General features: G+C 57.2%; 3 protein-coding genes across 4 annotated transcripts; all 3 read left to right on the top strand.

Moving 5' to 3' along the window:
* Nucleotides 1–18805: 18805 nt before the first annotated feature.
* Nucleotides 18806–25449, top strand: LOC125112058 (ESX-1 secretion-associated protein EspI-like). The gene is made up of 5 exons (XM_047754319.1): nt 18806–21163; nt 21345–22414; nt 23136–23179; nt 24838–24942; nt 25357–25449. The coding sequence occupies exons 2-5, from the start codon at nt 21478–21480 to the stop codon at nt 25447–25449; spliced, it is 1179 nt and encodes a 392-aa protein (XP_047610275.1). The 5' UTR covers nt 18806–21163; nt 21345–21477.
* A 12196-nt stretch (nt 25450–37645) lies between these two features.
* GDPD5 (glycerophosphodiester phosphodiesterase domain containing 5) lies at nt 37646–121672 on the top strand. 2 transcript variants are annotated; one of them, XM_047754207.1, is made up of 18 exons: nt 37646–38388; nt 73298–73381; nt 81525–81699; nt 94851–94954; nt 98154–98247; nt 98808–98867; nt 105149–105247; nt 105554–105647; nt 105966–106111; nt 111640–111722; nt 112763–112913; nt 113395–113613; nt 114180–114337; nt 114544–114691; nt 115698–115780; nt 116284–116298; nt 118429–118541; nt 120730–121672. In XM_047754207.1, exons 3-18 carry the CDS (start codon nt 81583–81585, stop codon nt 120876–120878), a joined length of 1833 nt encoding a protein of 610 aa, XP_047610163.1. In that variant the 5' UTR covers nt 37646–38388; nt 73298–73381; nt 81525–81582; the 3' UTR covers nt 120879–121672. The 2 variants fall into 2 exon arrangements, with proteins under 2 accessions (XP_047610163.1, XP_047610164.1); XM_047754208.1 differs by lacking the exon at nt 116284–116298 and having other exon boundaries at nt 37647–38388.
* Nucleotides 121673–122007: 335 nt separating this feature from the next.
* On the top strand, nt 122008–134837 carry KLHL35 (kelch like family member 35). Its single transcript, XM_047753019.1, has 7 exons — nt 122008–124942; nt 127721–128581; nt 129577–129761; nt 131184–131302; nt 131913–132101; nt 133326–133514; nt 134474–134837. The coding sequence occupies exons 1-7, from the start codon at nt 124935–124937 to the stop codon at nt 134660–134662; spliced, it is 1740 nt and encodes a 579-aa protein (XP_047608975.1). The 5' UTR covers nt 122008–124934; the 3' UTR covers nt 134663–134837.
* The last annotated feature ends 3322 nt before the right edge of the window (nt 134838–138159 follow it).

The following is a 138159-nucleotide window of genomic DNA, read 5'->3' as shown; positions in this document are numbered from 1 at the left end:
CCAGCTCCCTCCCACAGGGGCCCAGTCTTGGAAGACGAGCAGCACTGGGGCTGAGTGTCAGAAAGGGTCTCAGCTGCAAATTTAGACAAGCCTGGTCCCAGGAACAAAGCAGGAAGCCTGGTCATAGGAGCAAGGTCTTGAGTCCCAAGGCTAGGAGCTGCCCAGCACAGGGCCTGGCCCAGAGGTGGAGCTTGGCTTGTGCAGCAGGTGATGGGTCAGCGACAGGCCATGGGTGGGGCAGCACAGCGTGGAGTGGAGCTGTTTGTTTGTATTTTTTTTAGGGTCGCCCTTGTGGCACACAGAGATTCCCAGACTAGGAGTCAAATCGTCGGGCCTACAGTGGCCAGCCTATGCCACAGTCACCAGATCCAAGCTGCATCGGCAACCTACACCACAGCTCACGGCAATGCTGGATTCCCAACCCACTGAGCGAGGCCAGGGATCAAACCCGCATCCTCATGGATACCAGTCGGGTTGTTACCACTGAGCCACAACGGGAACTCGTTTCATGCAATATTTTTTTAAAAATCAAAATTAATGTAAAAAAATTGATGATGAACAAAACATCAACCTTTTAAATAAAGGCAGACTCAGGACCACGTTCACGCGCCTGCCACCTGTGTAGCCGGACAGGGCGGCGCACTTGGTTGGGAGTTCTAGTGTTGCCATCTTGAAATTCAGAATAATTTTTGAGGAAGGGGCTCCATTCATGTAGCCAGTCCTGGACAAGAACAGTAAAATAGTACCTTGCCAGGCCATGATGAAGCTGGAGCCAAAAGACCAAAAAAAAAAAAAAAAATTGGGTGTTTCAAATTTTGATTTTTTTGTTCATGGATTTTTTTTTTTTTGCATTAACATTGATTTTTACAAAATATTGTATGAGGAGTTCCTGCTGTGACAGTGGGATCCATGGTGCCTCTGCAGCGGCAGGAATGAGGGTTTGATCCCCAGCAATTACAGGAAAGGTGGTTTCTTTTGATCACTGAGGTTTGGGGTACCTCTTTCACCTTGCACCCAGAGTGATGGCCTCACTCGCCTCTCCCTGGACGCAGCCCTGAGAGAAGACAAGGGGAGGAAGGGCGTCCCAGGCAGACGGCCAGAAGGGCTGTCCGGTAGCTGGAAGCCTGCACGGCTAGTGGAACTGGCCTATGGTGCCTGGGGAAGGCTTGGGGGACAGGGGTGCCCTGAGCTTCCAGATCCCATGGCCCTTGGCGGAGACGCACCTGGATGGCTTCTCACAGGTCACTGTCCAGAGCATCAGTGCCCGCGCTGCCAAGTGAGAACAATGGTTCCTTTCAACAGCCTGTCCTCCAGGTTGAGGGACAGAAAAAAAAGGATGCTGGGTTTGAAACCAGAGAGCTCTGTGCGCTGGAAGGTTCATAAGTTCCGAGTTAGGTGCCCCTGCAGCTCCCGAAGGCACCCAGCGGTTGGCTCCCCCGCCCCCATGCCTTTCCTTCCATCCTCAAAGCTCCCTCGACCCCCTTCTGCCTGCTCGTAGCCTGAGAGCACCCCCTGCCTGCCACAGCTTCTCTCCCCCTCAGTGTGCACGGGTGAGGGATCATATTAAGCCTTTTATTTCTTCCTCCTTTCATGCAGCCAGTATTCATGGAGGACCCACTACGTTCCAGGCGCTGTCCTGGGGGCAGAGACACAGGAGGGAACAAAGCAAGGCCTTTGCTCTCCAGGAGCCTCACGTGCCGCTGGAGGAGACAGGCCACACACCCAGAAAGGGCTGTGATCATTCCAGGTAAGGCGAGTGCTGCAGGAAACAAAAGCACGTGGTTGAAGGTGGGGAGATGCCTTCGGGGTGGCAGGGACTGTTGCTGTAACAAATCGCCAGGCGTGCCTGCTCTGGCTCAGCTGTAACAGACCCAACCAGGATCCATGGTGACTCAGGTTCCATCCCTGGCCTCGCTCAGTGGAGTAAGGATCCAGTGTTGCCTTGAGCTGCAGTGTAGGTCGCAGATGCGGCTCGGATCCCGCGTTGCTGTGGCTGTGGTGTAGGCCGGCGGCTGCAGCTCTGATTCAACCCCTAGCCTGGGAACCTCCATGTGCTACAGGTTCGGCCCTGAAAAGACCCCCCCCCCAAAAGAAAAACCAAACAAAACAGATCACCATAAACTTGGTTCCTTAGAACAATGAAGTTTATCCTCTTATAGTTCCGGATGTCAGAAAGCTACAGTGGGTCATCAGAGCTGTGTTCCTTGCCTTTCCCGTTTCTGAAGGCCGCCTGCCCTCCCTGACTCAAGGCTCCTTCCTCCGCCCTCAAGGCCAGCAGCGTGGCAGCCTCGTAGCTGCGCCTCTCTCTGACCTCTGCTTCTGTCATCGCCTCTCTTTCTCTGGCCCCCTCCCTCCTCCCTCTTATAGAGGTGCTTGTGGTGCCTTAGGGCCACCAGGTAATCAGTCTCCTTATCACAAGAGTCACACATTTAATCACATCCGCAAAGTCCCCTTTGCCATATAAGGTGACACCTGCAGGGGCTGGGACCTGGATGTCTTTGGGAGCTGCTCTTCTGCCCACCAAGGAAGCCCAGCCTGTGAAAACCTGGGGGGGGGGGGCGGGGGAGCACCCCACAGAGGGACACGTATGCAAAGGCCCGAGGCTGGAAGGAGCTGGGCATGTTCTTAGAACAGCAAGAAGGCCACACGGCTAGAGACCAGTGCTCCAAGCGGCTCGATTTCAACCCAGTCATCCACAGCCCATCTCACCTCTGTGCGTGAACGTGGTGTGCGCTAGGACCGGAGCGGCCAGGACGGCCCCTGGAGAGCATCCCAGGGGCACCTGAGGTCACCTCCTCCCTCCCCTTGCTTCTAGCTGCTGACCCTTGACATGCTTAGAAGAACGAGCACCCTGGGTGTTTGAGGACGGTGCCAGCCCGCGTGCCCACCTAGAGCTGGGGACCAGACTGACTCTGGGTGAGGGGTGGGCCCAGCCCCTGGTACCTGCATATAATCCTGCTCTTTCTTCCCCTCTGCAGGCCAGGCTTGTGTGGCTGAGGGAGGATGGGGGCAGGAAAGGCTGGACCTCTAGCCGTGGCAGCCGCCTTCAATGGCCGTATTGTTAGCTCTGGGCCGCAGTGGGGAGGGCGCCAGGGTCTGGCTGAATGAGGCATCTGTGCCTGCTAGGTCAGGGTGCCCAGGTCAGGGGCTCTCCTGGGAGATGCCGCCCACCCCCACCTCTGCCCAGGCCCTGCCCTTTGGCTTCCTTAGTGGCCCTTGTACTGACTCCTCAGGGAACACAGCTGTCACCAGCTGGCGAACTGTGCCATGGCAGTTGGTTGGTGGCCTTTCCCATTACATGTTAAGCTCTCCAAGAAGGCTCCCATGTCCCAGTCCCCAGCGCAGGGCTTGGATCAAAGAAGTTGTTTGATGAAGGAGTGCGGTCAGTGGCCGGGTGAATGAATGAGACTGTTGCCGTTCTGGCTTCGTCTGGTCACCTCTTCCCTGGACCATGGTGCTACCGCCTCACCAGGTTCCCTGCCTCTCACCTTTCCTCCTCCACACCGTTACTGGGGGATCACTCGAACACCCTCTGGGCTCCTGAGACCCTCAGGACCCAGCCAAGACCCTGCCAGCCTCACCCGGTATATTCACCCACTAAGTCTCTTTCCTGCCCTGACATTTCCCAGCCTGCACGCCCTTGCACTTGAGGATCCCTATCTGCAGAACGCCCTTCCTCCTCTTCGCTCCACGTGGTGACTCCTACTCCTGGTTCAGGCTGCAGGCTCCTCCAGGAAGCCTGCCTCGCTACCCCCAGCCTTTTCTGGGCTCTGCAACCTCCCTGCCCCACTCTGCTTCCCACAACCTCTGCACCAATTATAATTGCCCGTTAGCACCACTGTCTTCCTAGCCAGACCCAGAGCTGCTCAGGGCAGGCCCTGAGTCTGGCCCCTGCTTTCATCCCAGCCAGGGCCCTGGACTTGGTCAGGCGCAGAGCAAATGCTCAGCAGAGCTGTAGCCTCAGCCCCACGCCAGTGGGCCCTGCCTGAGGCCTAACTAGTGGGCACCTCTACCCTCTGGTGGTCATTTGGGATTACTGCACTTTTTGGGTCCTATTCCTGGGCTTCACTAGGGTAATGGACCCTTGAACAGTGTTTCTCAGGATGTGGCCCCCGGACCAACAGCATCAGCATCACCTTGGAACTTGTTAGAAATGAAATTCTTGGGCTGTGCTGTAGACCTATGGGTCAGAAACCCTGGGGGTGGAGCCCAGAAATCTGGGTTCTTTTAGCGGGGGTGGGGGGGGGGTCCTTGTTTTATTGAAGTATAGGTGAGTTACAATATTGTTCATTTCTGCTGTAAAGTGATTCAGTTATATGTATATATGCACATTCTTTATTTTATTTTATTTTGATTTTATTTGTTTTTTTATCACATCTGTAGTGAAATATACACATTCTTCTGTATATGCTTTTCCGTCATGACTTATCTCAAGTATTGAATACAGTTCCCTGTGCTGTACAGTAGGGCCTTCTTGTTTATCTCTTCCGTATGTACTAGTCTGCATCTGCTAACCCCACACTCCCAGTCCTGCCCTCCGTCGCCTGCTCCATGGTAACCACAAGCCCATCCTCTAAGTCCCTGAGCCTGTTTTTGTTTCATACGTACATTCATTCATGCCATCGTTTAGATTCCACATGTGATGCTATAGGGTATTTGTCTTTCTCTTTCTGACGGACTTCACTTAGTAGGAGAATCTCTAGCTCCATCCCTGTTCCGGGGCCAGGGATGGGATCCAAGCTGCAGCTGCAGCCTACACCACAGCTGCGGCCACGTTGAATCCTTAACCCACTGCCCCAGACTGGGAGTCAAACCCGCGCCTCAACAGCTTCCCAAGCCACCACGGAGACAGCACCAGATCCTTAACGTGCTGTGCCACAGTAGGAACTCCTATCTTGTTCTTTTTTAAGGCTGAGTACACTGCACGTGTATACCACATCCTCTTTATCCAGTCATCTGTCGGTGGATATTTAGGTGGCTTCCGTGTCTTGGCTGTTGTGAGTAGCGCCATTACAAACACAGGGTTGTATGTATCCTGTTGAGTTATAGTTTTGTCCAGATGTATGCCTGGTAGTGGGGTCGCTGAGTAACATGGTAATTCTGTTTTTAGGAGGTCTCTTTGGCCACACCCATGGCATGCGGACGTTTCTGGGCCAGGCATCGAACCCACGCCACAGCATAACAACGCCAGATCCTTAACCCGCTAAGCCACCAGGTTTTTAGTTTTTTGAGGATCGTCTAGACTGTTTTCCACAGTGGCCTTACCAATTCACATTCCCACCAAGAGTGCAGGAGGGTTCCCTTTTCTCCACGTCCTCTCCAGCATTTGTTGTTTGTAAACTTTTTAATGCTGGCCATTCAGACCCGTGTGAGATGGTACCTCACTGTCGTTTCGATTTGCATTTCTCTGATAATTAGCAATGTTGAGCATCTTTTCATGTGCCTGTTAGCCATCTGTCTGTCTTCTTTGGAGAAATATCTGTCTAGGTCTTCTGCCCATTTTTCTCTTGGGTTGTTTGGTTTTGTTGTTGTTGTTGAGTTATATGAGTTGTTTGTATATTTAGGAAATTAAGCCCTTGTTCGTTGCATCATTTGCAGGTACTTTCTCCCAGCCCATAGGTTGTCTTTTCATTTTGTTTCTGGTTTCCTTTGCTGTGCAAAAGCTTTTAGGTTTGATTATTTTGGTTTATTTTGTTTTCATTTTTATTGCCTTGGGTGATTGACCTAAGAAAATGTCGGTACAATTTATGTCAGAGAATTTTTGCTATGTTTTCTTCAAGGAGTTTTATGGTGCCAAGTCTTACACAGTTTGAGTTTATTTTTGTGTATGGCGGGAGGGTGTGTTCTAACTTCATTGATTTCCGTGCAGCCGTCCAGCTTTCCCAGCCTGACTTGCTCAAGAGACTTTCTTTTTCCCGTTGTGCATTTGGCTTCTTCTGTTGAAGATGAATTGACCATAGGTGTGTGGGTGTATTTCTGGGCTCTCTATTCTGTTGCATTGATCTTGTGTCTCTTTTGGTGCCCATTCCACACTGTTTTGATTACTGTAGCTTTGTAGTCTTGTCTGAAGTCTGTGAGGGTTATGCCTCCTGCTTTGTTCTTTTTCCTTAGGATTGACTTGGCAATTCTGGGTCTGTTGCAGTCCCATATAAATTTTAGGATTATTTCTTCTAGTTCTGTGAAAAATGCGATGGGTAATTTGATAGGGACCACGTTAAATCTGTAGACACAGCAATCTGTTTTTTTTTTTTTTGGCCATTTCCTGGGCTGCTCCCGCGGCATATGGAAGTTCCCAGGCTAGGGGTCTAATCGGAGCTGTAGCTGCCAGCCTACGCCAGAGCCACAGCAACGCGGGATCCGAGCCGCGTCTGCAACCTACACCACAGCCCATGGCAACGCCGGGTCCCTTAACCCAGGGATCGAACCCGCAACCTCATGGTTCCTAGTTGGATTCGTTAACCAATGAGCCACAACAGGAACTCCCCAGCAATCTGTTTTAACAAGCCCTCCAGGTGATTCTGAAGCAGGCTGGATTTTGAGGGTCCTTCTCCTAGGAGCCCCAGGTAATGGAGGAGACAGCAGGATGCACCTGATAGGGTTGTGAGGTCAAGGACAGGACTCCCAGTTAAAGGTGAATTTCCAGTGAACAACAAATAGTGTTTTTAGTATAAATATGTCTGGTGCAATATTTGCAGTTTTTTTTTTGGCTGTGCCCACAGCTTGTGGAAGTTCCCCAGCCAGGGATTAAACCTGCACCACTGCAGCAACCCAAGCTGCTGCCATGACAATGCCAGACCCATGACCCGCTACCATTTTTACTCATCCCAGGGTGGCCCTGCCCCCTCCCCCACCCCACTCTGCCTCTTCTTCCAAACCTTGCTGTAATGCTGCAACATATGAGAATGGTTCTGATTCTCATGTCCCTCAAAGTCTAGGCGCACGTGTCATGCTCCTGGAACAGTTCTCTGGAAGCTCACCTCACCTAAAGGCGGGAGGGGAAGCAGAGCAGAGCGGCAGTTCTCTCTTTAAAAACCCATTCAACGCGGATGCACAATGGGCAGAAGCTGGCAGGACAGGTCCGGGAACACACCTGCTGGTCCTGCAGGATAGTCTGATGCTGCCTTTAGGATGTGGGGTGCTGGAGCTCTCTTGTCTGAAGCTTCTGGAACCTCTGCAGAGACGTGGCCCAGCAGGAGGAGCCTGGTTCCCACCCCACTCCTATCACAGGACTGGAGAACCCAGACCAGAGTCCCACGAGGCCCTTTCATTGCCTGGATCTGCCTGGCAAAGATCTCCTCTGCAAGCTGCCACTCAAGCTCTGCCTCCTCCAGGAGGACCTCCCTGACGGCCCCCAGGCCACACTGAGCCTCTCTTCCTCCCTGATGCTCCCACCTCGCCTTGTTCACTCCTCCATTAAGACAATTTTTTTTTTTTTTTGGCCCGAGTTCCCATACCAGGGATCAGATCCCAGCTTCAGATGTGACCTACCCTTCAGCCATGGCAATGCCAGATCCTTTGACCCACTGTGCTGGGCCAGGGATGGAACCTATGCCCTGGCGCTGCAGAGAAGCTGCTGGTCTCATTGCCCCACAGTGGGAGCTCCGCAATTATTTGGTTTTTGCTGACTGCCTCGCGTTCCATGTCCCTATCGGATTGTGATTTCCATGGAGAGTCTCAGGTGGCTTCCCATCGGGTCCCTGGCATCCAGCACAGAGGCTGCCTGCACAGAGGCATCGTACCCCAACACAACAGCAATGATGACAGCTCTTCCGGTTAACCGGCTGCCCGGCCCTGTGCCAAGCTTCACGGGACCTTATGTCATTAATCCCCACCACGGCCTAAAGTGCCAGGTGATATTATCCCCATTTCACAGATGAGAAACTGAGGCTCAAAAGGTGATGTTACTGGCCAAGTTCACAAGGGTAGAAGGCAGGAGAGCCGTGATTGGAATCTTTCAGAGTGTGGGGCCCCTCATGCCCTACTGAGCCGGGGCCCAGTCGTGCTCACGGGGTGCCTGGATGGAGGCAGGGATGAGTGGCACCTTCGGGTCAGCCCGATTGCCCCAGACCCTGGCAGTCCAGGACTCTGTGCTTTCTGAAGGGGCCCGGTCACAGCATGTGCAGAGGGTGATGGGATAAGAAAGGGTCAGGACAGGAGTTCCCGTCATGGTGCAGTGGAAATGAATCCGACTAGGAACCATGAGGTTGCAGGTTCAATCCCTGGCCTCGCTCAGTGGGTTAAGGATCCGGCATTGCCATGAGCTGTGGTGTAGGTCGCAGATGCAGCTTGGATCCCGCATTGCTGTGGCTCTGGTGTAAGCTGGTGGCTACAGCTCTAATTAGACCCCTAGTCTGGGAACCTCCATGTGCCGCAGGTATGGCCCTAAAAAAGGCAAAAAAAAAGGGGGGGGGCCAGGACAGGGTTGGGGTGGTGGGTGCTGCTGACTTCTGAGACCAGTGCGAAGTCAAGTCAAGATATAATTTGGGACATTCCCGTCGTGGCTCAGCGGGTTAAGAACCTGACGAGTATCTGTGAGGGGGAAGGTTCCATCCCCGGCCAGGAGCTGCAGCTCCGATTCAACCCCTAGCCTGGAAACATCCATATGTCACACGTGCGGCCCTAAAAAGACAAAAAGGATGTGATTTGGGCTCTGATACTTCTCACCAGCATGGATGAGTCTCATCACCTTAACCTTTAACCCCTGCTCCAGCCCCTCACCAAACCCCAGCCAAGGCCCCAGCTCAGGAGGCTCCCAGGGCTCGGGGATGCGAAGGGAGTCAACGCCCGGCAATGGGCAGGTTGCAGTGGCTCAGGGTGCTGGGTGCTCCCAGGGGCAGCCGTGAGTCCTGGCTGGACCAGAGTCTAAGGTGACCACCTGTCCAGATTTGCCCACGACAGAGGGGTGTGGGACTCCCAGGGCCAACAGTCCAGGACAGACGGATCACTTGTCACCCTGCAACGGCTCCGACCCCAGGATGGGTCCTCCTGCTCCTTAGATGCTTCTGGGCCCTGGACAGGGACTCTGGGAAAGCCCGACGGCGCTAGTGCACACAGGGAGGTCAGCCTGGGTGTGGCCCCGGGGCTGGTGGAGAGCGTGGGGCCAGGGTTCACAGAGCCCCCTTGGGCCCACTTCAGCCTTTCACTGGCCACTTGTCTAGAATCCCTGAGCCCCTTTCCTCATCTCTAAAGGGGGGCAGTAATATCCACGGAGAGGGCCTGTGTGAGGGGGAACATGAGCTGATGTAGTAAATGGAGGGTTATCGTCGCAGGGTTAAGTTCAACTGCAAATCACAGAAGTATTCTGGCTTTTAAAACGAGAGTTTGCATCTCTTTCACATAGAAGTCTGGAAATAGACGGTTCAAGGGTGGGATGGAGGCTCTGCTTGGTTAAGTCCTTAGGTGTTCAGGCTCCTTCTAGCTTGTGGCTCCTCCAGTCCGAGGATGTGGATCAGGTCTTCAAAGACCAGGAAAGAACTCGCTTTGGGGCTGCTGCGGGCGGAGGTGGGAGAAGGCACAGTGCCGAGGCCACAAAGGGAAAGAGGCTGTGGCTTTAAAACCACATAAAAGGAGGGAGTTCTTGTTGTGGCTCAGTGGGTTAAGAGCCCGACTAGTATTCATGAGGACTCGTATCCAGGATCCATCCCTGGCCTCACTCCATGGGTTAAGGATCCCTCCGTGTGCTGTGGTGTAGGTCGCAGGTGTGGCTCAGATCCCGTGCTGCTTTGGTTGTGGCCTAGGCCAGCAGCTCCCATTGGGGAACTTCCATATGCTGCAGATGTGGCTTTAAAGAAAAAAAAAAAAAGCAAAACAAAACCGAAAAACCACATGAAAGGGATGCAGTGGGTTAAGAATCCTACTGCAGTGGCTGGGGTCCCTGCAGAGGTGCAGATCCTCCCTGCCTGGCACAGTGGGTTAAAGGATTCCTAGTTGGGGCAGCTGTGGAATTCGGCCCGTGGCCTGGAAACTTCCATATGCCCCTAAGTAAATTAATTAATTTAAAAGTAAAAGAAAACCACCTGAAAGACTACGTTTATACACATCTGTACACTCACATGCTTAGGCATCAAGTGAGGCAGGTCCTGGGCGGGGGGATCCTTGAGGAGGGGAGGCACGGGCACCAGGGCTGGAGCTGGGGCAGCAAGCATGGGGCTGAGCCACAACAAGAACAAAAAACCGTGATGGCAGCCCTAATAGAAAACAGCTGGATTCTCGTGTCTGATGCAACGTCCTGTTTGGGGTGAAAGTTTACCAAGAAAATACAGGCTTACACAGATACCAGTAAGAAAAGGGAGAGGTGTTTTCATGGCCTTTTCAAATAATTGTGGCTATTCTTTGATGCTAAGTCAAACTCTATACATTTCTTGAAGTTCAATGGCTATTTAAAATCGTATCAATGACGTTTCTTTCTTCTTTTCTTCTTTTTTTTCGGCCACCGCACAGCCCATGGAGCTCCCGGGCCAGGGATCAGACCCAAGCCACAGTCAGGACCTCAGATTGCTGCTGTGGTGTGGGTTCGATCCCTGGCCGCAGAACTGCCACGTACCCCAGGCACAGTGAAAAAGAGAAAAAGAGAAAGAAGTGTGATGTATGGTGGTGAAAAAAGTGAAATGTGTTGATATAACCACTGATCTCATCAGAAAGGTCTCGAAGTACCGGGAATGGGAAGCCGTCAGGGTCTCAGTGGCGAACAGCGACCTGGCTTCCAAATTCTAAAGTGTCGTTGCCGAAACTCGGCCTCTGTCCACCAGTGCCGAATAGAAACGCAGAGACGGAGTTTGGCTGAAGGAGAAAAAGAGAGCTTTCATTGCTTTGCCAGGCAAAGAAGGCCACAGCAGGCTGATGCCTTAAAGACGGTGTCCCCTTTGGGAGAATTGTGGGGAGTTTTATAGTAAAAAAGCAGAAACACAGGCTTTCAGATAGGAATCCAGACTGGAGAACACATGCATTCTTCTTTCTTCAGGGGATCGTTGTCATCAAAGCTGGAGTCGGGAGATCTCGGCATGGTCGTGCTGGGAGTTTTCTCGGTTATTTCCTAGAATAACAGTACTTGCGAAAACGGCACATTGATCAGAGATTGAGACAAACTGAGAAAGTTCCTGAAAAACATCCTGGGCTGATCATCTTTCACACACAGGCGGTTGGTTGTGCTCAGGGCGCCTCATTTTGGGCTTATGGGTGAGTGTGTTTAGGGTGCAGTTAAGTCAGAGAGAAGGACAAGGAAGGCCTCTAAGCTGTCCAGTGTTCAAGTATTCCTTTCTGAAAGAAGCCTAAGGAATATCACTTTTCTCTTAAGTGTGTGAGATGCCTCCTCTCGAGGGGGAACAGGATCCTGCCCCAAGGCGGTACTATTATTTCTTGACTGCTCCTCCCTGGTCTTTGCATCCCGTTCTGTGTCCCTGATCAGCAACTGTCTGAACCTGTCCCTTGGAACTCAGGGAAGGCCGTGGAGGCTGAGCGAGGCCCATTTTCCTAAAAACAAGAAATGGGGGGAGTTCCCATCGTGGCTCAGTGGAAACGAGTCTGACTAGTTTCCATGAGGATGCAGGCTCGCCCTGGCCTCACTCAGTGGGTTAAGAATCCAGTGTTGCCGTGAGCTGTGGTGTGGGTCCAAAACACGGCTTGGATCCCACGTGGCTGTGGCTGTGGTGTAGGCCAGTGGCTACAGTCCAATTCCACCCCTAGCCTGGGAACCTCCATATGCCATGGGTGCAGCCCTGAAAAAAAAAAAGAAAGAAAGAAAGAAAGAAAGAAAGAAAAAGAAATTGGGGACACAGAAAGGCTTCTGTGCCCAGGCGTCCCACAGGGCCCTGCTCAGTACATGATCTAATTGAGAAAGTTCCCCTCTGTTGCCAACTGACCCAAGAGTTTTTATCATGAATGGGTGTTGGATTTTGTCAGATGCTTTTCTGCATCAATAGATAGGCTATGTGATCTTTTTTCTTTAGACTATTAATATAATGGCTTGTAATGACAGATTTCAAGCAATGAACCAACTTTGCCTTCCCAAGATAAACCCCACTTCCTTGTGGTGCACCCTTCTGTATTTTACAGAATTTGATTTGATTATGTCTTCTTGAAGATTTTTGCTGTAGGCTCATGAGGGATATTGTCAGTAGTTTTGTTTTGTTTTTTTCTTTTGGGTATTTTTTGTGGGGGGAGTGTTAGGATAATGTTCTCCTCACAACATGAGTTGGGGGGAGTTCCCATCATGGTGCAGCGGAAACAAATCCGACTAGGAACCATGAGGTTGCAGGTTTGATCCCTGGCCACGCTCAGTGGATTGGGGACCCGGCATTGCTATGAGCTGTGGTGTCAGTCGCAGACATGGCTCGGATCTGGCGTTGCTGTGGCTGTGGTGTAGGCTGGCAGCTGTAGCTCTGATTAGACCCCTAGCCTGGGAACCTCCATGTGCCACGGGTACAGCCCTAAAAATAAAAATTAAATTAAATTTAAAAAACGTGAGTTGGGACATATTCCCTCCTGCTCTGTTTTTCTGGAAGAGAGTAAACAGTACTGTTCTTAGTTCTTCTTTAAATATTTGGTAGGTTTTGCTGTTGAAATCCATCTGGGCCTGGAGATTTTTCATAATGGTTATAGGGCTGTGATATTATGATTTATAATAAACTTATATTTGGGGCTTTACCCCCAAACCCTTGGAATTTCCTAAGAGCAATGGGAGCATCTTTTTTTTTTATTTATTAACAATATTTGGTGTCTCATCATCAGTCCCTGAAATTGCTTCAGAGCCAAGGTGAAATGAGTGTCTCGTTTATATTCACAACAAGACTGTCCACCCCAAATGGGCTGGCATTAATGAGATGACTACTGGAAATCCCAAAAGGATGGGGACCCAGTGGGACCAACCTTGATTAGAGGGTTGGGTCCTCCATGAGAACCCAAAAGGAGGTGCTTCCGAGAGCTCCCAGGTTGGTGAACTAGAAAGCTTCCACGTGCCAGGCTGCACACCCCTCAGGGACAGAAGCGCCTATGTTTGGAATGCTTCCAAACCTCGCCCTGTGCGTCTCTTCATCTCGCTTCATCCTTTTATATCCTTGTAATAAACCAGGGATCTAGTAAGCAAACTGGTTTCCTGAGATCCATGAACTGCTCTAGCAGATTAGGCCAATGAGAGAAGGGGGTCGAGGGAACCCCCAGTTCATAGCCAGTTGTTCTGAAGCACAGGTGACCACCTGGGTGGGGCCTCTGAGGTGGGGCCTGCGTTATGGGACTAAGCCCTCAATCTGTGGAATCTGGTACCGTCCCCAGGTTGACAGAGTCAAGGGGAATTTATGGGACCCCTGGTCAGTGGCTGTGAGGATGAACTCTTTGGTGGTGTGGACAAAACACACACAGCCTAAGGACTGTTGCAGTTATCGAGTTCATCTTGAGTGAGTTTCGTCAGTTTGTAGCTTTTAAAGAATGGGTGTATTTCATCTCACTTGTCAGATTTGTGTGTGTGTGGTTGTTTGTGATTTTTCCTTCTTATCCTTTTCGTGTCTTAGAGGCTTCTAGTCATACTGCCTCTTCTCTGATATTTGTAAATATGTCCTTTCTCTTATTCTTTTCTCTATTGCTAGGTATTTAGCAATATATTCGTGTTTTCAAAGAACCAGCTTTTGGTTTCACTGATTTTCCTCTGCTGTTGGCAAATTATCTATTCTTATTTCTATTACTTCTTTCTGCTTGTTTTGGGTTTATTTTATTTTTTTGGTCTTCATTGTAGTTAAGGTGAAGGCTGAGTTAATTGATATGAGACCTATCTGCTTTTGTAATGTAGGCATTTAGTGCTATTAATTTTCCTGTAAGCACTGCCTTGTCTGCATCACATAAATTTTGATATTTTATTTAGTTCAAAATATATGCTAATTTTCCCCAAGACTTCCTCTTTGACCTATGAACTATTTAGAAGTAAACAGATCAATTTCTAAGTGTTTGGAGAATTTCATGTTACCTTTCTTAGCAATTTCCCACTTAATACCATGATGTCGCATAACATATATGGTTTCAATTCTTTTATATCTGCTAACTTTGATTTATGACCTAAGATAAGGTACAGCTTAGTGAATGTTTCATGGGCACTTGCAAACAGTATATGCTGGCTATGTGTATATATATTTATGGACACACAGGTACACGCATAGGTGTGCACACATATGTGTATACATGCAGGTGTATGTACATGTATACGTACACATACAGTTGGTTGATGCTATTGTTCTGGGCTACATCCTTGTTTATTTTCCTCCACGCATTTTATCAATTACTAAGAGAGGAGCATTGAAATCTCCAACCATAACTGTGCTATAAGTGTCCCCACATGGCAGGGGGTGGTCGAGGTCCCTGGAGAGGGCTGCCCTGAGCCAGGATGGAGCAGTGACCCTGGGGCCCCAGGGGTCCCTGTTGGTCCTGACCCCTTAGCAGGCTGTGGGGGGGTCTGCTGAGAACAGGCCTCCTGACGGGTTGGTCCCTGGGGCCAGAGAGCAGCAGGGCCCAGCTCCCTGTTTGTGAACCGGGGTTGGAGAAGGAGCTGGGATTAGGCTGGCAGCCTAGGTGGGGTGGGGGGTGGGGTCCCACCTGGAGCCAGTGCCTTCTACAAGCTGGTGCATGAGATCTGGCAGCACAAGGTGAGTGAGCAGAGCTGCAAGTGCCTGCTCTCCTGACTCCCAGGCCGCATCTGTGGACATCCTGTGGGTCTTCTCTGCGGCCCCCGTGTGGAGGCGCCAGATGCAGGGAGGAGGCACACGCAGAGGAAGGAGGAAGGGAAGGATGGAGGTGCAGCTGGCATGCCCACGTTGGTGGACATAGTGTCTGCAGGCCACCCAGGGCACTTAGCACAGACTGCGGTGGACTGATGCCACTGACACCCAGCTGGTCCTCTCCTCCAGCCCCTGCCCTGGCCCGCTGGGCACAGGCCAAATTGAGTAGCTTATTTAATGGTCTTGACCCTGGTGTTTGGACGAGGCTGGGAGGCTGCAGTGTGTGTGGCCTCCCAAGAGGCAGGCGGGAACCTCTGCTTCAGGCAGCCAGCAGCTCCCTGCCTCTGGGGGCACCCAGTGCATCCTGCAGAGACTGCTGGGCGCTGCAAGGACAGGCCAGCCTAGCGCTTAACACAGGAAAACTTTATTGACCTTTGACCAGCAAGGAGGGAAGTTGAGACCGAAGGCTGTCCCTTCCCTGGGAGGGGGACCTCCCTAGGGAGTGGTCCCAGGAGGGTGCAGGGCTCCTTCTGACTTCACGTGGGATCCTGTTTCCCGAGTTTGGGGGACCCTGAAAGGCAGTTACCGACTTGGATGGGCCTTTGCCTCCTTATGTGTGTTAGGGTGGGGCCGGCCCCCCTGCCCCCGCCACCCCCTCATTGGGGTGAATCACCTGTTATTCCCAGAGCAACTTGAGGTCACAGACGTGGCTCCACAGAGAGCTCCGAGAGGGCCTGCTTTGCCTCGAGCCAAAATTCTGGACTGGCTGGGTCCCCACGGGCTTGGCCGCTTAAGTCATCATCGTGGCTGGGGGCCTGAGCTCAGGCCAAGCCAGGCCCCCCTGGCGCGGTGTGAGGGGGATGTGGTCCTCCAGGAAGACCAGCGTGAAGAGCCAGGGCGTGTCGCTGGCCTCCCAGGGCCGCAGGGCCATCATGCTCCCAGCGACCCCCTCCTCTGGGAGCCCCTGAGCGTCCAGCTTCCCTGTGGACACAGAGGTCACAGGGCCATGAGGACCTGTGGGGCTTTGGGGCAGCTCTTGGGGCACTGCCCTGGCGCCGTCTTGGCTGTGCTGGTCACTGCCCCAGAAGGGGCGTTGGCTGCAGTTGCCATGGGGCAGGAGGGGTGTCCTGGGCCCTGTGGCTCTGTTTTCAATGGGCTGGGCAGGACCTGTGGCTGGGGCCTTGGTGGGGATGCAGGGCCAGGCCTGCGGTGTGGCCCTGAGAGTGGCCTTGTCCCATGATGAAGGGCAAAAATCCCAGCGTTCTGGCTTAAAGCCAATATCTAGGGGCCACTTGATCCGGCACTTGTAGTTCCCTGGGAACTTTGGAAGGAAACGGCATCCATCACCACAGCCACAGCCAGGCCCGAGGGCTGCCCTGGGCTGGGGACAGGCAGGCCAGACGCGGAGGCTCCGGGGCCCCCAGAGGGAGGCCCAAGGCCGTGGCCCCTCTTGCTGCTGCTTCTTGATCTTTGGGAAGGCCTAAAGCTGGGCGAGGGTCCAGGCTGCTGGTGCCGGGCGGATGGGCCAGGGAGGGCCAGCCTGTCCTCTCCAGAGAGCGTCTCGATGCTGGGAAAAGTGGGGTGAGGCCTGGGTTCCAGAGACAGTCACTTCAGGCCCAGGGGCCTCGTGGGAACTCCCCAGGTTTCGCTGGAAGTGAGCACATTGGGTCAGTGTCTTCCCCAGGCCATGCCATCTGCACAGGGTGGGACCCCTGGGGCCCCCACCTGGCCACCCTGGCCCCACCCTGAGAACATCCCTCAGGCCAGGGAAGGTCAGGTTCAGCACTGGGGGTGGCTGCCCTGGGCCCAGCCCCCACTGGCTGAGTCTTAGAGCAGACAAGCAGGTGGACCCTGGGATGCCCACGGCTCACTGCCCTGGAGGGGGAGTCAGGAGGAGACCCCTGCTACGCCCACCCCGGGGGGAGCTGGGTGGCAGGGTCAGAAATCCTCCTGCACAGCTTGGCCATCGAGGCCTGCAGCTGCTTGAGCACTGCGATGTCCACCGGCGCCCAGGCCTGGGACAGCGGGGCCTGCAGAGACTCCCGCAGGCCTTCCAGGGGCGGCTTCAGGAGGTGTTCTGGGGGTGGGGATGCCGTCAGGCCAGCAGGGCCTCGCTGGGAAAGCTCAGCCCCACCTTGGGTCCCTCCCTGAGGGCAGCAGCCTTGCCCTGCCGGGCCCAGGGGAGCCACGGCAGTGCCATGACCAGCAGCCGACCCCACTCCGGTCGCCTCTGCCAGGGGCCGTGCCCAGCCTGCATGCCGCCCGCCCTCGTCTGTGGCCTGCGCGCCCGGGGCTCGGGCTCACTCGTGTCTGTGCACCTGAGGGCTGTGTCTCCGTGGCTGTGAGCACTCGCTCGCCCCCCAGGGTGAAGGCATCCCGAGCTTCGGGGGAAAGGAAAAGGGCAAGGGCGTCTGTGGGGACAGTAGGCCTGGGAGGGGTGGCTTGAGTAGGACATGGGGGGGGTCCCAGCACAGGGTAGGAGCCCCCACTGCCTCTGGGTCCCGCAGTCCTGCAGGCTACCTCCAAAAAGGTCCTACAGCTCCTATCTGGGCAGACGGAGGAGGTCCCCGCCAGGCCACTTGGGGTCCTAAGGCCCTGGCCAGCACCTCTGCTGACCTGGAGACATCAGACTGCCCCCCACACGGCAGGAGCTCCCCAGAGGAACCCAGCACTGGCTGCAGGGTGGGCACGGGCTTGCCCTCCCCCCAGGCTGACCCAGCCTTTCCTATAGGAGCCCAGGTTTCCCCACCCCCACCCCCCAGGGACCTAGTCCCCCCGCTGGGCACCCTCACCGGGTTCATGAAGCGCTGCAGGAACCACTCGGCGGGTGTAAATCGCAGTGGTTGTCTGTTTCTCGTCCTAAAGGAGGCATGAGTGCTCAGGGCCGGCCTGCTAGGCCCCAGACCTCCCCACCTGGGGGCCCCGTGCCTCTGCCCCTGGGGCCTGTGGACCCCAGCTCGGTCCTGGCCTTGTCAGGACCAGGAAGATGACACTGCGGGCGGGCCGGGCCCTTTGAGGGCCTCTTCTACTCCCCGGGTGCCGCTTCACCTCGGGGAGGGCCTGCCTAGGATGTGCTCTTAGGGGCCTGGAATCACAGATGTTTCGGGAACCCCAGAATGAAGAAGCCTGAGAAGCCCCCAGAAGTCAGAGCCGCGTCTACCAGGGGTTCGTGTGTCCCAGGAACCCAAGGCCTTCCCCCTACCCCCCGCAGTGACCCCAGTGTGGAGCGCCCACCCCAGCCTGGCTGGACAGCTCTTCCCAGACCGGCTGGACTGCCTTTGAGGCCTGGGGCCAAGGACCCACTCAAAGAGGCCCAGCTTGGCGGTGCTGAGCATCTGGCGGGCATCTGGCTCTGGCACACGCCCTCCTCGCTGTGGCTGCAGCAGGGGACAGGGGTCCCAGTACCAAGGGGAGGGAGTGCGGCCCACGGGGTGGGGGGATGGGGCGTGCACATCTCCAGGCTTGGGAGTCAGGCGGGGGGCACAGCAGGGGACACTGCCATGAGGCCTTCCTCTGGTGGCACGGGCTTGGGGCAAGAGGAGGGGTATGGCCAGGTGGGTGGCGGACGAGAGGCAGAAAGACCAGCAGGGGTGCAGTGGTCTGGACGAGGCCGGGGCTGAGGGCCGTGGCTACGGGACCCAGAGGGCTGCAGGGGGCAGCCAGTGCCCTTTGTGGATGGGGGAGATGGACTGGGGACCCTGCAAGGAGACTCCGGGCCCTGAGTCACATCCAGAGCTCTGTGGCCATCACCTACCATGCATGGCATGCTTTTGCTTGGTCGTCAGCTAGCCCAGCGCCCAGAAGGCGTCGTCCTCACTCAGGAGCAACAGCAGGATGGACACAGCCTGGCTCCTGCCCTGGCAGTAGCCCGCCTCCCGGACCCCCTTGAAGGCCTCCTCTCCCTTCCCTGGCACTTGGACCTCAGCTCTTGGACAGGCTCCCACCCGTGCCTGGTCACCATTCCAGGGTCCCCTTTTCCGGATGAGGCGTGCTGGGTGCTGGGCACGGGCACAGTCTGGAGGTCCTGCCATGAGCTCAGGCAGGGGTTGCTGACTGCGGCATGTGTGAGCCTAGAAGGGCACATGGTGGCGGCGGGGGGTGGGGTGGCCTGAGACCCCACGGTGGGCAGTCTGTGGGGTCATCTCAGCTAGTGTTCCTCGAGGGAATGTTCTGGAAAGAGCAGGTGGGGCAGGGAGCCGCCTCCCTGGGGCCACACAGGTGTTTGGGTTGCTGAGAACTCTCATCCCTGCTAAGCTTCTGATTCACGAAACAGCATCTTCAAGATCCAAGCTCAAGGGTCAGGACAACAGCAATGCCTTTTAGGCCCATGTGAAGTTCTTATAAAACATTTCCATGCTCAGGGGCTGGCACAGCCCAGGCCAAAGGTGCCACTTCTGTCCTGCACCCCTGCCATCCATCTCGGTGTGAGAGCAGAGCTCCCCTCGCATCACCTCTGTGGCCATGGAGCTGGCGTCCCCACTGGCCGCCGACAGACCACTTAAGGAGCGGGGCCATCGTGGGACGGCTCGCCCGGGGACCGTGCTCTCGGCGTTGTACACGGAATAGGCCGCGAGCACGTGGAACAGGGCTCGCTGCCTGGAAGGGGGACAGCGGGGGCTCGCCGCGAGGCCCCTGCCGCTGGTCATGCGTGTGGTGAGTGTGGGACACGGGTCGGGGCCAGGGTCGCTAATGTTGGACAGGGTGATAGAATTGGGGGCTTCCTCACACTTGACTTTTTTAGAGGATGCAGATTGTCTAAAAAAGCAGAGAGGTGTAACAATAAACATCAAAATGGAGTGTCATTGTGTCCCCTCTAACCCTCACTCCATCCTCCTGTGTCCCGGTCCAGACTGCTCTCTGCCGCCCGGTGCCCCTCCTTTCCCCACAGGGGCCTGTGGACCTCGGAGGACACAGCCAGCCACCTGCGCCTGGCCCCCTCCCCACTCAGGGCCACCCCCGTCCTGTGAGCTCCCACCCCTGCCGGCGCTCTGCACAGGCCCCACTCTCACCACCCCAGCTCCAGACCTGGTCCTTGTGCCTCTCCTGCCCAGGACCCCTGGCACACATACCCCCAAAGGCACTCGCGGCCCAGCAGCCTCACTCGATGCCATAGCGCGCCCAGAACATGGTATGGTTTCAGAAGGTGCAGCTCCTGTCCAGGTCGATGGGCTGAATTTCTGGAGCGTGGAGCCTGGCCTGCTCCTTCATTCTCTGTGGGCGGAGCCAGGGGTGGGGGGAGGTGAGGTCAGAGGCCTGGAACCCTAACCAACTGCCACAACTGCCACAGCAGAGCGGGCGCTGCCAGCTCAAGGTGAGTGGTTTCTGCAGGAACCTTTCTTTTGCTTGTTTCCCAAGCCAGGCAGGGTCACGAGGGCACCCAGGTAGCAGCCCGTGCCCAGCAGCCCTGGGCAGGGGCCGCCGGCCGGTGGATGGTCAGCCTGTGGTTTCTCTGAGGCCCAGACTCCCCCCTGTTAGCGAGGCCCCGGCCAGGCCCCCAGGGCCCCTCTACCCCTCTCCTGTACCAGCCGGTCCAGGATGACAGCACCCGCTGGCCAGGCCCTGGGCTTGTCCCCAGGAGGCTGCTGCCAGGGGTGGGTGCCCCGGGCAGTCAGGAGGCTGGGAGGGCGCTTGGGCTTCCATCCCCTGAGCCCCACTGACCCCACTGCACACAGGTGGGGCGAGGCAGAGGGCCAGAAGGGGAGCCTGTGCCTGTTTGGGGGCCTTTTGAGAGCTCGAGGACCAAACATGACGCTGGCTCTTGTCCTTCAGTGTCCGTGGGTGTTCATCACGCCCTGGGCCTCCAAGACTGCCTGTCCTCGGGCCACTTGGACAGTAGTGGCCACTGTCACCTCCACTCCCGCTGCACTTCCCCTGCTGATCCTGCTCAGCTTGGGCAAATAGAGCACCCTCCCTGGGCGAAGGGACCGGGGGACCCCTGGGTGGAGACGGGGGCAGGGGCCTCTCTGGGTTGATGGGTTGAGACCTGTCTCTTGTCCCCAGTCAGTCAGGCCTGTGCTCTTCGGGCCTGGTCGTCTCCCTCTGTGGTTTCTGTGGGGTATCTTTGCCCTTTCCTCCTGGCTTCTGTCCCTTGCTGTGTGACTCTGTCCCCCTCAGGTGTCTAGGAGGTGGCACCTGTCCATCTCTGGGCCCAGTGTCTGTGCTGGGCCAGGTGGGACAGGCAGTGAGGAGGGGGACAAGGCCTTCCTGGCGGGCAGCCCCAGGGCTGTGAGTCTGGGAGGTGCCAGGAACACTGGGGACGGGCGAGGGGTCCCCAAGGCGTAGGTGGAGGCCCTGCCTGGTATTTCCCTTTGTTCTCCGCCTCCACCTTCTCCAGGTCCAACAGCAGAGACCACGCCTGACCTCGTATCTGGGGGGATCCCCCTGTGGACCCGCCGGCGCATCTGCGGGAAAGAAGTAGCCCGGAGACACGCGCAGGGGACACTGTGGGGGAGTCGGAGCGAGACAAGGTGAAGATGCTGGGGAGAGGTTGGCTCTGCCCGAACCTGGGCACACTTGTATCAACCTGTGGGCCCGGCTGGTCCCGCTCTGCAGGGTCCTGGGCTAGGCTGGCCAGGGAAGCCATGGGGGACCTAGATTAGCCCCCTTCAGGGTCAGAATGCTCAGCTTTCTACTTTCTCACTGTCCCAGGATTTACTCCAGTTCCTTCGTATCTTCACCTACTTATCGGCTCACCTGATCTCCTGGGTTCTTTGCTGGAAAAGGGGACCTGGTGGTGTTGGCCAAGCAGCCAGCTTCCCTAGAGTGGCCCTGACTCAGGGCTATGATCTCAGAAGAGCCAGGAAGGCACAGACCCCTCACAGCCCAAGGACACCTTGACCACTCTGGGGTCGGGCAGCGGGGAACCGCAGCTCCCGCCTCCCGAAAGGACAGTGGGAGAGAGGTTCTCACCCTCGCCTTGTGGGTGCTGAAGCCGTGGATGCTGAGGCTGAGCTGCTCCCAACGTGAAGGCAAGAGACGCAGAGCCATGAGGACCAGGTTCCTGGAGCCCCCCTCCCCCGCCCCCGTCTCAGCCCAGGAGACTCTGGAAGTGAGGACTGACCGCCCGGGGGTCAGTGGTGCCCCCTCCTCCTGCTGCTGCTGGTCACCCCCCTCTGCCCCCGCCCCTGCCCTGCCAGGCCGAGCGGCCTCTCCCAGAGCAGGCGGGTCTGGGAGCCCAGCACCTGCTGCTCAGCCTCCCCTCCTCCACTGCGGCCCAGCTGGGCCTCCTACCCCGAGTCTCCTCCTGGCACCAGACAAGGGGTCAAACTCCACCTGCCTCTGCCACTTTCCCATGAGCTTCCAGGTCCTGCCGGACCATCCTCCAATGCCTGAAACCACATCTCTCACTGCCCTTCATGCAATGTCCTCACGTGGCCCCCCCAGCTGGGCCTGCTGCCCTTGGAAACCTGTGGGCCAGGCGCCCCTCATCCTGTGGCCACCCTTCGTAGAGCCGCTGTGGACCAGTCTGAGCCCACCCCCGACCCTGCTGGACAGATGCCCGGCCCCTTCGCGGTGTCGGTGTGGAGGCTCCGGGGCTGAGGCCAAAGCCCGGCTCAGAGCCCAGCTCTGCCCGCGCCACCTCCCCGAGCTCCCTTGGCGCGAGGTTAGTACGGATACTGGTCCCCAGTGTCCCCCACGGCTTGAGGCCCTGAGCTGGGCAGAAGGGCCCTGCCTCCAGAGAGGTACTTCCCCAAATGGGAGCCCTCCTGGGGGACATTGCGGGGGGGGGGGGGGGGGGCGGTGTCCAGATGGCTCACAGCCAAAAACCTAGCCTGTCGGTGACTTTATAGAGTGAGAGATCAGAATCTCCCCTCGGTTCCACTGGAGGCCCTGACTGGCGCCCCTGAAACCCAGATGGGGCACCAAGGTGAGGGTACAACCAGAGCGACAGAGGGCCCAGCACAAGACCCTGCCCAAAGGGGTGCCGCCTGTGCCTCACCTGCTTGTACCTGCTTTGATCTTGCCTGGGACACACCTGCTGCCTATGGGCCCCACCTGGGCCTCACCTGCTCAGCCTTGGCTCTGATCCCACCAGGGACATACCTGCCCCCGTGGGCTATATGATTCCCAGCCTGGGCCTCACCTGTCCCCTCGGGCTCTGGTCTGCACCTGGGCTGCTCTGATTCCCACTTGGGGGATGTGTCTGCTCCTGCTGCTGCTGATGCCCACTTGGGCCTCACCTGTTCTGCTGGCTCTGGTCCCCACCAGGCCTCTCTGCCTGTCCTTGGCTCTGCCCCCTGCCTGGGCTGCACCTGCTCCTAGTGGCTTCGCTCCCTCTGGAGCCTCACCTCATATTTGGCAGTTATTTCTGCTCGTTCCAGGGCCAGCAGGGTCTGCAGCTTTTCTATATCCGATGCTACAAGAAAAAAAATCCAAACATTCCAGTGTACAAGAGAGCTTCAGCGAACCAACAGGTTGAAGTGGGCTCCCTCTTGGCAGCTCCCCGCCTCTCTGATCAGAGGGGAGAAAATGGTGCCTCCTGGGTGAGTGGCACCCCAAACGCCCTAACGCCTCCACTTACAGAGCCCTCCCAGCAGCCTGGAGATCTTGGCACAATGAGATGAGGAACAAGAAGGGGACCTGGAGGGGGGTCAGTTCAGAGGCGCGGGCTCCCAGCCCAGGGGCGCCGAGGGGAAGGCAGCTGCCAGCTGGCAAGGGCCCCGCAGGCTCATGGGATGCACGTTTTGCTTGGGCATCCGAAACCCAGGTGACAAAAGACCAACCTTGATAAGCTGAACTTTATCAAAATGAAAACGGCTGTGCCTCAGGTGACACTGTCAAGAGAAAGACATTCCACACTGTGAATACAAATGTGTGAATGGCCTGACTGACCAGGGCCTAGGAGACAGAATATGGCCAGACTCCTAAGTCCACGGTAGAAACGGCTCAAGTAGAAGTGGGCAGAGGACTTGGATGGATGTTTCTCCAAAGTCAACCCAACTTGAGGGAAGAGGGCCAGCGGGCACAGGAGACAAGCCTCAACATTGGCATCGGGGGTGCAAATGGAGGCCCCCAGGAGACCGCACCTCTCACCTGCTGGAGGGGCTTTTACTGAGCACCTGAGGGTGTGGAGAGACTGGAACTTTCCTGTAGGGGCTGGCAGGATTGCAAAACGGCCCAGATCGGCGCCCAAGAGCGAGGGACAGGGACGCAGACACCTGTACACGCACGTTCATAGCAGAACCACTCCCAAGAGCACGAAGGTGGGCCCCCTCCCAGACAGGTGGCGGGAGGTCCAGGATGGGATGGCACGTCATTCAACCGGAGGAGGAGTGACACGCTGCCCCGTGCTGCCCTGTGCTGCCCCGTGGACGGATGTGAGGCTCAGCAAAGAGAGCAGAGCCGGAAGACCGCCCGTCGTGAGGCTCCGTGCGTGTGCGGCGGCCAGCAGAGCCGGGCCCAGAGAGACAGGAAGTGGTCCGCGGTCTCCGGGGCTGGGGGAGGGCCCAGTGCGGGTGTCTGTTGATGACAGATTTTGTGGACGAGGTGGTGGCGGGTGGACATAGTGGTGATGGTGGCATGACGTCACAAATATACTCAAAACCACTGAGTGGTCTGCTTTAACCGCTGCATTCCATGTGTGAATTTTAAGAAGAAAGCTCTGAGCCAGATGCCCTGCCTTCTGGGCCCAAGAGGCCCTAAAGGTGGGAGTGGAAGGGGGCCCTGAGGGGGCCGCATCCTCAGTGGTTGGTGATGGAGGTCCTTGTCACTTTGACTACAGGCGGGAGGGATCCAGGCTCCCACCGGTGGCGTCTGTCCCCTAGTGTCACTATGCGGCGAGGGTGCAAGTCACACCTTTGTGACCTCTTGCTGCCGGAGCTGTGCCTTTTTGGTGGAAATGCACCCAGGGATGGGGCAGGAGAGGTGGAGAAGACGGGCAAGTGTCAGAGCAGGTCAGAGACCACAGGGCCTCCAACTGCCTGGGAACAAGAAAAAAGAGTGCCAGGCGGTGGGAGGTCAGAGGTCAGGGGCAGCACTGACCCCAAACCCAAGGAGCTCATCATCTTCTCCAGGGGCCGGGCTGCAACCTGGTGGGGGAAGATGGCAGGGGATGGACCCAGGTACATGGACCCTCAGGAAAGGAACACTTGGTCCCCCCACCCTGACCCTCCTTCACCCCTCCCCGCCCCCTCCCTCTTAGGGGTTCCGGGAGGACAACGATGTGGACCCTAAGCCCCTGGGGTTTGACAAGACTCAGGCCAGCGACGTCCCACCCCAGGCCTCACCAGCTTCCAGACTTCACCAGGTCTGAGCATCAAGCCAGGGGCTCACACGGGTACACCTTTAAGTCATAAAACCTGGAACCCAACACAGCCGGCTCAGGGCTGGCCTGGACCCGCAGCTTCTACCCGCCCCCCCCGCCCCCATCTCACCTTCTGCTGCTCCTTCTCCTGCTTGGTCCTCCCCCTCCGCCGCCTCCTGCCTCACCCCCCTCCCCTCCACCCATCTCTCCTTTCCTCCCTGCCCTCCCGCCTCCTTCTCACTCCCCTCCTCCTCCCTCCATCTGCCTGCACCCACCTTCCCTCCTCCGTCCATCCCTCTCTGGCTAGACCCGGCTTCCTCCCCCTTCTCCTCCTCCTGCCTCCTCTCCCCTCCCTCCTCCTCCCCCTCTTCTTCTTCTGGGACAGGTGTCTGAGCTCTGACTTCGCGCTCCTCACAGGGACTCGGGCCCCTCTGGCAGCAGTCCGCACACCACAGACCCCGGGGGGCTGCATGCTCCGTGGTCCAGGCACCCACCACGGGTCTCTTGTAGGAGGCAAGGGTGCAGCTCAAGCTCACCTTTCTGACTCTCGCTGTTGGATGTGGGCCTCTCTTCTCAAGATGATAACAAGGCAGGTGTGGGGATCAGGTGGCTCAGAGCAGGGCAGGCAGGTGAGCGAGCATCAGAGCAGGTCAGCGACCAGAAGGCCCTCCAGTTGCCTGGGGACATGAAACAGAGTGGGTGCCGGGCAGCGAGCAGAGCTCTGGGGATCACTGCCATTCCACCCACAATGGGGCCCATCCCACTGGGCAGGAGCAGCACTGAGCCCTTCACCTGAAAGGTGACTTTCTTTTGGGGGAGGATCCTCTCTCCACGCAGGGGAGGGTGACCAGGGGCAGGTGGAGCCTGGCGGGGCTGGACCTGGGCACCTGGACCCTCAGGACTAGCTGGTCCCCCCAGCCTGGCCTTCCTCCTCCTCTCCCCCTGCTTGTAGCAGTGCCAGGAGGGTACCGATGTGGACCCTACGCCCTTGCCATTGGACTTGAATCAGGCCAGCGATTTCCCACCCAGGCCTCGCCCAGCTCCCTGAGCTTCCCTGGGTCCGAGCATCAAACTAGGGACTCACTCGGGTACAACCTTTGTGGGGACCCTGCCCACACCCCCTTTTTTGGCCTTTAAAAAGTTGATTTGTAGAAACTCCTGACCCATGAAGGTCGTTAGATGTGCAAATTTTTTTTTGGTGTCATATTTTCTTTGACTTCAATGAGGGTTTTCTCCCCCAGGGACATCCTTGATCTCCGTGTGTTTGTCCCCTTTTATAAGTGGCGTCTAGGATTTTGTCTGACTTAGAAAGGCTTTTCCTACCTACGTATGGCAGCCTCATCGTAAGCTTTATTTGTCTCGTAGCTGGCATGGCCGGCCCCTCTTTAACAGCTTCTCCTGGCTATTGTTGCTTCGCTGCTCTGCACGGAAACTTCCAAGGCTGGCCTGACATTTCCCCCGGGTTCCTCCTCCATGTCGCCCACCCTGGGAGAAGCATGTCCATGGAGGAACCGACGTGGCAGTGGACACTGATGGTGGTGGGCTGGAGGGATTCCTGCCTGGGCCTGGGGCAGAGTCAGCAGGCTGGGACGTCATGCGGAGGGGTGGGAGGAGGAGGGGAGAGGTTGCAGGAGGGGTGGAGGTCCAGGGCCTCTGTAACTTCCCTGACACCAAGAGCCTCTCAAAGAATAGCAACCTGGGGATTTCCCACTGCGGCTCAGCCGTTAACGAGTCTGACTAGCAGCCAGGAGGACACAGGTTCGATCCCTGGCCTTGCTCAGTGGGTTAAGGATCTGGGGTTGCCTTGAGCTGTAGGGTAGACTCAGCTCAGATCCCGAGTTGCTGTGGCTGTGGCATACGCGGGTGGCTACAGCTCCAATTCGACCCCTAGCCTGGGAATCTCCCTATGCCTTGGGTGTGGCCCTAGAAGGCAAAAAAAAAAAAAAGGAAAGAAAAGAAAAAAGAAACCTGGGAGTTCCCGTTGTGGCTCAACAGAAAGGAGCCTGACTAGTATCTAGTATCTATCCCTGGTCCCGGCCGGCCCCGTTCAGTGGGTTAGCGATCTAGCATTGGTGTAAGTTGTGGTATAGGCCACAGGCACTGCTCTGGCATTGCTGTGGCTGTGGCACAGACTGGCACCTGTAGCTCCAATTCGACCCCTAGCCTGGGAACTTCCATATGCCACACCTGAGGCCCTAAAAAGACCAAAAGAAAAAAGAAAAGAAAAAAAAAAAAAGAATAGCAACATGAATAAGGCCACTGGTGGGCCCATGCCAGCCACCGAGTGCTATTGGCCTGGTTACAGCAACGTCACCTGGTACAGGTGTCCCCTCTAGCTTTGGCTCTCACAGTGGCGCGTGCATGCTGCGTGCATGTGACTACGCACCTGCGCTTGTGTCTGTGGGCCTCTGGCTCCTCCCCTGGACCCAGCTGACCCGCCCTGCACACACACACATGCATCTCATCACTGTCACCCACAACATGGGGTACAGCAGGTGCTGCTTCCCCCCCTTCTCCCCCATCACCTGGGGATGTGCTGAGGGTACAGAGGGCCATGGGCACTGACTCCAGGACTGCCCAGCAGGACAGGAATCCACAGCCCTTCCCATCACCCGCCCTCCTGGCAGGCGGCTCGGAGATGGAGACCACACGACGGAAGTGCAGCCCGGGTGGCCGGGGCCCTCGCGCATCAGCTCACTGCCTCTGCCCCGTGTCGTGTCAGGTGGGGTTCCCTGCTGCAAAGGAAAGAGAAGAGAATGGGGTTGACTGTGGCCGTGGGGTTGATCCCGTTCAGCCAGCACCCTTACCCTTTAACTTGTAGCCTGGCCCCAGCACAGCAGCCACACTGGCTTAGAGACCCCACTGACCACGCCCACTGTGTCACCACCCTGCTCGGGACGGTGTCTGAGGGGGGCCCTGCTCCAGTTTTTTCTTTACTTGGCACCCGTGAAGCACTTTAAAACATTCTATGGATTTCCACTGCTCCCAAGTTCACAGATGCAGGGCGGCCTGTTCTAGTCTCTGTACCCGGGACAGCCCCTGGACACAGAGCGCAGGCCCCAGAACGAAATGTTTAAAAATGTGTGGCTGGAGGAGTTCCCGTCGTGGCACAGTGGTTAACGAATCCGACTAGGGACCGTGAGGTTGCGGGTTCGGTCCCTGCCTTTGCTCAATGGGTTAACGATCCGGTGTTGCCGTGAGCTGTGGTGTAGGTTGCAGACGCGGCTCGGATCCCGCGTTGCTGTGGCTCTGGCGAAGGCCGGTGGCTACAGCTCCGATTCAACCCCTAGCCTGGGAACCTCCATATGCCACGGGAGCGGCCCAAGAAATAGCAACAACAACAACAACAACAATAACAACAACAACAACAAAAGACAAAAAAAAATGTGTGGCTGGAGGAGTTATCATGGCTCAGCAGAAACGAATCTGACTAGTATCCATTGGCATGCAGGTTCGATCCCTGGCCTTGCTCAGTGGGTTAAGGATCCGGCGTTGGCGTGAGTTGGGGTATAGGTCACAGATGCGGCTTGGATCTGGCGTGGCTGTGGTTGTGGTGTAGGCCGGTGGTTATAGCTCCGATTCCATCCCTACCTAGGAACCCCAGATGCCTCAGTGTGGCTCTAAAAAGACAAAGAAGAAAAAGGTATGGCTGGGAAACCTCGGTTCTAGAGCTGCCTGGGGTTAACAACGCTGCGCTGTGCATGGAACTGTCAAGAGGGTACATCTCCTGTTCACATCACAGTAAAACAAGAAAAGCGAAGCCAACAAGGGGTAAAGTACGACAGGAAAAATAAACCCCAACACGTCAGTGACTAAATAACTGCAAGAGGGCCACACTTACTTGTTGAAAGTAGTGATTTTAAGTGAGAAGAAATAAGTTCTGTCTAGGAGTTCCTGCTGTGGCTCAGTGGTTAACGAACCTGCAGGTTCAATCCCTGGCCTTGCTCAGTGGGTTAAGGATCTGGCGTTGCCATGAGCTGTGGTGTAGGTCCCCAGATGTGGCTCAGATCCTGTGTTGCTGTGGCTCTGCTCGGATTAGACCTCTAGCCTGGGAACTTCCATATGCCGCGGGTACAGCTCTCTAAAAGCAGTTACAGCTGGAGTTTCTTGTAGGATTAAGGATCCTGTGTTGTCCTGTGCAGTAGCTCGGGTTGCTGCTGCTGTGGCATGGGTTCAATCCCTGGTGCAGGAACTTCTGCATGCTGCAGATGTGGCCAAAAAGAAAAAAGAAAAAAAAACCATCTCAGCAACACCTGTGTAGGGCGTTCCCATTGTAGCTCAGCTGTAGTTGTTTAAGAAGCCGACTAGGGGAGTTCCCGTCGTGGCACAGCGGAAAGGAATCTGACTAGGAACCATGAGGTTTCGAGTTTGATCCCTGGCCTTGCTCAGCGGGTTAAGCACCGGTGTTTCCGTGAGCTGTGGTGTAGGTCACAGATGAGGCTTGGATCCTATGTTGCTGTGGCTGTGGTGTAGGCCAGCAGCTGTGGCTCCGATTAGACCCCCTAGCCCGGGAACCTCCATATACTGAGGGTGCGGCCATAAAAAGACAGAAAAAAAAAAGTAGAACCCGACTAGGATCCATGAGGACATGGGTTCGCTCTCTGGTCTCGCTCAGTGGGTTAAAGATCCAGCGTTGCGGAGTTCCCCTCGTGGCGCAGTGGTTAACGAATCCGACTAGGAACCATGAGGTTGCGGGTTCGGTCCCTGTCCTTGCTCAGTGGGTTAACAATCTGGCATTGCCGTGAGCTGTGGTGTAGGTTGCAGACGCGGCTCGGATCCCGCGTTGCTGTGGCTCTGGCGTAGGCCAGCGGCTACAGCTCCGATTCGACCCCTAGCCTGGGAACCTCCATATGCCGCGGGAGCGGCCCAAAGAAATAGCAAAAAGACAAAAAAAAAAAAAAAAAAAAGATCCAGCGTTGCCATGAGTTGTGAGCTGTGGTGCAGGTCACAGATGCATCTCGGATCCAGAATTTCTGTGGGTGTGGCATAGGCCGGCACCTGAAGCTCGGATTGGACCTCTAGACTGTGGAACTTCTATATGCCGCGGGTAAGGCCCTTAAAAAAGACCAAAAAACGTGTTAATATATAAAACAATGCCAGTCTTCTCACTAAGTTTTGTTTTTGAAAATGTGGTTAGTTTTCATAAAAATATGTTCGCATTTACTAAGATTGTTAGTACTATTTTAAATTAATGACTTAAATACTTTAAATATCTCTGTTTAAATGTATAGCACTGTAAACACTGGTATAGGCTATGTAGCTAGTAGTTATTTAGGTTCCTCGATAATTTTTAGGGTATTAAAAAAGGTCCTGAGATCAAAAAGTTTGAGAACCAGCGCTCTAGTTCCTGTTCAGGATTATTATTCTGCACCAACCAGATCTGACAGCAGGGGGCAGCAGAGGCAGCCAAATGAAGGTATCCGCTTTGCCTTTCTTTAGTGAAAAGGGCGGGGTGACTGCCTGTGAAATGTCACTCATATCCTGGACGGTAGACCCAAAAGTAAATCTGATGAAGGTTTCATGGTCCAGCAGGTGACAACCCTGGCCATTGACCGTGGTGGAGCCAACCCAGACAACCCCTCTTGTGAGCATCAGGAGGTGCCGATAAAGGTAAGCTTGGCGTTACCGTGATCACCTCTATTCCAAATTGCTGGTAGGAGGAAGCAGGCTCTGGGCTCAGAGAGGGCCTTAAAGCTCCCCATCCGTTGCAAGACTCGAGTCTGAGCAGAGAACCAGGAGAATGAGAAGGGCACCCCCTATCACCTTTCACTCGCTTGGAAAGGGCGCTTGGCCCAGCCACCCCCAGTCCCTCCACCAGGTAAAGGGGCCACCACAGACTGAAGCTCCCATCTCAGTGGGACTTTTTCCTCTGCTTTCACTCGCCACAGCCATGGCTCCCAGCTTCATGCCTCCCCCTCAGCCTCCACTGCACCTGAGCCTCTCCCTGGAGCACAGACACCCGGCCTCCGGGTTCACTGAGCCCCCAGTCCTGGTCTCCCTCTCCTGCCGCACCTCCGCCCCGGAAGTGGAGGTGCCACCTCTCCCGAGTCTCTGGCCAGGCGGCCCTTCCACCTGCCCGGTTACCTCCCCCTTGCACATGGCTTTCAGCCCTCTCTAAAAATCTCTGGCTTTGGAGTTCTCCTTGTGGCGCAAGGGAAACAAATCCGACTAGGAACCATTGAGGTTGCCGGTTCGATCCCTGGCCTTGCTCAGTGGGCTGGGGATCCGGCGTTGCTGTGTGGCTGTGATGTAGGTCGCTGGGCCTGTGTTGCTGCTCTGGCATAGGCTGGTAGCTACAGCTCCGATTAGACCCCTAGCCTGGGAACCTCCACATGCTGCCGGTGTGGCCCTAAAAAGACAAAAAAAAAAAAAAAAAGGGCCTCTGACTCTGCCCCCTCCTGTGGCTGCCATTCAAGTGCTCATCCTTTGCAGCAGCTCCCAAGTGCACCCCTGCTCCTGCCACCACCAGCTGGTGACCACAGGAAGTTTTGGGCCCCGTGCCACTGGCCCTGCTAACTTCCCCTTGCTCTGACCCCCTCTCCCAGCGTCTGACCCCCCGCCCCTCTGCTCTGGCCAGTCTTTCTCTGGCTCTTTCCTGGGTCCCATCCCCTGCCCAGCCCTCTCCCTGTGGCTTTCACACTCGCTCCCTGGGGCCGCTGCCCTCTGTGTCTCAAAGCCTGTCTCAGGCTACAGCCTCTCCGGAGCTCCCACCCATCACAGGTTCTCTCTCCCTTTCCTGCCTCTCCCCCTTCAAAGTTCCTGACCTCCCACCCCCACCCCGGTTCACACCCCCATCTCTCTCAAAACAGCCCTGGCTGACCTCCCTGCCTCAGTCTCTTCCCCGGACAGCGACCAGGGGGCTCTCAGAAGAACACTCCCCCCCCCCCCCCCGCCTTGTTACTCCCTGCTTAGACCCTCCCAGGGCGCCCCTCTGCAGAGTAGCCAATCTCGATGACAAAGACGGGTGACACTGCCCTCTGCCACCTCCCCAGCTACAGGAGCACCTGGCTTTTCTGCGTCGGTGCTGGTGCCCTGGAACCGAGTTAGGTGTCAGCACACTCAGCACGCCACCTGGAGACTGGGCGCTGCTGCCAAGGGGCCACTATTCTCGTCTCCAATTTACTCCCAGGGAAGCCAAGGCATTGAGAGGGAGGTGCCTGGGCCAAGATGCTCGCCTGGCTCCTGAGCCCTTGCAGCAGCACCAAGTGTCCTACATCCAATGTCACCTCCAGTCCTGGCAAGTGACCTTGTCCCCCCCACGCACCCGCATCTGTTCCCCACGCGATGCCCACTTGTTTTTTTGTTTTTGGGTTTGTCTTTTTACGACTGCACCCAAAGCATATGGAGGTTCTCAGGCTAGGGGGCGAATTGGAGCTGCAGCTGCCAGCCTACACTACAGCCACAGCAACTCCAGACCCTTAACCCACTGAGCGAGGCCAGGGATCGAACCTGTGTCCTCATGGATACTAGTCAGATTCGTTTCCGCTGAGCCACAAAGGGAACTCCTCAGCGCCCACTTGTGTCCAGTCCGAGCACCCTTTCAGCCCAGCCAGAGCCAGGATGCTGGCCCTCCCCGTGTGCCCTGGACCGCTCCCAAGCCCTCCTTGACCTCCTTGGGCAACTAATTGAGCCATAGAGTTTCCCCAGGTGTGCTGTGGGGATGTGGGCATTTGACCCATAACACATCGATTGATGCCACCGAGCCACTGGGGGCGCCAGGGAGGGGGAGACGCAGGCCTGCTTCTGGGCTGGGAGGAGGCTGGATCCAAGCTAAGCCATCCCCCAACCCCAGGCTTTGCTGAGGCTCTGGCGCCCTCTGGATACAAAGACCAATCTCAAAGACCCAACTGACAGGGCCTCTGCCAGCCCCTCCAGCTCCATCCTGTTTATCAGACACCACTGTGGGGCTCACCGCGTACCAACACTACCCTACGCTGAAATGGAAATTAAGTCATTTATCCTGATAAATAGAGAGTAGGTACTAGTTTGATCCCTACTTGACAGATGGGGCGGCCGAGGCACGGAGCGCTGACAGAGGTAGTGATGGCAGAGCTAGGATGCAAACCCACCCCGTGGGTCCAGCGTCTGTGCTCCAGCTGCTCCAGGTGTGAGCTCAGCTTCCTCTTTCCTCTGTCATTCCCCTTCCCCCAATACACCAAACTTCTCACGCTTCACCTGTCTGTTCCCACTCTTAAGCCTTGTGCTGTTTCCTCTGCCTCCAGTGTCACCTTCCCAGTGAAGCCGTATCGACCCCCACCCCGCCCTCCCCCTGCGGAATCAGGCAGCATCTTCTGTGTTCATTCTGCATTCACTCTGTACACACGCCCTGCAGGTGGCTCTGGACAGGGGGTCCTTCATGCCGAGGGCGAGTTCCTCGCCGATTGTCCCGTCCCCGGATGCCCAATGTTTGGTCTGGGCCTTCGTCCAGCTTAAGAATTATGGTAGGAGTTCCTGCTATGGCTCAGCAGTAACGAATCCAACTAGTATTCATGAAGTTGCGGGCTCGATCCCTGGCCTTGCTCATTGGGTTAAGGATCCCCCGATGCCGTGAGCTGTGGCGCAGGTTGCAGACTTGGCTCAGATCCCGCGTTGCTGGGGCTGTGGTGTAGACCAGCAGCTACAGCACTGATTTGACCCCTAGCCTGGGAAACTCCACATGCCGGGGTGGCGGCGGGGGTGGGAGGGGGCACTAAAAAGCCAAAAAAAAATGATTGATATGTGTGTTGGGGGCATGGAGGGAAATGAGACGCCACCCTTGGCCCTCTAGAGACTCACACTGCTGTGGGAAAACTGACCCACCAACAGCCCAACAGCCAAGCAGATCAGAGCCCCCAGAAGGGCACACAGAGCCTGCGGCATCGCCAGCTCATTGGTGGGGGGAGGGGCGGGCTTCTGAGAGGGGCCAACTTGTGTGCTGGCCTTTAGGAATGGAGGGTGGCCGACCGAGTGGGATGCTGGCGGGCAGGAATGCTGGGCAAGGGCTTCCAGGCTGGCCAAGGCAGAGGCAGGAAAGCAGGATGGACGCATTGTGAGGGCTGACAAGGGCAGCTGAACCCACCCCCTCCTCTTCCACCCCCCACCCCCGCCCCGGCCGCCACCAGCTGCAGGAGGGCAGGGCCTCATCTGCCTGCAGCGAGCCCAGTGCCTGTGAATGATGGGTGTCCTGCAAGGATTCGGTGGAAGCAGGCCTCGCGGGGTGTGAGGGCTTTCACCGTCCCGTGACCCTATTTATGTAAAAGAATGCAAAATGTTTTGAGTCATGAAGGTGAAGATTGGTTTGGGTCACGACTGGAAGGGAGTTTGCCACAGAGCTGCAGCTGTGGGAGAAAGTTAAGGTCAGAAGAATGTGGGAGGGAGTTCCCATCGTGGCGCAGTGGTTAATGAATCTGACTAGGAACCATGAGGTTGCAGGTTCGATCCCTGGCCTCGCTCAGTGGGTTAAGGATCTGGTGTTGCTGTGAGCTGTGGTGTAGGTCACAGACATGGCTTGGATCCCGTGTGGCTGTGGCTGTGGTGTAGGCCGGTGGCTACAGCTCCGATTTGACCCCTAGCCTGGGAACCTCCACATGCTGTGGGAGTGGCCTTAGAAAAGCCAAAAAAATAAAATAAAAGAAGACTGTGGGAGGGCGAAGTTTCCTGGAATGGGGCCGAGGCTGACAGGCTAGCCCTTCCTGTCAGCCCCGAGGGCCAGGTTCGGAGCTGGCCTCTGAGCCCCTCAATCACCTCCCAGTCAGGCGACCGTGACCAAGCCCCTGTCATGCTCGGTGGGCCTCTCTGGCCGCTAAAAGGCCTTATTCTCCCGGGTTAGGAGACTTCCTCCCGCGGGAGGGTAGTCAGGGGTAGAGGGCGATTGTGGGTGTCTGAGAACTGCGTGCTGATCACCTCCTGGTGACCTTGGCCACGTCTCTCCGGGGCCTCGGGGGTCACGGAGGGTCTGTTCTGAAAGCCTCCTTTTTATGTAGACATTCTGCTCATCTGACCCGCTTCGGAGGCTCTCACAGCAGGGCGGCCAGAGAACAGCTCTGAGAGCCTCATTCATCTCCCAGCGCTGAAGTCCTCCAAGGGCGGCCAGGCTCTCTGCTGGATGGTGGTGGGTGGGGCCGCACAGCCACAGAGGTGCTCCTGGCCCGCTGGGTCCAACTAGACACGACATCCCTGATTGCAGAGTCTTTAAGCCAAGAGATTCCCCACCAAAGGCAGATGTCCTGGGGGAGTCCAGGAAGGCTTCTTGGAGGAGGAGGCGCTTGATCTGAGAGATGGAGCATGCATTCAACAAGCATTTGCCAAGCCCCGACTACATGCCAGACTCTGCTAGGCTCTGAGATACAACAAGAAGGAGCACAGGAGGGCATCTGACCCAGTTTCTTTCCTCCAGCCCAGCAGGGAACTAGGAATTTCTTCAGGGGAGAAGGAGAATGTGGTCCCCCAGACAAGCCAGAGGGACCATGTGGAGGGGAGAGGCTATCCTGCTTGTGGGTGGAGCTGGGGGAAGTGATGGAAAGGTGAGGCTGGTAGGGCTGGCAGAGAGCCACAAGGGCAGGGCTGGCACACCAGGCTAGGGACCTAGGACCTGATCATGCTGGCGACTGGGAGCCACAGAAGGTTCCGGGCAGAGGGAGAAGTCACAGGGTTTCTTAGCAAACAGCTTTGAAGCCCTCCAGCCACAGCCACCAGGGTGAGCTTCCTAGGGCCAGCCTCCCCACCCCCCACTCCTGGGCTTGGCCAGGGGAGGGCACCCCGTCCCACCCCACACCTCTACCATTCTGGACTTCAGCCTCCAGTTCACCCTCTCTCTTGTTCTCCCAACTGCACTCTCAGGCAGGTGCACTCTGGAGAGGGGATGGGATGGAGCTCTGGGTCCAGGCCTCACAGAGGACTCCGGCCCTTCACACCATTTGCCCCTTGTGGGCTTTAAGTGTTTTCCTGCTCCCCAGTTTCCCTACAAAGTGCTGCCTTTCCCATGTCAACGCCTGGCTTAAAAATCTTCCCAGGGGCCCCCTCTGATACCCAGTGAGTCCAGACTCAGCAGCTTTATTTATTTATTTATTTATTTATTTATTTATATTTTAGGGCCACACCTGCAGCATATGGAAGTTCCCCGGTTAGGGGTTGAATCCGAGCTGCAGCTGCCGGATTCTCATTGCGGCTGAGCCACAGTGAGAACTCCCAGACCCAGGGGCTTTAAAGCTGGGACCTCGGCAAACCCCTGTGAGGTTCAGGGTCGTGAGCTAGATCTCAACACAGTTCTTGGCCCCTAGAAAAAGGTCATCTATCTCCTTGTCTGGCCCCACCCGCCTCTTCCCATCTGTTCTGCTGTCTCTTCTCTGGGAGGTCCACAGCCACCCTGAACTTGGCTGGGTTCTTCAACAGAGCAGCGCCCTTCCCCACACCCGGGGTTCTGCCCAGGGTGGCCTCTGCCCAGACAGAGGTTCCCTCCCAAGCTAGCTAACCCCTGACTTCTGGCCTGAGTCTGCCTGTCCCTCCCTGAGAGAAGCCTCTCCCAATCCCCCCAGAATAGGCCAGGGGTCCCCAGAAGCATCCTTTCAGACTCCATGCTTTTGCATGTGCTGCTTCCTCTGCCAGGAAGACCCTTCCCTCCATCCTCTGAAGCCTGGCGGCTAGCCAGTCCCTGCTAAGTCGCAACATCTTTATTTCCCTTTTATACATGAGGAACCAGAGGCTCAGAGGGGTTGAGCAACCTGTTCAAAGCCACACAGCTTTGTCCTAGAATGTAATAGTGATGAGTGGGTGGAATCCTATCCCAGATATATGGTCTTGGGAACATCATTTGGCTCCTCTCTGCTTTGGTGGCCTCATCACTGAAATGGGGTACCTACTGCTTAAGGCTGGTGGTGAGGCTTCGGGAAGCTTGTACTGTGCCGCCTCCATTCCTTCACTTCCCAGGCCCATTAGTGGCGTTCCCATGGCCCCTACAGGACACTCAACACCGTTCATTCAATCCCGAAAACCGTCCAAGACCTGCCCTGCGTCCGGCCTTATGCAAGCCTAGCTCCTGTCCCAAGGCTCTGGGGCCGGGGAGGGGAGGAGCACAGGGTAGAAACATCAAGATCCAAGGAGTGTGCTGTCCTCACACACTTTTGCTCTTGACTGCTTATTTTTCCCGAAACCTGAAATCTGAATATTTCACGGCATCCAACCCTCATCTCCTCGCGATGAGCCCTGGAGGCCGCAGAGGGAGAAGGTACTGGGGTGCTGTGAGGGCGTGTCTCACCGGTTCCGAGGGCTCCACTCTCCCTGGACTCCACTACCTCTGATAACGCATCTGGCCTCCATCCGGCCTCTTTTTTCCCCACCCCGACCCCTGTTCCTACCCCTTGACTTCCCCACCCCTGTGTCCCAGACAAACCGGAGCTCACCACTTCTCCCTCCATCCGGGTCCCCAGGATACCCTCGCCACACGCCCAGCTCTTCAAACCTCTATCACTCGGATCCATTGTCCTCTCCGGCCGCACCTCTCCATCTCTGCCCCGCCCTCTCCGAGGTAGACTCCACGTTCCTCAGAGCTCCGCTCTTTTCCCACTCTCCCATTGGCCCTCGCGGCCCGACGGCGCGGGACGGGGGGAGGGGATCTGGAGTGCGCCCCGCCCCTTGCCTGTGGCCGGGCGAGGGCGTGGCCTCGGGTGACCCCGCCTCAATTCGGGCGGGGCCGCGCTGGCCGGCGCTCCGGCGCTGGGCGGCGCTGCCTCGGCTCTGCTCGACTCCGGCTCAGGCTCCTGCAGCAGCTCCTGTGGGGGTGGGCGGTGGGGCTGACAGCGGCGGTGGCAGCGGCTGCGGCTCGAGGCTGAGCGAGCGGCGGGCCAGCCGGGAGAAGAGGAGGAAGTGGAGCCGCGGCTGGGAGCTCTGGAGTCAGCTGCCACGCCGAGGACCGCCCCATTTTGCAGAGCGAGCCGAGTCCGGACCTAGGAAGACTTCTCTACCGGGCTCCAGCCGCCGCGGCTCCGCGTCTTCTCGCCCGCGCCCTGCCTTGCCCCGCCAACCCCAGCCCGGGTTCCGCGCTCCGCGGTCCGGGGCGTGTGGCCGGGACGCCTCAAACCCCTGACCCTGATCCAGTGCACCAGGGCGGGACGCTCCAGGCCCTCCACACGGCTCTGGGATTACCGGCTCCTTCCCAGCCTTTCTCTAGTGTGTGCCGAAGCCCCTAGCCCTCCGCCCGGGATTAAGGCAGGGTGCTCCCACCCCTCCGTCTGAGTGCCAAGGAGCCGGACCTTCAGCTGCCTCTGCCCCGGTGCTTCGGATTTGGTGCGGTGCTAACGTCCAGGAAGCCCCGACCCGGGCCCAGAGCCCTATGAGGGGTCCCAGGCGGGCTGGCCCGTCGGACTGAACCGGACTGGGCTGGTGCTGTGAGACGAAGCAGCCACCTTCCTGCCGCCCCGGGCGAGGGGCTGAGCGCTTGCCCCGAAGAAAACACGGGAGAGCCGAGTGCTGCAGGTGAGAGAGCCCCGGATGCCGGGCGCGGGCGGCCTCCGACCCAGTTTGGGCAGCGCCGGGGCCACCTGCGGGCGTGCACCGGGCGCTAGCTGCGCCGGCAGCTGGCTAGGAGGGGCGCGGGGAGAGGAGGGGGAAGGGAGCCAACCGGCACTTATTGAGCGCCCATTGTGTGCGGGTCCGCGCCCCACCCTTGCGCAAATGATCCTTCAAACGGCCCGCTATCACTCCGTGTGATGAAAGGTGTTGTGTGCTGGTACCGGCGCTTGCAGATGGGGAAAGTGAGGTTCAACGAGGTTAATTAGCCCCGCTCGCTTTCCTCGGGGACTGAGAGTGGGGAGGAACGTTAGGCTGGAGAGGGAAAGGAGCTGAGAGTGGAGAGAAGAAAGGAAGTGCGGGGCCGCCAGGCAGGAGATGGGGGAGGGGTCAAGGTGGGGCATCGGGGAGCTGATCCCGAGGCCAGGGACGCGGCTTTTCCTGGCCCCTTTCCCTCTCATCCAGTGGCCGTGTCACTTCCCAGGAAAGGTGATCCGGAGTGGAGGACGGAGGTGGGAAGCTTCCCAGGTCCACGGCTTCCCTCCCTGACAGAAAGCAGCTGCCCCTGTCCCCCGTGGGTCAGACCCCGGGGTCTCTGAGACACTCTGGAAGCCCCAAGACGCTGCTTATCTGCTGGGAGAACGCAATGAGGAGGGCCCCACGTCAGAGCCCATCAGAGCTGTAGGAAATGGGGCCCCTCAGCACCCACCCAGCTCACACCCTTCACGTTAGCAAGGAGGCCGCTGAGGCCGGGGGACAGGGGGGTGCCAGTTGTCGAGGTCCTAAAGCAAGCACGTAGTTGAGCCAGCAGTGTGCCTGAGAAGACGATCTAAACATCCTTCAGAGTGTCCACTCCTCCTCCCAGTTAGCATCTTCTTGGTGGGTGGCTGGGGTTTGCCCACCCCTGATGCGAGGCTGTGAGGTTGTGAGGTCCGGGTGACCACGTGCGAGGCTGTTGTGAGAATCTCTGTGGCTGGTGCTGGGACCCGAGACCCGTGGCTGACCTCAGCCTCTCCTGGGCGGGGGAACCTGCAAGACACCTCTGGTGCAGGAGGGGAGGGGCTCGCCCAAGGTCTCAGGGCGGGGGCTGCCAGGGCTAGGGGCACAGCCCCAGGTACCTGGACTCCCAGGCAGGGGCTTGTTCTGCTGCCCCCCCCCCCCCCCCCCCCCCGGCCCGGGGCTGTGCAGGGGGAGGGGTGTTGTGAAAGAGTGCTTGGCATGGACTTTGTGGGCTCTTGTTCTGGGGGGAGGGGACCCAGTCTGGGGAGTGCCCGCCCCCCCCCCCCCCCCCCCCCCCGCACCCCCTCGAGCCTTGGCTGGGCTGAGTTAACCCCTGCTGTGCCCGGCTTCCTGGAGTCCAGGGGAAATCACCTTGGAAAGCCCCTGGGAGAGGGGAGGGGGGAAGGGGAGGGGAGGGGGAGAGGTCAGCCAAAGGCTGGAAGCTGGGGGGTGGGGGAGGGGGGAGGCGGGGAGGAAGAGGTTGGGGGAACCAGAAGGGAAAGCGGCCGAGGGGCTTGGGATTCCCCCCACCCACCATCCATGGGGATTCAAATTCTCACAATAATTCTCCCTGCTGTCTACACAAAGCTCCTCCTTGATGAGATGATTTCACACGTGTGATCTCATTTCATGGCGGGATGGAAAAGACCTGGAGCCTGGGATGAGGCGCCATGGGGCTGGGGAGGCCCCCACCTGGGACCTCTTGGTTGCATCCATGGCTCCAAGCCTCACCTGTCCACTCGGGTCAAGGAGGCTGCGTGGTACCTGCTCAGATGGTGGAGCCATCACATGCGGCACACTGTCAAGTGCTCAAGAGTTTTTAGTGTTTTTGCCAAGAGGGGACTGGCTTCCACCAGCTCCCTTGTGTGGGAAACTGAGGCTCAGGTGAAGTCACCTGTGTGGGGAGGGCCTTTGAGTTTGCTTCAGGCCCTGGATGCCTTGGAATTTACCAGATGGTAAAGGCCCTGTGGTGACTAGCTCTTGATGGGGCAGGCTAAGCTGCACGGGCAGACAGCCCTGAGTCAGATCAGCCTGGGTGAATCTGCTCTGGTTCCTCCCACTGACCATGTGGCGCTGGGCAAGTCACTTCACTCCTCTGAGCCCCAGCTGCTTCTCTGTAAATTAGAATTCCTCCTTTACAAGGGTGTTGTGAGGCTTAAGGAAAATACAAATATACAGTGTGGCCAAATATTTATTTCCTTCCTCATGAGGCAAGGAAGCGGGAATCTTGACTGGGAAATTCAGGGAAGTTCTGGGACTTGCCTGGGATTGGAACCCAGGTTCAGAGACCTGGGTTTGCTCAGCTGGAACCCCTATGTGGGTCAGGTTGCCCTGTGCTGCCTCCTGGTCCCACAGGCCTCTAGAGTCTGCTTGGGGACCCTGGCAAGGAGCTCTGGACTCTAAGCCCTCACCCCTTTCTTGGGGGTTGTAGGGAGCCAGTGTTTGTCTGGCCTGTGGTCTGGCCTCCCCAGGCACAGAGGTGCTGTGAATAATTTATATGGCTCCCCTGGCTGGGAGCTCCCTCAGCCCTGTGCTCAGCCGAGCTTCTCAGCCCCGCCAGAGGAGCAGGTGGTTCCTGTCATTGCTGGAAGTCAGATCTGAGGGAAGGGGGCCACAGGAGGAAAGTGACCTCTTATCACCCCACTTCTCTCATTGAGGGGCATGGCGTGCCCACAGGAAACAATGGACACCAAGATAGATGAGCTAGGATCAAGCTGTGGGCCTCTGCTTCCAAGTGGGCAGGAAGGGGTGGCATGGAGAAGCTCCTGGGGACAGGGTAACCATGAAGGCTTTATCAAGGAGAAGGGTGTCCGGGCTGGGGCTAGAGGCGACTTGCCTTGGAGCAAAACACCTGACCTGGAGTTCCCCAGTGGCTCAGCAGGTTAAGGATCTGGCATTGTCACTGCAGTGGCTCGGTTCGATGGCAGCATCCCAAGAGCATGGTTAAAAAAAAAAGAGGAGTTCCCGTCGTGGCTCAGTGGTTAATGAATCCGACTAGGAACCATGAGGTTGCGGGTTCCGTCCCCGGCCTTGCTTAGTGGGTTAAGGATCCGGCGTTGCCGTGAGCTGTGGTGTAGGTTGCAGATGCGGCTCGGATCCCGCGTTGCTGTGGCTCTGGCGAAGGCCAGCAGCTACAGCTCTGATTCAACCTCTAGTCTGGGAACCTCCATATGCCACAGGAGCAGCTCAAGAAATGGCAAAAAGACAAAAAAAATAAAAATAAAAATAAAAGTAAGAAAAAGAAAAAGACACCCAATCCTGCCAGGCCTCTGCTGCCTCCACTGTAAGATAGTTAGGGGTGACTGTGAGGTCCTTTATGTAATGCACTTGACATGATAGGTACTTAATGAGAGGGCGCTTCCCTGTGAACGTGAACCATAAGGTGGGCTACTGGAGAAGAAAGAGTGGGGTCGTAAGCAGGGAGGTGGGGAGACCTCTGGGGTGGTGATGATGGATCTGGGGCGTCAGAGAGGGATGTGCAGAAGAGGCGTGGGTGGCCTTGAGCGCCAGAGAGAATTCGCACTGCAGAAAGCATCAGGGGGTCCCCATTCAGAACCCCTGTGACTCCTGGCCAGTCGATGGAGACCATGGCCTTGCCCCCCGCAGCCACCGCACGGACCCCTGGCCGTTGCCATCGCGTTTCTCCTACACACGTCATGTGCGGCCGCTTTGTTTATGGGCTTCCTCCTGTCACCCACACCCATCCATACTGTCCTCTTCTCTGCTCACCCCTCTGTCTCTGAAGGCCCAGCTCAGGTCATAAATCCCCCCAGAAACATCCCGGCCCTCTTGTCACACCCGCCTCTGAATCTTTCACACTTGACAATAAGAGCAACAATACCTGCCAGGGCCTCACGTTTTACAGTTTGTCCAGTGCATCCACCTGCTCACGTAATAATAATGTGCTGGCCACGTGAGCGCTTGCTAATGCTCTTTGAGTGCTTATTCCGAGCCAGAGCCTCTCCTCCACCTCTCTGGGAGGTATCCAGCTGGGGCTCAGAGACGTGCATTGTCTTGCCCAGGTCACTCAGCTAGACAGCGGGGAGGGAGGAGCTACGCGTGTTCTCTTATCTGCCACTGAACGGCGGCTCAACCGTTCTTAGAAGATGTCTTGCCTCCTCAGCTCCACCCAAGTGCCTAGAGAGCATACTGTGCATGTAAGAAGCCTGCACGCAAGCCTCGTCTCCGGGCTGGGAAGGGCCGCGCGGGCTTGAGCTGGGGCCCTGGGCACCAGCTGGCCGTGGGACTCAGGAGGGAGTCAGCCCCACCTCAGGGTCCTGTTTCTCCGGGTCTGTGGGGAGTGCGGTGGTGTCCAAGCTTCCAGAGCTCCAGCCTCCTGCAGTGTCCTTTGTGACCCTGGAAGCCAGGGGAGGAGGCCACAGCGTCAGGGCCAGAGGATGTGGTGTGATGAGTGGCTGTGATTTTTGGCCCGGCCGCTGTCTGGGCCAGCCGGCTCTGCAGTTAGCTGCTGCTCCGCCCGAAGGAGGGTGGCGGCCTGGGCTGCTGGCAGCATGGTCATTAGCTGGGCAGAGAAGACCCTGTGATTGGGAGCCGGCTGGGCCAGGCCAGGTCGGCGGGGCTGGAGGCAGGCTGGCCCGGCCACACTGGGGTCATCGGCAGGGCAGCTAGCTGGGCAGCTGCTTCTCCTCCCCTTTGCAGCCTCCAGGGTGGCACCCGCGGGGCACCAGAGCTTTGTAGGCTAAGGCTTGCCCTTCCTCCCATGGTGGTTATGGGAGTGGGGCAGTGAGGAATCTTGCCAGACCTGAAGATGGCTCCTTCTGGAAGCTTCCAGGACTCCTCCCCTGCAGATCCGTAGCGCTCACCCACCAACTGTGGCCTGTGGATTGGGCTTGTGTAGATGTGCCTCCCTTGCCAGCCAGTCAGAAGTAGAGTCTCTGTCACCCCAATCCTCCCCTCCCTCCAGAGTGCCTAGCAGAGTGCCTGGCAAAAGGTCCCGCCCGCACCCCCACCCGGGAGAGGCAGTGCGAGCTGCCCCTTGGGCAAGTTGCTCAACCTTTGCACCTCTGTTTCCTTCCCTATAAAGTGGCACTCATAAGCACGGCATTGTGGGGGTTAAATGAGACCAGATAGCCAGGAGGCAGGTGGCAGGCCTGACGCATAGCATGTGTCCCCTTGCCGGTCCCCTCAGTAGCTTCATGATCAAGTGACTCAGTGAGACACTGATGGAAGAGCCCCGCCATTGATGCCCGAAGGGAGAGCGTGCCAGGCGGCACGGAGGGCTTCCCAGAGGAGGACACGGTCAGGTGGGATTTGCAGAGCTGCACTTCCCACCCCCTGCCCAGTGAGCTAAGTTCAAGGCGGAGGGCAGGGCCAGGCTGTCCAGGGACCTGGAATTTCTCAGGCCTTCACAGTAGGAATGACCCAGGTGGGAGGAGCTGTCTGGGGTCCAGGTGAGACCGAGTGAGTCCCTCCTGCAAGGGAAGCCGCAGGCATTGGTGTCCCTCGCCGCTCCCCCCCTCACCCACGGTTACACGTTACAGAATGTGACGTGATTGGAGATTTGGGTCTATGGGGGAAGCGGCCATTAAACAAGTAAACACCCTTCCGAAACTTTCAATTTGTGGAGAGTGAGCTCCTGAGGCCAGGGCTGGATCCCATCTGCGGACAGTGGCAGAGGGCACTGCTCAGATCACAGCTCGAGTGCACGCTTACTAGCCATGTGGCTTGGGCAAGTGATTTCACCTCTCTGGGCCTCAGTTTCCCCATCCGAAAAATGGGGACAATTGTAGTTGTGGGAAAGTAAATGAATTATACATGTAAAACCGTCAGAAACACACCCAGCCCATGCCGAGCCCTCAGTGCACGGTAGCTGGTGTTGCTGAGTACCTAGCAGAGTCTAAATGAACAGGTGCTCAGGAAGGACACACAGAGTGAACCCCAGGCCAGGGCTGCTGCTCGGTGCAATGAATGAATGAGTCGCCTGGTTGGGAGGGGGAGACACAGAAGCAGTGACCATGTGACAGAATGTGGCAGAGAGGGCTGGGGCCGGGACTCGGCCGGGAGGGAAGTCAGGAAAGGCTTCCTGGAGGAAGTGCTCCCAGAGCTGAGTGGGAAAGTACTTGACATGCATGTCTGTGAGGTCAGCCCTGGGCATGAGCTTGGCGAGGAGTGGTTCCTGTCCCATGGTGGCCGGCTAGGAGGGCAGACCCCAGCTCTGCTGGACTCCACAGGCCGTCCTCTTGCCACCAGCCTGCTCTGTCTTTTGTCCGTGGCATTCCGCTGGCGGGCACCGGGAAGGCAGGTGGGGAGGAAGTTGTGCACCCAGGTCTGAGTCCCAGCTCTCCCCAGGCCTGGGACCAAATCCCCTACAGAAAAGAATAAACAGGCCTAGCTCTGAGTCCTTTTATCTCCTTGTTCCCAAGGCCCACCCACCAGCAGAGGTGGTCTCCCAGCATTAATCCTACAGCTGTTTGGCTTGTGAATGAGTGAACTCTATTTAAAAAGAGAGAGAGAGAAAGAGAAAGGCTGTGAAGAATTTGCCTACCCTCCCACCCAGGAGGCTCAGAGGGAAAATTCCTTCCACTGACAAGGGAACCAAGACCCCCCAAGTATCTTCAAAGGGTTCACCCCAGCGGCACCCTAAAGTCAGGATTCCCTCCTGCACTGGTAGCTGGGGGTGGGGGCCTGAGGACCCCACCTGGTCCTTTGCGTTTTGCCAGGGTTTTGCCCCTCTTGTAAAGTGAGGTCAGAATAAAAAAGCCTGTCTCTCCTCCAGAGGTGTGGCCTGGGGGCAGCGAGGGACGGGGGAGAGGTTGTAGTGGCTGTCTGGGCGTACGGCTCTCCAATTCAGTGCACGCATTAGAATCATTTAGGAAACTTCAAAAAGTCCTGCCTGGTCCCCATCCCACAGTCTGGGCCAAGTCTGGGCCAATTCCGGGCATCAGTTGATTTTAGAGCTCCCCGGATGATATCCGAGGGCAGCCAAGATTGAGAACCACCTGGCCGCCTCCTGCGGTGCCCCCGACGATGCGGGACAGGGGGCTCACTGCTTCCAGGCTGCTCCGTGCTTTGCGGTGCTGCTGCCCCTGGAGCAACCGGGCGGCCGGGAGACTTTGCCATCCGATAAACCAGGCTTCCACCTCCCCCCCCCCACCCCCGCTTCCCTGCTTGGGTGTCTTCTCTGAGTCTCAGCGGCCTTATCTGAAAACAGGAATAACAGTAATCTCTCTCTGAAAGGGCCAAAGGGACCACATGAGGCTCCAGGGTAGTGCCAGACACGTCAGCAGTGGGCGGTAGGTCACAGACAGTGGCAGTGCCTGCTGGACTCAGACCCTGGCCTCCGCCTGCAAGTGCCCTTTCACTGCCCCAGCCACCTGAGGCTGGGTCTCTGAGACAGAGGCCGGAGGGATCACCACCCAGTCTTGGGGCCCTTCCCTGTCCCCCTTTCTCTGTAAAAGATAAGACAAGGCAGCCCGCGTTTTGTCTTGCTTGGTTTTGTTTTAATGGCCAAAGCGTCAAGCTGTCCTCAACAATGAAGCCTTGTCTGGATCTGCTTGTTTTTCCAACCCAGACACCCAATCACACCGCCCCCTTGGGGCCCCTGTCCCACCTGGGCGGACTGGACGATGTCAGAGGTTTTTCTTTCATCTCGGGGAGGCTCCTGGGGAGACACGGGCAGCCTCTGTGTGGCCGTCACCAAACACTGACCCCACTAATGGCACCTGCCTCTGTTGAAAGTCAAGCCAAGAAGATTATTGAAGGCGGTTACCAGGATGGGGTTCGGAGGCAAGGACAGTTGCCTTTTAGTCCTGGCTTTGTCACTTACTGGCACTATGACCCTGGGCAAGTCACTTGAGCTTTTCGAGGACTCGTTTTGTCTTCTGTAAAACGCATACATATGGCACGTCTCTTTGAGGGGGTCTGAGAAGCGAGCGAAGTGCCCGGCCTGTAGCCCAGAGCGCCTTCGATCGCGAGCCTCACGTGGGCCGGGACCCTTCTCACTGAGCCTCCTGCCCAGCCTGCTCCCTGCCCGCAGCCCACTCCGCGAGCTGGACCAGGCCAGGCTGGGACAGACGGGCAACCCTGCAAAGCGCTCTTCATGTGTTCCCTGCAGCTTAGAGGAGGCTCCGAGGGCCGTTCAGAGGGAGACCGCAAAGGGAGGGTCACTGGCCGCAGGACCTGGTGTCCTCTGCTCGGGTCCCGCCAGAGAGGGTGTCCGTGTCAGCCTGGGGTGAAGTGTTCGGGCAGTGGGGGTGTGGCACTGGGGACAGTGACTGCTGGCGCAACGGCTACCCGGGAAGCAAGTGATCAGCTGTAGGGACAGAGGCTGTGCTGGCAGGAGGGGGGCCCTGTCCGCCCGGGAGACCTGGCAGGGGAATAAAACCTCCACCTACCATTCCTTCCTTCCTTCCTTCCTTCCTTCCTTCCTTCCTTTCTTCCTTCCTTCCTTCCTTCCTCTGGTCTCCCACTGGGGCTTCCCACTGGGTGAAGCTCCTGGAAGCCAGTGGCACACAGCCAGACGCAGTCCATTGAGATCGGCCCCCAGACAAGCCGACGGAAGGCTTCCTCACTCTGTCGGTCCAGAGCCATGCAGTCCATTGGACGCGCCCTCCGTAGGCTGCAGGGATGCAGTTTATGGTCACCTGTTGGCACCTGAGCACATCCCTTATGAAGGGGGTCTCAGCCCCACCCCAGAGACGAGCCAAAGCCCAGCTGTGCGCTCTTCACACCCATCTTTCTGTTTCCACCTCATCGCAGGTGCCTCGGCACCCCTTTGAGGTTGCTGCCCAGGCCCCCGACCACCGTGCCTACCACTTGCCCCCTCTGCCGCCCCTTGTCCTCAGAGGACCTGGCTCTGAGTTTTTTCCAGCCCATGTGTCTGTCGCTCTTTGTCAGGCAGCGTGGAGTCGTGGTTAGAACACAGGCTCTGAAGTGAGACTTTCTCCTGAAATGCAGACTCTGCCGTGACGTGGCCGGGGAACTGAACATCGCGCCCCTTAACCTCTCTGTGCCTTAGTGTCCTCATCTTTGGAATGGGAACAGCAGAGAGTGCCCTAGGTTGTTGTGAAGACTAATGAACGAATAAATGGAAAGTACTTAGGCCGGTGCCTGGTGAGCAGGAAGTGCCCAGAAAATGACAGCCTTTGCCTTGATCACAAATCATAGAGTGGGAGCCCAGGACTCACAGTGCGGCTGGACCTTTAATGAGAGGATGGGGACGGTCACTGCCCTCAGTCTAGACTGTGCCCCAGTGACGAGGCTGTGACAGTTCACCTGCCAGCCATCCACCCCCTCCCCCCCAGTCCTTTCCTGCTAACCATGTCCCCTGAGAAGTGCCTCTTACTGTCAGGCCTCAGAGTCCTCGTCGGTGAAAGAAAGCAGTTGGACGAGATGTCCGCAGGTCTGCACTGGGGGCTAGGACCCAGAGGACTCGAGGGTCACTGGCCTGGAAGAGCACTGAGGTGGTGGGGGGGTGACGGCGAGCGGTCAGGGCACAGGCCACTCTCTCTCATGGGGCAGGCGGGGCAGCTATGAGCAGGGGACACGTGGAAACAGGAGCTCGGAGAGAATGAGAGACATCAGAGGGGGCTTCATGGAGAAGGGGGCACTTGAAATGAGTCTTAAAGGTAGGCTGGGACCTCACCTGGTCCAAACTGGACACGAAAGGCATTCTAGGAGGGAGGAAGGCCAAGCCTAAGGCGTGGAGGCAGAGCCTTGGGGCTGCAGCAAGCAGAGCTCATGGCAGGCACTCGGAGGTACCCTGACGTACTGGCAAAACATGGAGCTTCTGGAAGCAGGCAGATGTGGCTCAGTTGAATCCTGGCTCAGTTTCCTTTTTTTCTTCTTCTTTTTTTTTGTCTTTTTAGGGCTGTACCCATGGTACATGGAAGTTCCCAGGCCAGGGGTCACACTGGAGCTGCAGCTGCTGGCCTACACCACAGCCACAGCAACGGTGGATCTGAGCCTCATCTGCAACCTACACCACAGCTCATGGCAACGCCAGACCCTTAACCCAATGAACAAGGCCAAGGATTGAACCTGCATCCTCATAGCTACTAGCTGGGTTCATTACCACTGAGCCACAACGGGAACTCCATGGCTCTGTTTCTTATTGAAATATTTCTTCTCCTCTTACTGGCCAGTGTCTTGGTGCTCTGACCCTCTGTCTTCCCAGCAGTGGACTGGGGCTGAGCCCTCCCAGGGCTGGGTAGTGACTTGCAAAGCTCTGAGCATGGCTGGACAAGCCAAGCCCCCACCACCCTGTTGCTGCAGGACCTGCAGGGACCCTGGGGGGCCTGGCTTAGCCCATGTCTCCTCCCCCAAATCAGGCTGCAGGTGGCTTCCAGGGTGTCCTTATCTCTGGAGAGGGGCCCAAAAGGGCCACCGGGGGGCTGGTGTCAGGTGAGCTCAGGTGCACAGTCAGACAGAAGATGTGTTGAGCACACTGCGTGGAGAGCATCTATGAGGCCCTGGCGCGTGGTGCCTGGGACAGCTGGGCAGGCCTGAAGGGCAGAGCTTGTCACGCCAGCACTGTCTTCTTTCTCCCTGATGGGAACACCCAGGCTTCTGAGGCGGAGCCGAGTGATGCCTGCTGTGGGTGTGGTAGCGCCTTGGAGGCCTTCCTGAGCGGGGAAGTGTGCTGGCTTCGAGTCCATCCTGGCTTTGAAGGCCAGCTCTCCCTGCTTGGAGCAGAGCTCTGAGGACGCCAGGCCAGTCACTCAACCAGTCTGAGCCTCAGTGACTCACCTGGAAAGAAGGGCAGTCACGCCCACCTCCTGGGTCTGTCCTGAAGCTAAAAGGACGCAGCGGAGGAGACGGCAGACACGCCACAGCCGCCCTCATCCTGCTCGTTCCTCATGCACCATCCGCTTTTCAATGCACCTCAGGAAGCTCTGTCTCGTGTCTGATTTAAGTCCATCACGATGCCGCTAGAACCCCCCCTCCCTCCCCGTGTTGAGGCCCCTGCAGAGGCAGATGGGGCCTGTCCACTGTACACAGGTGCCGTCCGTACCCGCAGCGAGGGAGGCAGGAAACCGAGCAACGGGGTGTTGGTTTTCAGCTTGTCTTGGGGGCCAGTCGTCCGGGGCCAGTGCCTCCTGCGTGACATGGGGATAGTGCTTCATTCTGACTCTGCACTGTTCTTCCTCTCTGGCTTTCACCCATATGCTCCCAAAGGGGTGACTCCGGGCAGTGGAGAGAGCCCTGGGCTGGGCCTAGAAAGCCTGGGTCCCAGCCCAGCACCCACCTGACCCCTGCCTTGCTGTGTGCTGTGAAGCCAGTTAGGAACCTTTCTGGGCCTCAGGAGGCCACAGGAGGCTATGGAAATGTCTGTGCCTCAGGGCCCGTGTCTGCAGGGAAGATGTAAGCGGTTTATCTGAAGCTCCTCCTCCCTCTAACTCCTCACTCCCTTGGGCCCCTGGCCACCCTGGAGAGCCAGCAGATTAGAGTTGTGCTGGTGGCGGTGGTGCTGGGAGCAGAGTCCACCCCTCGGGTCAGGGTTCCCAAGGGGAGGTAGCAAGGGGGAGCTTAGATAGGGGAGTCCTGATGGGTGGGGTAGTGCCTTCCTCCTCTGCCGGGGACTTTGAGAGCCTGGATTTTGTTCTCTCTACCCAGTTAGAGCCACCCAGCAAAAGGCCTGCTGGCTCAGTGGGTTAAGGATCTGGCATTGTCCCTGCTGTGGCTCGAGGCACTGCTGTGGCAGGGGTTCCATCCCCGGCCTGGGAGCTTTTGCCTGTAGTCACAGTTGTTGAGTTCCTCCTTGGAGCAGGGCCTTACCCACGTGAAGTCTGCTTGAATCCCTCATGTTGTGGGTGGGAAACTCAAGGCTCGGAGACGTGAGGTAACTGGCCTGAGTGGGGTGAAGGGGCCTGATTCTGCAGATGCCCTCTGGCCCCCTGGGCCAGGCTGGGCCCTCCGGGCCCTCAGCAGGAGAGGAGCTCAGGGTGGTCACGAGGGAGGCCGTTTCTGGTCTGGGAGGTGGCCCCGGGGGCTCTGGGGAGTTCGCTGGGGCTCCTGGGACTGCCCGGTCCCTTTCCTCGGGAAGACATTGACCGGGAGTTCCCTCATGGCTCAGCGGGTTAAGGATCCGGCACTGTCACTGCTGTGGCTCTGGTTACAGCTGTGGCCTGTGTCCAGTCCCAGGCCTGGGAACTTGTTGTGCCTGCTGCGGGCACTGCCAGCAGAATAAGAAGTTGGCCAGGGAGGCGGAACCTTCAATGCTCACTCTTGTGGCGGATCAGGACCTGATTCCTCGTTGGCTTTGGGTACGCAGCTTTCATGCTGTCCTCTGATGTTCATGATCCCGCGTGTCCGTGGAGGCAGCTCGGGGCTCGTTTGGGAGGGAGGCCCGGTGAGGGTGAGCTCTGGGGTCAGACAGACCCGGGGTTAAATTCCTGCTCCCACCAGCTCCCTGCCCTCAGGCCTGTGAGTAACCCGCTGAGCCTCAGTTTGCTCAGCTGTGAAAGGGACATTCATTCCCCACAGCAAATCCTTAGCAACAGCCGTCTTGCTGGCTGAGCGCGCCAGATAAGCTCTGTGACCCCTGGTCCAGTGCCTGGTGCAATGTCATAGTTTCTGTAATTTTTTTTTTAATCCATCCCACTTTATGGATGGGAACATGGAGTCTCAGAGAAGGAAGGTGACTTGTCTGAGGCCATGCAGTGATTTCCCTTCGTCCTCCAGACTTCCTGCCTGTGGCTTTTTTTTTTTTTTCTGGCACCTCCTTCTTGGTCCTCAAGGGACCCAGCACCTCATTTACCTATCAGGTCTTCACTGTGTGACACTGTCTGATGTGGCCTTGGGTCCTCTCCCCCCAAGTGCCTGATGGCACTTGCTTGGCACACAGTAGGCACGTTAAAAATGTTTGTCTTGCACGTGAATATGTTGATGAGCTGGTATGAGACGTGTCAGAGGTGTCTCTTCAGGCCGCCAAGGCTTGGATCTCTGAGGCTTCCTCCTGTCCCTATTCGTTTAAAAACAACACTTTAATAGTTTTGGTTGGAAATCTTTGTTAAAAGTGGTGATGGCTTCCTTCCCCTGCAGGAGGCCCACGTGGTCAGCTTCCTGGGATGGGCCCTGTGAACATGGACCGCTCTGCCGGGATAGCTGAGACCAGCTGGTCCCCGTCCCCGGGGACCCTGGGCTGCTGCGCGTGTTCAGCAACAGCTCTGCCTTTGCAGGTTCCTAGCTCTTCTCACCCTGACCCTTCATTCTGCTGCCCACAGACCTGCCTCCGGCAGCCCAGCACCTCTTTTTCCTCCCCTCTTGCTCCTATGGGTGTGTGTTTCCTAAATGCTGCTTCTGCCAGTTGGGGGCTGAGAAATGGGACAGTTGAACTTGTTAGAATTGGTTCCTTGATTGATTCACTCATAACTATTCAGCCATTGTAGACCCTGGGTCTTGCTAGGTATTCCATCCTTCTATCCATCCATCCTTCATCCATTCATCTCTCTATCCATCCATCCATCCATCCTTCCATCCTTTGTCCATCCATCCATCCATTCATCCATCCGTCCATCCTGAATGAGGCCCTCTGCAGTGGCTTGTGATCTTTCAGACATAACCATACCCTCCGGGCAGTGCATGCAGGGAAATAACGATGTACGTGACGGATGCCAGTACAGGACTCTACAGTTTGTCACCTGCCTCTGTCTGCAGTTGCCTGCTTTTTCACAACAGCCCTGAGAACAGCATTATCCCTGTTTTGCAGACAATGAAAGCAGAGCTCAGCAGGAGGAGGCCCCCTGCCCAGTGGACCAGCCTGGCCTCTTACCTGTTCTCTCCTCTGTGCTCCATTTGCAGGCTGTGGGATGCCCCGATCCTTCACTGCTTCTGTCAGAAAGGAGTGCTGGTGGTGGCTCGGGTGGGATCATCTGCCTCTGTAGGATGGTCATCGCGGGGAGGTGTGGGCTTGGCTGGGCACCAGCGCAAAGCCTTTAGTGCCCACACTTCCCTGCAGGGGACCTGGTACACCCTCTGGTCCATACTTCCTGGACTGCGCTCTGGGGAGCCCTGGTTTCTGGGATGGAACGGGTCCCGGGGCACACAGATTCGGGAAGTGTGAGGTCACGCAAGTCAAAACAGGACTTCTCAGGGCCTTTAATGTGTTGATATAAATGAGAGTTTCCCTTACAGGTGGCATGGGTGCTGCCAGCCTTTCCCAAGCTGATCCGAATGTGTGGCTCCTTTGTGACAGGGAAGGGCCTGGGACTGACAGCCTAGAAGACAGCAGGGAGAGCCGAGCAGCAAACGCTCCCCTTCCCAGTTTGCGGGAAGCCTCCGGCTAAAGCTCTCGGTTCTTGCCCAGGGCAGCTTGCATGCTGTGAGAGGCTCCGGGGAGCACCGCTTAGCCCCAGAAAAGAACGGGTCTCGGTGGTGAGTTCCAGGCAGCAGGGGAAGTGGAAGCTGGAGATGTTTTGATTCTTTCATCCACCAAACACACAGGTCTCAGACATCTCCTGTGTGCCAGGCACAGAGCCAGCGTTTGGAAATGCCAAGACGTGGCTGACTAAGAACCTTCCACTTCATTTCCCTGTGCCCACTAAGGGTTTTTAAAGAAAGACAAACACAAGCCTTCAAAGGAAGCAGTGATGTTTTTTCATTGTTCTGGAGCTTCGTGGTGGACAGATGGGTGACACCCTTGATTCAGCGGAGTTTGCGTCCCAGGGCCTGAGGGGTGTAAGGAGATAGTTCCAGAAACAGCAGCCCTGGGCAGAGCCTGCAGGTGCTGTCAGGAGTGGGGGGAGGTTCAGAAGAGGGGGAGAGGGCGCTTCCCCCGGGCTTCAGCCTAGTGATGGCCAGGGCAGGGGGTGGGGGTGCTGGGGGTGTGCTCTGCCAAGAAGAGCAGAGGTTTCTGTGGGGCTCGGAGGGGCGGGCAGGCGCTGGCCAGCTGGGAAGGGCCTTCCTGGAAAAGCAACAACCTGGAGCAAAGGGGCAGAAGTGGCAATAGGTGGGTTACACTTCGGGCACTCTGAGGAGCCTGGGGTGATGGGGGCCGAGCGAGGGAAAGGGAGACGGGGCTGGGGCAGCTCGCGAGGGTCCGAACGCCGGCTGAGTAGGTGCCCACCTAACGGGCAGTGCCTTGAGGGTCAAGCCATTCATCCCAGCGTCCCCAGCAGAGGGCTGGTGCTGGTAGGTGTGTGGACTGACTGGGCTCTTCCACTGTGGCATCTTGGACAAGTCCTCGCCTGCCCTGCACCTTGCGTTCCTCGTACTCCTGGTGGGGCAAGGTCACCCAGCACGTCCCTTCCCGCTCGCAAGGCTCTAAGGCATTCTTGGCCTGTGTTCAGGGGAGGCCCAGACCGTTTCTCCCCCAGCCTCAAGGTCCCCTGGGCGGCCCTGGCTGGACAGGGGCCAGAAGCTCCCAGGGTCGGGAGCAGACGCTGGCTGGGGGGTGGAGGTTAGGCTGGCTCTGCTGGAGAAATTCACTGCTCATGCTGTCTTCCTTCGGCGGTTCGTCTGCGAGCTCAGGACGAAGTGCCCTGGTGTCCTGGTGGCCTTGGAAGGCCCCAGATTGGGTGGGGGAGGGGAACCGAGCCAGGCTGGGGCTGTGGGTTGTGTGCACGAAGCAGCTGGGTGCCGGGGTAGGAAGTTCTGAGCCTTCCTTCCATGTGAAAGTGGGTCATTTACCTAACTTCTGAGCCTCCGTTTCCCTGTCTATAAAATGGGAACAGTATTAACTCCCGCACTGCGCTTTTGTGAAGATGCAGTAAGATTCAACTATGAAAGCGGCCAGTCACCTGACCCCCAGGCATGTAAATGGTTTTTGTTGGTGATATTCATTTGTCCGGTTTCCCCTCTCCCCTGGCCCTTGGGCCCACCCAGCCCTCTCCTGGACATGCTCCCTGGTGGCCCCTTGCTCTTCTCCCGGAGGAGGCTTCCCCTGTCGGGTACACTTTATCCAGGCCAGAGCCATCGGAGCCCATGAATTATGCACAGGTCGCACATGCAGGCCTGTGTGTCTGCCCCCCCACCCCCCCGGGTCTGTGTGCATTCCAGCAGGAGGAGGTCTGCTGAGCCCTGGGCCAGACAGCCGCCCCCCCACCCCCCCACCTGCACCCGGAGGCCTGCAGACTTTGGGTTTGGCCTCTGGGGAAAGCTGGGAAGGCCGGGGGCACATGTCAGGACCTCCCCCACCCCCAGCCCCGGCCCCTTGTCTGCTCTGCTCACAGGCTGGGTCCAACAGGGCCCAAGGGGCGGGCAGAAGACTTGTCTGTCACCATCCATCGTTCCTCTTCCTGCAGGCGAAGAGACATCAGCGGGAGCGACTCAGATCTCTGGGGGGGATGCTGCTTTATTTTAGCAGGGCCTGAGGCACCCACTCTGGGGCTGGGGTGGGGGACAGCAGCCGTCACACAGAGGTGGCCACACAGGGGGGCTTGGTCAGAGCCCCCCTGCCCAGGTTGAGGTGCCCGGGGTGACAGGCCTGGGCTGTACCCAGCATCTTTCCTCAAGGGTCCCGAGGGTCCCTCTCAATGCCCTTGTTCCTGAGAGGCTCTCAGCTGGTGTCCTGGCCCCACCAGGGCTGGGGTCGGGGGCAGACAGCTGGGCTTGGCTGGCATCGGAGGCGTCACAGATGCTCCCTCTGCTTCCGTCGGTGGGGGGTTGGGGGAAGGGGGGCAGGCAGGGAGAGGAGGCTGTGGGGCCGTGTAAACCTAAGCGGTAGATTGAGGAAAGAGCCCGGGGGACCTGAGCGTCTATTCTCCCTCCCTCTTAAAAAGGCCTGACCCGCCTGCATTCCTGTCCCGGCTCCACCTCGTGCCTGTGCAACCTTGGATTTGTGACATGGCCAGTCTGAGGCTCAGCCTAGGCTAAGCTCATAAGACTGGTGAGGGGTCAAATTAAACAACCCAGCCTCATTGGCTTTCCTTAATGGGACACCGAGTAGGGTGCCGGGCACATAGTAGGTCACCAATTTGCAGAAGAGATCTAACGCCAGCCCCGAGCAAAGAAATCGGATGCTTAGATACTTGATCTGTGATCTCTCTAAGCAGGAAGTAGGAAATGTCTCTTAAGCTCCTTGGAATGGTTAGTGTAGCTTGGACACGGTCTCACACCCATGAGCCCAGTGGAGGAGGCGCTGACTTGCCTGGGGGGTCAGGGGCCTTCCCTCTGGGACCAGTGAGGCCAGGCAGTCCGGCAGTCCTGGGTGTGAGTCCTGACTCTGAATGTTCACCCATGGCCTAGGGCGGGTCCTTTTGTAAAGAGCAGGTGAAGGACACCTAATTCCCAGGGTTTGGAGATTCATCTGAGAAATTACCTATAAAACTGCACCGGAGAGCACAAATTGCTGCCGATACCTCGTAGGCGGTTGCAGGAGCCTGGAGGGTGACCGAGGTGTAGACCAGTGGCTCAGGAAGCCAAGGCCATGTTTGTTCCTTGTTCCCGTGACCAGCAGGCTCTGCGATGACCACCTCAGTGGCGCCTCATGGGCTTTCCTTAGTGGGACAGCCGGTTAATTAGCCTCTGAGTGTTTCTGACACGTGTCTCCGTGAACTTCCCAACATGTGTCAGGGTCAGCCTTCGCCAAATGTTGTCAGCCCTCGTGCTCAGCTGGGGACCGAGGGAGCAGGAGCCTGGTTCTGGGTGGCTGGAAAGGGGGGGCAGAGAGGGGTCAGTGGCAGGGACCTGGTCGGGGACAGGCAGTGAGAACAGTCCCGCCTGGCTCGGCCCCCGGTTCCCTGGGACCTTGTGCACCTGACCGTCCTCTCTCTGGGCCTCAGTTTTCCACTAAAAGAGGATGTTGGGAGAGGTGTCCCAGGAAGCTGCGGGCTCCCACGGACCAACGTAGGGCCAGGAATGGTCTCTGATGCCAGCCAGGCCTGGGGCCCCCGTCTCCTCACGTCCCAGTCTTGACCTTGGACAGGTCACCCAGCCTTTTGAAGCCTATCTGACAGGGCAGACCCTGACAGTGGACCCCGTGTCCCGGAGTGTCTGGCAGGGGTGGGCCTCAGGACAGCTTCGCCTGTCCCCTCCTCCTTTCCCAGTTTCGCCTGCAGGGCCCAGCTGTTCCCAGGAACTCTTGCTCCCAGTGGATCGAGGGGCCGGGGAGCACTGCTGACCCCAGTGCTGAGTCCCCCGGGGGCTGTGTGTGCTGATCTGCCGGGGCCCTGGGGTCAGGGTGGAGCCAGCCAGCCATTCTCTGCCTTTTTGTTTTTTGGCTGCACCCGAGGCATGCGGAAGTTCCCAGGCCAGGGATCGAACCCAAGCCATAGTGACAATGCCAAATCCTTGACCACCAGGCCACCAGAGAACTCCCTTTCCTCTGCCTCTTAAGGGGAAGAGGAGGTACACACACTAGAGCCCAGCCTTGTATCTTGCATCTTGGAAACTTGATCCTCTAGTCCCCCAATCTTGGAAGCATTGACTCATGGAACTTTAGCATCTTAGCCCTTTGAAATCAAGACTTTGAGAAGCAGGCGGGACTCAGAAGTGACCTTAGGGATCATAGGATCCAGATCTCCATCCAGCCCAGACAGGCCCTCTGCAGACCCCCTGGACACCCCAGGGGCTGGGGCTTACTCTGCAGCCCTCTGGTGCAGGCCCCAGGCTGCAGTCCGGTCGCAAGGCCTCCAATGACCTCCTTGTGGTCATGGGTGACCCCTGGGCCCACACCCCGCAGGACTGGTAGTGCTCACGGGCAGCTGGGAGGGAGCTAGGCGCTCACTCAGCTAAGAATAGACGGCTTTGTGCGATTTAAGTAACAGCCTGATCATGTCAGGCCTCCCAGCCAGGCCTCGGGAGCTTATGAAGCAGGACCTGGGGCCCCCATGGGTCCTCCTGGATGGTGGCAGGAGAGAGTGGGTGAAGGGTGCCGGGGCCACCGCCGGGCTTCCTGGGGACGTCTCTCCTGTTTCCACGTCGTGATGATTTGACTTTTTCCATCGAGTAACGCTCATGGCTCCTCCCTTCTCTCTGGGGCTGGCTGGGGAGCATCACTCAGCGTTCCCCCAGGAACACTGCGGAAATCTCTTCTGGGAAGAATTCACACAAACAAACTGGCCTCCGAGAGGAACACACAGATCGATGAAAATGGCTTTGTCTTCAAAGAGAGAGCCCTTGACAGTGGCCAGTTATTAAGCACCTCTGCACGCCGGGCTGTGCGCTCAGCGGTTTGCGCCCTCGCCCTCTCTGACTCTCACGGGGGAGGTGTCCTTATCCCCCAAATGCAGACAAGGACACCGAGGCCCACCGAGCAGTACTCGGCGGAGCTGGGATGGGAGCCAAGGACTGTCCCACCTTGTCTTTCTGGGCACGAAGGATTCCTGAGTCAGGGGAGAGGTGAGAGGCAGGATTCTTTTTTTTTTTAATGGCCGCACCCACAGCTTCTGGAAGTCCCTGGGTCAGGGATTGAATCCGAGCCACAGCTGTGACTGACACCACAGCAGCAGCAAGCAGGATCCTTAACCCTCTGCACCAGGCCAGGGATAGAACCCGCGCCTCTGTGGCGACCCGAGCCGTGGCAGTCGGTTTCTTAACCCAGTGTGCCACAGCGGGAACTCACAAGAGTCAGGATTCTTGGAGAGAGCCCTGGGCACGGGGGACTTTGAGAATTGTGCTTTTCTCCTGTTATAGGCCTGTCCTGGACTGGGGGTGGGGGATGGGGTGGGATCATGATCCTATCACAGGCCCCGTTCGTAGAGTTGGAATGAAACCGAACCCCTTAGGGTCTCGAATCCCCCAGTAAAGTGGGCAGAGGCAGCAGCTTTTGATCCCTGGTCTTTGGACCCGGGAACGTCCTGGTCCTTCTCTGCAGGTCTCTGGTGCCTCCCCCCTCCTCTTCCCCTGGATTTCTTCCCAATATGAGAGTCAGAAGGAATCCTGGGCCACCTTCTGATGGTATAGACAGGAGGACCGAGGCCCCAGAAGGACAGGGACTGGTCCAAGGTCACAAAGTAAGTGGGCGTTCAGGAAATCCCCTCCTCCCTCTCCGTCCAGGCCAGGGCCTGCTCCCCCATGGGGCACTGCTTTTGTGCGGAGGTCTGGAGGGCCTGGGGTAGGGGTGCTGGGGGATGGAGTCAGCTAGATTCTGGCAGGGAGGCGGGGAGGCAGGAGCCAAAGGCCCAGGCCTCTGCCTGCAGCGAGCGCCCCAGGCTCATCTCTGGCTGCCCCCATCCTGCCCAATGCGAATGCTGCCTCTTCTGTGAAGCCCCCCTGGACTCTCCCCCTAAAACCCCCCACACCAAGAGTGAGAATCTTAACTGTGGTTTTAAGAAACCCACAAAACTTAAACTTTATCCTCGTAATCATTTTTTAAGTGTGTAGTTGTTAGCATGAACTACATTCAGAGTGTTGCACAACGGGTCTCTAGAACTTTTTCATCTTAGAAACCCGAAACTCTCTCTGCACCAAACAACCCCCCATCCCCCGCCAGCCCTTGGCAGCCACCATTCTACTTTCTGTTCCAATGAATTTGACTGCTCTCAATACCTCACATTGGAGTTGCCATCGTGGCACAGTGGAAACAAATCCGACTAGGAACCATGAGGTTGTGGGTTCGATCCCTGGCCTTGCTTAGTGGGTTAAGGATCTGGCGTTGCCGAGAGCTGTGGTGTAGGTTGCAAATGCGGCTCAGATCTGGCGTTGCTGTGGCTGTGGTGTAGGCTGGTGGCTACAGCTCCGATTAGACCCCTAGCCTGGGAACCTCCGTGTACTGTGGGTGCAGCCCTAAAAAGACAAAAAACAAAAAAACCCTTCATGTTAGTGGAATCACACAGGGTTGTCTTTTTGTGACTGGCTTGTTTCCCTTGGCATAATGTCCTTGTGGCTCATCCGCGCTGCAGCCTGTGACAAGATTTCCTTTCTCTTTAGGCCGAATAACAGTCCATTATATACACACAACACACCTCGTTTTGTTCATCCATTTGCTCGTCGAGAGATGCTTAGGTTGCTTCTCCCTCTTGTTATTGTACAAAAGTGGGAGTTTTGAAGTTGAATGGGTTGGAGCCTGACTTCCAGCATCACTTGAGTGGTATGTCTGAGTCCTTTGTCACTTGCTGTTGTGACAGTCGCCTAGCGGGGTTGCTGCCAGGATTAGAATGGTGCGTGGATGGCAACATGCCTAGCCCTCGTCGAGCTCCCAGTGAGTAATGGGGGGTTTCATTCTCATTATCCACTCTCCTGGGGACAGATCGCTTTTGGGGTTTATAGGACCCACATCCTCAATGCCAGGTCAGCATCTCGTGAGTCTTAGAATAGGGTCGCTGCAGAGCACCCGGGACCAGAGAGAGCCAGGGACTTGCCCAGGTTCACACAGCCAGGCCTTGGCCATGATGGGAGGAGAGCAGGGTCTCCAGCCTCCCGGCCTGGCAGCCTTCCTGCTGTAGTCCCCAGGGTCCCCAGGCTTTGTCCTTAGGAAGGAATGGCTCTCCAGGGAGAAGCCTGCGGAATGCAGGGCTGGGGAGCAGTGAGACAGGCGTCTCAGCCTCATCTGTGAAGGGCAGAGGTGGGTGGCATCTGCCAGGCTCCTGTGATCACCGCCTTCTCTGGGTGACGAGGGGCTCGTGTCAGACTTTGCGTGGTTTAGGCTCATCTTAGGGACTTGCCTTGCACCCAGGAGCTCATTCTGCTTTCACTCGCCCTTGTTCAGCTGTTGCTTTGCTTATTCTGTTCTTTCCCTGAGTTGTTTATTCAGCAACTACTTCCCGAGGCCTGCCGTGGGCCTCGAGACCAGTCAGATCTTGCAGGCACTAGTGTGGTGTGGACTCTGGGGCTACACCGCCTGGGTTCAAATCCTGGCTCTGCTAGTTACCAGCTCTGTGACCTTGGGCAAGTTGCTCAACATCTCTGTGCCTCAGATGCTTCCTCTCTAAGTGGGGACAGGCATTCCTACTGTGGCATAACGGGGTTGGCGGTATCTCTGCAGCATTATGACGTAGGTTCGATCCCCAGCCTTGGCGCAGTGGACTCAAAGGATCCGGCATTGCCACAGCTGCAGTGTAGGTTACACCTGCAGCTCAGATCTGACCCCTGGCCCGGGAACTCCATGTGCACGGGGCAGCCAAAAAAAGAAAATAAATACAGTGGGGATAATGATGTTCCATTTATTATCATTATGTAACACATCACCCTGAAACCTGGTGACTTTATGGAAGAAGAGTCACTTTCTTACCCCACGGTTTCTGTAGGTCAGGATTTAATATGGGCTTGGCTCGGTGGTTCTGGCTCGGGGTTGCTTATGTGGTCTCAGCTTCGTTTCTCTCTGGGGACATGTCTGCGTTTCCTCACAGTAAGTCAGCCTCAGAGCAGTCAGATTGTCTACAGGGTGGCTCGGGGCTCCTGCGGGAGTGGTCCAGTGATTAGGCAGAAGCCGCATCACATACACTGACCCGGCCTTGGACGCCTCAGGGTCGCTGCGGCTGTTAGTCCCAAGCCCTCCCAGATTCAAGTGGGGGGGGGGCAGTCGCATGTACCCCACCTCTTTGTGGCAAGAGTGTCGGAGTTATAAGAAGAGTGTGTGGGATGAGAGATATAGCTGCAGATGTCTTTGGAAATACAATCTGCCGGCGCTGTGAGAATTAGATGAATCAAAACACAGGAAATATCTAGAACAATGCCTAGGCATTGAAGAAGAATCATGGCTATAGATAGACAAGGGTGATTTTGACCGTGTGCGATTTACTTGGGATGGACTCACTTTAGGACCTGACTCCCAGTTACAGAAGTCACTTCACTAACCAGCAGCATTTCCCATTTGGGTCCTGCGGGATCTATAGGAGTTCAATAAGCAGGGGCGAGTGGGAAGGCATCCATGCAGAGGGAACTAGCTGTGTAAAGGCATGGAGCTGGAGAGTGGAGTTTCTGGGGCAGGGACTTCGCTTCAGGGGGCTGGGGCTCCCCTGGGTGGGCAGCCAGGACGGCCCATTAAGGCCAAGTCGCGAAAAGCTTTGTCTGTGGAGTTCGGTTGGTCCTAGACGTCCCGGGGAGCCCTTGGCTGGGGTATGAGGGGCAGGAGTGCTGTGGTGGAGGAGCCCTTTCTGAGGCAGGATCAGCAGGATGGGAACAGGGGTGGAGGAGAGGGCGGGAAGGATGGGGTCGTGCCCAGGTGTTTGCCAGGGGCATTTGCATCGGCTTTGCGTGCGCTGTGCACAGCCACCTTCCTGCGTCCCCTGCCTTTCTAGTCCATTGGATTCTTCACTCTTCTTTCTCTGCTCAGATAGGCTCTCCCGCAGAGGAAGATAGCAAGGCTGCCTTGCTAGAGGTCTCTGGAGGAGCCTGGCGGCCAACCCCGGGGCAGCCGGCAGGGCCGAGAACACGCAGCATCCACCTCCTCTGCCTGCAGCCCCTTTGTGGAGAACAGCCCCCGCCGCCCTCGCGGGCTCCCTTCCCACACTGCCCTCCTCTGAGCCTTGCGGGGTCCAAATGGAACCAGCCCCCAGGGCGGGGGTATCTGGCGCCCCTCACGCCAAAGATGGGGAAGCAGAGGCCCAGTGACCTGCGCCACATCCCACAGCAAGTTAGCGAAGGAGCCAGCTGCCCGCCCGGCACGTGGCTGCAGCCAGATGCGGTGGCGCCCAGGGCTCCTCCTCCCCGCCCCCGCCCCTGGCAGCCCCCTTTAAGGCCAGTGCTCCCCCTGAGGGAGGCCGTGGCCGGGAATGATTTCAAGGAAAGAAAAGAAAGGCTTAGTCGTCGTGTGGCCCTGGGAAAGTCCAGTCTCCCTGAGCCCTGGTTTTCTCATCAGTAAAAGGAGCGAGAGGACACCTTGCCCAGCGGGGCTGTCCTGGGAGTTGGGTGCACCCACCAGTGCTGAGTTCTTAGCTCTCATGCTGTCGCCACGCCTGCGAAGGGTTCCTGGGAAGGGACATTTGAGCTGTGATGTGGAGGGGAGGCAGGACCAAGGCTGGGCACGGAGGGGGTCTTGATGCTAGAAGCTCTGAGCTGGGCCTGGGCTTGTGCAGCCCTCCCCAGGCATATGAGAAGGGGGTCTGAGGGCAAGTTTGGGGTGGGATCCAGGCAGCGTGCCCTCTGGGGGCAGCCTCCTCCCCTAGCGGTGTGATAAGAGAGGGCTTCCTGGAGGAAGTGTGTGGAAACTGAGAGGAAAGGAAGGGCTGAGGCGGAGAGAGCATCTTCAGGGCCGGCCATTCCCCAGGCCCTGCACTGCGGCTGTAAGCTGCAGCCCTGAGTCCTGGCCAAGCCAACCCTGACGGCTGGAGCCCATGATGCCCAAGGGAGACTGGTGCCCCCTGGGGAGGCAGTGGCCCAAGTCCATGCCGCTTCCAGGAAGCTGTGGCTCTGAGGGCCTGTGTGCTTGGGCCGGGTGCCCATGAGCACTCGTCTGGGTCTCTGTCACTGTGCACTAGGGGTATTTCTGTATGTCTGTGTGTATGCATTTGCAGGTCCTCCTGTGACACCCCCTCGTAAACGCAGACAGGTGAGAATGCATCTAAAAGGAGACTAGATGTTTATGTGGGTTTTTATTTTTATTTTTTAGAGCCTTTTTTTTTCTAATCATTTTAGGGCCGCACCCACGGCATATGGAGGTTTCCAGGCTGGGGATGAATCAGAGCTGCGGCCGCTGGCCTCCATCACAGCCACAGCAACACGGATCTGAGCCACATCTGTGATCTGCACCACAGCTCACGGCAACGCCAGGTCCTTAACCCACCGAGCAAGGCCAGGGATTGAACCTATGCCCTCATGGATGCTAGTCAGATTCGTTTCCACTGAGACATGCCGAGAACTCCAGCTTATGTGTTTTAATCTCTGAGGAGGGGAAGAGCAAAGAGAGAGCCCTTGCCCTGGTTGGGTGGGGGGCTGTGGGCTGTGGGGAGATCCAGACCTCAGCAGAGGATCAAATTGAGCAGAAAGACAAGTTCCCAGACTTGGGAAGCCTCTTCTGGGGCCCCTCTATGCTGAGCTCGGCCTGAGTACCAGGACCTAGAGTCAGGGCAGGCCCTGCACTTCTGGAGCCAGCCTGGGGCCATCGGACGTGCAGCCGGGCCCCAGCGAGGCTGCCGAACTGGGGGCTGTACGGGGCTGGCCTGAGTCTGCCAGGAGAGTTGAGGAAGGCTCCATGCAGGAAGAGCCTGAGCAGAGGGAGCCCTGAGGATGCTTGGTGGGTGATGAGGGGAGGGGTGCATAGAGCAGAGCAGGGCTTGGTGGGATTTAGGGGTTTGAGGAAGGAGGAGGTAGGGAGGGTGGGTCTCGTCTTCCAGGCCTGGAAGACTGGTGGTGGGGGGGGGGAATGGAGGCGCTTTGAGTTGGGAGAAAGTGGGAGGAGCAGGTTCACAGGAATGTGACAAGTTCCCACTTGGCCACTGCGGGTGTGAGGCTCCTGTGGGACGTCCGGGGCGGGATGACCAGAGGGTCACTGAATTCTTGGGTCTTGCGCTCCTCCAGGCAGGGCAGGGTGGCTGAAGCCACAGAAGCAGGTGGCATTGCCCCAGGAGAGTGTGAGGGGCAGAGAGGAGGAAGCAAGGGCTGACCTGGGCAGAAAGGGGAGCCAGCTCAGGGCTGGGGGGCAGCCAGAGGGGGAGGAGGGGAACTGGAGCACCAGGTGTCCTGGAAGCCAAGAAAGGAAGACGTTTCCCGAAGGAGGGCCAGGGCTTCCGTGTCGGGGAGGACTGAGCTGTCCGGGGGTTTGCTCACGTTGGAGGCTGTGGTTGAACTTGGGGGACAGAGGGCAACCGGTTAACAACAGGCGGGAGCGAGGAGTTGGCAACCTGAGTGTTGACAAGTCTTTCAGGAGTTTGGATGAGAAGGAAGGAAAGAAGGGAGAGCCAGCTGGAAAGGGGCGGAAGGGACGAACTGGGGGAGACTCGGCCCGTTTATTGCCGCCTGGTAGCAGCCAGGAGCTGCCGGAGGAAGGAGAGGGTGAGGCGAGCATCTGAAAACACCTGCTGTGCCCTCTGCAGCTGGAAGGGCACCTAGAGTGGGTGGCTCTACCTGGAGGGTTGGCGCAGGGAGCAGGGATGGAGGAGGTGGCCTGGGGGCAGCCTTGGGTGCCACCCCAAACTCTGCCAGGCCCCAGGGCCTCTGTCCACGCTGCTTGTGGGGAGGACTGGGGACCCTCACCTGCGGAGACTTGTGACCTTCTGGGAGGCAGAAGGCCTGCAAACTCAGCATCCTGGTAAACCAGAGTCAGATCCGTGGTGGAAGCTCAGCGCTGGGCGGGGTCGGCCTCCCTCGGTTTTGGCTCCAGTGCTCACCCAGGTGGCTTCATAGATGCTTCAAACCAGTGAGGCTTGGGAAGGTCAGAACATTGATCCGCCTGCTTCCAAAGAGGCCGAGGCCACCCCCATCCCTGGGCCAGCTCCCAATTACCGGGAAGTTCTTCCTCTGGGTCTAGCCTAAGTCTTTCCTGCTGTGCGTTCCCTTCTGGGTGAACTTGTTCAACCCTGCTCCGTGGAGCCAAGCTCAGCAGCAGCCCCTTTGAGTGGCAGCCAGTGTTTTTTACAACTTGTTTTCATGAAGTGGGTTTGAAGTCTCCCTGCATTCCCAGAATGTCAGACCCGCCCTGATTCACAAAGATTGACCAAAACAGGATCTGCGCCAAGGAGAGGAGTCTGAGGACTTAGTCATCCTCCTTGGATCATCTACAGATCCTCCTGCTTTCCTGCCCGTAAAAAGAAAGAAAGAAAGAAAGGAAGGAAGGAAGGAAGGAAGGAAGGAAGGAAGGAAGGAAGGAAGGAAGGAAGGGAAAGATTAGCTCAGATGGCCAGGAGGGATGGGCATTTGGGATGTAAAAGTCTCAGATGATGCTGACAGGGGGACAGGAGGGTCGGTCTCTGGCTTTGCACGGGACCAGCCTCAGTTCTAGTAGGACCACGTGGGGGAATCTTTGACAACTCCAAGTCTCTGAGCCTCAGTCTCCTCATCTCTGAAATGGAAGCGTTAATGGCATTTAGCTCATAGCTGTCTGAGATTGAAGGTTCTAGAAGCAGAACCTGAGACAAAGAGTCCCATGAGAGTGACTTCTTAGGAAGTTTTCCAGGAAAAAAAATAAAAACCAAAACATCTGCTAAGGGAATAGGGGAAGTAGAACCAGAAGGAGAAAAAGCAAGAGTGTGACTTCAAGCCATGCCCCTTGGAGGAGAGCTTGGTTTAGTCCCCAGAACTGGCAGAGGCAAGGATGCCAGTGCACTTGGGCCCTGCCCAGGGGGTCCCGGGTCAAGGGGCCTGGGTGACGGCCGTGCGCATAGGTGGGGGGTTGCAGGCGGCGTGAGAGCAGCTCACCCACGTGCCTCCACAGACATTGGCTCTTGGGAGGGGCGGTGCAACCTGGCGTGACCCAGGACTGTACAGGGCTCCCTGGGGACATTTGTGGAGACAACAGAGGCAGGTTCTCCAGGCCAAACCTGGTATAGAGGAAACACCAAAAGGTATGAGCTCTTCCCACTTGTTAGAAAGGGGGTACAAAATGGGCACCCCAGGATTGTGTGGTCAACAGCAGGCGGGACCTTCGGAGAGCTGCCCTGCACCCCTGTTGTCCCCTCAACCCCAGGCACAGGCTCACTGTCTCAGGTTCCAGAGGCAGGATCCCTCAGCCCCCCAGGCCAGTGGCCCTGGCCCCCGACGACCTGGATGGGGCAGTCTCTCTGGCCCTGCCAGGGCTGGTCTGGTGCTCTGATATAGCCCTTTCTGGAGAAGCCTGCCTCTGTGCCCCTGCACCTCTGGCCCTGCCCATGTGGCTTAGCAGGGGTTGGTCGTGATCAGGGCTCGGCACAGGGCCGTGGAAGCGCTGAGCGCCATAGAGGAAATCGAGGCCTCGGGGGTCCATCCCCCGCCTGAATTGAACTTGGCTTTCCTCCCAGTCGGCCCAGCCCCACTGTGTCTCCTGGGCTTTTTCCATAGAAAGTGCTCAGGGATCGCTTATGGAACTCAGTTAGTCAGCATGTCCCAGAACAAATAAACAGAACTTGTGCTTCCAGGACTCGGGTTCTGATGACTTTAACTGGTGAGGTCAGCCTGAGTTGGCCTGGATGGAACTTGTCCCAGCCCCTCTCTTGCACCTGTGATCCTGCAGGGGCTGTCACCCTGACCTGGCCTTTTCACTCTGGCCTCTGTGAGTCTAGCCCCACAGAGCATGACAGGCCTGGGTTCTAGTCCAGACTCTGTCACCTGCTTTGTGACCTTGGCCAAGTCACCTGCCCTCTCTGAGCCTCCGTGCGCCATGTTTCTTGCCAAGGTTTTGCATGTGCCCACCTAAAATCGGATGATTTCAACGCGGTGTTAGTCCCTGGTTGACCGATCCCCAGAGAGGTGAAGTGATTTGTTCCTGCTCACACAGCAAAAGGGTGGAGGTGAGAGGGCCAGGACCTGCTCCTCCGGCCCCCATGACTGCTTATCTGAGCGCCTCGTCATCTCTGCTCCGCACCCTGCGAGCCCCAGGCGGATTTGGAACCCGAGCTAACCTCCTGGAGGTCAGGATGAGCTGAGCGGGGCCTCAGAGTGCTTGGTCCCTGCTGTTTCGTCATTAGCTCCCCTGACCACCATTTCTTAGGTACCTACCGCGTACAGGGTTCTCTGCTCAGATGGGCAGGATCCTGCTTCATGTCTGGGCTGCTGCAAGGCTGTACCCTATCCTGAAGCCTGGGCAACCCGCAGGCCCCAGGGGTGAGGGTGGGCCTGGGGTGGGGTCCCTGAACCGTCTAGGCCCCGCCCTGCTGGGGAGCAGGCCCGAGGGGCTGGCTGGGTGGTGGGCGCAGGGTAGCACATTTGCTCACTCCCGGTATCCGGTGCCCGTGGCTGTTTGTGATGGGTCCAGTGCTGGGCAAGGCTGGGAGGTGGCTTTCGTCCACCAGCAGGGCCCTCCCCAGGCAGGATGCCACCCTTGTGCGCAGGCACTCGCCCTGCATCTGTCTGTACTGCAGGCTCTGGGCTCCTTCAGCGGGTCTGTTTACCCAGCCTTGGGGCCTCTCCCGGCACACCGGAAAGCACAGGAAATGTGTGTTGGTGACTGGATTTTTGTTGTCTAGACTGGCTTGCAGGTCAGACAGAGAATGAATCTTGGCCCTGCCACTTAGCCGTGCCCTTGAGCATGGGCCCCAATCCCCCTTGAGCCCCGAATTGCCACCTGTGGAATGTTCTACCACGGGAGGCTGAGAGGGGTAAGTGAGAGAACGGACAGAGCATCCCAGCCGCATCCGAGGCTGCGGCCAGCCCTCGTGCATGCTGGACCGTGACTTAGCAGATGGACGCCGCTGGCACCAGGCTGAGACGGGGACACAAGAGAGATGGGGTTGGGCCCCATCGCAGGGTTCATCACTTTACAGTTTTCAAAGCCCCTTCAGGTCCTGCTCCCTGGGTTCCCCTGTCCGTCCCGCGAGGCAGTCTGGGCTGGTTGCAGCGTCCCCGTCTGACCGCTGAGGAGCCTGTGCCTAGCGATAAGGCGGGTCTCATAGCCAGGCCCAGAACCCCGGTCTCTGGAGCTTCGTCCCCTGCTCTGTTCTCAACACCTCTCCCTCCCCCCCCAGAATTGGTGCTGCCCTCTGGAAGCTCTTCGTGAAAGATGCTGGGAAGGGTGGCGGGCAGGAAACATAGAGATTTGTCAGCTCGGATGTCCGGGGGCTGAGGGTGCCTTGGGGTAGGTCCAGTGTGAGGGGCGGGAGTGGGGCCGGGGTGGACGCGGACGGCGGGCAGGTGCAGAGGAGGAGCAAACCCTGTGCGGCCCCCGGGCCATTCGCTCAGCCCGGCCGGTGAGGGCTGCCAGCCTGGTACCGCAGAGGCTGCTGGGCCCTCCCATGCACATCCCTCTGCAGTCGCTGCTGGCGTGGAAGGGACTAGAAGGCGCACCCGGTGTGGGAGGCGGTGGCAGTCACGTCGTGGTCAGTGCCCTTGAGGGTATCCGCATCAGCTCTGGAAATAAGGCCACGTCTAAGCATGAGGACGGCGCCCACGCAGAGCACTTTCTAAACGGCGGACTCGGGAGACCAGGGCGGGCCGTTCTCCCGGCTGATCCTCAGCGAGAGGCGACCAGCGGGGTGACCTGGGCCCCCAAAAGGGAGAGCTGGTGGAAAGGCAGTGGACAGGCAGGCCCAGCCCCCGAAGTGCAGGGCCCAGGACAAAAATACAAACGGAAACCCACATATGTGTGTCAGATATTTGGAGGTTACAAAACAAACCAAGACGCTGTTCACTGTTTCATTTTCCCACCTTAACAAAGACACCTTCATAATATAAATCGAAAAAACCGTGTAAAGTTATGGTTTATATGACTAAAAATGACAAAATATCAAAGACGACAATTTAATTATCAAAATATCAAAGAATTTAATTATCAGAATATCAAAGAAGACACATCTGTGTGTTTTGGCGGTGGGCTGATAGCCTTTGGATGAGTTAATAAGACATATTTCATACTTTATTATTATTATTATTATTTTTCGTCTTTTGTCCTTTTAGGGCCACACCCGTGACATATGGAGGTTCCCAGGCTAGGGGTCGAATCGGAGCTATAGCCACCGGCCTACACCACAGCCACAGCAACGCGGGATCCGAGCCGCGTCTGTGACCTACACCACAGCTCGTAGCAACGCCGGATCCTTAACCCACTGAGCGAGGCCAGGGCTCGAACCCCCAACCTCATGGTTCCTAGTCAGATTCGTTTCTGCTGCGCCAAGACGGGACCGCCACATACATGATTATTTATTACATAAAATATATTTTATTGCCTTCATTTTAGCAAATGTCATCATAAATGTTGTAATCGAAAGTTTTCCCATCGTCTGAAAATTGTATATTGACGATAATAATCTAAAGGATGAAAAATAAAGAGCGGTTGTATTTAAAGGGTATAGAACTTGAATATATTTCCATCAAAAATGTAAATTCCGTGTTAAGAAAAGAGAATTTATATTTTCAAAAGTGATTTTTATTCCTGGAAATTATCTGGGAAATTAAAGCTGAACGCATCATAATGTGTGACTCTCTGATTCTAACACAGAATTTTTTAAATGGACATGACATGGTAATGCCAATGTTTGAAGATTTTATAAAAGTGAAACTACTCCCAGTTGTCGTGTCTAATGTCCATCGAGTTGCCGGTATAAAGAATGAGGTCATGGAGTTCCCGTCGTGGCGCAGTGGTTAACGAATCCGACTAGGAACCATGAGGTTGCGGGTTTGGTCCCTGCCCTTGCTCAGTGGGTTAACGATCCGGCGTTGCCGTGAGCTCTGGTGTAGGTTGCAGACGTGGCTCGGATCCCACGTTGCTGTGGCTCTGGCGTAGGCCGGTGGCTACAGCTCCGATTCAACCCCTAGCCTGGGAACCTCCATATGCTGCGGGAGCGGCCCAAGAAATAGCAACAACAACAAAAAGACAAAAAAAAAAGAATGAGGTCACGCTTCGTGGGACGTTAATTTGAGTGATAGGAATTGTTAAACACGGTAAGGTGGTCCTCAGCCGCCATGTGCACTTACTGCGAACACCGCACTAATTCACGAGTGCATTTAGAACCACAAATCGGAACAGGGGGAAACGCCAAAAAGAAAAAGAAAAAAAAGGGGGGTGCTCAGCTTGACTGGGAAACGGATACCTTGTTATGTAAGAAGTCGTTGCAGGTTGCTCTCTGAAAGGGTTTAAGTTCCCTCCCCCCATGGAATATTCTTGCCATTTTGTCCCCTCCCTGCCAGTAGTGTCCTAGTCCTGGTCCCTTCTCACCACCCCCCCACCCTACCCCACCCCCGCCCTGTCATCGGCTGTGGAACCCGCGGTCTCTCCTCTGGACAGAATCACCTTCTGTCTTCAAACTCGAGACATGGAGAAGAGTTTCTCTGGGGTCCGCGCCGTCAGTGTTAGGGGAGTGGATCCTGTGGGTGTCGTGTGGCAGAAGCTCCTGGATGTTCCGTAATTATTTGTAGGCGTGTGTTTGTGACGTGTGGGGCTCAAGGCAGTGGCCCTTCTTCCTGCACCTAAGGGTGACTCAGGGGATGTCTTCTTGCCAGTGACATCTCTAAGCTTCAGCTACCAGTGGATTGACGGTGCTTATCTATAGCTGGAACTTAAATCCGGGTATCGGCGTTCAGTCAGTCATCTCTTTTGTATATGCTTTTGCTCAGTTGTTTAAAACCTGTATTCCATTATAGAATGCCAGCCCATGGCAGGTTTTTGTTTCATTTTGTTCTGTTTGCTTTGCTTTTTAGGGCCACACCTGAGGCATGTGGAATTTCCCAGGCTAGGGGTCGAATTGGAGCTGTAGCTGCCAGCCTACACCACAGCCACAGCATTGTGGGATCAGAGCCATGTCTGCGACCTACACTGCAGCTCACGGTAATGCTGGGTCCTTAACCCACTGAGCGAGGCCAGGAATCGAACCTGCGTCCTCATGGGTACTAGTCAGGTTCCTTACCACTGAGCCACAATAGGAACTTTGCCCATAGGAGTCTTGTGCCACCCCGTGATCCAACAGATGAGGGAATTGAGGATCAGAGAGGGGCACCGATGTACTTATGATCACACAGCAGAGGAGCCCCTGGCCAGGATTCACATTGTAGACAATAGGTGCTGTGTTTGAATTTCCAGTAGAATCTGGATGAGTGTTGCTATGTCCCAACCAGCTTCCCTTCCTTCGTCAGACTCCACCCCACCCCCAGCCATCTGCCCTGGGGAGCTCCTGTGGGGTTGGGGGGTGTCTGCTTGAAGAGCCACTTCCTATTTGAGGCCAAGCACTTCCTTCCAGTGACTCACAGGCTCCCCCTGGCCACGTGCCAGGCAGCCAAGGTAGGGGTGGAGACTCCCCGGCTGCATCCCCCACCCCACCTGCCACCCTAGCTGGGTGACCCTGAGACCAAGCTGTGCCCCAGACTGGAGGTGGGAGATGGGCAATGGGAGGAGGATGCCCGACTGTTCTCCTCACCCAGCCTGGGGAGCAGGGCTCTGAGATGCTGGGGAATTGGGGCCACCGTGGGCATGGGGGCAGCCTCCACCTCTAGCCACTTCCACCTCTGGTTTCCAGGGTAGCTGCTGCCCAGGTGCCAGCTGACAGCAGAGCTGGGGACCACCACCCCCCCCCGCCACCCCGCCAGGGAGAACTTGTGACACTTTCTGTTCCTTGCAGACAGTGAAGTGTGATGGAAAGAGCCCTAGGTTGGGAGTCATGGACTTGAATTTCTGACACCAACTTTCTGTGACCTTGTGAGTCCCCGCCCCTCTCCTCAGCATCCATGCTTATCTAATGGGGGGTGTGTGTGTGCTTGCTGGTCATAATGTGTTGTGGCAAATTGTTGTTGCAGGGTTTACATGAAGAAATTTGAGGTTGAGGGAGTTCCCATCATGGCTCAGTGGTAACAAACCCAACTAGTATCCCTGAGGATGTGGGTTCAATCCCTGCCTCGCTCAGTAGGTTAAGGATCCGGCCTTGCCGTGAGCTCTGGTGTAGGTCACAGACATGGCTCGGATCCCGTCGTGTTGCTATAGCTGTGGTGTAGGCCAGTGGCTACAGCTCTGATTTAAAAAAAAAAAAGAAGGAAAAAAAATTTGGGGTTGAATTCTGGTTCTGCCACCTTGCGTACTATGTCTGCATCTCAGCCCCTCTACTTTAAAATTTGAAATAATCATCACTTTAAACGTTTTATGTAATTTAACTCTCATCAACCCTGTGGGATAGGTTTTATTCTGATGATTGTCTTATTCATAAGGAGAGTGAGACACAGAGAAGTTAGGTAACTCATCCAAGGTTACACACTAAGAGCCAGGATTCTAACTTGGGCAGTTTGACGCCAGCGCCCATGCCGTTAAAGACCAGCTCCTGCTGTTCAAGTTGTGGTCCCTGGACCTGCAGCATCAGCGTCACCCAGGAGCTTGTCAGAAACGTAGCATCTCAGACCCGAGCCCAGACCTTCTGAGTCAGAAGGCCTTCAATGGGATCTCTTTTAATAAGGAAATAAGTGTGTTTTATAAACTGTAGAGTGCGATGCATTCGGGGCCCTGTGAGAAACCTGGGGACTGGAGATGGAGGGAGGCAGGGCTGGGCGTGCCCCAGGAGTCCATCTCTCAGTAGCTAGATGTCACTTCCACGCTGTCTGTGAGCCCAGTTCTGTCCCCCTCCCATCCAAGGTAGCATCTTGGCTGTATTTCTTGCTGGTGCGTGGCTCCTGGGCCCAGTCCGTTTGGAGAGAGTTTTGTCGGCATGGGCTTGGGCTGGGCACCAGGCCTGAGCCACACTGGCCTAGGTCTATAGGGCATCAGGAGGCCTGGGTCCCACCCTGGCCCTGACTCTGACTTTCTGAGTGACATAGGCAGGCCCCTGGTGCTGCCAGCCTCAGTGTGTCCCAGTGGGCAATGTGGCAGCCTGCTCTGAAGCCTGCAGTGCTGGCCCAGAGCCCCCTCCCTGCCCCGCTTCTCCCTCTGGCCTGTCAGTACCATCTCTCCTCCCAGTTCCTGGGCAGGAGGGCTGCCCTGCCGGCTAGAGGAGCTGGCGATGGGGGAGGCGGTGCGTGAGTCAGAAGCCAGCCGCATAATTGCGGTGCCCCGATCCCGCCTCCAGCCCACCGGCCCTCCCTCAGCGGCTGCTTTAGAAGAACAGCTGGTTTGGCGTCTACTTCCAGAGAAGCAGGTCCCTGGGCAGCACGAAAGGGCCTCTGCCTCCCAGGAGCCAGGAGCCAGGCACAGCCGCAGGTTTCACCCCAAGGTGGCTGGCTTGGCTTGTGCTTCTGTGGGTCGGGGACAGGGGGGACAGGCAGCAAGTGTGGCTCAGGGAGCAGGTTGCACTGGGTTTGGTTTGGGGGCTGGTTTGTGGGCAGCGTGTGTGGAGGGGGGGTGGCTTGTGCGGGGGTCTCATAGCCCACGTGAGACATGGACCGTGTGTGTCTCCCTGGTTCCCCCACTGGTTCGGCAGTCCCCCGGGACTCGATGTGACCCAGCCCTGGGCCCCATCCCCAGCTCGGGGTCCGCACAAGGTAGGGGCTCACTAAGGGTTGGGTGGGAGGGGAGAAGGCAGCGTGGACCTGCTATGTGATCTGACTGGGTTTGTCCCCTCAGCTCTCCCAGTGAAGCCACATCGCCACCTCCGTGGACAGGACACCCCCGGGAGCCCAGCTCACAGCCGCTGGTACCTGCTTCCAGGTAAAGAAAAAAGGCAGGGAAGGAGGAGGGGAGGAAGGAGTTCGAGGCAGGCTGCAGAGGGCAGTCCACTGGCTTCTAGAATGACCTCCATCCTTTCATGGGGGCTGCACGCTACAGTTTATGGGAAAAGGCAGGAGAAACAGGGATTATTATTCTGTTTGACAGGCATGGAAAAAAACACAAAAATACCCAGAAACTCTTAAATAGAGTCGTCTCTTGCTTTCTCCAGTGGACCAGGTACTTATCTAAGCCCCTCACACATATTATCTCATTTAATCCTCACAGTAGCCCATGAGGTTGGTGCTATTATTCCCCCAACTTTATAGGTCTCTTTAGACCGAGGAGCAGAGGCATTAAGGAACGTGTTCATTTAGTAAGAGGTAGAAGTAGGATTTAAACTCAGCCAGCTGGCCCTGGGTGCACGTTCCTAACCCCTGTGATTCACTGCCTCTCTAGAGCCAAGCATTAGACTCGGTTTCCGTGACTTCCAATTTGGAGGTTTAATGGGCTCCCATTTCCAAGGGAGATTAATATTTGAAGAGAGAGTCCTAGAGAAAGTGATGCTTCAGCCAAAGGAATGAATGGTAAATGGTGGAATCGGAGGCTTTGAATCATGGAACATGGGCATGAACCTTCAAGGTGTACTGGGCCAGCCAACCCCCGGGACTCTCTTCCTCCGCATTCGAGTAAGGTCAGTTTCTAGAAAGGAAAACTGGAAATCTGAAAGAGGGGAAGAAAAGCTTAGGCCTCAAGTTCTCAGACTTGCTTAAAAGTCGCATGGCTCCTGCTCATCACAGAGCACTGTGCCGAAGCGAGATGCTGGTGGAAGGGAGGCGATCAGTATTCTGTGCTAAATCTGAGGTCGTTTTGTCCCAGACCTGGAATAGCAATGTGCAGACAGATATCAGCGGCTTTGGAAAAAATTGTGGAAGAAAATACTTGAGACTTTTTTTAGTAGCTTAATTTTTTCTGTAAATAGGGAAAAGGCTAATTATTATTCAGAGGCAGAATTGGGAGCAGGCTCAGAAGTGGCTGTGCCGTTGGGTGGGTGAAGAGGCTCTCATGGGTTCCTCCTTTCCTTCCTGGGCACATTTAACCCGCTTTTCTGACATGTAAATGGGCGCCTCCTGGTGCTGGCCCAGTGTAGGGACAGGTCCTCTGCACAGGGATTCCTCCAGCAGGGACGGGCCCTGGAGTATCTCGTGTCCCCATCACCCGGTGCAAGGGCACAGATTCTGTGGCTTTTCAGAAAAGCTCAGCCGAATGGATCAGAAGTCTCGGCCTGGAAAAGCTCTCAGCCGGTGGGCAAGGCAGCCACGGAAGCAGATAATTACCGTGCTCTGAGCCCTGTGATCATGGCTCGGGAGCCCTGCCTGTGATGCGAGCACAAAGGGAAGGCTTTTGCGGGGGGTGCAGACCAAGCTTTGTCCGGGGTGCCTTTGTTCAGATGGATGGGATTTGGTCTGGGGGGTGGGGGAGGGCCCGACACCGACTAAGCCTTGGAACCCAGCGGGGTGAGGAGGGGCAGGGCGGGTGAGGGCAGCAGGTAGGTGTGAGCGGAGGAAGCCAGCGAAAGAGCCCTAAAATGGTAGGACTTGCTTCCCTTCCCATCCCCAGGGCCTGCTGGGGAAGCCTGTTTGTATAATAACTCTGCTGTTTTACATAAATAAATAAAATAAATCATTGCTCTCCATTCCCTCCGGGGGCAAAGACTGGGCAGAGACAAGTTTCCTCAGTGCAAGTCTCTGCCAGGCTCAGCTTCCTCCTCCTCCCCTCCCCTCCCAGGGACCAGGGAGAAGCATCGGAAAAAGCCGGCCTGGTCCCTGGGACTGAATCACTTGGTGCCTGGGAGGGGCTGAGGCGTCCACCGAGGGTGACCCCGGGCTGGCCCCTGGGGAGTGGCCCCTGGGGACGTTGGCTCACGCTGCCTGGTCCAGGGAGAACCCATGGTGCTGCAGGGGGAGGCTAGGTGGGGGCAGGCCACTCCTCCTCCGAGGGCCTTCCTACTGTCCTGGCTTCAAGAGGGAACCACTCAGCCCTCCAGGGAGGGAGAGGCCCGACATGGGGAGTATGCAAGCGCAGGCGGGCCACTGTGCTAGGGACCCACCCCTGGAGGCTGTACAGGGCGTTTCTGCAGGGAAGGGAGGCCAGCTGGAATACCACGTCTTTCCTGGTGCTGCTGTGTGTGGCCTTTCACAGCCTCGAGTCTGGCCCATTTCTAAGGTCGCTGTTGGACTGCACGGGGGCCAAGGTGCTATGATTGTCGGGTGAGCTGAGTCTAAGCCAGCTTTAAAGAGTGTGCGGGCCAGGCCCGGTGTTTGCACAGGCCAAGCTCACAGCCCTGACCTGGGGAAGAGGCCCACAGAGAGGTTCCTTCTGTGCCAGGAGAACCCAAGGGCCTTGGGCAGGGTCCTGAGCTGACCCCCGTTGGGCCCATGGCCCCAGAGGTGCAGGCCTGTCCCCCAAGGGCCTCTACGGAGGGTGCAGCTCAGCAGCCCAGTCCTGCCCACCACCTGCCTCAACCTCCTCATCCATAAAATGGGTGTGTGCGCTCAGCCGTGGAGGCGGGGCTCTTCAGACACGGTGGCCCAGCGCCTGGGGCGAGGAGGTTGTCTCCTCGGAAGGAAAGGCCGTGTCTGATTCTCTGGGAAGGTCTCTTGGGTCCCAGCCGTGCCTGGCACTCAACGGAGGGGCTTGAACATTTACTGAATGAGCTAAAGGGCCTTAGGTAAGGAGCTGACCGCATCGGAGCGGGCTTCCGAGGATGCCAGCCCTTCCCCAGGGAGGAGCAGGGCGTCCCTGCGGGAGCCCCCTGCTATGACGAAGCGCCCGCAGGGAGTTTGCCCAAAGGAAGAGCAATCAGCCGTCTTCTGGGACAGAGTATTAGGTAAACAGGAGGCCCTGGCACCACGGTTGAAGAGATTAATAATGACCCGAATTATGGCATGATTGATACTTTGATGGCTCGAGTTGAGCTCCTAGCCTGGGCCACCGAGCAGCTTTAACCACAGAGGATGAGTGGCCAGGACAGGGGCCTGGGGCTGCCAGCCCCCCGGGCCTCCTTCCTGGCCCCAGGCCCCCAACCTCTCCCCGCTGGCAGCTGCCCCTGTGCCAGGCCTCCTTCCTGCCCTACAACTGCCCATCTTCTCTGCTGATTTCATTAAAATCTAGGGCTTTCTCTGAGGCCCAGAGAAGTGGAGTGGCTTGCCCAGGGCTGCACAGCGAGGTGCCAGGGTGTGCACCTCTCAGTTTAAGCCATCTGATGCGGCACGCGCAGCAGGAAGTCTAGTGACACAGAGCATTCCTTCAGAGTTAAGCAGGAGGCTGTGCTGCAGAGCCCTGGGGGTGGGGGGTGGGGGGGGAGCTGGAATCAGCTTGTCCCGGAGTGGGAGGTCCCAGAGTCAGGCCTGTCCCTCCACCTCCAGCCCCAGCTCTGGGGCCAGGGATTTGTTTTGTGGATTTGGGTTTGGTTGGTGGTTTGGAGGAACAGCTCAGTGGCAAGCTGCCTGGGGGTGCCCTGCTGCCCCAGGGTCCCCAGAGGGCTGGGAGGCTACTACTGGCAGCCGACCCCACCGTCCCCACCAGATGGAACCCACAGGGGACTTACCTTGAGTCAGAGCCCTCAGCCGTGGGAGAGGCCCTGCACACACCCCCTGCTGCCACAGTCTCGTCTCTCTGTGCGGTCCTCTTACTTAAACCCCACTTCTGTCCCCTTCTTGTGCTATAGACCCTCCTTCATTTCTTTCTTTCTTTTTTTTTTGTTTTTTTTGTTTTTGCTTTTTAGGGCCACACCCATGGCACATGGAAGTTCCCAGGCTAGGGGTCGAATGGGAGCTGCATCTGCGACCTACACCACAGCTCACAGCAATCCCAGATCCCTGACCCGGCACCGAGCAAGGCCAGGGATCAAACCTGTGTCCTCATGGACACTAGTTGGATTCCTTCCAGCTGCACTACAATGGGAGCTCCCCCTCCTTCGTTTCTGAGTTCTGTTGAAACCCACCCTCTCCAGGAAGCCCCCCCGCAGTGATCAGAGCTGGGACTGGAGCGAACACAGAAGTTGTGACCCTGACCGAGGCAGGGCTGGGTTTCTGGGGGTGGGGTTGCAGAACTGAGACGAGTTTTCGAGGCCTCGAGGTTGGGCAGGGGGTGCCCAGAGCCAAGGCGCTTTCATAGGCACACCTGCCTTGGGAGCAGGGGATGGCCAAGGTGGTGAGAAAGGACAGCTCACTCCAAGGCCACGTGCCCTGAGCATTGTGGGAAGGGGCCCCATGGCCCCGTGCCTTTTACCCCCTGGGTCTTACTCTAAGTTGAGTTTGGGGTCATCGCTGTGTGTTAGCCAGACTGTGACGACCTATGCCTTGGTCTTGATCAGAGGTGATGGAGGCACCTGGGTGGGGGCAGAGCCCAGGCCTGGGGCTCCACCTCTAACCTTGTCGCAGCCCCTCTGCTGCTTTCATCCTTATTTTGACAGCTCCAGCCAATGGCAGCCTCCTGACCTCCAGCCATTGGTCCTGGGAACGGAGGGCGCTCTGCCCCACCCCCCATCAGACAGGGAATGGAGATTTGTCCTTCCGCCCACCTAGGGCAACCCCATCTCTGCTTATCTCCGGGGAATGAGAGAGAGCAGGGGCTAAAGGCTTTGAGACACTGAGTGCCAAAGAGACCCTCGGAGCTCCTCTGATGCTGTAGCCCTCCTGTGATGCAGGTGGGAGAGCTGAGGCCCGAGGCTTGTGCAGGTCACCCAGCCTGCGGGTAGCTGGGCTCAGCCTTAGGCCAGGCTGGGGTTGAGGCCCAGCGAAGGTGGCCATGGCCAAGGAGAAGGGGTGGTTCCTCCTGCTCATGTCCCCTGCCTCCTTCCCTGGGACCCTGGCCAGCTGTTGGAGAAGGGGGGAAGGTACCCCCCCAAGCTCTGCACCTATTGTGGGGGGGGGGTCCTTTTTCCTCCCAAGAGCACTTGGCCCCACTCCGTGCCCCTGATGCCCTGGCGCCAACCAAAACATTGAACTTGGCCCTCTGAGGCTCAGTTTGCACTGACAGACGCTGCAGCTGGCGTAGACAGGGAAGGGGGCCAGAAGCACGGGCAGGCCCCTCCCTCCAGGACTGGTGCCCTGAGAGACTGGGCTTTAGGCTTGGCGGCCCCGGGTTCACATCCTCTCTCCTCCGTGGTTAGCTCTGGCCTTGGGTGACTCACTTAATCTCTCTGGCCTAGATTCTTGGGTCTAGTTATCTATTGATCAGTTGATATAGATATTAAATTAAATACATATTTATTTAATTAATAGCCTTTAAAAAATTTTTTTTTGGTTTTTTTTTGGTCTTTTTAGGGCCATACCCTCAGCACATGGATGTTCCCAGGCCCGGGCCTAATTGGAGCTACAGCTGCCGGCCTACACCACAGCTCACAGCCACGCTGGATCCTTAACCCACTGAGCAAGGTCAGGGATTGAACCTGCATCCTCATGGTTCCTAGCTGGATTTGTTTCCACTGCGCCACTCTGGGGACTCCCAATAGGCTATTTTTTGTAACAGTTTTAGAAAAGCTGATCAGAAAGTACCGAGTCCCTGCATACTGTCCCTTCCTCAGCCCACGGTTTTGCCTGTTAGGAAGATCTTATTTTAGGGGGTCCATTTGTGCCATTGATGAGCCAGTGTTGATGCAAGATTAGGAACCGAAGCCCACAGTCCGCATTGGGGTTCAGTCTTTGCGTTGTATGTTCTGTGGGGTTTGGCAGATGTACGATGCCATGTGTCCGTCATGATGGGTCACACAGAACAGTTTCACTGGCCTAAAAATCCTTCGTACTCCAACCCCGGGTAGCCACTGGTCTTTTTTACTGCTCCCACAGTTTTGCCTTTTCCAGAATGTCACATGATTGACCTTACAGAGCACGCAGCCTTTTCAGAGTGGCTTCTGTCACCTAGCAATGTGCTCTTTCGGTCCCGTCATATATTTTTATGGCTTGATAGCGCATTCCTTTTTACTGCTGGGTAATATTCCATGGTCTGGATGGACCCCAGTGTGTGCATGCATTCACCTGGGCCCCATATTTCTAACCTGCCAAGCCTGTCAAGCTTTAGTTTGGACAGTTGTCGCCGGGAGATGACACAGGTAGATACTCAAAAGTCCCCATGCCGCCTTATGGAACTCACTTCTTTCACTCAGCATCATGTCTAAGATTCGTGCATGTAGCTCACATCTGTGTTTGCTTCCTTTTTATGACAGCCTTGGTCCTTTTTTGTGTCATTCCATCTAGTGCCCATTCCCATTCCTCGGCTGGGTAACATAAGGCTCAAGGCCACATAGCAAGTCCACTGACGGAGACGAGGCTGAAATCCAGGCCCTGACACCTGGCCTCATGGAAGAGAGCACTTGGGGCCAGGGCAGCGGGGCCTGGAGACAGCAAGGGCCTGGGGGCAGCGAGGGCCTGGCCACCTGCCACTCATGGGAGGGACAAGGGGCAGGGAAGCAGGTGAGGCGCGTCCCCAGGAGGTGAGGAGTGGCGAGCCCCTGGAGGTGTGGGCCCTGCCCCGACATCCTTTGCCCACCTCAGAGCGGACACTCGCCCCATCTCCTTCCTGACTCCTGGAAGGCCTGTCCTGTGCACATAGAAGGCCGCAGAAGTTCAGGGCAGGGACCAGGAATTCAGACAGATAACAGGACACGGGACTGAGAAGGGCCCTCAAACACCAGGCTCAGAGGTGAGGGCTTTCTCTTGGCCCAGAGCCGGCAGGGTCTTGAGCCTGCGATTCCTCTGGAACTTGGCTGATAGCCCTGGGAAGTGGCTTGGAGAAATCAGCTGATGCTCAGTAACGCCATGAGTCCCGGCAGGAGGCGGGTGCGTGAGGAGTCAGGTCCCGGGGGCCTTGTCCCGACTGCTCCAGCTGTGGGCGGCACGACTGTCAGCGGAACTTCGGGCCTTCTCGGCAGTACCGTCCAGGAACCCCCACCCATGGCCGCCTCTCCCGTGCTGCCCTGTGCTGGCCACTGGGGCTGTGCGAAGAACACAGGTCCTCCCCTGGCAGAGGAGGTATGTCATCAGCGCCCCCACAGGCTGCTCAGGAAGAGCGAGGGACGCCGGGAGCCCTCTCACCAAACCTGGGGCCCCGGCGTTGGCTCCCCAGAGGAGGTTACATCCGCGCAGAGACGCGAAGGATCAGGAGGTGTTGGCCTGATGAAGAGCAGCGTGTCCTGGCGTGGCGAGGCTGGAGAGGCAGACGCTGGTCATTTGCCTATCAGCAAGCTCACTCTGGAGTTCCCTGGTGGCCTAGCAGGTTAAGGACCTGGCGTTGTCACTGCTGCGGCTCAGGTCACAGCTGTGGCTGGTTGGGTCTGGCCCATGAGTTAGAGTTTGCCAACCCCTGAGTTAGAACACGGGGCCAGATTGCCAGGCTCTGCTGTGTGCCCTTTGACAAATGGCTAACCCTTTCTGTGCTTCACAATTCTCACCTGTAAAATGGAGACGACCATGCTAACCAACGCTTGGAGAATGTCAGACTGTGCACCAGCTCTGGAGAAGGGCTTTCGGCGGTTCTTCCTGAAGTGTAAACACAGTGCTCGCATCTGACCCAGTTCCATCCCAAAGTCGGCACTCAAAAGCCATGAAAATGTATGGCCACACAAAAACTTGTTCACAGCAGAGTTATTTATAACAACCAAAACGTGGTAACACCCCAAATGTCTGTCAACTACGGAACGGGTAATGTGGTGGATCTCTGCAATTAAATATTATTCGGTCATGATAAGGAGTGCGGCCCTGAGTCCCGCTGCAGCGTGGACGAATTATGTGGAAGAAGCAAGACGTTCAAGGCCATATGTTGCATGATTCCATTTAGGTGATATTCCAGAATGGGCAAATCCATGGAGACGGAAAGGAGGGAGAGTAGGTTGCCCGGGGCTGGGGCTGGGGGTGGGAGTGGGGGAGTGCCTGCTGGTGGGTATGGGGATTAGGTCATGGCGGGGGGCAGGAGACTGTCCCGGGCACTGCAAGGAAGGACCTCTGACTCCGATCAAGATAGGGACCCACTGCAGGGCTCTGAGCAGAGGCTGACCCACCTCAGGCCTAGGCGACAGGGACACCTGCTGTGTTGGGGCCCAGTCCCCACCCTCCCCCGCCTCACAGCCCTGTGCTTCATCCTGCAGGACCAGCCGGGGCCTCCATGGGCGCCTGAGGGCGGGGTGCCAGGCCGGCAGCGCGAGCATGGTGAGACACCAGCCCCTGCAGTACTACGAGCCTCAGCTCTGCCTCTCCTGCCTCACCGGCATCTACGGCTGCCGCTGGAAGCGCTACCAGCGCTCTCACGATGACACCACGCCGGTGAGCTCTGCTGGGACAGGGTCCGAGGACCTGGGGAGCCTGGGGTCTGGGGAGGGATCGCAGCTCTGACCCTCTGCTGTGTGTCTCTGGACAGAGCCCCCCGCCACCTTCTGGGTTTCAGTTTCTCCTTCTGTAAAATGGGCCCGTGGTAATTCCCGAATCAGCCGCAGTGGGCCAGGAAGTGGGCCATCCTGTCATGGGTGCGTCTAGCCCTTACCTCTCCTCTCAGTGTGGGGCTGGGCTGCTTGGGGGTGGGGGTGGGGGCTGGGCACAGAGCAGTAGCCAAGAAGGCGGGGTCTCTGCAAGGCGAGTGGACGTTCTCAGCTTCCTGGCAGAGCCAGAGGGGCAGGCAAGCAGGTGGGTGCCTAAGGGGGAGGGTGAGAAGGCGGGCCAGGCCGTCCTGGAACCTGGGAGCTGGCAGGGCCACGGCCTGGCACCAAGGCCCCGTCACCTGAGCCCCAAGCCTGCCAGGGCTGGCGGCAGGTGCTCAGCAGGGTAAAGAAAGCCTCCTTGAGTGCCCGGCTCCCCGAGCCAGAGCCCAAGCCGCACTTCCGTCCCTGGGGCGCCGTCCGCAGTGGATCTAGTTTCTTCTCTGAAGGAACCCAGTTCCTTTAGGAGGGAACAGAGAGCGAGATGAATGGTGTTTATCTAAAAGCTCAGCTGCCTGGAGAACAGCTTTCCTCCTCCCTCCTGCATGTCTGAACAAAGAAGCCCGCCTCCAAATTCAGCCAGTTCTGACACAGGCCGGGGGGGGGGGGGGGGCGGGGGGGGGCGCCAAGGACAGGGTGGCGTCCAGAGTCAGAGGCCAGGCAGAGCCGGGCTATCTGGATTGGGAGGTTGGGAAGCTTGTCCGCCCGGCTGCCCTCCTTCTCTGCCTGTGCTGGTGAGGGACAGAATGCTGCTGGACTGAGGCAGGAGCCTGAGGTCATGACCCCCCCAGTGGTGAGAAGCAGGTTCCATCTGGTGGGCACCTGGCCGGACTCATCGCCACGTCTGCGCAGTAGCACAGAGGAGGCAAGGGAGGGGAGGGGGCCTGCCCAGGGCCACCCAGCAGGTCCCTGCCCAGGACAGCCTTTTATGTGGACCTAGGGTCTCCTCTCAGTGGACCAGGCTGTGTGATCAGGAGTCAGGCAGCCTCAAGTTCAAATTGTACCTACCTGACTTTGAGCTTCTCATCTGTGAAATAATGCACATCCCCCTCAGAGCTTCTGGGTGGATGGCGGGTGGCAGGACATGGAGTGGCCAGCACTGGCCGTGACTGGCCCGTAAGACAAGTCATTCCCACACACCGTGGCTCGGCCTCCCCGGCTCTGACGTGGAAGAGGGGTTCAGAATTCCCTCTGCTTTGCTCTGAGCTCCATTCTCCCCTGAGATGGTGGAGGGAGGCAGCGGGGCCTCCGCGTGTCAGGAAGGCAGGACCTCGCAGTCCCCAGGCACCTGGGGGCCTGTCTGCGTGCAGGGCACCGAGCTGAGTGCTGTCACACAGCTGCTCGTGTTGCTCCCAAGCCCATGAGCTCAGTGTCATCACTGCCCCTTCACACGTGGAAACGGAAGCCAGGGACGTCCGTGGTGGGGCTGAGGTCACACAGCCTTAGAGGGGCAGAGCTGGGATGCAGCCCTGCGTGGTGTGGGTCCCGTGCTCTCGGTGGGACTGGGGTGGGAAGAGAGCTGAGGCTGAGCGAGGGAGGAAGGATGGCCGAGCGCCCAAGCAGGAAGCCCTTGGCCGTCGGAGGAGACACTGGAGGAAGGCAAACATCTCCGGGCACCTGACACCTCTTGGTGGCCCGGGGCCAGGCCATCACAGGCTGTGCAGTCAGGAAGTGATGGGGACTGGTGTGGCCAGCGCAGGGCCCAGGGTGGAGGAAGTGGTGGGTTGATGCTGGTTTTGAGCTGACGGGGGGCCCACACCGTGCAGGCTCTGCAAATGCCAAGGCCTGGGGTGCCAGGTATGGGGCAGTGCAGGAGCTGCGGGCCACGAGCCAGCTTGGCTGGGAGAGGGGAGAGGGTTAGCGGCAGCCCGGGGTGGCGGGGCCTGTGCACGGCTCGTGGAGCTCACCTCAGGCAACCCGAGCCTCCCAGCTAAGGAGGGGCCTCCCCTGCCCTGTCACTCGTTCCTGCGTCGTTGTCACCTCCCTCTTGCTTCCTCGGTTCCAGGCTCTGCCAGCTGCCCCTTCTCTCTGTCACTCACTCGCCTCCCTCCTTTGTCCCCAGTCCCTCCCCAGGACTGTGATGGGGGTCTGGGCTCCTGGCCTGACTCAGTGAAGGAAACAGCAATCTGGTGCTTCAAAGGCAGGCCTGGAGCAGAGAAGCTGCTGGATAAATGCTGCTGAGCGAGCTCAGAGCTCAGGTTGGGGCCTGAAAGGAGGGGCCCCTTGGGCCTGGGGGTGGAGGAGGTGCAAGGGGAAGGGGGGTCCAGCTTTGGGCCCATTCTTTCCTCACCCCCACCTTCCCCTCCTCCTTTGGGGACCCCACCCCTTCCCGCTCAGGCACTGCCTGCCCTCAGGACCCTTTGGGGAGCCTCTCGCTTCTCACAAGCCAGGGATGCCTAGGAGTCAAGTTCTTCCGTAAAGCTGCCCCCTGTGGGTCTCGTCTGTGCAGCGGGGTGACGGATGGACAGGCGGTGAGTCACTTCACGCTCGTCCCCAGGCTGGGAAAGAAATGGCAGAGTGAGACTAACCATGAACATGTATTGAGTACCTACTGTATGCAGGGAGCTCCTGGCTTCCAGGCCTTGTTATAACACCCCATGGGGCACGTTTCATTGTCATGCCCCATTTACAGTTGGAGACGTCAAGGCTCGAAGCCTGTCATCCCTGGAGTCTGTGATGGATTTGCAGCAAGAGCCAGAGGAGGAGGGACACGGGCGGGGAGACGGTGTGTTTCGAGCCCGGGTGTTTTTAAAGCAGAGCTTGCAAGGAGGAGAAAGGGCCTTGGGAAGTTGCCTGGTACAAAGAGCACTGGACTAGGAGCATTTGGGACAAGTTAGGGAGTGGCTTGAATGCCAGGCTGGGCACGCTCAGTGCATCCCTGGTGAAGAGCTGGCCCTGTGCTGCTGGAATGGGTCCTGTGGAGGGAGGACGGGGTGTGGGGCAGGGAGCTTAGGAAGGAGCCCCCTTCTCTCCATCCAGGCTGGTCTCCTTCCTTCCTGCCCCCTCCCCATCCGTCCCCACCCCCTCCAACCCTCTGCACACACTGTCCCCTCCCCCCAGGACACACACTTGACAAATAAGGAAACAGGAAGCTGAGGATCAGAGAGGTGAAATGACCTCTTCTCCTGCTCCCAGCACCAGGGGAGTGGAGCAGCCTGGCAGTGAGGAAGGGGAAGCAGAAGCTTTTTAGAACCGGGGGTAATTAATTGGTTGTCGTCTGTGACTCACTACTCTGAGACTGCCAGTTACGGATGGGGTAGGACGGAAGATGGTTCCCAGGCCATTCCCACAGGGCCCCTGAAGACCGAGCAACGGTGGGAGGCAGCACAGTGTCAAAACCAGCCTCTCTGTAGCAAGAAGGATGTAGGGCAGATGCCTGGAGGAACTTCCAGCCCGAGACAGTGAAGGGGACAGACCGTGACCGTGACCTCTCTTGCATGTCTGCAGGACGTTTGCCGTTTGAAGGGTGCTTTAAGCGTGCTCTGACCCCCTCCAACTTAGACATGGGGCTCCAGGAAGAGGAAGTGATTCATTCAAGCCGAGTTGAAGGCATGGCTTGAACTGTCCCTGTTTGCACCTCCAGTCCCATGGCCTCTCCCCTGTTCCACACCATTCTTGTCTGGGATGCACCAGTTACTTATTCAATCAACAAACCCGTCCTGATACCTGCCCTGGGTCCAGGGATCATAGGTTTATCAAACCTGGTTCCTCCTTCCCCTGAAGGGCTCCCAGGCAGGTGGGGAGCAGAGGAGAACCGACATCCAGACCACCCAGCGTGATCGCTGCAGAGGCCCAGGGACGTCCCACCCCAGCCGGAAAGCCTGCCTGAGCTGGTGTCAGAGTTAGCCCTTCACGTCAGCCAGAGTGGGGAGTGTTCAAGGCAGGGAGCTGAGAGTCATGAGTGAGGTGTGTTTGGGAACTGAAAGCCAACCGGCCGGTGTGGCTCTGGGGCGGGGAGAGGGAGAGGAAGGGGAGCGTGTGGCCAAGGGGGCTCAGCTGGAGGCCGCGCCAGGGACCCTGCCCTCTGTCCCTGGCGGCGAGAGCCCAGCTGGACTCGGGCTGTGCGAGGACACTGGTTCAATCCTAGAGAATGTGCTGAGGGCCTCGAGTGCAGGTGGGGAGGGAGGGAGCCAGGCGAGAAAGGCTGAGGCCTCAACTAGGGCAGGAGTCCGCACAGAGGTAGCAAAGAGAGGGGTTGCAGAGACATTGGAAGGCGCACTTAGCAGACAGGCGGTGGAAGAGCTGCTGCTCGGTCATCCCCTGATGTCCATCTGGCGCTTGAGGCCCGTCCTGGAGACCAGAGACCGTGCCGTGCGCAGGAGGCGTGGTCTCAGCAGCGTCCGGGGGGACAGGGACAGGATCAATCTCTCCCCACCCCCCAACCGCCAGCCACTGACAGCGGGAGCCCCTCCCAGCGTGGCCGGAAGACACCTGCTGTGGGGAAGCCCATCAGCCCCCTTCAGCCCGGCTCCCCCGCCCCCCCGCCATCCCAGGGTAACCTCCCGCACACTTTCCCAGGATGCCCTCCACTCCACTGTCCCCTCTGCCGGCCCTGCCTGCTCTCTGGTCTCTGCCTCGAGGCTGGTGGCATGTCTGTTCCTCTAGGAAGAGCCGGCCTCCTTCCCCTGGGCTCCCGCAGCACCTCGGGCCTGGGCTGCCCGTGTGGGTTGTGACTTTCTGTTTCCCCCACTGGCTCAGAAGCAGGGTCTGGCCCAGAGGAGGGCCTCAGGCCAGGCGGGGAAGGGTGACTGAGCCGGTGAGTTAAAGCGCAAGTGAGGGTGCCGGTGAGGGTGGAGGGGCCGGACCCCCGCAGCGCTCCTCTGTGAGCTCCCGGATGAGCTCAGGTGGCCGGGAGAGTGCGGGTGTATGCTGCATTCCGGGCGCCTGGCTATGGCGGGCAGGGAGGGGCCGACTTGGCCCAGGGACGTCCTCGGCCACCCTTGGAGCTGGGGTCGTGCAGGAGGAGGGGTGAGTTTCCCAGCTGGGTCCCAACTTCCTGTCCTGTCAATGCTGTGTGGGCCCGTGACGGGGATATGGGGTGGGGGGTGAGTGGCTCTCACTCGGGAATCAAGGTGATCTCCCTGGAGGAAGCAGCCTTTGCGATGGGCTCCAGGAGGTAACTGGAGTCGGCCAGAGGCACCTGGCTGGGGGAGCCGCGGCCTGAACTCTACCCTCCCTCCTCTGGCCACGTAGCGTGTGACCTTAGGCAAAGCCAGACCCTCTCAGCTTGCTTGTGGGTTAGGAGCAGGTGCAAACCCATGCCCCAAGGATCCAGGTAGGTAACACATACCAGCGTGTCTCCCGTCCTGAACAAGACAGGCCACTGTTTCAGCACGTCCTCCCTACAAACTTTCAAAGGACGGCTCTTCCCTTCTCTGGTGCTTCTGGGGGAAAAGGGACCCAGCAGGTCCCAGAGGAGCTGCCTGAGCTTCAGTTCTCCCACTTCTAAGCTGGAGATGATAAGACCCATTTAAGCCTGTAAACCTTGCAGGGTTGCCATGAGGATAGGAAAATGGGAGATGATATTATTGCATCCACGAGAGAGAGCTGGCAGAGGCCCGGTTATTGCAGCGCAGGGAGCTGAGGCTTTATCGCTGCAATAAAGCCAGGCTGTCTCTGTACCCTGCCCAGCTCTCCTCTCTGAATGGCATTGAGGGTGCCTGGCATGGCGATGCCACGCTCCAGGGGAAATGGTTCTGCTCTCGTTCATGACCTCTGTGACAACCTTGAGTGTCTGCTTAGGGAGCGTGGATGGGGCAGGGGTTGATGGGCCTCAGCAGGCGACTCTGGCCCCTTACCACCCCGTGGCCTTGGCCTTGGCCTTGGCAGGGCCTCTGCTGGACACTGGGATAATCCCTCCTAAGGGCCCCCAGACCTTCTGCTCAGGCCTCCCAGCGGCTGATGCAACCCACAGGGTGGGTGGGGAGGCACGGGGCGCTCCAGGCTGAGGCTGGTTTCCTTCTCCTGCCTAATGAGCCACTCGGAGTGCACCCCAGCAGATGCAAGGCAGACAGAGGCCTAATTGCCCGGCTCTCTGTAGCCCAGAAAAATAAATCCAGCCTCTTAGGCTGTCAGGAACTGACTGGGGAGGCGGCGGGGGCCGGGGTGGGGGGGGATTTTAATCCCTTTCCCTGCTCAGCACTAATGCTGCGATGATCCATCTCATACCTCCCTCCCTCGGCTGCCCCCTCCCCCAAATCTCCTGGGTCAGGACCGCAGTAATCCTGCCAGGGCCGCCAGCTCTCTCCTCACCCTCTTCCCAGATGGCATTCTTCAGGCCCCCCCCTCCCCCGCCCCGTGTGGAACTTGGCCAGGGTGAAACAGGCTGATGGCTGGAGGGGCTGGCATGCCCAGGGTCCAGCCTGCAGGGGGCGGGCAGGCTCTGTGGGGCACTCCGGTCTCTCTCCAGTCTCTGCAAGGCTGTGTGGTGCTGCCTCTGGGGCCCAAAGCAGAGCCAGGACCACAGGAGTGGCTCGGGGAGCAGAGCTCCGCCACGCGGAAGGAGTCGTGCCAGGCAGAGCCAGCACACGCGGAAGAGTTGCCTTGAGACAGACTGGAAACCTAGAAACAAGCCACGCGCATCTGAGAGCGTGCTGTGTGCTGGGTGATCGGGGAAATTATCACACATACCACAAACTGTATCGGGGCAGCCGAAGCATCCATTTGGTGAGAGTAAAATTAGATCCCTGTCTCTTACCTTGAATCAGAAGATATTCCAGATGGATTAAATGTTTTTTTCCTATTTTTAAGCTCCTCTTTTTTTTTTTTTTTTTCCCTCTTTGGGAAGGAAGTACACATTTGTTAAGAAATTTCAAATGACTTGGAAAGATGTATGGAAAAAGAAATTCTAATCTTCCTGCTTAAAGTGAAGGCTTTCCAGCCTCTCTCCATACATACATAGGAAGCTATGGATAGATGAGTGGATTACAGATTTCAGTGTAAGCAGTGAGAAGTTATCAGTGTAAAACATGAGTGAAGTATATAATTGCGGGCCACCTTCCTTAAACATGATACCAAAGCAAAAACTTATAAAGGAAAGAAGGATACATTTGACTACATAAAATTTTAATTTCTCCTTTTTTGGCTACACCCATGGCATATGGATATTCCTGGGCCAAGGATCAAATCTGAGCGGCGACCTATGCCACAGCTGCAACAACACTGGATCCTTAACCCACTGTGCCGGACCGGGGATCAAACCTGCACCTTGCAGCGACCTGAACCGCTGCGGAGACAATGCCAGATCCTTAACTGGCTGTGCCACAGCAGGAACTCCCTAACATTTAAATTTTTATACAAAAAGCATGAAAAACAAAATTAAAGTCAACCAATAGAAGAAAAAATAGACAATCTCTATGAAAGTTAATACTCTAACACAGAGAAAGTTTTTATAAGCCCTCAAGAAAGGAAGCCAGTTGCCCCAAACCAAAGAAAGCTGCCAGGCTTGGTGCCTTTGAACCTTCCACTCCTCCCCTCCTCCCTTATCTTGTCATTCCAGTAAATGGCATTCCTTTCAGCTTCGATGCAGGCATCTCCTCCTCCAGGAAGCCCCCCGGACCATCCCTGCCCCCGTAACCGGCAGCGTGCTCCTGAGCTGCCCACACTCGCCCCATGCGCCGCAGCCGCTTCTAGGATCGGCGTTGCCTGCTGGCAGCTTAGTTGTCTGTGCAGGTTTGTTCAGAGCGGAGTCCGGGCCCGACCTGTCTCCCAGGGTCCAGGGCTCGGCATGTGTGTAGAATGACTGGCAGAGAGTAGCGATGAGGTCGTGGAGGATGCTGAAGTTGAGTTTAGTTTGGTGTGGGTGTGAACTGGCAGGCTGGGGAGGGGGGGGTCACATTAAAATTTTTTTTTTTAACCAAATGGATGTCCAGATGTCCCAGCACCCTCCACCGAGTTCTCCATCCTTTCTGCACTAATTTACCTGGAACTAATCCTGCGTCCATGCTTCCAGGCCTTTCCCCATCTTGGGGTCTCAGCTTCTTGTTTTCTTACTTGGACCTATAGAAGAGGAGGCAAGCTGATCTCTGAAATCTTTTCCAAGTCAAATTCCAGGGCTCCTGCCCTGCACTGCTTGAGCCTTGCTGTGTGACCTTGGGCCGGGCCTTGCCCCGCTGAGCCACTTCCCTCCTTGGTCAGACAGGGATAATTACATGTCCTGCTCCTTGTCGTTTGGGGGCAGTTGGATAAGCTGAGGCACCCAGACCTGGGTTTGAATTCTGGCTCCGTCATTACGTTTGCCCTTCGTGACCTTGGGCAAGTCACTTCCCCTCTCTGAGCCCTGGTTTTCCCTGGCTATTCCGTCGGCTTTGCAGAGCCTTGGAGGCGCTGGAATGAGATGGAGCTAGCGGAGGGCCCTTTGGGGTAGCTCACTCCGAAGTGCTCGCACAAGGCTGTCACCTGTAGCCAGCGGTGCGGGGCCGGGGTCTTCCTTCATCCGGGCCCGCTCCTAGGACTGCAGCCTGAAGAGCCGGGCCTGACCTCTGGGCGCCGCTGACCGCGGCACCCACCCCGGGGTGGAGGGGGCGATCTGCCCGGCGTCCTCAGCAGCGGGAGCGATGTGATACAGGGCAGGGGGCGGGGAAGACGTGATCGCCGTCTTGCATAATTAAAGGGCTGTCAGACGCGGAATGATAATTATAGGAACGGTCGTGGATTTGGCAACTCACAGCTTACATCTGTAATTGCCTTCGAGCCTGGCAGCCCTCCCGTGAGGTAGCGGTGATGTCACCCCCACAAGCAGCGGAGGAAGCCGAGGCTCGAGGTCCTGAGGGGCTGGCCCGTGGCCACGCGGCCAGTGGTAGGAGGGCAGGGGCTTAAAATCCAGCGCTCGGTTGTATCCCTGCCCCTGCGCTGTGGCCATCCGCCCCCAGTGTTCTTGCCCTTTTGCTGGACTTGTTCTGTGTGGTAGCAGAGAACCAGCGGCAGGGCGGCAGCTGCAGAGCCAGATTTCAGTTGCAACGCGGGGAGGGATGGAGGCGAGGAGAACTTAACACCTGCCACCCTGCCAGTGCCAGACGTCTCCGTCCAGCACTGCCACCCCTTTTGACGGGGCAGGAAGGCGGCGCTGGGGGAGGATACAGCAGGAATTCTCCAAGGTCACCCGTTTAGCAGGTGGCCGGTCTGGGATTCACACTAAACTCCCAAACGCAGCCGGCCTCTCCAGTCCGGAGGGGGCCAGGCAGCATCCAGAGGGATCGTGCTCATCCCGGGAGCTGTGGGAGCAGAAGAGGGCAAAGCTCCTGTCCTGGAGGCCGCAGAGCAGAGGCGGTCTCTGCCCCTGGGTGCCAGGCAGGGAGCCGGAGTCCAGCAGCACAGCTCTGGCTCCCAGGGCGCGTCCGAAGTCTGTGATAGAGCCAAGGGCAGGGAGGTGGCTCCTGCGCAGGGGCTGACCCAACGCAGATTTCAGGTCCAGGTTATTTTAGAGACCCAGGGAAGGTGCTCCAGACCCTATGGGGACAGTGCGAGCAGCATCCTGGCCTGGGGCCAGGTCTGGGGCCAGCACCCGGAGGCAGCAGGGCCAGCGCACACACGTCCTGGTGCTCTGTGACCCTGTGAGCCCAGCTGCTAATAAGCGCTCTCTCTGGTTCATCTCTGAATGCAGAAGGCCCCAGGGCAGGACAGGACAGAGGTGAGAGGGGTAAGGAAGAAACAGGAAAGCCAGTGGAAGAAGTTGGCCCACAGTTGCCTGGCATGGGATGGAGGCGGCGGGTGAGAACAGAATGAGATGGGTGGAGCTGGGGCCTTTGGGGCTTTTGCCACCACCACCCCTGGAACAGGGATGGAGCCGCCTACCCCGTTCACAGCCAGGGGTCCGGGCTGGCTGGCTCATCCCCTCCCCAGCTGCTCTCGGCCTCTTCCTCTTTCCTCCGTGGCTGGTCTGCTCAGGGGCCACCTGAGCTTTGTCTTCTTCCTGGGTGGCCACCAGGCTCTGAAAGGAAGGGGCTGGGGTGTCACAACAGCTGCTTCCCTCGCTTCCCTGAGGCCCTCGGGCTCAGCCTGAGGATAAATGTGGAGTTGGATGACGTCCTCGTCCCCTGGTGCCCCGAGGCTTCCCTGCATCCCCATCTGCTCCGCACGCCGCATCTGAGCACCACCCTGTGCTCTGAGGATGTGGGCCCAGGGTGTGCAGATACCTCAGCCATCCCTGCCCCGAGGGAGTCCTCAACCCAGAGCACTGTCCCTTATTATGCACCTACTGTATGCCGCTTGTCATACATCATCCAGTTTAACACCCACCCTCGGGGGGGCGGGGGTAACAGGCCCATCATACAGGTGAGAAAACTAAGGCTCGGGGGATGTCTCCCTCTTGGCCTGCGCTCTTTCTGCCTCCACGATTTAGAATGTGGGTGCAGGGCAAACGGGGGGTACAAGCGTCTGTGCCGAGGCTGTCAGGGAAGGGAGGTCTTGGGGGCTGGAGGGACAGGAGAGCTTCCCGAAGGAGGAGAAGGCTTGGCCTAGGAGGTGGACCCCAGCGAGAGGTGAGAGGAGTCCAGGGGGCCAGCCTGGGCCTGGGATCACCATGCTTGGGCCCCAGAGGCCAAGGGCGGGTCTGGAGAGGGCGGCGTGGGGCTTGGGGATCCCCTGCTCCTGGGACACCTGCATTCGGTCCCACCCCGACTCCTCCCGCCCTCGGTCACCGTGTGTATGCGCTCAGCCTCTGACTCACACACAGCCAGATCGAGCCTCTGTGCGGGTTCGAAGGCGCCCCTTCCCTGGGGCTCCTGACCGGCACCTGCTGGAGGAGGGTTGTGACAAATGCGCATGTCGGCAGTGAGGAGCCACGATGCGATGCGAGGGGACTTCCTGGTGCTGAGGTCTGTCTGCCTCCTGCTCAGCCGTGTGCACGGCCCTTCTCTGAGACCCGGAGTCTCCATGTGCTCTCAGATGGGGTCCAGACCCAGGCTCTGCGCAGACTGTGGGAGGTGCCGCAGGGCCAGGGGCGCCGCCATCTCCCCAGTGTGGCCATGGCCTCGCAGCCTGCATCTCTGGAGCAGGGCCAGGCCGCTCTCCTGCAGTACATCCTTGTCTTCCTGACAGGGACCATTAGCGCCACTGGGAGCCGCTTTGTCAGTGGAACTGCTCCCTGGGCCACTTCCTCCCTGGTTCCTGGCTTCACCTCCCCTTTCTTCCAGCCCCTGCCGTTCAGTGTTTTCCTCTGATTGTTCTTAGAGTGACCTGCCGCCTCTGTCCCCACGATGGCTGGGGCCTCTTCATCCCCATCTGCAGGCACGCTGTGGCCACGGAGCCTCCGGCAGCTCCCGGGACCTGCATCCCTGGGTAGCCTCCAGCCCCCGCTCGTGCCTGGTTCTAGAGATGGGGTCATAGTTCCTCGTTACGTAGGCCCTGCCCCCACCCTGCCGTTCCCTGGGTGCCTCACCCCCTGCCCCCTCTAATCTTGTCACCTGGCCAGTTCCTAGAGGTGGCACCTTACAGCTCTGCATTCTTGTTCGTAGAATGACCTGCCTGGTTCCATGTCAGGATCCCTGCTCCCCGCCCCGCGTCAGCATCTGGCCAAGTGAGGACAGTGGCCCTTGGTGCACAGGATCCTGTCCGCTGTGGGCCCTCCTGACATCCGCATCTTAACTGCCCCCGGATCCTGCATCACACGTCACCATAGGACACCCCCCCAAGTACCTGTGACGGGTTCTCTACCTGCCAGTGTCCCTGCAGCTATTTCCCCGATGACCTCCACGTGGCGGCCTGGGACAGGACCCATCACCGGCCGAGGCTCACCCTCCCCCGGCCCTTCTCAGAACCTTGTTTTCTGCCCAGAAGCCTCGCCCCTGCTGAGGGCGAGCGATCCCTGGAGTCAGATGGCCTCTCACGGCTGCTGGCCCGCGGTTCACAAGACCAGGGGGCTCCTCTGTGGGGATCGGGCGGTGAGACCCAGTGAAATCTCTCCTGGGTGGGCGCACAGGTGCCCTTTCACCATCGAATCTGTCTTAAGTTACCACCAACCTGGGAATATGAAGACCCCCCGTCTCCGAGGTGCTCACAGTGTAGCAGGGGAGACGGACATAAACAGGGATGGTTCTAGAACTGCGCATCTGTCCATAAGTGACGTGGCTCAGCAGTGACAGAAGCTCTGAGGAGGTGGGATTCATGTCCCTGGGACAGGAAAGACCTCAGGGGTGGGGTTGTCTTCTGGACCAGAGAGGAGCCGAGCTTTTGGTGAACCGGGGTTAGAACCAGCATGCCTAGTTGGCTGCCCAGCGCAGGAAGGGTCAGAGAGGCCTGGGGGGCTGCAGGCAGCGTGGCAGAGGAGGGATGCTGGGCTTGCCGGGCCCCCGGCCTCTCGGGGTGGGGGCGGCCTTGCTTCTGTCCTGCTGGGCCCCCTTCAAGGGCTGTCGTTTGTTCTGATGACTTCAGCACTTTGCGGAGAGCAGGATATTCCAAGGCTGTAGTGCTTCTGAGATAAGGGGAGGATGAATGCAGGGACAAGCCAAGGACCCAGCCGGAAGTGCCCGCAGAGCTCTGGGGAAGCAGCCCCACACCCCACCCTACCCCTGCAGGAGGCAGAGGGCCGGCTCCTGCAGCCCGGGGTGCGGGAGGCGCCAAGTCCTCAAGCCTAGAGGCTGCTCTTGAACCCTCCCGTAACTTGCTGTGCAATGTGGGTATTGGGGTACCTGTACCACGAGCAGAACTCGGGAAGGACACCGGCTCTGCAGGCCCATGTGATGAGGGGAGGAGATGAGAGAATGTGACCCTCAGACTGCAGGTCACCCTTCCAGGGCAAAGGCTCAGGCAGATGTGGCCTTTGCTCCTGGAGACCCGTGCACACTGCAAGGGCCTCAGGCTGCATCGCAAAGGGCCCAACTCCAGCTCCCCACCCTTGTGTGCTGTTGGACAGGCCACTCCACTCTCTGAGCCTCAGGTCCTGCCGTGAGGAGGGCAGTAACCCTGCCTGGCAGCTGGGCTGCGTCGCGGGGGTCCTTCTGGGTGGAGGCGCCTGAGGGACCAGCCCTGCCCCGCTTGACCGCTCCCCTCGCTCTGCCCCTGCAGTGGGAGCGCCTCTGGTTCCTGCTCCTCACCCTCACCTTCGGCCTCACACTCACCTGGCTCTACTTCTGGTGGGAGGTCCACAATGACTACGACGAATTCAACTGGTGAGTGGGTACGGGACCGCGGGGCTGGGCGTCGGCATCCACTGGCTGGAGTCGGGGGCGCGGGGGGTGGTGGAGGGAGTTGAGCATCTCTTCCAGGCTGGTCCTCAGGGCTCTGCCACCACTGGCCACCAGCTCTCTGTACAGACTTGAGGGTGCGGTCCCCTGGAGGGAAGAAGGGCTTGGCAGGAGCTGAGACCCGCTCGGGAGCACAGGAAGCCCCTTCCTGGTGCTGCTGTCACGGAGGATGGGAATGTCGATGGGGGCTGGGGCCTCTAGACCCCTTCGCAGACAGAACTCCAAGGCCCAGAGAGACCAAGGCCTCAGCACGGGGGGGGGGGGCCCAGACCCCAGGACCCCAGCTCCCTGAGCAGGGCCTTGGGCAGGGCTGGCAGGTGCTGTGGTTCCAGGACAGCTCGGGGCCTTTGTGGGCACCAGCCGTGGGTCCAAGGGCAGAGCTGAGGCTGGCACCTGGGTGCCTGAGGGCACCTGCTTCTCTCCCCTCCGCCCTCGTTGCCTGCCTCTGTCAGACAGTGAAAGGCGTGAGAAGAGGAAAGGTTCCCCATTGACAGGCGGGGGAACTCAGGCCCAAGGTCACAGTCGGGGGGGGGGGCAGAGCCGGGGCCTGGCAGCCAGTGCTCCCCACTCCCAGCGCTGTGTTTTCCTTTTGGCTAGAAGTGCAGCTCGCTGTGACCAGGGCCACACGAAGTGTGAGTCCTGTCCGGCTCCTTTTCCTCTTCCGCAAAGTGGGCTAACTGACCTCCTCAGGTCTTGCTGAGGATGAAGTGAGGTGATGGACGTGGAAGGGTTCCTAGCTCCCCGAAACCTGAGGGCTGCTTCCTGGGAGGCCGAATTTCTGGCTGGAAGGTGGCCGTAATGTTAGGATTTAGGGTTTCTGGACTCTGGGCTTCTAAAGGGCTGTGGTCCTAGGATTCTGTGATGCCAGGGCGGCTCCCCTCGTTGTGGCACTTAGCTGTGCTTCTGTTATTAATGAGCTCAATAAAGGACCGACCGGCCGCCAGCCGCTGCAGCCCAGCAGGATGAGCCGGGGCCCCAGCTGAGTCCCAGAGGTGGCCTCTGTCCTTTATTAAATGCCAGAAATCAATTATTCATCCTTGCAGGTATCCAAAGCACAGGCACTGACGTGGGCAAAGGGGAGCCGTCCCTGCTGGCCCCGACCGCAGACCTCGGGCCCTTCTGCCAAGCTGCCCAGAAGACCATCGGGTCCATCCCCATCACGTACAGAAGGGGAAACTAAGGCCCAGAGAGGGGCAGGACTCACCCATGGCCACACAGCCCGTTAGTACCAAATGCACATGCTGCGGACAGTCTGAGGAGACAGGCTCAGACAGGTTAAGTAGCCCTTCCAAAGTCACACAGTGAGATGCAGTCAGATCTAGGACAGGGACTGTATCGTGCTGGCCCCTGGGCTACCGCACTCTGCCCAGAGAGTGACCTGGCTGTCCCTGGACAGCTCAAGCAGAGGATGGATGCCTGCCCTGTGGGGGAGGCCTGCCCGGGACTTAGGGCTGGCCCCAAGACCCGCAGCTCCCTCAGCCTGCCACCTGCTGGGATCAGGAGGCCCTGGCCTGGCCCTCAGGGTCTAGCGAGCCTCTGGAAACAGCTCCTGCAGTAAGAGGAAGTGGTCACGGCTGGATGGGGAAAGCCAGGGAGGGACCATCCGGGCTGTCCAGCCGGCCAGGAGGGCTCTCTGCCAGAGGGAGGGCCAGGTGGAGCCAGAATACCTTGCAGGATTAGCTATCGGGGCCAGGGCCGCCTCTCTTTGGGCCTTGGTTTCCACAACAGTTTCTTCCTGGAATCTGAGGCGAGGCCAGGGGAGGACACGTGCCCTGTAGTGTCCTCCTGGGGTCTCCCCGCCCAGCCCCCCTCCATCCCCCCCCGCCCATCCCCCGCCCCAGGCCCGAGGTGGCAGAGGCCTGAAGCTGCTGGCGCTGGCTCCAGTTCTGTGATGACACTGAGCAGGTGCTGCCTTCTCGGTGCCTCCGTTTCCCCAGTTGCACAGGGAGGAAGCACGCGGTTCAGTCTTTCTGGAGAGCAGCTAAGCAGGATCTATCAGGGGCCGTAAAAAGTTCATTCCCTTTGGCCCTGTGATTCTATCTGTAGGAGTCTATCCTTGGGAAATAATTAGCAATACAGAAAGGTATGTGCAAAAAAAGTGTTTGTGTTAATTTATAATAGTGAATAATTGGAAACTATTAATCGTCCTTAGTAGGAAGTTGGCTTCACGTGGTACATGAATTCAGTGACCGCGTGACTATTAAAAACGCCCATTTCCTCAGGATTTTACGGACCTCAGTAAGTGCCGGTGTGGTAAGAAGCAGCGGATTGAGTACTTAGCACGCGCCTCACCTCGCTCCATCCCCAGACACCCTGGGAAGGGCCCTTAGTTGTCCCCATCCTGTCACTGGGAACCTAGGCTCAGGGAAGCCGGGAATTACATTTTCTCAGCCCAAGACCTCATCTTTTCATGGGTTAACATGGAAATTGAGGTGAATGTCACAATCAGTGGCATCTTAGAGGAGTTCTCGTCGTGAGACGGAAATGAATCAGACTTGGAACCATGAGGTTGCGGGTTCAGTCCCTGGCCTCGCTCGGTGGGTTAAGGATCCGGCGTTGCCGTGAGCTGTGGTGTAGGTTGCAGACATGGCTTGGATCCCACGTTGCTGTGGCTCTGGCGTAGGCCGGTGGCTACAGCTCCAATTTGACCCCTAGCCTGGGAACCTCCATATGCCGCTCAGCAAAAAAAAAAAAAAAAAAAGTTGAAAGCAATCAGTGGCATCTTAGAGTCAGGGGGGCCTGCCCTCTCCACAGAGTCCTGCCAGCCAGGGGATCCGAATCTGTGCCCAGCTCTTCCAAAGCCAGAGCTTTGACCACCACGCGGTGCACACAGATAGAGAAGCAGCAGGGACTCACTGGAAGAGGTCAGCTAGGTTTGGTGCTGGTTACTTCTGGGCAGTAGAATTAGCAGGAACCGTTTCCCTCTTTATGCTTCTTGGCACGCCCAGGTGTCCCCGTGAGTCCTCCCCAGGCAGGCCTGACTGGGCATCAGGGGACAGTGATGTTCTTACTGAGCAGGCAGGGCCTGGTCCCTGAGCCCGGCCTCCTGAGAGCTGAGAGGCGGCGGCCTGAGGGAGCGTCCTGGCCCCAGTGGCATCTGACCCCTGCCCCTTCTCCTCGGCAGGTACCTCTACAACCGCTTGGGCTACTGGAGTGACTGGTCTGTGCCCATTCTCATGGCCACAGCTGCCGCTTTCACGTACGTCGCGGGCCTCCAGGTACGCGGGGCTGGCTCAGAGGGCAGGTGGCTGGTGCTGGGCTGATAGAAGGGGTCTAGGAGGGCAGCCACCTTCGCCCTGGGCCTCTGGGGTTGGTGCCCTCAAGGCGGGATGCACCTTGCGGGGGAGGCCCCCCCATGAGGATGGCCCACAGCTGGGTGCCAGGCACACTTCTTCTCCCAGGAGCTTCTGCTCTGGTCCTGCTGCCAATCCTCCACTCCCGCAGACTCAGGTCAGCCCCCAGGCTGGGTTGGGGGCTCCTTAGGCACGAGGCTCAAGTCCGCTTCAGAATCCTGGGGCCCGTAAGTCCCGAGCCGTCGTTAGACTGCAAGTGCACCAGGGCCCAGTGAGCTCTGGAGAGAAAGGTCCTAGAGCAGGAGCCTCTGGCCTGGAACAGTCTGGGGGAGGCCGGCCTGGGGGGCTGCCCACCACCTGCAGGGAGGGTTTCCTGACTGCCCGAGCTGGGCCGAGAGCGCTGGGGAGCAGGGCGCCTGGGGAAAGGACGGACACCTCCAGGTGACACTTGGTGCCTGACTCTCGCTCTCTGGGGCCCTGTTCAGGTCCTGGCACTGTGTCACATCGCCGTGGGACAGCAGATGAACCTGCACTGGCTGCACAAGGTAAGGGCTGCCTCCGCGGGGGCTCGGGGGAGGGAGGCTGGAGGCTGCAGCAGCAGAGGAGGAGGCTAGAGGCATCTTCCCCCCTGGTCGTGCTTGTAGCTGTGCTGGTAGCTGACGCTGAGAACTCATGGTGGGTCCAGCACGGTTCTCACGGCCTGAACTCTATTAACTCAGGCCTCACAGCAGCCCTATGATGGAGGTGCTGTCAGCATCCCATTTTGCAGTCGGGAAAACTGAGGTACTCAGAGGTTATATAACTTGCTGAAGGTCTCCCCTTAATAAGTGGAGGATCCAGGCCCTAGCCCCGTAGCCGAGCCATTAACCAGCACAGGTCACAGCCCGGCTCTCTGGTCGCTCTGCCTTCAGTCTCTCCTCTTCGGTGAGTTCATTTAAAAACTTGACCCAGTGATACTACCCCGGTTTAAAGCCCTCCCCACCACTTCCATTGCTCCCAGGATGATCCAACCCCCTCACCCAGCATTAAGGCCCTGGGTGACCTGGGCCCTGCGCCATCTCCCAGAAGCTGTCGTGGGATGTCACCCTGAGCTTCTGCTCCCGAGACAGCACGGGCCCTCGCAGCTCGTCTGCCTCATCTCTGCTTCGCCCCTTGGCTCCCGCCCCCCTCTCTCCGTGGCCTCTCTGCCTTCCTGGGTTCTCCTCACCACCTGAGCCAGGCTTCTCGGGCCCCCCATTGCCCGCAGGCTCCCCACCACAGTCCTGGCCTCTTGTCACCCATTTCCATCTGGCCCCCTGACTGCAACCCTCCCCGATCTGGGAGCTCCACGCATGCAGAACTGATGTCCCATCTCCTTGTCCCCAGGGCCCCATGCAGGGCAGGGCCCAAAGCAACGAACCTCCGTGCAGCCCAGAGCCTCGGCTCCCTTGCTCACCGTGCTGCTGACACGTGGCTGGTGCCTGCTCTGCCTGAGGTGCCAGTGGGGACAGGGGTGGCACAGAGCTGGCTGAGAGTGAGCCCCTCCCTCCCTGGGGGCACTGGGCCTTGGAGGGGAGGCTAGGCCACCTCTTTTTTTAGAACCCAACTCAGAGTGGGTGCGCCATGTAGGAGGGGGCAGAAATGTCCGGCAAGAGCCATGAGCCCATGAGATGGTCCAGAGTGACTTGGGGTGGGGGGAGCTCACTTCCAGCCACAAGGACATGGAGCAGGAACCGGAGGGTGGACATGGTGAGTTCCGGTCGGTGCCTTTGGGTGGCTGGGGGTATGGGGGGCGCTGGGGATCTGGAGCTGGGGAGCCAGACCCCGGTGACTGGAATCTTAGAGGGATGAGGAGCCGTGAGCTGCTGCTAGTCCCCTCCCACCTGCCTCCTGCTTGTCACTCTATCCTGCGATCTCCTCTGGGCTTCTGAAGTCCCCTCTGTGAGGGACTTTCATCTCCCAGCTGCAAAGCTGACACTTGAAAGCACCGCACCCTGACACCCCAGTCAGGACTGGCGCGTGCTGCGGCCCCCTTCTCGGGCCCGCCCGGCTCTCAGCAGGCCAGGGCGCACCTGCTTGATCCCAGTGTAGAGGCATCCGGAGGCGCAGAGCCCGCCAGGGGAGTGGGTCAGTGCAGGGCGTCTTCTCCTGGGGGCAGGGGGCTCAGATCCCTTCATCTGCCTGGTGCCAGCTCCCAAGGTGCCAGGCCTGCCATCCTCTCCCCTCTGATGCCTCCCGAGAGATCTCAGCACGAGGAAGGTCGTTCCAGGCTGAGCTGATCCACAGCCAGACCTGCTGCACCAGGAGGGAGGGAGCTTCCTGGGGCTCAGAGGGTTCAAGTCGGGCTGGAAATGCTGGTCTTCCAAGAGTCTACCATTTGGCTCTGAGATTTTAAGGAATCCTTTTTTCGTTTGCGCTGTTTTGTTTTAAGCCATTTTTGACCATTAATACATCAACATGGTTCAAAATGCAAAAGGTCCCCCAAAGGTACAAAATATAAATGTCCCTGTCACCTTTGCAGAGACATTTCAAGCTCCCTCCCCTTGGGCCCATTGAGAGCATCCCCACGGGTGTCCCTCCCTTGTCCCTGCCCTGGGATCCGATCCCTAGTTCCCCAGGTATCCAGCCAGCCCCCCTTGCTTCGAGGTCATTGCCAGGACAGCAGGACAGCTGCTGGGTCCGGGGCGCACTTGGGTAATTTGCAGACCGCCTCCTTGTCACCAACTCACGCTCCCTCAGTAACGGGCCTGTGCCTTTAAAACACCCTCGCCCATGGAGTGTCTGTGGGTTTGTTGACTTTGCCAGTCTGATGGGTGAAAATGGTACCTTGGTATAGTTTTAATTAGCATTTCCCTTATGAGTTAGGTTCGGTGTCTTTCACCTGTTGGAGTCATTTGCGTTTCCTTTTCCATAAACTGTCTTGTCATGTCTTCTGTCCTTTTTTGCTGCGAGATTTACTTTGTGCTTATTAATTTGCAAGAGCCTTTACAGATTTGGAAAAGGAGGCCTTGGGCTGATGAACTGCAGATAATCGTTCCTGGTTTGTGACTCATCTTTTGACCTTGCTTTTGTGTATTTTTGCTGTGGGAATTTTCTTTTTTATCCTTAAGGATTTTTCATTCTTAAGGATTCTGTCGTCTCTTTCATGGCTCCTGGGTTTTGTGGCAGAAAAGTCGTGCCCACTCCAAGATTACCAAAAAATTTCTCTGTAGTATCATTTAGTAATTATATATTTCTACTTTTCTAATACTTAAATGTGTTGTCTTTTTGGAAGTAGTTTTAGGGCACAGCGCGATCTTACTTTGTGCCTTTGAGATGGCTTCCCAGTGTTCCCAACTCTCCATTGAGTAATCCATCCTTTTTCCTCTAATTTGAGATGCCACCTTTATCATACACTAAATATTTTATGTATTTAGATCTGTTTCTAAGCTTTTTATTTACTTCCACTGGTTCTGTACCAGTGCTGCGCTCAGTGCTACAGTCTGATGCTATGTTTTCATCATGACCTTTACCTTGAGGGTCTCTGGTGCCCCTGAGGTTGCGGGGAGGGGGCAGGAGGACAGGGGACAGTGCAGGGAGGGAGCCGGGGGCCGCAGGCCGGGGACTGTGAGTGCGTCGGGCCCTCCCCACCCCCACCTCCATCCTCGCAAAACTCCTGGTTCCCAGAAACCCCTCCCAGGTGAGCCTCCATAGAAGTCCGGGGGCTCTGGACGTGAAGAGGAAGGTTGAAGGGGGCTTGGGGGCTTTGCAGTAAACAAGAGGTTCCCCTGAAATGCCCCCCTTCCTGCCCCACCTACCACCCTTGAATCAGATGCCACCGCTGTGAGGGGCTTTGATCACAACTCCCACCTCCCTAGGCTGTCTCTGTCGACACCTCCAGTGAATCCAGGCTTCCTCCAAACAACTGGCCCAGGCTCCACAGTTCTTCCTGGCGTCTAGCCTCCATCCCGCCAGCTGCGGCTTAGGGAAGCCAGTCATCCTGCGCGTCAGGCAATGGGCCACCACTGTCATTTACTGGGTCACGCATCAGGTGCTTCGCACACCGTATTTCATTAGCACTTTGTGATAATCCTGTTCATTTGATAGTACGCCCACTTTTTTTTTTTTTTTTGTCTTTTTAGGGCCACACCCAAAGTATATGGAGGTTCCCAGGGCTAGGGGTTGCGTCAGAGCTGTAGCTGCCGGCCTACACCACAGCCACAGCCACTCAGGATCCGAGCCGTGTCTGCGACCTGCACCATAGCTCACGGTAACGCTGGATCCCTAACCCACTAAGCGAGGCCAGGGATCGAACCTGGGACCAAACCCGCATCCTCTTAGATACCAGTTAGGTTTGTTAACCTCTGAGCCACGATGGGAACTCCAGTATGCCCACTTTTCAAAATTAAAATTTAAAGTTATTCCTCCAACATTAGGAAGTGTTCCCTGTTGTGGAGCCATGGTGCTCAGCATGCCTCTTAGTATGTTTTCTCATCCGTCTTTCCAACCCCCTTCAGGTAGGCGCCCCCCCAGTTCCAGCTCAGGAGACTCCCTCTGAGAGGTTAGCCACCCCGTTAGGCACAGCCATCCAGGGCCGTGACACGAGCGTGTCCCAGAACCCTGGGCCAGCCATCTGCCATTGGGACCGCAGAAGCCAGATTCCAGCCACCCTCCAAGAGGCCACCCTGTTGGCAGGGCTGGGTTCCCACTCCCCCTGGGTCCCGGCCGCCGGACAGGCTCACTGCCTGGATGGACACCTCCTGTAGCCTCACTCCAGCCCTCCTCTGCCATCGCAAACCACGGGGCCTCCAGCCCAGAAAACCGGCTGCTTTCTCAGAGGACAGCGGGCCGCCCCGGGGCCTTCAGGGTGGGATTGATCCTTTCCCGTCAGATCTGAGGAACGGTGGTCGCGTTAGGGGTCAGCGCTGTTGCGGAGGCTTAAAGCCGCCACGCGGGTGGGGAACTGCACAGACTCAGACCACGCGGTGATGCTGCGGGGCTCGGTGGCTGCTGCCCGAGCAGCTGGGGAACTCACAAAATTCTTCATTGCATTAGGATTCTGGGAAACCGCCTTGATTACACGTCTTTCCACTGGCAGTTAAATACTGTCATAAAACGCTCTCAGAAGCCACCATCCAGAGGGCAGCGGGGGCAGGAGCCCGCGTGTTGGCAGGTGGGGATTCTTAAGGGACAGTTAGGACACGCCGGGGGCTCCCTCCATGGCCGTGTGACCTCCCAGAAGGGGAGGCCTCCAGGCGGGGCAGGATGGCATTGGCTTCTGGATTGGCTCCTCGGAGCTCCGCGACCAAGCACGGCTTGGGGTTCTCTGAGCCGCATTTTCCTATTGTGTCAAATGAAGGTGGGATTTTACGAGAATCAACACCAGGAAAAAAAGGAGTGCCCCCCCCCCCCGGACCCTGGACTCGGCCCCTCCACGCACTCGCATTTCCCTTCTTCCTGCGTCCTCTGGGCCTGCAAGTCCCAGTCCATACGGGCCCCTACCCGTTTCAGCCTTATTAGTGCTGCTTATTGGAACATTCGTGTCCAGGCTGATGGGCTGGAACAACAAATCTCCAAAGGAAAACTTCATCCCAGACAAGAATGAATCTTCCCTGCCTGTCAGGGAACAAAGATGGATCAGCCGCTCTCTGCCCACACAAGCTAGAAACTCAATTTAGAGCTTGTTTGGTTGTTGGAGGGCTCTCAGGATGTGCTGCCTCCAGGAACGGCCCTGTAGGAAGAGAAAGAGGGCAGGGCCCTGCCGGCACCGAGCACAGCTGAGGGCAGGCCCTGGGGAGTCGGGAGGGCAGCGGGCGGCAGCCTTGGCTGGCCTTTAGGAGACGGGCTGTGGAAGGCTTCCTGGTGGAGGTGACCTGAGCTTTACGAGGCAGGCCTGGCAGGGAGGGGAGAATGGGCGGGGTGAGATCCTGGGCACCAGGCGGGGATCCTTGGGGACTGAGTAGCCAGAAACCAGGCATCCCTTAGTTTGGGGAGCATTTGTTTTGTTTTGTTTTTTAGGGCTGCACCTGTGGCATGTGAAGGTTCCAGGCCAGGGGTCCAAGCAGAGCTGTTGCCGCTGGCCTACGGCACAGCCACAGCAACGCAGGATCCAAGCCGCATCCGCGACCTACACTGCAGCTCATGGCAACGCCGGAGCCTTAACCCACGGAGCAAGACCAGGGATCGAATCCGCAACCTCATGGATCCTAGCTGGATTCGCTTCCGCTGCGCTACAACGGGAACTCCTGGGGAGCATCTTATGTTACATATTTCAGATCATGTTTGAGGGAGCCTCTGTCCCCAGAGCTGCTGGTCCTGTGATGGTGCCACCTAGTCTTCCAGCAGAGCTGAGCTCCTCACTTCTTCCCAGAAACCTTACAGGCTGGCAGCCCAGAGGCTCGGGGCTGAGAGCAGGCCTGGTGACAGGACAGGTGTGGGACAGACTCCTCACCTCCCCTCGCTCCAGCCTGGAGACCGGGGGGAAGGCAGGACCGGGTGGCAGCCTCCTGCCTGTGACCTGGGCAGCCTGGGTCTCCTCTTCTGTCGTGCTCGGTGAAGGGGGGCTGGGGGCCCTGGGCGAGGCCTGGAGGCCCCCCCACTTGCCGAGGGTCTTCCCTTCCGGCACCCCAAGCTCGGGGACGTGCGCCCGCTTCACCCAGCTCCAGCCCAGCCTTCTTCAGTTCTCTGGCTGTCCCTTCGCCGGGTCTGCCGCCTTGTCCTGCCTCATCCTGCTTCGAGGGTCTCTTGACCCCCCCCCAGTCACCCCCACCTGCCTCCCCCTCTGCTCTCGCTCTCAGACGCCCTGGGCCCCTCGGGCTGCCCAGGCTCCACTGCTGCCCTGACCCTCCGATGGTTCTTCCCCTTGCAGATAGGGCTGGTGGCCATCCTGGTGGCCACAGTGGTGGCCATGTCAGCCGTGGCCCAGCTGTGGGAGGACGAGTGGGAGGTGCTGCTCATCTCCCTGCAGGTGAGTGGGGGCTCGGGGCTGCTCCCCCAGGACCACGGAATGAGGCAGCACCTTCTGGTCACCCCCCTTTCTCCGGACCAAGATCCAAGAGGGACAGGAAAGGGTTCATGTCACATTAGCAACTCAGGGGCGGGGAGGGCACGACAACCCAGGGCCCCTGGACTCCCAGTTTCCTCCCCTGAAAAATGGAGACACAGGTGCCTGCCCCACGGATAGAGGCCACGAGGACGTTGCTTACCTGGGCATGTTGGTGGCCTGGGCACAGCTGGGAGCCAACGGTCTCTCTTCCCCCGTCCCGCACACAAGGGCACAGCGCCATTCCTGCACGTGGGGGCCCTGGCCGCCGTCACCGCGCTCTCCTGGATCGTGGCAGGACAGTTTGCCCGCGCAGAGCGGTCCTGTAAGTATGACTGGGTGGGACCTGCCCACCTTGTGCTAATGGTACCAAGGCCAGCTTGTCCCCTGCCCCCAGACAGGTCCCGGTGGCCTGGGGATAGAGGGGGTCCTGGCTCAGAGTGGCCTGCGGGTTCCAGAGGTTGCAGCCTCAGCCTTGCCCCTTTCCTCTTCTGTGTGTGAGTTAGACGCTGGATTCTCCTCCCCAGCAAGAATGGGGCTCCCCTTGGCGCAGGGTCCCCCTGGGGCATCTGGGTCCCGACGGGTGGCGGTAGGAGGGGCGGCGTGCCCTCTGCCTGGGGCTCACCGGTGGGCCCGTCCGCAGCCTCCCAGGTGGCCATCCTCAGTACCTTCTTCGCCGTGGTGTTTGCTCTCTACCTGGCCCCTCTCACCATCTCCTCTCCCTGCATCATGGAGAAAAAGGACCTGGGCCCCAAGCCCGCCCTCATCGGCCACCGCGGGGCCCCCATGGTGAGTGCCCCCTGAGGGCCCCAAAGCTGGGCAGAGGGATGGGTGGACCTGCTGTTCCAGGGGAAGACAGGCAGACCTGTCCCCTTGTAGGGAAACGGGTAGAATACCTGTCATGTCAGAGTAACTATGAGTTTTAGCCCTTTGACGTCGGGAGGGGGAGTAACACGCAAAGGTTGGTGCAAAGGCTGGAAGGGGAAGTTGGGACGGGATCAAGTCCTGAAGAGCCTGAAGGCATCTTGCTGGAAAAATTTTTTTTTTATTGACGTATAGTTGATTTACGATGTCCCGTTCGTTTCTGGTGTGCAGCAACGGATGGTTATACGTGTGTATCTTCATCTTCATTGTGGTTTATTACAGGGTTCTGAATGTAGTTTCCCGTGATATAAACTGTGTTTGTAATCCCTTCTATATATGAGTTTGCATCGGCTAGTCCCAGACTCCCAATCTACCCCTCCCTCTGCCCGCCCCCTTGGCACCCACAAGTCTGCTCTTGATGTCTCTGGCTCGTAAATAAGCTCGTTTGTGCCATATTTTAGCTTCCACATGTAAGTGATATTAGATGGTATTTGTCTTTCTCTTTCTGACTTACTTTGCTTCGTATGATCATCTCTAGGTCCATCCATGTAGCTGCAAATGGCACTATTTCATTCTTTTTTATGGCTGAGTAATAGTCCATTGTATATATACCACATCTTCTTTAGCCATTCATCTGTCCATGGTGACTTGGGTTGTTTCATATCTTAGCTATTGTAAATAGTATTACAATTATCGTAATGCTGCTATGAACATAGGGGTGCATGTATCTTTTTGAATTAGAGTTTTGTCCTGATACATGCTTAGGAGGAGGATTGCTGGATCACGTGGTATGGTAACTCTATTTTTAGGTTTTTGATGTTGTTATTGTTTACTGGCTGTGGCATGTGGAAGTTCCCAGGCCAGGGATCAAACCCGAGCCACAGCAGTGACAACACCAGGTCCTTAACCCACTGAGCCACCAGGGAGCTCCCCTTTTCAGGAACTGCCAGTCAAACTGTTCTCCATAGTGGCTGCACCAGTTTACATTCCCACCAACAGTGTAGGAGGGTTCCCTTTTCTCCACACTCTCTTGATCTTGCTGAAAATATTTACTTTTTTCTGAAAGGGCCTGGAAAGATTTAGGAGGGTTTTAGGCCAGAGCCACACTCTGCCTGGCTGTGGGTTAGGAAGGCCCAGGAGAAAGAAAGATGCTGGGTGTGGGGAGTGGGGCAGGGACAAGAACTGGGGTGAGGGAACAGGAAAATCTGCCAGGCTGTGGGGACAGGAGAGCCAGGTGCAGCGCTGAGCCCTCTGCTAAAGGAAAACATTCGTACCAGGGTGAAATGGAGGGGAGGCGGTGTCAGTGCCTGCTCCTCCTCTGCCACCCTTGTGACCCCACAGTAGGCCCTTCCCTCAAGGGGATGTGCTCCAGAGCCAGGCTTCCTGGTCCCTTGGCAATGTGAGAGCCAAAGCCAATACCATCTCTATGCCTGGTTTCTTCACCTTGAACCCTGGGTGATGGGAGTGCCTGCATTGTAGGGCCACGAGAAGCAGGACTTCGCATGTGTGACATGCTCAGATACGAGCCTAGCCTCAGAAAGGAAGAGTCAGACTTTCCTGTTACCTCGGGCAAGCCTTCCCCTTTTCTCTAGACTGGGTTTCCTGACCTGGGAAAGCCTTGAACCTTGTGTCTCAACAGACGCAGTACCACTCATCACCACGAGGGGGCACTTGTGGGCGCCGTGAGAGCTTTTTCTTGTTTGTCATAGTAACTGGGAGTTCTATGGTGTGGCTGAATTTCAGGGTGGTCAAAGGGGCTTCATGAAGAAAGCATTTGAAATGGGAGTTGAGGGAGTTCCCGTTGTGGCACAGCGTGTTACTAACCCGACTAGTATCCACGAGGACACGGGTTCAATCCCTCGCCCCACTCAGTGGGTCAAGGATTGGGCATTGCCATGAGCTGTGGTGTAGGTCACAAATGCGGTTCAGATCCTGCGTTACTGTGACTGTGGTGTAGGCCGGTGGCTACAGCTCCAATTTGACCCCTAACCTGGGAACCTCCATATGCCGCTGGTGCGGCCCTAAAAAGACTAACTGAATAAGTAAAAGGAGATGTTGAGTCGGACAGGGCCATGGACACCCCCATGGTCCTAGCCCCTTGTGTGTGAGGGGTCTTCTTCTGCCCATTTTCTATATAAGGCTCAGAGTCTTATCCACCTGCAAAGGCCACGAGTCAGTGGGGTCTCCAAGAGGCTTTGAAGCCAGAGGGATCCGGATTTAGGGTCCAGCTTTGCCACACGCTACCTGTGTGTCTCAGGGGATCTCTGGGCCTCTCTAAGCCTCGCCTGAGGGCTTTATGAGGGCCAGTTCGAAGCACAGCCTTCCAGGAGACAGGCCCCAGATCAGAGCTGCTCTTCTCTCCCTGACCAGTTACCCGCCCCGCCTGCTCTAGAGGCCCCAGGACAAAAAGGTGTGCGGAGACAGGGAGGGGGGCCAAGGGGAAGGCCTAGGGCGGCCTCACGTGGCTTCCTTTTAGTAGAAAGATTTCAGGCCTTCACAGAAGTGGAAAGAATAGTATAATGAATCCAATACCACCTTCAAATTTATCAGCATTTTACCATTCCTGTTTCATCTGTCTCCCTGTCTTTTTTTTTCCCGCTTCAGTATTTTTTTTTTTTTTAATTGGTTAGGTCTTTTTAGGGCCACACCCATGGCATATGGAGGTTCCCAGGCTAGGGGCTGAATCGGAGCTGTAGCTGCTGGCCTACACCACAGCTCATGGCAACACCAGATCCTTAACCCACTGAGCAAGGCCAGGGATCCGACGTGTGTCCTCATGGTTACTAGTCAGATTCGTTTCCACTGAACCACGATGGGAACTCCCCTGCTTCAACATTTTAAAGCAAATCCCAGACATCATATTAATCTACCCATTCTTACTTCAGGATGTATCACTAACACAGAGACTTTAAAAAAAAAATAGAACCACAACCACAATGCTGCTATTATACCCAACCAAGTGAATAATTCCTTAAAATTATTGAATACAGAATCAATGTTCAGTTTTCCCTTTTTTGTCTCAAAAATTATCTTTTTATAGTTGAACTGTGAAGAACTAAGATCCAGATAGGATCCACATGATGAATCTTCTAAGGAGCTTTGGTCTATTAGAATTCCTTTTTCCCCATATGCTGTTTTATTTATTGAAGAAACTGACTCATTTGTCCTGTAGAATTTCCCCCATTGTGCACTTGGCTGGTTGCACCCAGGGGTGGTTCTTGAGGGGCTGGCGTGGGTGTCTGACACAACGCCTCCCGGTGTCACTGTGAAGGCATGAATACCAGTGTCCACACCTGTGTATACCTGCCTGTGGCAGGCCTGACTCTTAGGTCCGCACATCTGTGTGTGTTAAGCCCAAATGCTCATCCCTGTCTCAGAGACGGTGTCCATGTGCCCTTGGGGGTGTCATTCCTATCTGGGTGGCCTGTGCATATGTGCATACTTTAACATATGGTCAGACTAATCCCAAAGCTGTGGGCTGCCCTCCTGAATCTGTGACACCCCACCCCTGCAACACATCTGAAAATACAACCCCATCTGGGCTTTGGCCTGAGGCAGTAGGAGCCCTCTTTTATTAGGAGACTAGCTCCTAACCCAGGGTGGACCGAGTTTAAAAGCCTTCAGGAGTTCCTGCTGTGGTGCAGTGGGTTAAGAATCTGACTGCAGCAGTGCAGGTCACTGCAGAGGTGTGGGTTTGAGCCCTGGCCTGACACAGTGGTTTAAACGGTCCAGCATTGCTGTAGATGTGGCTTTGTTTCAGTCCCTAGCCTGGGATCCTCTATATGCTGTGGGTGCAGGCATTAAAGAAAAGAGCTTTTGCTCTTCCCAAACACTTTCTCGGCCCCCCCAGGGGTCTCCATAGCCCCCACTGCACTCTCTACCCACAGTTTACTGCTGCTGCTCCCACCCACGTGGCAGGGCCTTGGTACCTAGCAGGTGGATGCCTGGCTGCAGCATTTAGAGGTGATGGGGCAGGACCTCCACCAAGTCCATACCGCCCTCTAGATGCTTCTGTTGGGTCTCTCAAAGCGCACTGTCCAGGAGATGGGGCAGCACATCTGCCAAGGCTGCTGTGTCCCAGGGAAGGGAGAAGAAAGGAGCTCACACCGTGGGCTGCTGACGTCTGTGAGGTCACCTATGAGCTTGATAACATGAGCCTACTGTACAGCTTATGGTCCGGAAAGTGAGGCCATGACCCAGGCTGGTGACTGGGAAGGGGAATTGCTCCTTCTCAGCAATGTGCCAGCCTGCTTCCCAGAGAAGGGGACTGTGTCATATGCTGGGGAGCAGCTTGGCCAGAGAGAGAGAAGATGGGAATAAGAGTGTCTTGGTGGGGATGGGATGAGCCACAGAAACCCTTTCAACCCATCCCTCACTGCCGTAAGGCCGCCCAGTCCCGTCCCATCCTTGGTATGGTGCTGACCCCCAGTGGCAGCCAAGGGTATAGCAGGATCATCAGACCAGACTCCCGTCCCAGAGTGCGCCTAGTCCTATCCCATCCTTGGTATGGTGCTGACCCCCAGTGGCAGCCAAGGGCATAGCAGGATCATCCGAGCAGACAACTAGGGAGGGAGTCTCAAAACCCCAACTCCTCCAACTTGAAGGACCGTCAGAGAACAGTGAATGCATCCCCCGGGGGCAAGTGGGGAACTGAGGCCCGCAGAATAAAGAGATGTACTGAGTCACAAAACGAGTTAATGGCAGAGTCAGGAATAGAACCAGGATTTTCTTATATGCTATAGGGTACCAGTTGTCATTTATTAAGCATTTACTGTGGATTAGGCAAGGTGCTAGGGGCTTTTAATCCTTCTAATAGTCCAGGAAATGGTTATGTCATATGTGTATAAATGAGGAAACTGGTCACCCCACTGAAACTGTCATGCCATCTATCCCCCCACTCCCTTGGAGTTTCCACCTGGACACGGAGACTAACCAAGAGAAAAGGTGGCATTCAGCCCAAAGACTGTATGGAGGAAAAAGACCTTAACCACTCGCCCCCCACATACCTACATATCAACACTAACCACCCCTGCTTCTCTCCCGCTGCCAAAAAAAAAGAAACCTGAGGGAGCTTCTGCTGTGGCGTAAGGATCTGCAGCATCTTGGGAGCACTGGGTTGTGGGTTTGATCCCCGGCCCAGCATGGTAGGTTAAGGGGTCTGGCATTGCTGCAGTTGCAGCTTAGTTTGCAGCCGTGGCTTGGATCTGATCCTTAGCCTGGGAGTTCCATATGCCGCAGGGCAGGAAAAACAACAAAAAAACCCACAATCCTATGAGGCAGGCAGATTTAACACATCAGGACACTGAGCTTCAGAGACGCTGCGTGGGACCCAGGGCCCCACAGCGTCTGCCTGGAGGCCTGGGAATCACAACTTGCCTACCTCAGCTGAACATGGCTGGGAAGGGTACATCAGCGAAAGCTCAGCTCTCCCCTCACCACACCTTCCTCCTTAGCTGGCCCCGGAGCACACGCTGATGTCCTTCAGGAAGGCCCTAGAGCAGAAGCTGTACGGACTGCAGGCGGATGTCACCATCAGGTAGGTGTGGGGTTTGGGAGGACAGCACCCTTCCCCTTCCTCAGTGCATCTGCATCCAGGTCTCTGCTGGAGAAACCTCTGGTCCCAGAGCCTTGGAGACGGGAGAGTGGAGGCTTGGATTATCCACTAAATCTTGTGCCAAACTCCAGGATATAAAAGAGGAACTTGAACTCTTGGTTCAAGCGGAGTGGAGGTAGGGACCTGGAGTCCTGTCACAGATCCACTTAATGGAAAGGCCAGATCTACAAGGCTCCGTGGGTGGCAGATAAACACCCCGAAGAGGGAAATGGGCAAACTGCAGTGACAGATTCACTGTGACGCCAATTCTATTTTTAAGGACCACCTAGAAGCTATTTATACATTTTCTACACGTCGATTTAGGTGTATTTGTATGAAGGGCAACAAGAATCCACACCAATCTGAAACAGTCTCTCGAGGGGGGCGGGGGGGCGGGGCAGGGTCCTGAGCAAGAGAACTGGAGTGTGAGGACACCACTGCCCTGGTGGATGTTATACAGAATTGCCTATTGATCAAAACTTACAGCAGATGGTAGAAAGATGCCTTGAGGAAGGGGAGCAGAGGTGCCTTTTAATGTGTCTCTAGAGCACCTTGCGGGGGTACTGCAGCCCCAGCGGTGGGGTAGACCTCGATGACAGCAGGGTGGGATTTGGCAAAGGGGCCTGCATCTGCACTCTTCTCATTGCACATCTCATGGCGCTGACTGGGTTCTAAGCCAGGTTCCGCCACCTACTGGCTAGTGGGCCTGAGTGAGACACCCCATCCCCAGCCTGTTTCCTGATCATCAAATGAGCATCCACCTCCCAAGGTGGCTACAACAGGCTGCACCCTCGCTGCTCGGCAGTCCCCAGGACCCCCAAGGGAGAGCCAGAGGGCGTCTGCCAGCCCCCGGCCTCCCTATGCAGACAGGAACCTGAGGCTGGAAGGGGGGCAGGGCCTGCGGGGTCCCTTGGTGGCTGGGGAGGAGGGGCCGGGGACGGGAGGATCTGGGTGGGCAGTGCCGAGGCCCCGCTCTCCCGCAGCCTGGACGGCGTGCCCTTCCTCATGCATGACGCCACCCTGCGGCGCACCACCAACGTGGAGGAGCTGTTCCCGGAGCTCGCTCGCAGGCCCGCCTCCATGCTCAACTGGACCATCCTGCAGAGGCTCAACGCCGGCCAGTGGTTCCTGAAGGTCTGGCAGCCCCTGTCACAGCCCTAGGCCTGGAAAGCAGGGGCCGGCACCCCCTGGAGAGGGGCAGGGGCAGCCATCAGCTGAGGTGACCCCCCACCCCCACCCCACCCCGCTGAGCTTCCTTGAGGCTCTTGCCACTGCAGCCCAGATGGGGTTGTCACTGCTTGTTCTGGTTCGGGTGATGATTAGTAGTTAACAGGTAAAAACCGTTCACACTGTAAAACTCCCAAGGCGGCTGGGTCTCTGGTTTGAAATGCTGCGGAAGGAGAAACCTCCTGGGGTCTGATGTGGGGGGTAAGCAGGCTGGAAGAGAGGTTGGGGTGGGCTCCCCTTAGCCCCCACAGGCCATAGCCTTCCACGGCCTGACTTGCACACACCAGCAGCCACTGGCAGCTCAGGGCTCTCCAGCTTCCACAGCCAGGAAGGCCGGCAGTGCCCGTGGGACTGGTGAGGCAGCCACGTGTGTCCCTGTCTCTGCCAGACGGACCCCTTTTGGACGGCCAGCTCCCTGTCACCCTCTGACCAGAGGGAGGCCCAAAACCAGTCCATCTGCAGCCTCGTGGAGCTCTTGGAGTTGGCCAAGGGCAACGCCACGCTGCTGCTCAACCTGCGCGACCCGCCGCGGGAGCACCCCTACCGGGGCAGCTTCGTCAACGTCACGCTGGAGGCCCTGCTGCGTTCAGGCTTCCCCCAGCACCAGGTGAGGCGCGCAGCCCAGTCCCGCCCTGCCCGGGAGCCCACCCTGCCCCACGGGGGCGCCCGGGCTGCCAGGGTCCAGTTCCAGCAATGCTCTCCAGACCTCAAAATGAGGGCAGCATCCCCCTCGGCTCCCTGACAGGGTCACTGTGAGGACAGGAGAGGAACAAGAGTCCCTTAAAATGTACAAAGGGCAGGAGCAGGGATGAGGGTCCCTGATTCCAGGAGCTCGGAACCTCTGTGAAGTGCTGCCCACCTCCTCGTGGAGTAGCATCTGGGGATCAGAGGAACCACCTATGACAGCGCTCTAGAGGCGGTGGCAGTGACGGTGCGCAGGGGTCGTCAGTTTTGTCTGATCAGGGTCTGGAGGGAAACCTCCTGAGGTGTTGCCAGAGCAATAACCACCTTGGCTGGGACTGAGTCCCCCTTCCCCGGGAGCCATTTATTACCTGTAAGCTTTCACTGCGTGCCAGGTCCCGTGCCCTTCACCCCTCCAGGCACTCTACCAAGGGGAGACCCCCACCCCATTTCCCAGAGGAGGAATCTGAGCTGCTCCTCTCCTGCCTGCAGGTCCTGTGGCTGCCCAACAGGCAGAGGCCCTTGGTGCGGAAGGTGGCTCCTGGCTTCCAGCAGACGTCCGGCTCCAAGGAGGCGGCTGCCACCCTTCGGAAAGGCCACATCCAGGGCCTGAACCTGCGCTACACGCAGGTGTCCCGCCAGGAGCTCAGGTGCCAGCCCCGCCTTGCCCGAATTCGCCCAGACAAATAAGCCCAAGGGCTCAGGGGTCACAGAGAAGAGGTGGAGAGCGTCAGGCACACCTGGGCTTGGCCCTCTGGGAGCAGCTGTGAGCCTGGTGCACGAGGCTGCGAAGGGCTGTGCTTTGCAGGCGCCCCCCAGCTCGGGGGCCAGCCAACCCCTGTCCCTGCCCCCACAGGGACTACGCCTCCTGGAACCTGAGCGTGAACCTCTACACAGTCAATGCCCCCTGGCTCTTCTCCCTGCTGTGGTGCGCAGGAGTCCCCTCCGTCACCTCTGACAACTCCCACACCCTGTCGCAGGTGCCTGTCCCCCTCTGGATCATGGTGAGTGGGGCTGCATGGAGCCGCCTGAGGCTTCTAGGGTGGGGGGAGGCTCCATGCCTGGGGTGTTCTTTGGTGAGGCCTCAGGAGTGCCTGGGGGGACAGCTCGAGGCGGGAGGAGAACGTTCCTGGCCTCTGATGTCTGCACGAGGGTGGGAGGAACATGAGCCTGAGCCACACGGGGGAAGCATCAAGGGCCCTAGAAAAGTAAGCAGCTACAGGCGTTCTTCTGGTTTGGGAGATTCTTGCATTTTGTTTTAAAGGAAGGTAAGGCGCTGGGAAAAGAGGGCACAGAAAGAACAGGAAACCTTAAAATCTGCTCAGAACAGGAAACCTTAAAATCTGCTCAGAGAGAACAGCCAGTACAAGTTTTTGTTGGCTGACTGAGCACCTGCAGGCAGGACCGAGCTCCAGTCCCAGCCAAGGGGCCTAGGGAGCCCTCGCCCTCCCTCTTGTGCTCCCGCTGCCACTTCCCTGGTGTCACAGAAGGTGGATGACTAAGGTGACACCAGCGTCAGTGAGTCAGATCTTCCATCCCCCTGCCCACTGTCCTTTCAAACCTTCAAAGGCTCAGCCTGGAATGAGATGAAATAACTGCCTGGCAGCAGGAGCTAGGAGGACACTCGGATTTTCAGGTCACAGGAGCGGACCAACAGCACAAAGTGCCTCTGGCCCGCCCCGCCCTCCTCCACGGCTTACCAGTGATCGAGGGGGACTGGCTGCTCTGCCCTCCTGGGTCCCTCTCTGTGGTCCCCTGGATGTTGGCTCTTGCTTTAAGCCTCTTCAAGCACATAACCCTCCAGGCTACACACACCTCATCTACTCGGAACACTGCACAGACCTCTCCATTCTGTGTGCCCATGCACGCACACAGCAAGCAGAGCCCACTCCTACTAAATAGAATCTCAAGCCGCCAAGCCCCCTGCAGGTCTTCCTGCCTAGGGACCCTCGGTCTGGAGCCCTGGTCCGGCCATGACTGAAAGCTGGCCACGGGCCCGTCTATCCACAGCCCCCAGACGAGTACTGCCTCATGTGGGTCACCGCCGACCTGATCTCCTTCGCCCTCATCGTGGGCATCTTCGTGCTCCAGAAGTGAGTAGGCCCTGACCGCCTTCCGGGGCCTTCCCAGCCTGCGACAGGCCAGCCCCCGTCCCCACTAGGTGAACCTTACGAGCCCTCGGCTGGCAGACGTCCTGACCAGCCTGCCCTGTTCCAGGAGAAGGGGGCCTCCCGCTGTCCCTGAGCCAGAGTCCAGCGGCTTCTGGAATGAGCACCCACAAAGCCCAGAGCCAAGCTGGGTCGGGATCTGCTGTGTGGACTTGGGCGAGTTTTGGCTCCTCTCTGGGCTCAGCTCCCCACCTGTCACCCAGGGCGTGGGTTCCAGCAGCATGGTTGGCCGTGCTGGGCTGGGGGCCGCAGGGCGGGTGGACTGGTCCCGGGGAGGTTGTAGGGCCAGGCCGGGTTGCCCAGCCCAGCCTCAAGTGGCGGCCGGGGTTTTGCCCTTGACTGACGTTCTCTCTCTGTCCCGTCCCGCTCTGATCCGACGCATGTCCCTCCTCTCTCCCCCCCCTCTGCTGCACTCTGGCATCTCACAGCTATCACTTGATCAGGTAATTCCGGTGTGGTCTTCCTCCGCCTGCTCCTCTCGCCCTCTTCCTCACCACCCTTCCACTTCGATCTGAACGCCTGCCTTGCGCAGAGCGGGGGGCCAGGGTCACACCCCCAACCTCCCTGCCTGAAGCCCCACGCTCCCCTTGCAGTCCCCCCTTCTCTCTTCCCATCTCGCTGTGCGTGTCCTTCTGCTCCCTCTTCCTCCTGCAGATGGGAACAGGCATTTCCTTCGCAGGGTGCTGACCTGGCCCCTCTTGGCACCAGCGTCTCCTTCCGGAGAGGGGGCTCTGCCTGGCACCACCACGCCCAGTCTGGCGCTCGGGGAAGGTCTTCCCCCTGCGCTGTGTGCAGCCTCCAAGTTCTGTCTCTCTTGGCCCACCTGCTGCCCTCCCCTCATCACTGTTTATCTTCCCGTCCCTCTCATCTCTTCCACTGTCTCTGACCCCCCACCCCACCCCCTCTGCACAGCCTCCCCTGCTTTCCCCGGGGAAGGGCCCCCAGTGGTCGAGCTTCCTGTCCAGGATGTATGTCGCTGCAGAGCCCCAGGCCTGACTGTCCTCCAGGGCTCAATGTTAACTTCCAAGAGGAGACCTAGGTCTCAGGGATCCTAGTGCCCTGGGCCCTCCTGGGTCAGACACCTTTACTGACCAGCTTCCAGGAGAGGGACGCTATGCTCCCTGACCGTGGGACTGAGCCCAGTGAATGGCTGTTTACCTGGTCCTTCCCCAGCCTCTCACAGGCAGATGTCCACACGTGCTGGCTGGAGCTGTGCTGGGCCTGCAGTAAGGAGTCAGGCCTTCCTGCCCAGAGTCCCAGGGCGCTCCATGGACATGCTGTCAGGGCAGCATCCTTGTCTCCTGGGGGTCAGGCAAGGCCTAGAGGAGGAGAGGACTTGGGGGAGAGGGAAGATGATTGCCCTGTGGGCCTCATTTTTCCGTCCATTAACTCAACGAATACTCACAGCCCCCACCACAAGCAGGCCCTGGGGTCAGTGCTGGAGACATGGTGCTAAACAAGAGACCCCAGCACTATCCTCAAGGATGCGTAGGGCAGCCAGCCCAGCCAGAACACAGGCTGCCTTTCCCTCCGCCTCCCGCTCTCCCCTTGTCTGTCGGCTCTGTCCATCCACCTGTCTGCCTGTCCATCTGTCTGTCCATTTCTGCTGCGCTCATCACATCTGGAAACAACTGATTTCTCACAGCGTCTAGCAGGGCTTAGGGCGCTGAAGGGCTGTTTTTGTTTCCAAGCAGATCCCCACTTCCCTGAGTGGGGGTTGGGGTGGGGAGCCAGTGAATCCTTTTGTCTAGCTTGCAGGAAAAGTCTATGTTCAGAGGCCAGAAATCTGGAGCTAATCAGATGAACTCTTAACAGCAAAAACTGTGCCCTGGGCTGGGCAAAGAAACCTGAGTCCAGCCAGCTCTCCTGGTGGCTGTATGCCCCGTGCAGCCCTGCCTCTCAGCCCACTTGATCCATCTGGCCCCCCTCTGCCCCGGCCATTAGCGGGGTCATACTGCAGCCTGTGTCTCCTGTTAGGGTGTTTCCCACTCTTCCAGGGCTGCTGGAACAGAGCAGCAGCGCCCCCACCCCCACCCTACCCCCCCAGGTCACTCCAGCAGCCTTGCCCTCTGCACCCATGAAGATAAGCTCCCAGCCGTCCCACCACCCCACCCCCAGCTTTCCTTCACCTCCTCACTGAGGTTCCTCATGGCTTCACTCAGCCTGGTCCTGGTGGTGGAGCTGCAGGCAGCATCAGCTGGACTCCTTGCGATTGGTTTGTACCACAGGGTGGGTCATCGGAGTCATGCCTGCTAAGCCCCCGCCTCCAGTCTGTTCTATGCAGAGTGTGCCAGGTGTAGGACTGGGGGCACTGAACCCAACTCACAACTCCAAACCATCTTCTTGACCGAGGGGAGTAGATCGAGGGTTCTGGAGGGAAGCTGGCAGGAGAGCCCTGGCTGAGAGTCAGCAGACTCTGCTGCTGCCCTTCCCTGGGCCTCAGTTTCCCTGTCTGTACAGTCAGAGTCCTGCTGGTCTCTCAGGCCAAATCCAGAGAGATGGTGGAAGTGGGCAGGATCCCTCCTGCAGGGAAGGGTGGGAAGGACCTGATGCCCACGGGGCTGTCTCTGCAGGTGGCGCCTGGGTGGCATACGTAGCTACAACCCTGAGCAGATCATGCTGAGCGCCGCGGTGCACCGGACCAGCCGGGACGTCAGCATCATGAAGGAGAAGCTCATCTTCTCAGGTATGCGACCCCGCAGCCAGGCTGAGGCCGGCTCTGAACCCCGTGGCACACAGGGAGGGACGTGGCACAGACAAGCACATACCCACCTGGCTTCATGCCCGCAGCAGCACATGTACACACATGGTGACTTCATCCCTGCTTGCTGCCGTCCCGTGTTCATGTTCCCGGTCTGATGGAGGATGGAGCAGGCAACTGCATAAGCAAATACGTGGAAAATGAGGTGTCACCAGAGTGCTGACAGAGGGGTGCTGAGCCAGAGTGGGGTACGAGAGCTCCCTGGGGCAGTGAGGAAGGAAGGGTATCCCTGGCAGGAAGAGCATGTGTTTAGAGGGAGCACTGCTTGCTGGGCCCTGAGAACTCTAAACGTGGGCTGACTCACTCCGGGATGGAGCTGGGAGGGCACCTGGACCTCAAGTGTGTGGTCAGGAGCTCGGGCTTTGTTCTGAGAGCAGAAGAGGATCACAGGTAAATGTGTCTTTGTGACAGTAGGGCTATAACAAAGTACCACAAACTGGGTGGCTTAAGAACAGAAATGTGACTGTGAAGAGGCCATAAGCAGGGCTGGCAGGGCTGTGAGGGGAGACCTGGTCCTGGCCGCTCCCCTTGGTTTACAGGTGCATCTCTGCATCCAAGCTTCCCCCTCCATCCTCTTCGTAAGGAGACCAGTCATTCTGGACCAGGGCCACCCTGAGACCCTCGTCTTAACTACATACATCTGCAGTGCTCTTATTTCCAAAGAAGATCACACCCCGAAGTGCTTGGCTTAGGACTTCAGTATACAGATTCACAGGGGCAACACAGTTCAACCCCCGATGAGTGTGGCGTGTGGCCTAGAAGGGAGGCAAGGAAACCACTAATTCAGGTGACAGATACGGGCATGGAAACAGGAGAATGGAGAGAGATTTAGGAGCCAGGTGGACCTGGATTCAAATCCCGCCTCATCCCTCGGGCTGTGGAACCAGAGCACATCACCTACCTCCCTTGGCGCTGCTGGCTCCCCTCACGGCGTGCTTGTCAGGTCAGTGCCACACCTGGCCTAGAGAGGCGCCAGGTAAAGCCGGCTTGGATGAACCAGAGCCCAGCGGGGGTGGCTGTGGCTTTAGTGGGACCAGCTCCAAGGACTGCGTGAATAGCCATTCGTTCATTTACTCCTTTATTTATTCCTTCCTTCAACAGATGTATGCCGGGGGCTCTTCTAGGTGCTTAGGATCCACAGATTCTTGCCTTTGGGGCTTAATTCCTCCTACCCTTCTCAGAAAACCTCCTCCTCCCGGGAGCCTTCCCTGAACACTGAAGCTGGCGTGGAGTGCCTCCCCTGGCGTCCCACAGCACTCTGGTGACACTGGGGAGCTCCTGGAAGAAGGGGCCAGCCCAGGGCACTGGGGGTCCCCGGGCTCCTGCACTATGCCAGGCCCAGAAAAGTCAGGAGGGGCGGGCAGAATGCATGGAAGGCAGCATCTCGGCCTGGCAGGTTCTATCCTCATCCTCCCCTCCAGCCCTACAGTGCCAAAGGCCACTGACCTAGCACCTTCTAAGTGCTGGCCCTTAGGAGACAGTTCAGGCTCACCCCTTGCCTACTCAGGGTTGAGAGGTCCTCTCGAGGTACCCTCGGCCCACCAGGCATCCTGAATCCCCTGGGGTGGACCCGGCTGCCCTCAGCAGACCTTTTCCAAGCCTCTGCTGTGTGACCAGCCCTGTTCCAGCGACCCAGACACATGCTTAGATCTCATCCCTGTCCTTGAAATGCTCTAACCAGTGGGGGCCATAGGCAGCTGACAGTTTGGGGTGTGATGGGACCAGGAGGAGGGTGGCCATGAGGAGGCCCCATCCCAGCTTGGAGACTCAGGGAAGGCTGCAATAACAGAGATAAGAAGAATTCAGCCAAATTTTAAGAAAAGGAGGTGTTACGGGGAGGTCACTTCCAGGAGACAGGCCCGTGTGTGCAGAGCCCCGAGAAGGGTAAGCACGTGGGAGCCAAGCCCAAGAGGGCACAGATGGGGGTTTTTGGCCAGAAGCTGAAGCGCGGTCAGTGTGTGCAGAGCCTGAGGAGGGCCTTGAATGCCAAGCTCAATACCCAACTTGAACCCAGTGCTCTCATCAGCCACCAAGCCCTTCCCACGGCATCTGCCAGGCAGCCTTGCCCACCCGTCCCCTCCTGCACTCATTTTGCCTCCTTCTGGCCCAACAGAGATCAGTGACGGCATGGAGGTCTCCGACGAGCTCTCTGTGTGCTCAGATCACAGTTACGACACGTATGCCAACAGCACCACTGCCCCTGTGGCCCCCCGAGGGAGGAGCAGCCGCACCAAGACCCTCACAGGCCTGGGTGGGCATTAGCTGAAGACCTGTCTGTCCAGCCTGTACCTCGCGTGGAGACCAGGGAAGCCCAGAGAGCTGGCAGGAGTGCGCTGGGAGCTGGCTCCACGGCCTTCTCATTGGCTCCAGCCCCTTGTCAGCCACGGCCTCTCTCGGAGGGAGCTCCCTTCTCCAGCCTCTCAGGTACCCCTGCAGGCCTGGGGTGCCTTCTTCTGGGAAGTCTGAGGCCTGGTCCTCTCCTCCCATCCTGACCTGGAAGCTCTGAGGGGTCAATGGGCAATGCCGTGCCCCATGGCAATGAGGGAAATGAAGCCTGAGTGCGCCCCTGAGCGTCTGTCCTTCTGTGCTGCAAAGAAACGACTTCCTGTTTCTCCCACCTCAAGGGCGTTGGCTGAGCCTCTGCCCAAGCAGCTCTGCTCACCTGTCAGGTGAAAGCGCAAGGAAGCTCGGCCCAGGAGGAACCTGCTGCGTGGGAAGACACTCCTCCTCTCCCCTGGCCAGCCTCCGCCACCACTGGCCCTGCCCCAGGAGAGGGCCTGAGCCATGTCCCAGGAGCAGCTGGAGATGGCCAGAAGAGCAGACTCAGGGCTGCTGGATCTCACACCCAAGTGTCCAGCAGGCCTCTGGGACAAACTGGCCTGGAGGCCCAGGAGGTCCACAGACTGACACGACCTCAGGTTCCCACATCAGTGGCCAAGGGCAGGAGCCCCCAGGGAAGAGGTTCAGGCATGGTCAAGGGTGGGCGTATGGCCAGAGGCCCACAGTGAAGGGCGTCTGAGGAGCCTTGGCCAAGGTGATTAAAGCTGCCACCTTGACATGTGTCATCTCTGCATTGTCAGTGGGAGGGTAGGACAGAGCTTGCTGAGTTTGGGATTCAGGTCCCATGATAGAGGAAGAACCACTCTCAGAAACAAAGAGGAGGAGTTCCCTCCGTGGCTCAGTGGTTAACGAACCTGACTAGGATCCATGAGGATGCCGGTTTGATCCCTGGCCTCCTTCAGTGGGTTAAGGATCGGGCATTGACATGAGCTGTGGTGTAGGTCACAGCCACAGCTCCGATCCTATGTTGCTGTGGCTGAGGTGTAGGCCGGCAGCTGTAGCTATGATTCGACCCCTAGCCTGGGAACTTCCATCTTCCATATGCCGTGAGTGTGGCCGTTAAAAAGAAAAAAGAAAAGAAAAAGAAGAAACGAAACAAATGGGAGAGTGGCAGGGTGGTGGGGCCCCTCCCTTGCATCACATGGCACCAGGGCTTTCTTAACAGCTCTGGCCTTGGGAACCAGTGCCCCCATATTGTCTTAGAGAGGTAAAGCGACCATCCATGGCCACACAGCTTAGAACTGGGAGAGCCAGAATCCCACCCAGGCTGTGGCCCCAGGGTTTAAGTGTGTCTTCTACAACCGGTCAGGAATGGCAAGGCAGCTAGGGCTTCTGGGTCCTTAAGGCTGGGCAGCGCGACTCACTGTCCCCTCGTGGCCACATGGAGGCTTTCTAAGCTCTGTCCTCAGCTGGGAGACGCCTCTCCCCGTGGCAGAGGTTTGGCTTTGACTTCTCAGGGCTTTGGTCCTGACTGAAGAGACCCACCTCCACTTCCGGCCCAGTGGGACACCTGTGCTGAAAGCACAATGGCAGCCCCCAGGACCAGAGACGTCCCTGTCCTTCAGTCCTTGGACCTCTGTCCTCCATGGGAAGGGGTCAGTGGCAGAGTCGGGGCAGGTCTATAACCTCCGTCTTCGTCCTAAGAGTCTGCATGGTCTTGAGTGTGTCTTATGGAAAAGGGGGAGGCTGAACCCCAGTTCCAGCCTTCAATGAACACGGTGCTTCCTGGGGGCCAAGGAGTCTGTATCTTCACCAAATAGGGACCTTCCTGGATAGAATTCCCGGGGGTCTGAGCAATTGTGGCCCCTTGCGGAGGAAAGGAAAAGAAACCTCTCCCGATTCTGTCCAGACTGGGCCCCCACATTAACCTCTAGGACAAGCCCTCCGGGACCTGAGGGGATTTGCCCTCCTCCTCCCCTGCGAACATGTGCCAAGTGCTCCCTTCCTGGAGCAGAGGTCGGCTCCTGCCTCTCCCTGGGCACGAGGAAGCATGAATGAAACCTGGACCATCCAGGTCAGCAGTGAGGCACGCCGCCTACCTGAATGCCCCAAGAACCTCCTCTCTGGCCTTGTGCATGCCCGCCCACGCAAGTGAATTTGACCTTTCATGCCAGCCCCTCCCTGTCCAGTTAGTGCCCCTGGCCCCACGTGGGCAACCTGAAACATCCTAGAGTCCTCAGGAGGGGACAGAGGGGCTGGGAGTTCTGAGTGGGACTCCTCCTGTCACCAGGGCTCTACACTATACCTCGCAGTCCCGAATGCGGAGCTGGTCCAGCTGCCTGCCCTTGTCCCCTAACAACGGCAGGAGGAGAGGCCACGCCCTAGCAGGGCATGTGGCTGCGCCTTCACCTTCAGTGGAGCACACAGCCTGGGGTCACCCTGGGTTCCTGCCCCTTCACCTGGGGAATTACTGAGAAGCCCACCTTCCTGGTGCCCTCCTCACACCCTTCCCCCATGTGTGGGAGACGGCCGGGCTGCCCTTCACAGGGAAACAGCAGATGGGCCCCTCCCTTCCTGCCCCCCACCCCCAGACGCACTCCTCGCTTCTCCCCTTCCCCCTCCAGGGTCCTCCTTGAACCCTTAGGCCATCCTTCCCCAGGACGGGTACAGAGGTGTCCGGATCTCTGACAGCCTTTAACATACAGCGCGCACACACCCCTTTCAGGGGGAAGCAGGGTCTCAGAAGAGACTCCGCCAGGCCTCCGGACACGCGCTCGGCCAGCATCACAGCGACCCTCTCATGGTGACCCTTCCACAAACCCGGCCTCCTAAGCCTCCCTAGGGCAGGTTCCGCAGGTCCCTGCCTCACCATCGCCATGTGGCACATGGCTTTCACTCAGAAACCCCTCTCGAGGTCACAGCAACCCAGCAAGACAGGCGGGGCAGGAATGGCGATCGCTCCTACGGAGATGAAGAGCCAGCGCTAAGGGCACAGTGACTGCGCTGCATGGCAAGTCCCAGGACCAGGCCCCAGGTGCCACAGGTCCATCGGGGTTCTGGTCGGGGCAACCTCCTCCCAAACTACTGCCCTTTTCCATGAAGGCGAATGCCCTCACCCACCCCCCACACTAGGCCCTGTGGCCCTTCAGAGGCAGCAAATGATCAGACGGCTGCCTGTGGAGCTGCCTCCCTCTGGCTGCAGGCCAGCCCAGCCCAGAGCTGCCTTGTTCTCTCCCCAGCCCACCCCCACCACCCCAGGCCAGCCCAATACCATCACGCCTGCCTCACTGCATGCCCTCCAGGCTGGTACATTGTCAACTCAAAAACACCATACCACAGGTGCAGGACCACAGGCTGCCCCCACACACGTCTGTAAGACAAGTCCCCTGTCCTGGGCAGACAGCCCCTTCTCACACCCAGAAACGGACAATCACAGAGAGATGCAGACACAGAGACAGAACACACAAGGCATGTAACCAGATACATGAGGTCCCAAAGTGACATGTCTGCTGTCAAGCAGGAACAGACACAGCACGGAGTTTCAAGGAGGCAAGAGGGAAACCTAGACCTCTAAGCTCTGCAGTTACATTCCTACACCTACAGCTACTCAATCACACCCGGCCCAGCGCCACAGAGTCACTCCCAGACTCACATCCAGGTACCCGGAACACCTGCAAGCACATATGCCCTCACGTCCAGGTATCATTCAGGGGCGCAGCCAGCACCAGTCACCCCCGATTCAGGCACACGCATCCCAGGGTCGTTCACAATCCCACACCTACTCTCGCCTCTTCCCTCCCCCCTCATCCCAGGGCTGGTCCAAGAGTAGAACAAAAGCCCAGCGTCCCCTCCTCCCCTTCCCCCTTAACTCTCCCCTCCCCACTCGCCTGGCGTCCAGCCCCTTTGTCCTCCTGCAGCTGAGCCTGAGTCCAGGCAGAGTGGCAGGGACATTGAGCCCGGGCTGCTGGAGTACAGGCGGCAGCACAGACAGGAGTGGTCAGCAAGGAAGCAGCAGCTGCAGAGTGCCTGGGAGAGGTCATGGCCAGGTAAGGGCCAAGTAACGTGGGGACTTAGGATGCAGGGCTGCCCTGGCTGTGTGGCGTCTACAAGAGTGTGTGTGTGTGTGTGTGTGTGTGTGTGTGTAAAAGAAACGGGGCAGCATGCAGGGCTGCCCTGGCTGTGTGGCGTCTACAAGTGTGTGTGTGTGTGTAAAAGAAACGGGGCAGCATGTCAATTTCTAGGGCCTGGCTGGGTCCCTCAGTCTGTGTCAGGACCTTCGGTTTGAGGTGCCTAGATTCTCAGCTGGGATGGGAGGAAACCCATCAAGCCCTGCCTGGGAATCCCTACCTTCCACGTTCCAACAAGGCATCGTTGGACTCCTAGACTGAAATCTCTAGGGTGGAAACTGGGTCGGATGTCCCAGTGTATCCACAGTGCCCAGCGCCGCAGACAGCAGGAGAATGAAGGAAAAAGTAGCGGTTGCACTTCCCAGGAGGGGCTCCCTCCCTCTCCCAGACAGCCCCTGGTGCCAGGACACCTCGCAGAGAGAAGTCCCTCCTGATACGGATGAGACCTGCCCTCTTGGATCTCAGCTCAGAGCATGGCTGAGAAATTCTCAGCCGGCAGGAACAGAATGAGGGCAGCACACTCCAATGACTGCTCTCACCTCCTTCCAGGGGACGTGGGCTGCTCCTTGGGACACGCCCCCACCTTGGCAAGTGTGGCTGAGCCACTAAGTGTGCAGAGTCTAGAGCCAGGTGGGTTCAGGGCCCAACCCCTCTACTTGGGCCAAGTAGTTACCTTCCTGGGACCCTGCCCAGCAGATAGCTCATTTCCCTTGGTGCTAAGACAGGGGATCCGCCACCCAGGATGGCCCAGGCATGAACAGTTCAAGTCAGACTAACTTAGTGAGCAAGATCTGACCTCCAGGACAAAGCAGTCTCAGGGTGTTTCCTTCACAGCATAGCAGAAGTAAATGTAACTAGTACCCATGAGGATGTGGGTTTGATCCCTGGCCTTGCTCAGTGGGTTAAGGATCTGGCATTGCCATAAGCTGTGGTGTAAGTCACAGACATGGCGCAGATCTGTAATTGCTGTGACCATGGCATAGGCCGGCGGCTACAGCTCTGATTTGCCCCTAGTCTAGGAACCTCCATGTGCCACAAGTGCAGCCCTAAAAAGACCAAAAAAAAAAAAAAAAAAAGGCCGTCTCAGAGGAAGGACAGACAAGGAGCAGGGAGCAGAGTGCTGCTCCCCTAGAGTAAACTGCCACATAAAGAAGTGAGCTCCCTGTCCCTGGAGGTGTGCAAGCAGAGACCAAACCGCCCACTACAGATCTTCAGTCTGTAGAATGCTTTCACAAACACCCCTCCTTTGACTCTCACGGCAACCTCTGAAGGGCAGGTTACCTCCATGTGATCGTTTCCTCATGACAAACTTTAAAAAGAAGGGGGGAGGGGGTCTAATTCAGGTCTCTGAGGATCACACAAAATTATGCACAGAAAAGCAACTTTAAACACATTGTGCGCTCCCTTCCCCTTGGGTAAAAACATGTAGGGAAACATCTCCTGGGTTTGTACTGTGTACCTAGACTTTCTCGTACGCTCCACCTAACAGTCACCAAGTCACAGCAACCGTGTGAGGGAGGCGTTTCAGATGAGGAAGGGGATGGGGAGTGATTCGCGCAGGATCACACACCGGGATCAGTCCTTGGAGCGAGCTCTTCCCCCCATCCCCACAGGGCTTCCTTGAGAACGGAGAACTCACCACGGAGGCCACCTTCCCTTTTAGCCTCGGCTCTCACCTCTAGGCCTTGGCACAGGTGGAGACCTCCTCCCTCCACTCCCTTCCCTTCTCCTGGCGAATCCTACCTGTCCTCAGTCAGACTGACTGACCCCTGTCAAGGATGCCTTCCCTGACTCCCCTCCGACTGGAGCTCCCCTAATGCTTCTTCAAGCTCCAGGAGAGCAGGGGCTATGTCTTGTTCACCACCTGGCACAGAAAGAGCTCTCAATAAATACCAGCTTAATACATTCACTTGACCTTGAACAGGCACTAATTGAGCACCTACTATGAGCCAGATCCTGCACTGTTGGGGGAGGGGCAAATATTACATAGAATAATCAGGGTGTGGCCAATGGGGAACACCTGTAGATCCCTAGGATGGAGCGAGGAGAAGTTGGTCGATTTTATACCCCCCCCCACACACACACACACACAGCATCTCTGTGGAGTTGCCTGAATTCCTTGACCAAAGGCTACAGCTCCTGTCAGGGGGCCCTCTTTACAGAGGTATTTTGGGTAGGTTCCAATAACCTCCCAGCCCTCCACCTTCAGACCTTGGAGAGATGAAGTCTTCCAGCTGTGGTAGCCACAGTGGCACTGCTCTATCCCTTGGGGGAGTCCCAAAGCACTGCCTATGCTTTTGTAAGAACTTCCTTTATTAGACTCTCCTCAAATTACCCCACTTGAGAGTATGCCATCTGTCTCCCGCCAATGCCTACAGGAAGAAGCTTAGTGAGTTTGAAGAACAGAAAGAGCCACATGACTGCCGTGGGTAAAGGGGCTGGGGGGACGACGGTACAGCTAAAACAGGGTCCAGCCCTTTAGGTTAGGCAGAGACCGGCTCACTGACATCATTCGGAATCTGGATAGATGGATGGAAGGAACAGCGGTAGCATGAACACAGGTTAATAAGTTCATTCGCACCTGCCTGAGTAAACGACTGAACCGACCAAGGAAGGGAAGGGGTGGGGCCTCCTGCCCTCTAACCAGGCCCCAGCCAGGTGTATTTGTCAACGCTATCTGTGTCCTCTGCCCAGCAGGATGCTGGAGGGCCCAGTGCCGGAGGAGTCAGAGCAGGCCTCCGAGACGCCGTGCGCGGGGTCCTGCCACGCGCAGCGCGTCCTGCAGACCCTCAATGCTTACCGGCGGAGCGGCACCCTCACGGACGTGGTGCTGCGTGCGGGGGGTTGCGACTTTCCATGCCACCGTGCCGCGCTTAGCGCAGGGAGCGCATACTTCCGTAGCCTGTTCAGGGCTGGGGAGCCACAGCAGGGCCTGACAGTGGTGCCAGGCGCGGGCCCAGCAGGGACCGCGACCGCGGCGGCGCTGGCCGTGGTGCTGGACTACATGTACGGCGCTGGCGTGCGGCTGCGCACGGAGGAAGAGGCGGCCGCGGTGCTGGCGCTGGCCGAGCGGCTGGGCGTGGCGGGCCTGCGCGAGGCCTGTGCACGCTTCCTCGAGGGCCGCCTGCGTGCTGCCAACAGCCTGGCGCTGCGCCGCGTGGCCGCTGCCTTCTCGCTCGCTTCCCTGGCTGAGCGCTGTGGCCGCGTGTTGCGCCAGGCCTTCACCGAGGTGGCGCGCCACGCGGACTTCTTGGAACTGGCGCCCGATGAGGTGGCGGCACTGCTGGCAGACCCGGCACTGGGCGTGGTGCACGAGGAGGCCGTGTTCGAAGCGGCCATGCGCTGGGTGCGCCACGACGCGCCGGCACGCCGGGGACAGCTGCGGCGCCTGCTGGAGCACGTGCGCCTGCCCCTGCTGGCGCCCGCCTACTTCCTGGAGAAGGTGGAGGCTGACGACCTGCTGCAGGCTTGCGGCGAGTGCCGCCCGCTGCTGCTCGAGGCCCGGGCCTGCTTCATCCTGGGCCGTGAGGCCAGCGTGCTGCGGGCCCGGCCTCGGAGGTAAGCTGCCCCCCCCCCCCACCTCCGTCCCCTTGCCTCCCGCCTTGTGCCCTGCGTTATTCCCCTGTTCAGTCGCTCCCTCACTCCTCCACTATCCTTTTCCTATCACTTGATCGCACCTCTTGACTGAGATTCAATCATTCAACAGACTTTTCATAGGCTTGATGCTGGGCATTGTGCCCTCCAAGAGTTCACAGTCCAGTGGGGGAAATGCAGGGATCTCACAGCTCGCAAACATTGTCTCGTGCCAGACTCAGGAGTGATCTGAAATACTCTAACTTCAGGGAGCCCAGTCTAGTAAGGGGTATAAATAGGCAGGCTTGGGAAAAAATTAAAAGGCTTACTCCCACCTCATAATTGCCAGACCAAGAGACTTTTGGGTAGACGGTCTTGCTGACGGTCTGTCACCCTCACGAGAACAAGAGACATTGTGGCCCAAGAGGTTCAGTATTTGTCAAAGGAATTAGGTAGGAAGCCTTTCACTAAAAGGTTTGGTAATTCTGGTTGGGTACGCACCTGAAGGGTCAGTGGGAGGGGAGAATGCTTTGCCGAAAGGGGATGTAGCCTGGTTTAATGGCTTTAGCAACTAGGAGAGGGGTTTAGGAGATGGCTAGAGGAGGAGGGATACAGATGAGTCTGTGTGAAGGTCAGACAGTGCGGAGACCAACTTGGGATTGAGTTCCAGCTCTGTCACTTTCGGCTACATGACTTTGGGCAAGTCAGGATTAAATGAGGATTTTTTTCTACATAAGGGTAAGGGCTCTGTAAAGATTCGTTCCCTGTAACTGAGAGGTCAGTCCAATGGGGTAAGGAGCAGTGACCCTCTCTTCCCATCAAAAGCCAGGAGGTCGGAAGTGCCAGAGTCCAGCACAGGAAGGTGGAGAGCAGAAGGGCGTGGAAGAGCAGCAAGACCGTATAGTTCAGTCGATGAGACGGTGAGAGAGGGCTGAAACCTGGCTGCCTGTTAACCGGCACTGGGCTTGTCCCCATACCAGGTTCATGGACCTAGCTGAAGTGATCGTGGTCATTGGTGGCTGTGACCGCAAGGGGCTCCTGAAGCTGCCCTTCGCTGATGCCTACCATCCAGAGAGCCGGCGCTGGACCCCACTGCCCAGCTTACCCGGCTACGCGCGCTCAGAGTTCGCCAGCTGTGCTCTCCGCAATGATGTCTACATCTCTGGTGAGGGCGGGCCCGCAGCCCGAGCCCCACAGGATTGGCTCCTCGCAGCCCGGGCACTGCCCTCCTCCGCGCAACAGGGATACAGGGGCGGGATCTTTCCTGATAACCTACAGTTACCAGCTGAGGTGGTACTGCAGAGCCAATCACTGGTGTGACTCCAACCTTTATCCGGCAATGTTTGCCTCAGCTCAGATCAGGGTTAATCATTTTTCTTTATCTAGCCTACCATGTGCTGTGCTAAATTATGCTAAGCAGCTTACATTAGTTATCATTTAATTCCCACAACAAGCCCACTTTATAGGGAGATTTTCCACCCACTGCCTCAAGAATGGCAAAGACTGGTTTGATACCAATGGACTGTGCCCTCCCAGAGATTCGGGCCCCTAGAGTGCCCTGGACAGGGGGAGTCAGAGACCACCTTACCACCAAGCAGAAAAGCGGGCTGTGAGTCCCCACATAATTTGGATTCCCAACCAGGGAATCTGGCCCAGCTTCATGGAAGGGATGATTTTCAACTAGACCTTGAAAACTGGAGGGAACAGCAGAGACAAAGGCATGAGGGTAAAAAGGAACCTTGGGTACCCAGGTCTCCAAGGTGCAGGCTGAGGGTCTGAGAGGAAGGGATGTTACTGTGGATTAGACAGTAAAGGGAGTCTGAAGTCAGGGAGGCTTTGACTCCAGGCCTTCGTAGACTGCACTTGCCATAGGGAGCTGTGGGGGCCTGAGGATAAGGAGAAAAGGCACGGGAAGGCCTCGGCAATCGTCCAGGCCACACTTTATTCCTGGACAACTTATCCAAGGCCACTGACGGCTCCGGAGCAACATGTGTGGCCTCTGCTTGGTACCACTGGGAATACCTAGAGGCAAAAGCTATGAAACAGAGATGGGGCTTGGGTCAGGGTCAGGCTGAGGGGTGCAGTTGGGGTTCTCCCTGGGAAGGGTGCTCCTGAGAGATGAATCAATGTTGAGGAACACCAGGATGGCCTGACACTGACAGGGAGAGTCCACAACCTGCATCCCCAGTGCCTGGCCCCGAGGGGCCTAAGAGTGCTGAGCTTGGGAATCAGAAGTTCTGGTCGTTGCTCCAGCTTTAAGAGGCCATCACCTTCAGCAGAGTCCAAAGTGCCCCCCGTCACTTGCTTCCCTGAGCCCAGAGCTCAGTGAAGACCAACTCTTCCTCCCTCAATCTTAGGTCTCACCCCTCAAGACTTTCTGCCTGTTGTCCTAACTCAGACCTTCCCACCACTCATGAAAGCACACTGTCTGAGTCACAGCCAGAGTCTCACACTAACCTGGGGGGAAGTCCTTCCTGCTGTCTACCCTTAACCCTTCCTTTGGATCTGCGGACCCTGGTTTCTAGCCCCTTAGAGTGATGGAAATAGCAAGAGAGCCCGGGGGCAACAGCTGCTTCTCTCTCCCTAGGAGGCCACATCAACAGCCGTGACGTGTGGATGTTTAGCTCCCATCTGCACACCTGGATCAAGGTGGCCTCACTGCACAAGGGCAGGTGGAGGCACAAGATGGCGGCCATGCAGGGGCAGGTAGGGACACCCAGCAGCACTGCCCTGGGCCCAAGACAGCCATCTCTGGACTTCCTGGGGTAGGCCCTCTATGACCCTTTCTTCGTAAGAAGGGGTGAGGCCCCCAAAAGGAAGGGACTCACCCAAAGTTGCATAACAATGCTAATGCTAATAATAATAATTACTGTAATAGTACAGCCTAGTAGTCAGGGGCTCAAGAGTATGTGCTCCGGGGCCAAAGAGCCTAGATCGGAATCTCGACTCTGCCACTTAAGACCAAAAAGAAAAAGGAAAAAAAATCTGCCAATTATCTTTGTAAGCTACATCTCAAAATCAGAAATGCAAATAAGTGCTTCTTGGAAATCATTTAAGTGAGGTGATAAGCCCTTAAGAAATCACTAGTTATTTTTATTAAGCATCACTTTGGTGCCAGGCATTTTACCTGTCTAAAGCGCATTCAGTACCCATCCTGCAAACCCATTAGCAGGGGAATCAGCTAAGGGAGGTTCAGGAAACGGGAGGAGGGGAGGCAGAGCCAGGAGCTGGGATAGTTTCTCTGCACACAGCCAGAGGCTGTGGGGCTGAGATGCAGGCCGCCCTGACTCTTGGTAATCTCTCACTTTACCCTCAGCTGTTCGCGGTGGGTGGCTTTGACGGCCTGCAGCGCCTGTGCAGTGTGGAGCGCTACGACCCCTTCTCCAACACCTGGGCAGCAGTGGCATCACTCCCTGAGCCGGTGAGCTCCGCTGCTGTGGCGCCCTGTGCCGGACGGCTCTACGTGATCGGGGGCGCCGGGCAGGATGGCATCAGCACCAACAAGGTGGGCCAGGAGAGGGTGGTGGAGGCCTACTGTGTGCCAGGTGCAGAGCTGGGGCTTTCATGTCCAGGACCATTTTCTCACTTAATCTCACTGACAGCCTTGAGGAGTCATCCCCATGTTTCAGGCAAGGAAATGAATTCAGAGATGACCCCACAAGGTCACACAGTAGGTCTGGATCACGGTGTTTGGGGTGGTACATGAGTTTCACAGATCTTAAAAACAAAGTGAGGGCAAAGAGTAATTAGTTAAAAAGCTTCTCCTCCATTCAAAAATATCTTTTATATATATATATATATATATATATATATATATATATATATATATATATGAAAAATCACTCCTAGTCTCACCACCTAAGGATATGTACTGCTAATATTTTGGTGCACCGCCTACTAGGCTTCCTCTGAACTGACTCACTCTTCTGTTTTAGTTTTCTGTTCTGTTAGTAAAATGAGGCATTCGACTTTTTCTTCTAAGTATAAGCACTTTCTATGTGGTTAGGAACTCTTCAGAGTTGTCATTTCAGTGTCCGTGTAACAGTCCACTGAGTGGGTGGATCGGTGTCTACCAAATTTTCTATTGTTGGACATTTACGCTTTTTGACAATAAAAATTGGTCTTTGTTGTAGCAGCTCTCCCTGCCCTGACCAGCTCACAGGCCTGGGATCTGACTCTTTCCCAAACGAGGATCCCTAACCTCTTCAACCCCACTCCCAGCTCCCAGCACATGTTCCTGGGCTGGCTGGAGGAATACCTTTCAGTACCTTCTTGGGCAGCAGCAATGTGAGAAGCAAGGCCTTGTAAACACCCGAGGGCCTGGGAGGCCTGAGGACAGCTGTAGGAATGAAGGCTGCAAGACACCCTAGCTGAATTTTGTCATAACCTCAGAGCTCCTGGAAGGCAGAAGAGGGTTGACAGTATACGCAGCCAGGAGCACATCTCTGTGGGAAACCTGCTCTGAGAACCCTCTAGAGCACTAATGCAGATGACACTTCCAGCTCCTGGGACGTAGACCTCTTCCTAGACCTTCAAAGATGAACTTTTGCCGGGGGAGGGGCTAGGACGAGGAAGCTGAGCGCACTTGAGGGGAGGGATGCTAGCTCAGGCCTGGTGGACACAGGCAAATGTTATACTGAATGGGTCCCCTGGACAGAGAGCTGGGAAGGTAGGCAGCAGGGTGGCTGAAGGGTGAATCTTCACCACTGCTGCTCCTCCTGCCCCTCAGGTGCAGTGCTTTGACCCCAAGGAGGACCAGTGGAGCCTGCGGTCACCAGCCCCCTTCTCGCAGCGATGTCTTGAGGCTGTCTCCCTAGAGGATACCATCTATGTGGTTGGGGGCCTCATGAGCAAAATCTTCACCTACGACCCTGGCACAGATGACTGGGGGGAGGCGGCTGTCCTCCCCAGCCCTGTGGTAAGTGCAGGCTCCCGGGCACAGCCCCGGCACTGGCTGTTCAGGAGAGTGAAGACCCCCTTCTAAGGGTCCAGATCTCAGAGGCAGTTAAGACTTGTGCTAGACTCCATGCCAGGTAGTTTTACATAGTTCTCTAGCTCTGTCCTCACAATAATCAGCCTTGCACTTCAAAGATAAGGAGACTGGTGCCAGAAAGGCTGAGGTGTCACCAGTTAGGCCGTGTCAGGCAGAGCCTGGATTGCCAGTTCTAGGTGCTGTCGCTTTGGAAGGGGGAGCCTGGTCTCAATGACCCTGCAGTCTCTCTGGCTCTCAAGGCTACCAGCTGGTGGCCTGTGTGTGTGTGGAGGGGGTGTAGGGAGAGCCAAGGAGTGACCTGCTGGGTTCCCTCACCCCCGTGATATCAGAGAAGAAGGGACGTCTAGGCCCTGGATGCCTGGCCCCTGCATTCCTTGCCTCCCCCACCATTCTGTTCCCTCTCCCAAACCCTACACAGGGGTACGGTTGGACTGGCGGTCCCTGTCATTCTTACCTCTGGTGATTCCAAGCACCTAGATTTCTGGCTTCCCCGAGCCTGAGGTCCTAAGATGGTGGTGGTGGGTAATTACTGCCACTGGGGGCTTACTGTATTCCAGGTACTATGTAAAATGCTTTACATGCTTAATCTCATTAACTCTTTAAGGTAACCTTACGAAGAAGGAACTACTACTATTCTCACTTTTCAGACAAGGAAACTAAGGCCCAGAGAGGTGAAGTGACTTGTCTTAAGGCCATTCATTTATTAGTAAGGGTCCCACCAGAGCTTTAAATCAGGTCCATCCAATTCCTCCCGCTCCACCATCCAGACTGCCTGCTCATATTCTGTGAAGGTCAGGATTTTGTTGTCTGGCCTGGCCAGCCAGGGATAGAGGCAACCCCAGGCTGGACCCCATAACTATTTGTTTTTCTGTTTGTCCACCCAGGAGAGCTGTGGCGTGACTGTGTGTGACGGGAAGGTCCACATCCTTGGCGGGCGGGATGACCGCGGAGAAAGCACCGACAAGGTCTTTACCTTTGACCCCAGCAGTGGGCAGGTGGAGGCCCAGCCATCCCTGCAGCGCTGCACCAGCTCCCACGGCTGTGTTACCATCATCCAGAGTCTGGGCAGGTGACTCGCACTTGAGCCAGAAGGCAGGAGGGAGAACTCAGGCTCACCACGTCTCCCCTCATAGCACCTCCATGTAAACAGCCTCTTAACTGACTACCCCTTTTCCTGCAGAAATAAAACCTCCTTCAAAGGCTGGGTCTGTGTTCCAGCTTAAGCCTCCTTTGCCTGGAGAAGTAATGCCCAGTATCTGCTCCCTACTCTGACTCTTTATAAAGCATCTTCCTATGTTACCTCAATTTACTTTCATAAGAGCAGTATGGACGTCTTATGAAATAGTTCATGCAGAAAAAAGGAAAAATAATTTTGTATTGTTTAAGATTATAATAAAACGCAAATCAAAACTACAGTGAGGTACCACCTCACACTGGTCAGCATGGCCATCATTAACAAGTCTACAAATAACAAATGCTGCAGATGTTGCGGGGGAAAGGGAACCCTCCTACACCGCTCGTGGGAATGCAAACTGATAAAACCACTATGGAGAACAGTATAGAGGTTCCTCAGAAAACTGAACATAAAACTACCATATAATCCAGCAATCCTACCTCGGGCACATACCAGACAAAACTACAACTCAAAAAGATAAAGGCACCCAGAGCTCCCGTTGTGGCTCAGTGGTTAACGAATCCGAATGGGAACCATGAGGTTGCAGATTTGATCCCTGCCCTTGCTCAGTAAGTAGGTTAAGGATCTGGCGTTGCTGTGAGCTGTGGTAAAGGTCGGAAAGATGTGGCTCGGATCCTGCTTTGCTGTGGCTCTGGCATAGACCTGTGGCTACAGCTCCCCTTAGACCCCTAGCCTGGGAACCTCCGTATGCTGCGGGTGCGGCCTTAGAAAGGACTGAAAAAAAGATAAAGGCACCCAAATGTTCACAGCAGCACTATTCACAATAGCCAAGACATGGAAACAACCTAACTATCCATCAGCAGATGAATGGTTTAAAGATGTGGTACATACATAAAAAGGAATACTACTGGGCCATAAAAAAAAAAAAATCAAGATTGGAGTTCCCGTTGTGGCGCAGTGGTTAACGAATCCGACTAGGAACCATGAGGTTGCGGGTTCGGTCCCTGCCCTTGCTCAGTGGGTTAACGATCTGGCGTTGCCGTGAGCTGTGGTGTAGGTTGCAGACGCGGCTCGGATCCCCCGTTGCTGTGGCTCTGGCATAGGCCGGTGGCTACAGCTCCGATTCGACCCCTAGTCTGGGACCCTCCATATGCCGCAGGAGCGGCCCAAAGAAATAGCAAAAAAAAAAAAAAAAAAAAAAAATCAAGATAATACCATTTGCAGCAACATGGATGAAACTAGAGATCCTCATACTAAATGAATTCAAAAAGAGAAAGACAAATACCCTATGATATCACTTATGTGGAATCTAAAATATGGCACATATGAGTCTCTCTACAAAACAGGAACTGACCCACAGACATAGAAAACAGCTTGTGGTTGCCAAGGGGTAGTAGATGCAAACTATTAAATTCAGAATGAATAAGCAATGAGGTCCTCCTGTATATAGCACAGAGAACTATATCCAGTCTCTTGGGACAGACCGTGATAGAAGGTAACATAAGAAAGGGAATTTTTATCTGTGTATGACTGGATCACTTTGCTGTGCAGCAGAAATTGGCCCAACACTGTAAATCAACTATAATGAGAAAAATAATTTAAAAAAAAAAAAAGGAAATAGATAATTACAAATGCCTTTGTAGGCCCCTCTATTCCCAAACTGATTCCTTCCCACATTCCTCCCAGAGGTAGTCACCATTTTTAAATGGCAAATTACCAGCACTTTTTTTTTTTTAACTTTTAGTGAGTTAGTTACTGATAGATCTATATTTTACAGAGAAGGAACTGACTTAAGATGAAACATATCGAAGGCAGAATCTATGACTCTGATTTCATGAAGCTTCAGAATCTGCGAGGCACTCCTGGTCAAGATGGTTCTCCCTTTTCTAAACCACCCTTTTCAATTCAAACACCTAGTGATGACACATAAAATTAAAAGTTTAACTACGAATTCCCGTTGTGGTACAGCAGAAACGAGTCTGACCAGGAACCATGAGGTTCCAGGTTTGATCCCTGGCTTTGCTCAGTGGGTTAAGGATCTGGTGTTGCTGTGAGCTGTGGTGTAGGCTGGCAGCTGCAACTACAATTAGATCCCTAGCCTGGGAACCTCCATAGCCTGCAGGTGCGGCCTTCAAATGACAAAAAAAGTTGAGCAACTAAAATAAAAGGCATATACTTATAAGTAAACAGACATGTCTGAGGACCAGAAACAGAACTGTGAAACCAGTAAGGAAGGCAGAAACTCAAGCTCTTGGATTGAGATTCTGGGATAAAGGCCTTAAAAATAGGATTACAAACCAGGCTCATTGCTAGAAGCCTGGGCCAAGATGGGGCTCCCCACTAATGAAAGTAAAAATAAAACAAGATAGCTATAGAACCCTGAGCAGCCTTGGGATAGTAGGGGCCCAGGGTAGTGGGTACCTGAGCCACAGGCCTCTAAGACCCCAGTCAGCCTGGCTCTGCACCTGAATGTTGTGAAATTCCCAGCGGTGGCAAAGGGTACAAGCCCCTGATGTCACTATAAGCACCTGGGCTGGCCTGGAGCTCTAGGGCAGCAACATGAAACTGCTGGGTCTGGAGGGGTGAGATCAGTAGAGGAGAGGAGGACAAAGGACACCACAGCTTCTGTGAGGCAAGGCCCAGTGGTGCAGGTTCTGTGCCTATGCTTCTGAGGCCCAGAGGGACTAGCCAGGCTCCAGCTGGGGCTCCCCTTATTTGCACTCAGATTGCCTTTTGAAGAGCTACTATTATCTGCCCTCCATCCCCTCTTCCCCCTCATCTTTCAAAGCCCCAGGGCTCTGTCTGCAAGATCTCTCCAGCTGGGTCTGGCCCACCACAAAGGCCTCAGTCCCAGTTGCACTCCTGCCCTCCGATTATCCAAGATCAGGGAGCCTGTGACCATCTGGACACAGTTGATAATGGAGAGGGGGAGGGGAATGGGGGTAGAAGCCCAGCCTCAAAGCCTGCCTGCTCCCAACCCATGGATAACACCTAGGACAAAGCAAGGAAGGCATGTTGCTTGTTTACCCAAGTGAAAGCCAGAGTGGTAAAGGTAGGAACAAATTGAGGGCAAGCTCTCCCAAGAGACATGGGTGCCTTACCCAGGCTGAACACACTGGTGTAGCCAGGCAGACTGCCAGTTTCCCCCACAATGGCCATCGGTGCTCTCTTGTGAAAATGCCAATGTCCTGGCCTGCCCTGTCTGCCCAGGCAGACCTGACACCCCCACCCCAGAGTTGACCCCTGCCCTGCTGTGCCCCTTCCATCACCTGACATTTGGCTAAGGCTTATGTGTGACATCTCTGGTCTCTCCTGACATATCTGTAAGATGCGTCCTAGGACAAGAAAGGTGTCAACTTTATCTGTGTCCTCCAGCACCCAGAACAAGGCCTCCCACTGAATATATCAAATCCAGGTTTCCTGGATTTCTACCCC

Source organism: Phacochoerus africanus, chromosome 11 (genome assembly GCF_016906955.1).
Source record: "Phacochoerus africanus isolate WHEZ1 chromosome 11, ROS_Pafr_v1, whole genome shotgun sequence".
NCBI classification, from domain to species: Eukaryota; Metazoa; Chordata; class Mammalia; order Artiodactyla; family Suidae; genus Phacochoerus; species Phacochoerus africanus.
This window is presented reverse-complemented; position numbering and strand designations above follow the sequence as displayed.

Coding starts and splice junctions, on each gene's coding strand:
- KLHL35 (XM_047753019.1), top strand. Junction 129,762..131,183: donor CAATGATGTCTACATCTCTG/GTGAGGGCGGGC, acceptor CTCTCTCCCTAG/GAGGCCACATCAACAGCCGT. Junction 131,303..131,912: donor TGGCGGCCATGCAGGGGCAG/GTAGGGACACCC, acceptor CTTTACCCTCAG/CTGTTCGCGGTGGGTGGCTT.
- LOC125112058 (XM_047754319.1), top strand. CDS start 21,478: ATGATCTCAGAAGAGCCAGGAAGGCACAGACCCCTCACAGCCCAAGGA. Junction 22,415..23,135: donor GAGCCCTCCTGGGGGACATT/GCGGGGGGGGGG, acceptor CCCTCTTGGCAG/CTCCCCGCCTCTCTGATCAG. Junction 23,180..24,837: donor GAGAAAATGGTGCCTCCTGG/GTGAGTGGCACC, acceptor CCTCCCTCTTAG/GGGTTCCGGGAGGACAACGA.
- GDPD5 (XM_047754207.1), top strand. CDS start 81,583: ATGGTGAGACACCAGCCCCTGCAGTACTACGAGCCTCAGCTCTGCCTC. Junction 98,868..105,148: donor ACCTGCACTGGCTGCACAAG/GTAAGGGCTGCC, acceptor TTCCCCTTGCAG/ATAGGGCTGGTGGCCATCCT. Junction 111,723..112,762: donor CAGGCGGATGTCACCATCAG/GTAGGTGTGGGG, acceptor GCTCTCCCGCAG/CCTGGACGGCGTGCCCTTCC.